Source organism: Puma concolor, chromosome A1 (genome assembly GCF_028749965.1).
Source record: "Puma concolor isolate L17-30 chromosome A1, mPumCon1.1.hap2, whole genome shotgun sequence".
In the NCBI taxonomy this organism is placed as follows: Eukaryota; Metazoa; Chordata; class Mammalia; order Carnivora; family Felidae; genus Puma; species Puma concolor.
The window spans coordinates 221,965,874-222,080,937 of record NC_141667.1 but is presented as its reverse complement, the minus strand read 5'-3'; the positions used below and the strand labels follow the sequence as shown (position 1 = coordinate 222,080,937).

The window sequence follows — 115,064 nt, the reverse complement described above, 5'->3', positions numbered from 1 at the left end:
AAGAAGCATTTGATCTTTCTAGCCCATACTGGGTGGTATTTAGAGTAGACCATGGTGGGACCATAAGCAGTAATTTGAGGAGTCTTTTTGGAAAAGAGACAAGACATGGGTTGTCCTAGACCAGGACATGTGGCACCATGCCCCACCCCCTGTGCAACGCTGGGGGGAGATAGAAGGTCAACAAGAGATTGGGTTCCATTAAATGACAAAAAACTAGGGCTAAAATCTAGATTTCCTACACCACGGAGCCTAATCCAGGAGGGAAATAATTTGAGACTGCCTCGTGTGTTTCAATTGAACAAATTTATTGAGCACTTACAGTATGTCAGCATCTATCACAACAAAAGTAATGCGGCTCCCCCAGTGGGTGTCAGGAGACTTCCTGGATGAGGAAAATGCTGGTGCACAGCCAGAAGTTGAAGCTGGGGCTTTGTCAATATCTCTCTGTGACATTCTTCTGCACAGGGTGTATGGCCACTTCTGACCACAGCCTGGGAGGGAAGGGGGGGGGGGATGCATGAATGTGTGTGGTGGGCTTCCCTCAGTGCTCCCCTTGTGTTACAGGGGCATCTTGCATTTCCTGCTTTTAAATGGAATCACTGACATCCTTTGGGGTCGCTGAACTGGGTACACTGGACTGTGCTGAGGGTGGGTCACAAAGAAGGGATCGGACCAGACAGCATCAGGGTTGGGCTCCGAAGCAATCCTGGGGGTGCATGCAAGTATAATAAGGGTACTGGTAGGGGGGAAGCCAGGAGGAGCCAAACTTGGCAGTTGGTCCACTTGTTTATGTCTGATGGACCTTTGCTACTCATGAGCTTGCCTCCTATTCCTCAGAGGCTGCATCGACACCTCGGAGTTTTCTCTTCCCTAACGTTAACATGTTGTTTTTCATCCTCAGCTGCCGTGAGTCACATTTCCGGAGGGGAGGTACACAGCTAGTGGCTTTCTAGGAACCATCTCAGCAGAAAGAAGTCCCTCACTGCTCTGAGCCCTGTGGTTCTGTAGTCACTGGCATGACGTGAGGACCCCACAGCAGCAGAGGGCTGCAGACTGAGAAGCTTTACTGTGGACTGTGCCCGAGATCGTAAATCATCCTCAGTCCAGCACGAGGCTTAGGCCGGTTCTTGTGAAGAAAGCTTTACTGGAACTCAGCCACGCCCATTCACGTACACATCTTCCATGGCTGCTTTCGCACTGTGATGACAGAGTTGAGTAGTTGCAACAGAAACCCAATGGCTGGCAAAACCTAACATGTTCCTTACCTAGCCCTTTCTAGAAAAAAGTTTGCTCTCTCCTGGCCCAGAATTATAAGAGATCGTGCTTTTATTTACATAAAATGGAGCATATTATGATTTGGGAGGCCGGGAATATCCAGGATGTTTGGGACAGGATCTGAGCTTCTCGTTACAGGGAAGGCAAAGGCTTAACGGCAGCTTGGAGGACAGTGTCGACGAGGATTCTGAGGCGGTGTCTGGACTGGTCTGGGCACTTCAAGAGAGGTGAGAGCTGGGCCACGAGTCATGTAGGCGAGGAGCACCAGATGAGGAAATGAGCAAGGCAAATAAATCCATGCCCTTCTTTCCCAAAGGTGAAAGCACTTGGCACTGCTGAGTTTGGAACTGTAAACATACCCTCACTGGAGTGAGAAAGGTGACACTGAACTACCATTCAAGCTTGACAGAGGCAGACAACAGGCAGAAAAGGCTAAGGTTGGGCTAGAGCTCCTGCTTCAGTTAAGGCTTCTATGTACTCATGGGAGGCTAGCAATGAAACAGTGTTCGTCCAGGGTGGCATTTCCTATAAAGCTTCCCATTTGGAGAAGACGGGGGCATTTATTAATCTGTGCAATCGCAACGCCGCTTAAAAAAATGTTACAAATTATTTAAGGACGAAAAGATCAGGGTGTGTGACAATGCACGTTTATTGGAGAAAGTGGTATAAAATGTGGCTCCTGTCATTTATATAGAGACGTATATACGTAGCCCTTGGACTGTGGGTTTTAAAGTTGAAGAATCTTAACACTACCTACTCCAATGAGCAATTCTTCAGTGATCCAAATAAATCCGGGTAGTGGAGTGGTCCTCCGCAGACTCTCCTTGTTGCGGTGAAGGTGTCATTGAAAGGTGGATGCCAGTCTGGTTTTGGGAACTCAAATCACAGAGTCTGTCACTCAGGATAAAACCTTCTAAAATATATTAGCTACCTTCGCATAAATCCAGATTTCCCAATGTTGCACGGCATCCAAGTGAGACGCTACCATAGTCTGATATATGTTTACTGTTTTATCAAGCTGAGGTTTTTCACTATTAAGCACTCCCTGGAAATTCTCAGGGCCACTGGTCCCTGGTAATGCAAATACGTACGCAGAATCCAGTAAGCTGTACGTTACGTTATTGTGCACTAATCTCTCCTACAGGTCACTTAGTATCTTTCCCACATTCAACGTTTTGGCTTTAATTGTTTTTCCTTCACAGCATGAAAAATTGCCAAATCAGCTCCGGCTGACTAGGTTTTCTTTTCATTTCAAATAATTATAGGAAGCATTTAAATTGTATTAAGTGCACTAGACCGTATCTCAAAGGGAACGGAGGATTCAAAAAATTTTTACAACAGAAGCTTGAGAATTTATTTGCATAAAAACGCTGGTATTTTTCCACCGAGTGTCTAGAAACCTGCCCCCTCTCAGGTAAGCATGGGCCGTGCGGCCAACGTGTGATGAGCCGGATCCCAGACAGACGGGGGAGCGGGGCTGAGAACGCGGGCGGGGTTCGGGGCCCAGCGGGGCCAGCAGGACCCGAGCCAGTGTGTCTGAAAAACAAGGGCAGTGGGTGTTCAGATGTAGAATTCCTCCATGGCATTGTCCACAGGTCCGGGCAACGCTGGCGGCGGTGGGGCATCCCCGCGGGTCTGCTCGGCGCTGGGAGCAGCACAGGGAGGCTCCAGCGCGGACTCTGTGAGCGAGGAGGGGCCGGAAGCAGTGGGAGCAGCAGCAGCTGTCGCGGAGGAGCTGGCGGGCCCTTTGGTGAAGAAAGGGAGGGAAGCCCAGGAGGTGTCTGTGGTCACCCCGCCCCCAGCGGGCAGTGGTCCGTCTCTGGAACCCCTGGGCTTGGACCAGTGGCCGCTGCATCTTGCAGAGGGGAGGGCTGCTTCCCCGGTGCCGCAGAACCTACTGGGTGCGGAATACGCAGAGACCACAGAGAGGTCCGAGGAGGACAGGCGGAGGCCTGTGTCCACGTCCGTCTCCTGGGCCCCCTCCAAGTCATCGATGGAGAGGAGGCAGCCATGCCTCCACTCCGATGCCCTGTGCCCCGCGTCACCTGTGTTTGAGAACCACTGTGGTAGGGCCGAGGAGCCCGGGGAGGGGTCTCCCGTGGGCAAACAAAACAAGGACTTGCTTCTCTGGAAAGACCAGGGGAGGCTGGGAGGGCCGCTGGCTCGTTGGGGCCCAGGAGGCAGGCCCACGGGGTCGGACCCCAGGTGTGACCCTTCCGGCAGGGGCTGCTGGCTGCCGCCAGGTGTGCTGCTCGGGGCCGGGGCCGCGGTGCTCGGCGGAGGCGCGGGATGAGGTCTCTGCTCGGACGGGGGCTGAGTTCTGCCGGGTTTCGGAAACTTCCTGTGCACCCTTTGCGCCTGTAGGGGGAAGAGGGCGCATCAGGTTAGCGGTGGGCGGGACTGTCACGAGACACACTTCCTGGTCACTGGAAACTTCCAGCAGGGTCAAGGCCATCAAACAAGACCAGGAATTTCCTTCTCCGAACTCTAACGCGAAGACAGCGGCGGCAGAGCTCGGGGGAGTGTGGCTCACACTTCTCAGCCTGAGGAGCCCTCTCTGAACCTGGGAGGAGATGCAGGCCCTCGCCTTGCAGGGAGTAACTGCTCGCTCAGTGGATTAGCCACAAGAATGAGGGTTGGGCTGCACACGGAGGAGGGAGATAAGAATTACCAGTAAGTGCAAACAGGATGCTGGGAGGGTGTGTTTCTCTCCAACCAGAGCACCACTATTTTCATGTAACTCATGGGAAGATGAGGGCGATCAGGGTGGGGTAGCACAGGGCATCTCGGCTCAGAAAACACGGGACTTGATTCCAGTACATGTGTGATTGCCAGGACATATCCTAGGGGTGGCCCGTGGCTCAGGGCAGTATATCTGTGACGAGTAAGGGGCTATCAGGAAATTAGCATTTATTTACTTGCCGTCTGGGGCCACTGATCCTCTACAGACCTTGCCTTCCAGGACCTGGACAGGAAGGGGGGCTGCTGACTACTGCCTGACACCTTGGATGCCCCACAGACCTTGGATAAGCCATCTCTCTGCCTTTAACACCTCACCCTGTTGTGCTATTCCCCCACCCTCCCTGTGGCGCACCAGGAACCTGCTTCCGTTGCACAGAACTGGGGACTTCTCTTTCCACTGCACATTCCCACTTGGGTCTGCTTCTCTGAGATTCTCTGCCTGGCCTAGCTCAGTGCCCAAGCTTACGGGCCAACCTTACTATGCAAAGTTTCCATGAAATAATGGTTTTGGGAATAGCAGGTCTGGCTCTATTAAGTACAGGATCATCTGATTTATGAATCCTTGAGATAAGGATTAGGAGGATGGTTTACTATCAGAGATATTTCCTGGCACCCACCAGGCTATGAGACACCGGCCCTTTCCTACACAACAAGCACCCTTACCTCCCTATTAAATGGGAACTGCGTCTTCCCACAGCCACTTGGGAAATACAGTTGAATGTAATATACATTTATCGTGCATCTGTTACAGGCAAAGGAGGAAGGACTGCGATGAGACTCAGTCTTTGACCACATGAAACTTACATTTCATTGAAAGGATAGGAGACAAAAAAGAAATTGGTCAGACAAGAACGAGACTGTGATGACGGGCACAATAATAGGGCTATGAGGGCGAGACCATGCCTGCCCGGTAGGAGCAGAGGAGACTTCAGGGGAGGTGGCCCTCAAGGTGAGCCTTTGAGATGGGCAGCTGTTCTCCTGGTGGATGGCATGAGTGGAGAGGAGGCTGTTCTGGAGAGAGGCCAACTCAAACAGAGGCTGACTGTTGGCAGGTAAGCAAGGAACTTGCAGGGGGCACTGAGTAGTTTGCCTTGATTACAGTGCAGGTGCATGAAAAGCAGTGATGGAAGATAAGTTGCAAATGGAGTCTAGTGCCATAGTGGTCAAGGAGACCTTGACTAACTGGGTAAGAAATCTACATACTTCTCTTTATGTTGAAGTCTTAATTGTTGTTTTTTTGACCAACAAATATATGAATATATGACCATTCCTTTCATCGATTTCTAAGATCTTTGCCTAATTGCAGATATTGCAATCTTTTTTTAAAGTTTTAAAATTTATTTTGAGAGAGAGCATGTGCATGTGGGGGAGGGGCACAGAGGGAGAGAAAGAATCCCAAACAGGATCTGCGCTGATGTGGGGCTTGATACCACGGCCATGAGATCGTGACCTGAGCCCAAATCAAGAGTTAGATGCTTAATGGCTGAGTCACCCAGGGGCCCTGATATCTCTTAATCTTATAAACAGACTCATTGACTCATTCTTTCAATCAACATCAACGAGGGTCTTTTATGCAGGGCTTCCTCACTGGTGTGTTTACGCTTTGAATGGGTTATCAAAGGCGAGCTGAGATCTGGATCTCTTTCACCAGCAGCCTGTTGCACTATATAAATATTATTATTATCATTTTCTATGTGCTCTTTGGTGTGAGAAATGTCTGGAGGGCCAGGCCAGATAATTTTGCGTAAGACATGGTCTTAGCAAACAATTACCAATACAATGTTCAAGTATAATAAAGTGAGCTCTGATGATAAAGTGAATGGCAACATACAAGCCATGTTAAGGCACAAAGGAGGGAGAGGTTGAATAGGGGTGAGGCAGCATGGGGAAAGGTAGAGAAAGCTTGCCTTGGTAAGTCACACTTGGATGCAATCTTAGAAGTGGAAGAAGTGTTTGCCACCTGGAGGGCAATAGGTGAAGCATAGAAGCACACTCAGGCACAAAAGCAGCCTGATCAGAGGCTGGAGGCAGGAACCAAAGCCAAGAGGCGAGCTCTGAGAGGCGAGAGGAGTCTTGTCGTGGTGGGCCCCAAATCATGTGTACGTATAAGGCACCTGCATTTCAAAACCCAAAGGCTTGAAAGCAAGATGGTGGCATGGCCAAATCTGTGGCAGCAGGGTAAAGGAGAAAGGACTGGATGGGGGGGCAAGACTGGTGGCAGAAAGACCATTTGGAAGATACTGCTCTAGTCTTTCACTTTTGAAGATTCATTTCAAGTAAGCTGTATTTTCAGTTGCTCGCATGAGTTTCTTAAACATCAGTTCAGATATTCAGGATTTTGTATGGCTTTGCTGTCCACCCTTCCTGATCCTCTCCTTAATTCTCAGTCTCTACATTCTGTAGCGTGGATGTGTACCCTTGTCCTGCTGCTTCTAGTCCTGCCCTCCAGGCTCTGGAGAGCATCCTGAAATTCCCAAATCATTCTGCCAAGGGTGGCTTAAGGAGCTAAAGGTGAAAGCGGCAATTGAGATCTCTGACGGTCTGAAATTATTGACGCTTGAAGAACGTGACGCAGAGTGCTTTTAGCGCAGGTTCTAAGTGGGTTCGGTGTCAGTCTTCTAAAGATCGCACTCCACAAGGCCGTCCTCACCATGACACTTCAGTTTGCAGCAGCCCCAGCTTTTATGTGCACGAGGGACCTTGCTGAACGTGGCAAGAAGACTTGGAGCCGAGCTGGTTCCTGCTGGAGGTATGATCCACTCAGTAGGGCTTGCTGCTCCGTGCTCCGGCATCTCCCGGACTCCCACCCAGCCCTTCTGACTCTGGAAGGGTAAGCATGAAGAGTCCTACCTTTGGGATGGGGACAGGAGCAGCCTCTGAAGGCACAGCTGTGCCCAAGAGGTATCACAGCGAGGTGGCTGTCGGGGAGGCAAACTGATCTTCTTACTCGCTGGAGTTTGGCCAAACGAGAAGATAAATCATGAAGCTCTTTACAGAAGGAAGTCCTCGGGGATGGAGGATGCTTTGGGAGGGGACAGGCAATGTTTATTAATTAAAATGTCTATCAGGGCCAATTCCCCGGGGTGCCCCAGTGTATTTTCTTATTTGGGAATTTTCTTACACATTACCCTATCACTTCCATCTTTGGAGACTTATTCGAGGAGCATGCTCTTGGGGAGCATGTTTGCATTCTCAATCTGCTTGAAAAAGGGAGGCTCTGAATATTACTTCCTGAGAAGCCAACGGCCAAGGTTCCCAAGAAAGAAAGTGCTAGGAGACATCTCAATCTTTCCGCTCTCAGGGACAGAGTGGTGTTAACTTTGACTTAAAACCAGAAACAACTGGCAGAGGAGGAACACTTGATGGCAGGTATTGTCATCGCTGTGCTTGTTTAACAAACCTACCTGTGCTCTCTTATTTTTACTCCCTTATGAAGGCAGGAATTCAGATAAACCCTAAATTATGCTGCTTTGAAGAGAGGAGGAGGCACCTGGTGTTTGTCACCAGAGGGGGGCCCAGGTGCGCCATGGAAGTGCCAGCTGGGCAGGTGGGGCTCCAACTGGACCGGTGTTGGCTGGTGGTAATGACAGGGTCTGGGGGCAGGGAGCTGCAGGAGGGTGGGTGCGAGCCTCCACACCCCAGCTCTCGGGCTGAGCACACGTGGGATGTGTTTGCAGCACATCTGGTATTCCCTGGTGGTATTCCCCAGCTCTGTACAGAAGAAGCAGGGTCTGGTCTGTCTGAAAGGTCGCGTAGACCAAACACGGAGCTGCTTTCTTGTGTCCTCTTGGCTGCGGTAGCTGTTTCCGGCCTCTCTCGTCTGCTCGTCTAACTTGACCAGGAACACTAGAGGCTGAGAATGAATCGTTGGAGATGTTTCAGGAAACCCCTCCCCAGGTGATCTTTCCAGAGTTGAAACAATACCCTATGTGCCCTCCTTCCTTGGAAGCCTCTCTCTGCCTTCTGTGACAGCAGCAATGTACCTCGGGGTCACCTTCCTTTCTCTTTGAAGAAGTGCAGGCTAGCTGACTCACTGGAAGCCAGTGGTTCCCCCCTTTGCTATTTATGGAACGGAATGGCATTAGATAAATGAATCTGCTTAAGGCAGCTAGCCAGGAGATCTGATTATGTCTCTGAAATCATCAAAAACCTGAAATTGCAGTAATCAACCCAGAAGCTTCTCATGCAACTTTGAGCATAGACAGTTTGCAGTTAGGGAGGTAGAGGAGTCTGAGCCGAAGCATCTTTTTCAATGATCTGGGTGTCAGTAGGTTCATTCCCTGGCACATGGGTAGACTCCCCAGTGAAGGGGATTCTGCCCCTGACCCAGTGACCCTGGGCAGTGTCATACCGGAGTTCACGTTCATCCTCACACTTCCTCTTTCTGAGAAAGGTCATTTCTTGTTGTGTCCTTGGCACGAACACAACGACTGTGGCATTCTCTGCTATGTAATGAGCCAGCAATAGAGCTTTTAACCCAGGGACTAATAAAAAAAAAAAAAAAAATTAGGGGCAATTCAAAATTGGGCAATGGGTTCACATGAGAAATCAGATTTTTGTTCTAAAGAAAAACACATCTTCCTTCTCCTTTCACTGTCCTTTGGGAAGTTTCCATATAACCACTAAGAGGGATACCCACAGGCAAAGCCTACGTTGTTTGTGAAATTCTTTAAAAATTTTTGAATAAAATTATTTTACCAAAACAATTCTTATTGAAATATAGTTGATATATAACATCAGTTCCAGGTGTACAACATAATTTTTCGATGTTTATGTATATTGTGAAATAAGCCTAGTTAATCCATCACCGCAGATAGACTTTTTTTTCCTGTAATGAGAACTTTTAATTTGCTCTCTTAGCAACTTTCAGTATACAGCCCAGTATTGTTAACTACAGTCATCAAGCTGTGTTACATCCCCAGGGCTTATTTGATAATTGAACGTTTACATCTTTTGAACAGCTTCACCCCCCATCTCCCAATACTGACAATCACCAGTCAGTTCCTTGTATCTATGATTTTTTTTTTAATCCACATATAAGTAAGATCATATGGTACCTCTCTTTCTCTGACTTATCTTGCTTAGCATACTGCCTTAGCATAGATAGACCCTATGTTGTCATAACTGGTGGAATTTCCTTCTTTTTCTATGGCTAAAAAAAAATATTTTTCTTTACACGTTCATCTGCTGGTGGGCACATAGGTGGCTTTCGTACCTTGGCTATTTTAAATAATGCTGCAGTGTACGTGGGAGGGTGCGTGCAAATATCTTTTTGCGTTACTGTTTTCATTTTCTTTGGATGAATGCTTACGAGTGGAACTGCTGGATCACATGGTAGTTCTATTTTTAGTTTTTGAGGAATCTCCATGATGTTTTCCACAGCGGCTGCAACAATTTACATTCCACAGCCTTTACTCCTCATCCTTGAGAACACGTTGTTTCTTGTCTGTTTGGTAATAGCCGTTCTGATTGGGGTGAGGTGGTAGATAGCGTTTTTGGTTTAGATTTGCATGTCCCTGATGATTAGCGACGTTGAGCACCGTATTATGTACCTGCTGGCCATCTGAAAGCCCCCTATAGAAAAATCTCCATTCAGCATCTCTGACCCATTTTTTAATAAGATTTTTTGTTTATTTGCTACTGAGTCACATGAATTCTTTATCTGGATATCAACCCCTTACCAGATACATATTTGCACATATTTTCTTCCACTCAGTAGGTTGCCTTTTCATTTTGTTGACGGTTGCTTTTACTCTGCTGTGCAGAGGCCTTCAAGCGTGCAGCCTCACTGTTTATTTTTGCTTCTGCTGCCTTTCCTTTTGGTGTCAAATCCAAAAAATCATCACCAAGACCAATGTCAAGCAGCTTACCACCTGTTTTCTTCTAGGGATCTTATTTCAGTTCTTAAGTTCAAGCATTTAATCCATTTCGAGTTTGTTTGTGTGTGTGGTATAAAACAGTGGTCCAGTTTCATTCTTCTGCATGTGCCTGGCTGTCCAATTTTCCCAGTCCCAGTTGCTGAAGAAACTGTCCTTTCTGCATTGTATATTCTTGGCTCCACTGTTGTAAATTAACCAACCACATAAGTGTGAGTTTATTTCTGGGCTCCTTATTCTGTTCCATGACTCTTTGTGTCTGTTTTCATGCCAATACCATACTGTTTTTATTGTTATAGCTTTGTAATATAGTTTGGAATCAGGAAGTGTGAAGTCCCCAGATTTGTTGTTTTCTTGCGATTGCTTTGGCTATTCAGGATCCTCTGTGGTTCCATACACATTTTAGGATTATTTGTTCTAGGTGTACGAAAAATACCATTGAGATTTTGATAAGGATTGCCCTGAATACGTAGATTGCTTTAGGCTGTATGGACATTTTTTTTTTTTTTTTTTTTTGGCAATACTGATCATTTCCTTCCAAACCATTAGCATGAAATACCTTTCCATAATCTGTGTCTTCTTCAATTTCATCAATGTCTTTGGTTTTCAATGTGTAGGTCTCTCAACTTGGTTAAATTCATTTTCTGTACTTTATTCTTTTGATGAAATTATAAATGGTATTGTCTTAATTTCTCTTTCTGATAGTTCATTAGTGTATAGAAATGCCACAAATTTGTATATATTGATATTGTATCCTGCAGTATTACTGAATTCATTAGTTTTAACAGGGCTTTTTTTGTTTTTTTGTTTTTGTTTTTTTTAGTATAGGCTTAAGGGTTTTCTATTTATAGTATATTATCCATCAATAGTGACAGTTTTACTTTTTTCTTTGCAATTTGGGTGCCTTTTATTTCTCTGTCTTCGTTAACTGATGTAAGACTTCCAATATTATACTGAATAAATGTGGGGAGAGTGGGAATCTTTTGTTTCTGGCCTTAGAAGAAAAGTTTTCAGCGTTTTACCACTATGTATGATGTTAGCAGTGGGCTTAACTGTTATATATATACACCTTTATGATGTTAAGGTGTGTTTCTTCTATACCCAACCCCAGTTTTTTTTTTTTTTTTGTAAATGTGGAATTCTGTCAAATGCTTTTTCTGCATCTATTGTAATGACCATACAATTTTTATCTTTCATTTTGTTAATGTGGTATATAACACTGATATGCAGATTTTGAACTATCCTTGTATCCCTGGAATAAATCCCCCCTTGATCATGGTGTATAATCCTTTTAATGTATTGTTCAATTCAGTCTGCTAATATTATTTTGTTGAGGATTTTTCCATGTATGTTGATAAGGGATAATGATTTGTAATTTTCTTGTGGCATCTTTGTCTGGTTTTGGTATCAAGGCAATGCTGGCCTCGTAAAATGAGTTTGGAATGTTCCCTTCTCTCCTATTTTTTGGACGAGTTTGAGAAGGATTGCTATTTCTTCTTTAAATGTTTGGTAGAATTCACCAGTGAAGACATCTGGTCCTGGACTTCTATTGGGAAGTTTTTGATTATTCATTCAGTCTCCTTATTAGTAATTGGTTTGTTCAGATTATCTATTTCTTCATGATTTAGTCTTGGTAGATTTTATGTTTCTGACAATTTATCCATTCTTTTCTTAAAATTAAAAGAAAATGTTTATTTTTGATAGAGTGTGCAGGGGAGGGATGGAGAGAGAGGGAGACACAGGATCTGAAGCAGACTCTGTGCTGACAGCAGAGAGAAAGCCCAATGCTGGGCTCAAAGTTATGAACTGTGAGGTCATGACCTGAGCCAAAGTTCAATGCTTAACTGAGCCACCCAGGTGCCCTGGCATATAATTTCTCATAGTAGTCTCCTATGATCCTTTTTTTTCTGTGGTACTCAGTTTAACATCTCTTTCATTTCTGATTTTTTTTTTTTTTTGAAGGATGTCCTTGGTTTTTTTTGTGATGAGTTGAACTAATGGTTTGTCAATTCTGTTTTAGCTTTTCTTAGGTTCATTGATCTTTTTATTATCTCCTTTCTACTAAATCTGGGTTTTCTTTTTTCTTTTTCTAACTTCTTGAGGTGTAAAGTTAGGTTGTTTATTTGAGCTCATTGTGGCCTCTTGATGTAGGCATTTATCTCTATGAACTTCTGTCACAGAAATGCTTTAGCTGTGTCGCACATGTTAGCATGTGGAATTTCCATTTTAATTTGTCTCATTGACAAATGAGACACTATAAAATCATTATAAAATAACCTCTGTCTCTTACTACAGTCTTTCTTAAAGTCTGTTTTGTCTGCTAGAAGTATAGCTTACCCCTGCTTTCTTTCCATTTCTATTTGTATGGAAAATCTTTTTCCCTTTACTTTCTGTCCGGAAGCATCTGGTAGGTAGTATATAGATACATCTTGCATAGAGATATGTTTTTTAAAATCCATTCAGCCATTCTGTCTTTGAGGGGAGAATTTAGTCCATTCACACTTGCTTATTTATTTGCTTATTTATTTATTTTGATAGAGACAGAGAGCAAGGAGGGGAGGGGCAGAGATAGAGGGAGACAAAGAATCCCAAGCAGGTTCCATACTGTCAGCATGGAGACCAATGCAGGGCTTGAACTCATGAACCCCATGAGATCATGACCTGAGCTGAAATCAAGAGTCAGATACTTGACCAACTGAATCACCCAAGTTCCCCCATTTACATTTAAGGCCATTATGGCTAGGTATGTACTTATTGCCATTTTGTTAAAACTGTTTTCTGTTTTATAATCCCTTTCTTTTCTTGATCTCTTCCTTTATGACTTAATGATTTTCTGTAGTGGTGTGTTTAGATTCCTTTCTCTTTATCTTGTAGTTTATATACTACAGGCTTTTGCTTTGGGGTACCATGAGGCTTACAAAAAAACAACTTATATACTGTAGTTTATTTTAATGTAAAACAACTTAAGTTTGAACACATCCTAAAGCTCTAAATATTTATGCTCCACCCCAACATTTTTGTTTTGATGCCATAATTTATATCATTTTATCCTGTATATCCAATAACAAATTACTGTAGTTATAGTTATTCCTACAACTTTTGTCTTTTAACCTCCATACTAGCATCATAAATGATGAACCCATCACCTTTACAAAATTAGATTTTTCTGAATTTTACGTATATTTACTTTTAGCAGTGAGATTTGTACTTTTTTGTTTTCCTGTTACTCATTAACATCCTTTTGTTTCAACTAAAAGTAGTCCCCTCAACATTTCTTGTAAGACTGCTTTAGTGGTAATGAACTCTAGCTTTTGATTGTGTGAAAAACTTTCTCTTCTTCAACTGAAGGACAGCTTCACCCAGTATTCTTGGTTGGCAGTTTTTTTCTTTTCCTCTCAGCACTTTGAGTGTATCATTCCACACACTTCTGGCCTGCAAAGTTGCTGCTGAAAAATCCAGTGATGGTCTTACAGGGGTTCCCTTATATGTAAGAAGTTGTTTTTCTGCTTTTATTTTTTTTAAAAAAAAAATTTTTTTTTTCAATGTTTATTTATTTTTGGGACAGAGAGAGACAGAGCATGAACGGGGGAGGGGCAGAGAGAGAGGGAGACACAGAATCGGAAACAGGCTCCAGGCTCCGAGCCATCAGCCCAGAGCCTGACGCGGGGCTCGAACTCACGGACCGCGAGATCGTGACCTGGCTGAAGTCGGACGCTTAACCGACTGCGCCACCCAGGCGCCCCTGTTTTTCTGCTTTTAAGATTCTCTCCTTGTCTTTAACTTTTAACACTTTAGTTATAATGTGTCTTACATGGGTCTCTTTGGGTTCATCTTCTTTGAAACTCTCTGGACTTCTTGGATATGGATGTCTGTTTCCTTCCCCAGATCAGGAATGTTTTCATCCATTATTTTGTCAGATTTTCTGCTCCTTTTTCACTTCTCCATCTGGGGACCCTTATAATATGAATGTTAGTTAGCTTCATAGTGTCCCATAAGTTCCTTAAGCTATCTTCACTCTTGTTCTTATTTTTTTCTGTTTGCTGGTCTAATTGGAGGAATTCCAAAGCCCTGTCCTGAAGTTTACTGATCCTTTCTTCTGCTTCATCTAGTCTGTTGTTGAACCCATCCAGTGCATTTTTCAGTTCAACAATTATTCTTCAGCTCTATGACTTCTTATGTGGTACTTTCTTATATTTTCTTTTTGTTGAACTTCTCCCTTTGTTCATTCATTTTCTCCTGAGCTCAGTGAGCATCTTCATCAGGTAAATAACTTATCTCTGTTTCATTAAGGTCTTTTTCTGAGATTTCATCTTGTTATTTCATTTGGGACATGTTCTTTTGTTCATTTTCTTTGATTTTCTGTGTTGGTTGTGTTAGAGAAAAGAGCCACACTTCCCAGTCTGAAGGACTGGGATCATGTACGAGATGAAACTATTATTCATCCTTGCTCTAGCTCTTTATCTCAAAAACTTTGTGTTTGTCCAAGCAGCCCATTTTATTCCTAATTGCTCCAAACAATTGAGGGCGCTCTAAGACCTGTGAGTATCCCAGAGGGAGGATCTCGGTCAGCACCTAGATTCAGGCTGATGGAAAGCAAGAACCTCAAGCAGCACATTTGAAAGTATGCAAATATACCTCTTTCAGCAGAAGACTGGGTAACAGGCATTATTGTCTGCTCCCTCTGCACTGAGCTCTGGGATGACAGTCAGTTAAGAACCATTTCTTTGTTTGCTACCATCCCACTGAGTCTGGGAACACAAGCCCTGCCAGACACCAGAGCCAAGCTATCAAGGAATGTTTTCTCAGGGTGGCAGTCACAAAACCTAGGGCACCAAAAAATATAAAAGCTCCTTTCGTGGAGACACTGGCAAACTTGGGCCAGGAAAAGTGTGAAGATGGAGAGCACAAGGATGGTGCCCACCAGCCCTCCCGGTCTCTGGAGAGGACGGTAGTCAGCTCCTATACAAGTGTTTAAATAAAAGCATGCCCCACAGGCCATAGCTATAAAGATATGCTAATAAGCTTCTTTTAAAGAGTATTTCAGTCTGATGCTTCTTTGCTGTGCCCTGACGTATAGCTGGTTAAGAACTCTTTTTCAGTTTGTTAAAATCCTGTGGAACCCATGAAAGTAAGACCCCCCTGGACACTAGAGCAAGCAGCCAAGGAGTGTCTCCTGGATGACAGCTGCAAAAATCAGGGCACTGTCTAGCCCTTTAAGAACTATTTCTCAGGACGCCTGGGGCTCGGTCAGTTAAGCATCTGACTCTCGGTTTTGGCTTAGGTCATGATCTCATGGTTTTGTGAGTTCAAGCCCTGAGTCAGGCTCTGCATTGATAGTGCAGAGCCTGCTTGGGATTCTACCTCTCTCTGCCTTTCTCAAAATAAGTAAACTTAATTTTTTTTAATAAAAAATTAAAAAAAATAAAAAAGAACTATTTCCCAGATCACTATAGCCTTGTGGGTCTCATGGACAGGAGGCCCATGGTTTTCAAAGCTAGATGTTTTGGGGATTTATCTCCCAGGTTCAGGTCTTAGAAGCTGTAGTACCGTAAGAGGAGTTCAAAGCCTTTACTCCACAGGGAGAGATTATGAGTTGTGAGATCCCTCTTGATGGTGGGTTACCTTGCCAGGGCTGAGATTCATTGTGAGACTGTGTCTCAGTCTCTCTGACCAATTTTTTTTTTTTTTAATTGAAGTAGAGTTGGCACACCACGTTACGTACTTGCAGGTACACAACACAGTGATTCAACAAGTCTGTATGTTACACTATGCTCACCTCAATTGTGGCTACCAACTGTCACCATAAGACACTATGACAATAACCTTGACTGTGTTCCCTATGCTGCACCTTTCATTCACAGGACCTACTCATTCACTAACAGGAAGCCTGTATCTCCCACTCCCCTCCCCTCTGGCAACCATCAGTTCTCTGTATTAATGGGTCTGTTTCTGTTTTTTCTTTCATTTTAGTTCACTTAGCATAATACCTTCTAGGTCCATCCATGTTGTTACAAATGGCAATCTTATCCTTTCTTATAGCTAATATTCCATTGTCTATGTATGCATTTGTGTATACGCACGCATACACACACGTATCTTCTTTATCCATTCATCTATCAGTGGACACTGGGTTGCTTCCATATCTTGGCTAATGCTACACTAAACATAGGGGTGCATATATCTTTTTGAATTAGTGTTTTTGTTTCCTTTGGCTAAATACCTAGTAGTGGAATTACTGGATCATAGGGTATTGGCTTTTAATTTTTTGAGGCACTTCCATACTGTTTTCCACAGTGGCTGTACCAATTTATATTCCCAACAGCAGTGCATCAAGGTTCCCTTTTCTCCATATTCCTGCCAACAGTTCTTTCTTAGCGTTTTGAAACTAAGCTCTTCTGATAGGTGTTGATATTTCATTGTGGTTTTGATTTGCATTTCCCTGATGATTAGTGATGCTGAGCATCCTTTCATGTGTCCGTTGGCCATCTTTATGTTTTCTTTGGAGAAATGTCTATTCCGATCCTCTGCCCATTTTTTAATCGGATTATTTTTCTGATGTTGAGTTGTCTAAGTTCTTTGTATATTTTGGATATTAACTGCTTATCAGATACATCATTTGAAAATACCTTTTCTCACTCAGTAGGTTGCCTTTTCATTTTGTTGACAGTTTCCTTTGCTGTGGAAAAGCTTTTAATTTTTGGTGTAGTCCCAGTAGTTTATTTTTGCTTTTAGGAGACATATCTAGAAAAATGTTGCCAAGGCTCATGTTCAGTAGATTACTGCCTATGTTTCTTCCAGAAGCTTTATGGTTTCAGGTCTCACATCTAAGTTCTTAATCCATTTGGAGTTTATTTTTGTGAGTGGTGTAAGAAAGCTGTCTAGTTTTATTCTTTTGCATGTAGCTGTCCAGTTTTCCCAGCACCATCTGTTGAAGAGACTGTCTTTGTTGTATATGCTTGCCTCTCTTGTTGAGATTAATTGACCATATAAATGTGGGCTTATTTCTGGGCTCTCTATTCTGTTCCATTGATCTGTCATTTTTGTGCCAGTACCATCCTGTTTTGATCACAATAGCTTTGTAGTATATCTTGACATCAAGGATTGTGATACCTCCAGCTTTGTTCTTTCCCAAGATTGCTTTGGTCATTCAGGGTCTTTGTGATCCCATACAAATATTGGGATCATTTTTTCTGGTTCTGTGAAAAATCCTATTGGTATTTTGATCGGGGTTGCACTGTATTTGCAGATTGCTTTGGGTAGTATGGACATTTTAACAATATTTTTCTAATCCATGAGCATGGAATAGCTTTCCATTTGTTTGTCTTCAGTTTCTTTCACCAATGTTTTATAGTTTTCAGAGTGTAGGTCTTTCAGCTCCTTGGATTAGTTTACTGGTATGTATGTATTTTTTTTTTTAATTTTTTTTTTAACGTTTATTTATTTTTGAAACAGAGACAGAGCATGAACGGGGGAGGGGCAGAGAGAGAGGGAGACACAGAATCGGAAGCAGGCTCCAGGCTCTGAGCCACCAGCCCAGAGCCCGACGCGGGGCTCGAACTCGTGGACCGCGAGATCGTGACCTGAGCTGAAGGTGGACGCTTAACCGACTGAGCCACCCAGGCGCCCCCGTATGTATTCTTTTTTAATGAAGTTAGAATTGTTTTCTTAGTTTTTCTGCTACTTTGTTATTAGTGTATAGAAACACAACCAGTTTCTGTGTATTCATTTTGTATCCTACAACCTCACTTTATTCATTTATCACTTCTAATAGTTCCTTTGGTGGAATCTTTAGGGTTTTCCACATATATAGTATCATGTCATCGGCAAGCAAGTAGTGACAGTTTAACTTCTTCCTCCCCAATCTGGATAACATTTCTTTTTCTTATTGCTGTGGCTAGGACTTTCAGTTCTATTTTAAATGAAAGTGGCAAGACTGGACATCCTTGTCTTGCTCCTGATCTCAGAGGAAAAGCTCTCAGGTTTTCATGAGTAGCAGGTTAGCTGTGAGCTTGTCATATACGGCTTTTATTATGTTGAGGTAGGTTTCCTCTAAACTCCCCACACTGTTGAGTTTTATTATGAATGAATGTTGAATTTTGTCAGATGTCTTTTCTGCATCTATTGAGATGATCATATGATTTTTATTCTTAGTTTTGTTAATGTGGGTATCGTGTTGATTGATATGCTAATATCAAAGCATGCATGCATCCTGGAATGAATCCCACTTAAGGTGAATGATTGATTCTTCTAATGTACTACTGAATGCAGTGTGCTAGCATTTTGTTGAGGATTTTTACATCTGTGCTTATCAGGGATACTGGCCTATAGCTTTATTTTTTTTCATAGTGTCCCTGTCTGGTTTTGGTATCAGGACAATACTGGCCCTGAAGAACATGTTTGGAAGCTTTCCTTCCTCTTCTATTTTTTTTTTTTTTTTTTTTTGGAATAGCTAGTGAATAGGTATTGACTCTTCTTTAAGTGTTTAGTAGATTCACCTGTGAATCCATCTGGTACTGGACTTTTGTTTGTTGGGAGTGTTTTGATTACCAACTCAATTTTGTTACTAGTAATTGGTCTGTTCAGATTTTATATTTTTTCCTATTTCTCCTGGGTTGTCCTATTTGTTGGCATATAATTTTTTTTGTGGTGGTCTCTTAGAACCACACATTCTGTGGTGTTTCGTATTTCTGTGGTGTTGGTTTTTACTTCTGTTTCTGATTTTATTTGGGGCCTCTCTTTTTTTGAGTCTGGCCAAAGGCTTATCAATTTTGTTTATATTTTAAGGAACCAGCTCTTGGTTCCATTGATCTTTTCTGTATTTCTTTTTCTTTTTCTTTCTTTTTCCAGTCCCTATTTCATTTATTTCTGCTCTGGTCTTTATTATTTCCTTCCTTCTACTTAACCTTGGGCTTTGTTCTTTTTCTAGTTCCTTTATTTGTAGGGTTAGTTTATTTGGGATTTTTTTTATTTCTTGAGATGGGCCTGTTTCACTATAAATTCCTCTCTTAGAACTGTCATCGTTGTGTCTCAAAGATTTTGGACCATTGTGTATTCATTTGTTTCCATGTATTTTTCGATTTCCTCTTTGATTTCTTCACTGACCCATTCATTGGTTGTTCAGTAGCATGCTGTTTAGCTTCCATATATTTCTGGGGTTTTTTTCCAGTTTTTTTTTTTCTTGTGATTGATTTCTACTTTTCATACTGTTACGGAGAAAAAAGATGCTAATTTATTAAAACTTGTTTTTGGCCTATATGTGATCTAGTCTGGAAAATATTCCATGTGTACTTGAAAAGAATGTTATTCTGTTGTTTTTAGGTGCAGTGTTCTGTTTACATCTGTTAACTCCATCTGGTCTAATGAGTCATTCAAAGACACTGTTTCCCTATTTTCTGCCTGCAGGATCTATTCATTGATATATGTAGGGTGGTAAAATTCCCTACTATTCTTGTATTTCTGTCAATTTTTCTCTTTATGTCTGTTAATAGTTGCTTTATGTATTTAGATGCTCCAATATTAGGTACATAGATATTTACAATTGTTATATCCTCTTACTTATGTAATGCCCTTCTTTAAAACAAAAGATATAGACTGTAACAAAAGAGAAAGTCTATTTCATCTGATAAAGCACTGCTATCCTATGCTTTGTTTTGTTTTTGTTTTTGTTTTTTTTTTTTTGCATGGAATATGTTTTTCCATCCTTTCACTTTCAGTCTTTAGGCATCTTTAGATCTGAAGTCTCTTGTAGGCAGCATAAAGATGGGTGTTTTGTTTTTTTTTAAATCTGTTCTGCCACCCTATGTTTTTTGATTGGAGCATTCAGATTATTTACATTTAAAGTAATATTGGGACACCTGGGTGGCTCAGTTGGTTAAGCATCTGACTTCGGGTCAGGTCATGATCTTGTGGTTCATGAGTTCGAGCCCTGCGGCAGGCTCTGTGCTGACAGCTCAGAGCCTGCTTTGGACTGTGACTCCTTTTCTCTCTGCCCCTCCGCCACTCATGCTTTGTCTCTCTCTCTCTCTCAAAAAATAAATACCACGTTAAAAAAATTTTTTAAAGGGGGAAGATTTATGCGATCTGAAGAGAAACCAGAGTTATTGACATGTATGTCCTTATTGCCATTTTGTTCATTGGTTTCTGGTTGTTTTTGTAGTTCTTCTCCGCTCATTTTTTTCTCTTGGTCTCTTTCCTTGTGATTGATGACTTTCTGTAGTGTTATGCTTGGCTTTCTCTGTCCTTTTATCTATTACAGGTTTTTGGTTTATCATTACTATGAGCTTTATATATAGCATCATGTCTATATCAAGTGGATGGTCACTTAAGTTTTAGAATGTGTCCAAAGAACTTTTCTACTCCCCCCCACATATAAAAATGCTGTCAGTTTTATATCTTTTTATTCATAATTTCCTTCTAATTATGGCCTTTTCCACATCAACATGTCCCTTTATCATTACTTTCCAGGCTGGTTTAGTGGTGATGTACTCCTTTAACTTTTATCTGGGAAACTTGTGATCTCTCCTTCACTTATGAACGATAACCATGCCGGGTAGAATATTTTTGGTTGTAAGATTTTTTTCTCTCCCAGCTTTTTGCATTCCAGAAGGGAGTAGCATGATACATTCCATTTCTGCTGAAAAATCAGTTAATAGCCTTATGGGGTGTCCTTTATAGGTAACTTTTTGCTTCTTGCAACTTTTAAAATTCTCTTGACCTTTAAACCTGTGGTATTTTAATTATTATGTGTTATGGTGTAGAACTCCATGGGTTTATCTTGTTTGGAACTCTTTCTTCAACTTGGATGTCTATTTATCTCCTTAGGTTAGGGATGTTTTAAATTATTTCTTCAAATAAGTTTTCTATACCTTTCTTTCTTATTCTTTTGGGACCCCCCCTATAATTCAAGTTTTTGTCTGTTTGATGTCCAAGAAATCCCTTAACCTGCTTCACTTTTCAAAATTATTTTCTCCTTTAGCTGTTCTATTGTTTTCCAGATCACTGATCCATTCTTCTGCATCTGGTAATCTACTGCTGACTCCCTGTAATATATTTGTCATTTCGGTTATTGTATTTTCCAACTCTGATTCTTTTTTACATTTTTTTCTTGGTTGAAGTTCTCATTGGGTCCTTCTACTTTTCTCTCCAGTCCAGTTAGTATCTTCATGTACCATCACTTTACACCCATTATGAGGCATGTTGCTTATCTCCATTTAATTTGGGTCTTTTTCTGAAATTTTTTGTTTTTATTTGAAACCTATTCTTCTGTCTCCTCATATTGCTTGACTTTCTGTGGATCCATGAGTTAGGTAGAATAGCTACTTCTAAACTCAAAGGAATGGTCTTGGGTATAGTCATCCCCTTTGTAGACTGTGGGTGCAAGCCAGGGTGTCCTGGGGCTCTCCGGCAGAGGGCACTCTGGTAGGGCACCTGGAACTAAGGCATGGTGCCGCTGGGGGGTCCTGGGATGTTCTGGCAGTGTAACTAAGAGCTGAGGCAGGCATGAGCTGCTCCAGAGCACTCTGTACTGGGGGTACCCAGCTGAAGTTGAAGTGGTATGAGCCTGGAGTACTTCAGGGTGCTTGTGCCTGTGTCACCTTCGTGCAATAGCTGAAAATGTAGTAAGTGCTGAGCAGGGCGGTCCTGGTGTGTGCAGCACTGTGTTGAGGCCACCTCAGGGGGACAGCTGGTGTGCTGTGGGCTAGGGGCCTGGAGGTCACTGAGTTAGGCTGGCTCGGGCACATGGACCCTGCTCCCACCCGTACTGCCAAGCTTAGGGGTGGGGAAGCCTGCCCCTTAGACCCAGGGAGAGGTCCAGCAGCTCTCTTGCCTTGCGGCTGGGTTATAGTGCTAGTTCCTTTGTATTGTAGTTGCTGTTTTAAACTGCAGCCTTTTTTTTTCTGTGCCCTAGGACAGATGAATCCGCTCACAGCTCCTCTGTACTAACTCTTCCCACTTCAGTTCATAATGTCAAGGGTTGGGGGGGTTCCCTTCATGCCCCCAACTCTCTTGATTTGTGACTTCTCGGTCTTCTGTTATGCAGAAGCTGTTCATTCAGCCCTCAGGGGGGAACTGCTCCATAAACAGGTACAGATTTGATGTGCCCATGGAGGAGGGTGAGTTCAAGGTCTTCCTACATTGTCATCTTGGATCAGAACTCCCGCTCTTACCCACTTTAATGTGGGTGTGCTTCTTGTTTGCCTGGTCTGGGGGATCTGCTTACCTGGTTTTTGGGTTTCCTTCAGAAGAAAGCAAATCTCACAGCTGTAGTCTTAGTGTGTCCAGGGAAGGAGGTGAATTTGGGACCCTCCTGTCACCATCTCAACCTGAAACCCTGTGTTGTTTTTTAGAGTGGTCATTGGAAAGAAATGAGGACGGTTTAGAGGAAAATCGCACTGTAAAGGTAAACAAAACCTGTGTGCATTTGGTGAAATCAGTGACATTTCTAGATAGGACATTTGAATAGTGTCAAAGAGATGTTTCTAGGCCATATAAATCTTTGCTAGATGGTCATTTTATCCTGTGTGTCATTCTATAATAGAAGAAAAGTACTTTTTCTCCAGAATTGGCCAAATGGCAGCCAAGTGATAACCATCCACACTGCCTGGCTTCCTGCTAACAGTCACACAGCCTCCCTAATTTCACTGCACACACCAATCTGTGTGATGTGGAGAAGGACAAATCTGAATGTGTCCCTTGGCGGAACAGACCCAGTAGCAAGCTCTGCAACACCGTACAGTTCCAGAAAGACACAAGACCGAAGGAGTAATCTTTGTGTTTTGCACCTATTTGGAAATGATATTGTTCCCCAACACACCAGGTAGGCTTATATCTCCATGACTTCATGCTTGTCTGCTTAGAGAACACTTGCCCATCTTCAGAAACCAAACTCAAGGTGATGGTGGGAAGCCTCCTATCGCCACCTTCCCTCTTTTGTGAACAATGTGCACTCACTTCTCTTGGGTGTATATCTAAAGGTGAGCTTATTTTTTTAGCATTAGAAGGTACTGGAAAACAAATGTCCAAACTGACTGTATCAATATATACTTCTACTAAGAATTTGTTTCAGTTGCCTCACATACTCACCAACATTTGGTGTTACTGTTCTTTAAAATTTGTGCCATCCTGGTGGGTTTGGCATTTTCCAGATGAGTGATGATATTGAGTATCTTTTTATATTTTTATTGCCCTTTTGGATATCTTCTTTAGTGAAGTGTTTGTTCTTTGTGTGTATTCTGGATTCAATTCTCTTTTCAGATGTATACATTCGGATGTAAATATCATCATTCATCATTTAAGGCTGGTACTTACTATGCTGTGTTTTAAGAAATTGTTGCTACCCATCTACCAGCTATGCTAAGTCACAGGGTGGAGAACCTAACACAAAAAAAGCTTGGAACCCTGACGACTGCCACACATAAGACAGAGAAAGCAGCATGTATCTAATAAAGCCACTATTTGTCCTTTCATAAGCCTGACCTTGCAAATCGCCGAAACAGAGCCATTCGGCAGAAATGTATATTTATATGTAGTTAGAGGGACTGGGTTAACTGTAAAATCCCAGTGCTGCAAGGCTTTTAGCAACTGGGTTGAATGACTTCTAATATTGGTATAAATGTTCATATTTGCACATAACAGTCACTTAATAAATTCCTACTGAATGAATACAAAAATACATGGGAGGTAAAAATACAGATATTCTAAAAGTGATTATCAAGGGAATTTTAAAGTGCTTATACATATATATATGTGTGTGTGTGTGTATACGTATATATACACACACACAAATATTCATAAATGGTTTTTGTAGGAAAAGAAATCATGAGAACTCTGGGATTATGGTAAAGTGGCAGCAGCATCTATGATAAAAATAAATTTTTCAAGTCAAGGAATGCCTCAGGGACCAGCTTTGTTTAATATCAGTGGCAGCTCTTGGGAATATGTGGCAAGTATCATAGAAGATACTACATAGAAAGGGACTATAAACCGCTGGAACTGCTAGGAACCTACCAGGCTTTTGGATATATATTAAAAAGCTATCCATTTGAGGAACAATAGAGAAAATCTGAGAAAAACAGATCTGAGGATTGGGAGCTGAGGCTGATACATTTAATGACAGAATCTGTATCTAAAATATGATTCATTAGAAGAGCATATCATGCCCAAAAGTTAAGCTTGGTCTAAGTCCTACAATTTTCCCTGAATGCTTTATGTATTACCTTACTATTGGCTGTAAAGTAAAGGGGCAACCCGAGCTGAGTTTTGTATTAACAAAGGAACGTTAAGAATTTGATTTAAGGATTTTCAAAAGAGAAACATCCCCTGTCATAGTTCAAATAAAGAGATCTTAGAAGTAGCTGGCTGAAGTGATTACCAACAACTTAAACAAAAATCCCATTTTTTGAAATTCAAAGAAAATGAAGAAATCCTATTTGAACTATGGGGCACGATCAAAGAAACCAACTCCTTCTGGGACTTCTAAAACAAGGATAAGAGAGGGAGAAAGGAAAAGAAATCTTAATGGCTGAAAACTCCCCCAAATCTGGGGAGAAATATGGTCATCCAGGCACAGGAAGCTCGAAGATCCCCAAAAAGATTTAAGCCAAAGAGAAGTCTTCACCAAGATACATTATAATCAACTTCTGAAAAATCAAAGACGAAACTTGAAACCAGCAAGAGGAAAAAGAACCATCATTACATACAAAGAACTCCCAATAAGGCTTTCAGTAGATGTCTCAACAGAAACCTTGCAGGAGAGTGGGGTGATATATTCAAAGTGCTTAAAGAAAAAAAAAACTCATCCAAGAATGCTTTATCCTTCATTTCTTTTTTTTTTTCAACGTTTTTTTTTTTTTTTTTTTTGGGACAGAGAGAGACAGGGGGCAGGGGAGGGGCAGAGAGAGAGGGAGACACAGAATCGGAAACAGGCTCCAGGCTCCGAGCCATCAGCCCAGAGCCTGACGCGGGGCTCGAACTCCCGGACCGCGAGATCGTGACCTGGCTGAAGTCGGACGCTTAGCCGACTGCGCCACCCAGGCGCCCCTATCCTTCATTTCTTACTGGGTAGACTTTCTCATACAAACAAAAGGTGAGGAAATTTATCACCACTAGACCTGCTCTACAAGTAATGCTAATTGAGTCTTCAAACTGGAATAGGAGGATGCTAATTAGTAACATAAAAATATATTAAAGTATAAAATTTACTGTGAATATATATTGAAATTCAAAATAGTACAATGGCGGTACATAAATCACTTTGAAATCTAGCATACAAGAGACAAAAGGGTTGAAAATAACCATGGCTACAATATTATGTTAATGGACACAATATAAAAAGATGTAAATTGAGACATGAAGTCAAGGGGTAGAACTTTCTCATGCAATTGAAGTTTTTACCAGCCTAAAAGAGAAGGTTATTAGATACCTTAAGAAAGCTTATGGTAACTGCAGAGCAAAAGTCTATGACAGATAAACAAATGATAAAGGAAGCAAACCACTACAAAAAATGACAGCAAGGAAGGAACTGTAAGGCGATCAGGAAGCAATTAACAAAATGGCTACAGTAAGTACTTACTTATCAATAATTAGGCTAAATTCTCCAATTAGAGGACACAGACTAGCTGAATGGGTTAAAAAAAAAAATGACCCATCTATATGCTGTCTACACAGGACTCACTTAAGCATTGAAAGACACACAGGCTGAGTGGGAAGGGATGAACAAATATTTCAAGTAAATGAAAACCAAAAGAGCAGAGGTAGTTATATGAGATAAAACAAACAGTAAGTCAAAAATTGTAACTAATGGTGAGGCGGTCAATTCATCGGAAGGATATAATAATTTTAAACATCCATGCACCGAATATGAGAGCACTTAGAAATACTAAACAATTGTTAACAGAGAGCAACAGACAGCAATACAAATAATAGTAGACGTCAGTATGCCACTTGTAACAATGGGCAGATGAGACAGATACAGAACATTCCATCCAACAGCAGAATATACGTTCTGAAGTGCACACAAAACATGTCTTAGCAAATTTAGGAGTAAATAATACCAAGTATCTTTTCTGATGCTAATGCCATGAAATCAGAAAACAGTAATAGGAGGCAAGATTCACAATTCACAATTGTGGAGATTAAACAACATACTCATGAAAAAGCAATGGGTGAAAAAAGAAATCAAAAGGGAAGTAAAAAATATGGGATGCAGCAAAAGCAGTACTAAAAGTTCAGAGCAATAAATGTCCACATCTAGAAACAAAAAAAAGTTCTCAACCTCCCTTTAACCTCAAGGAACTTGAGAAACAATAAGCTAACACCAAAGTTAGTGGAAGGAAGGAAATAAAGATCAGGGCAGAAATAAATGAAACAGTAACTGAAAAGTTAATAGAAAAGATCAGTGAAAGGGCACCTGGGTGGCTCAGTCGGTTAAGCATCCAACTTCAGCTCAGGTCTTGATCTCAGTTTGTGGGTTCGACCCCCATGCTGGGCTCGGTGTTGACAGCTCAGAGCGTGGAGCCTGCTTTGGATGTGTGTCCCTCTCTATCTGCCCCTCCCCTGCTTGTGCTCTCTCAAAAATATACATTAAAAAAAAAATCAGTGAAACCAAGTGTGGTTTTTTGGTAAGATAAACAAAATTGACAAACCTTTAGCTACACTCACCACAAAAAGGACTCAAAATCAGAAATGAAAGAGATGTTAAAATGGATACCACAGAAATATAAAGAAACATAAGAGACTACTATGAACAATTATATGCCAACAAACTGGACAACCTAGAAGAAGTGGATACATTCCTATAAATATACAATATACCATGACCGAATCATGAAGAGATAAAAATGGGTTAAAGACTTCTAGAGAAAACATAGGAGGCAAGCTCCTTAACATTGGTCTTGGTGATGATCTTTGAATTTGACACCAAAAGCAAAATAGACCAGTGGGAACACATCAAACTAAAAGGCTTCTACACAGCAAAGGAAACCATCAACAAAAGGAAAAGTTTACCTATAAAATGAGAGAAAATACTTGTAAAAATTTGCACATCATATATCTGATAAAGAAGTCCTAACTCAATAAGAAAAAAAACCCAAAACAATCTGAGTAATAAAGGGGCAGAGGATCTGAATAGACATGTTTCTAAAGAAGACCCACAGATGCCTAGCAGGTATATGATAAAATGCTCAACCTCAGGAATCATCAGGGAAATGCAAATCAAAACCACAATGAGGTATCACCTCACATCCATTAGAAAGATTTACAGAAAAAAGACCAGAGATAACAAATTTTGGTGAGGATGTGTAGAAAAGGAAAACTTTATACACTGTTGGTGGAATGTAAACTGGTATAGCCATTATGGAAAACATTGTGGTTCCTCAAAGTACAAAAGATTTAATTACCATATCATCCAGTATTCCCATTCTTGGATATATACCCAAAGGAATTGAGATCAGTATCTTGGAGAGAGAGCTGCATACCCATATTCACTGCAGCAAGTTATTTCCATATCTCAGCTAAGTAACCATCAATGGATGCATGGATAAAGAAAATTGGTACATATACACAAGAATATTATTCAGCCATGAAAAAGAAGGAAATCCTGCTATTTGTGACAACATGGGAGGCCTTTGAGGGCATGATGCTAAGATAAGTTGGACAAAGATAAATATCACTTAGATATGGGGTCTAAAAATAATGAACTTGTAAAAACAGAATACAGTCATGGTTACCAGGGGCTGGGGGAACTGGGGAGACATTATTTAGGATTACAAACTTATAATAGGCAAGTTCTGAAGATCTTACATACAACAAAATGATTATGGTCAACAATACTGTATTATAACCCTCCACGTTGCTAAGAAACTAGATCTTAACTATTCTCAGCAAAAATTATGTCATGTGATAAAAGTGTTAGCTAATGCTATTGTAGTAATCATACTGCAATGTTTTCAAAGCAACACATCGTGCACCTGAAACTTACACAATATGTCAATCATATCTCAGAAATATGGAAAGAACTCAGCTTTTGTTATTTTTGGTTTGAATTATCCAAGTAATTGCTGCCGTTCTTCCTTTTAATTTTCTAGTGCACTAATACTAGACTGGGGGACTCAACCTTGGCCAATTAATATACTGCAGGCTATGGGATTATTCATTAAAGTAAAAAAAAAAAAAAAAACCAAAAAACATTTGGGGGCCTGACTGGATCACAGGGATTAGTTTGATTCAAGGTTTCTCTCCTTCAGCACAACTAACATCTTGGGCTCGATAGTTCTTTGCTGCGGGTGGGGGGAGGTGTTCTATACACTGTAGGATGCCAGAAGCATCCTACTCACTGCCCCCGCCCCCCCAAATGTGTTACAACCAAAACTGTCTCAGGACTTTGCCAAATGTTCCCAGACATGGCAGGGGTGGAAAGATTCCCTCAGTTGAGAAGCACGGCTAGTCTTTTGTATTATGGAAACATAATGCCCTTTTATTAGCTCAGGGATCAAAATTCTATGGGAATGTCTCTCCATCATTTTTTTCTAAACTAAATTTTTATTTTTATCAACTGAAATCTGGGCAGACTTTTAAAAACCAAGTAGTGCTGGAGCACCTGGGTTGTTCAGTTGGTTATGAGTCTGACCTTGGCTCAGGTCACGATCTTGAGGTTTTTGAGTTCAAGCCCCACTTTGGGCTCTCTGCCCTCAGTGTGGAGCTTGCTTGGGAACCTCTGTCTCCCTCTCTATGCCCCTCCCCTGCCGGTGTGCGTGCACTCTCTCAAAAATAAACATTAGGAAAAAAAGTTCTACAAAGCTTATAATGGAAAAAATAAATGTTCTGCTCTGACCCCTGAGTCTCATTTCTTAGAGCAGCACTGTTCAATAGAACTTTATGCAATGAGGGAAACATTCTAGATCTGTACTCTCTGGTATGTTAGGCACTCACCTGTCCGTTTTCCCTAGTCTCTCTCCATCTTTTGCTTTGGCATTTTAGAAATCTGGTAGCTTATATTCTTGAATCCAGTCAGGAAGGACGTTTGCCTGGTGCATGGCTGTCAAGGCCACAGAATTCCACCTGTTTTTTTCTGGGTTCAGTACAGCACTGCTACCCTCCATTAGGTTTGGTGTCCCCCCTTTCCAGAGAATAAACTTCAGTATTCTGATGGAATCAGGAAGAGGCGGCTGATTTGGGGTTCAATTGCTGTGTTTACAGGAAGAGGCAACAGGCCAGACGTGGCCCATGGTTCTGCTTTGTTGAATTCTGTCAGCAAAGCTTTTTACACCAACTTTTTTTTTTTTTTTTTTTTAAATTTTTTTTTCAACGTTTATTTATTTTTGGGACAGAGAGAGACAGAGCATGAACAGGGGAGGGGCAGAGAGAGAGAGGGAGACACAGAATCGGAAACAGGCTCCAGGCTCTGAGCCATCAGCCCAGAGCCCGACGCGGGGCTCGAACTCACGGACCGCGAGATCGTGACCTGGCTGAAGTCGGACGCTCAACCGACTGCGCCACCCAGGCGCCCCTTTTTATACCAACTTTTGAACAATTTTACCACCCCCTCACCTAGGCCAGAAATACTGTGCGTGTACTCCGGCCCATTTACCTTGGTCATCCTCCTTCCTCAGGGTCCTGTCGACACTGGGCCTGGGCCATCCAATCTTGGGCATTCAGTGGGTCGGAATGATAGTTTGTGGGGGGAGGTAGGGCATGTGGTTTGGGGACCCTTGATCCTGTAGGGAGCAGAGGGGATGTGTTCTCCCAAAGATAACCTATTGACCTGACATGCCCCCAGCACTCCTATATGGAGACGGGGCTGGAAGGAGCTCTGGTTCTGCTGAATTGGGCCTCCCAGCATGCTTTGAAGAGGGAAATGGCTGGTTTCACAGTTGGAGCTTCTGTGAACTTCAAGTGTGGGGTACTTATCACCTTCTTTGTTTTTTGGCCTGGACTCCAATTACTAATTTATGGATAAGTGTGTGTTCCTTACCATGTTCTAACATAAACCAATAAAAATGGGTTATCAAAACTCAAAGGCAGTGGTATTTCAAGGCTGAGTTAGCTGTCCATATCTGACAAGGAACTGCACCTAAAATAAGGCAAGACAGAGGCACGTCTACTAACCACCTTCGAAAACTTGAAGTGGGCTTGGCCAATGTACATGACTGCTAGACTACTGCTGGTCATGATGGTCCCCTCCTGGCTGTCTTCAGATTTGGCCCCCGACACCATCATCAGGATCACTGAATACGTGTTTACCAGAACAAATTTAATACATTAATTTTCCAGAACAGAGTCCTTAAAACCCAAGTTGTCTGAAAGCAGAATGTATCTTATTGCATAGGTCGGTGGTTTACAATCCTGGCTGTACACACCGGGGAAGCTTTTGAACAATATTCCACTCTAACTGAAACAATCTCTGGGGTGGGCATCAGTTGAAAAACTCCCTAGGTGATTGTAATGTGAAGCCAGGACAGGAACCGCTGTTTTATTTTTTTTAAGTTTGTTTATTTTGAGGGAGAGAGAGAGACTGTGTATCAGCATGTGTATCTGAATGGGGGAGGCGGAGAGAGAGGGAGAGGGAGAATCCTAGGCAGGCTCTGCACTGTGAGCGCAGAGCCTAAAGTGGGGCTTAAACTCACAAACTGTGAGATGATGACCCAAGTGGAAATCAAGAGTCAGACGCTTAACGGACAGCCACCTAGGCGCCCCCAGGGACCGCTGTTTTAGTTCAACTTCCTGATTTACTCTTAGCCCTGGCTTTATTTCTCTTGGGCCTGGTCCCACACCTATTTTTATGGCTACTGAAAGTGTATATTTTCAGGGCTGTATACTTTTCAAAACTTTAAAAACCCTTCTTCTATTGCTGGGAAGATGGACCCTAAGCTCATCTTGTCCACGTACACAATTACGTAGCACTCACATCAGTGTAAGTAACCCGGAAAATGACCCAAAGACCGGCAGAACAAAGTCCACAGCTAAACTTAGGGAAGAGGGTAGGAAGGGCAGGAGAGGCGGTGGGGAGCTAAAGGATCTGGACGACAGTCTGTGGGAAGAAGGGGCCTGTGGGTGAAACTGTCACACCAGTGAGCTCATGCTGGATGGATAAATACCCATAACATTTGGCTTTGAAAACCAGAGGGCTGAATTTCATGAGTTCTTACAATCAGCAGGACTTAAAAACTGGAATTAAAAAAAATCAGCAAGCTCAGCTCTGGGAGAGCTGGTAGGGCAAGAGGAAACTGAGTCCCTGCCTTTAAAGAGACAGCACAAAAAACAGACTGGGGAGATCACTTAAGCAGCAGTTTGAGAAATGCCTGGGGCATATGGGAGGGAGAATTGTTTACTAATTTCAGAGCCTATCCTAGAGGGCCAGAGATCATTGGGAGACTCTTCCAGGAACAAAGGAGCTGGCTGGTGCCATTTCCCTCCTCAGCTCCCCACCCCCCCAAGCCTGGCAGAAACACAGAGCCACCTGCATGAACCAGCAGGCACTGACTCTTGTTACCTAACCTGCTAACACCGCAAATCCTGCTTTACCCACCCCCCCACACTTCAGTGGATCCATCTCCTCTAGCCAGGCCTGCCTCAATCCTGGCCCTGCAGGTCTCCATCCCCCAGAAGACCAGCTCAAACCTTGCTAACACTGTGTCCTGCCCTTGCACAAGTTGGGATCTGCCTCCTTCCATTTATTCCTGGCTAAAGCCCATCCAAAGCGATGCTGTTGGCAAGCAGCTTTGACAGGGGCCAGCACCACCTCAAAGTGACTATTACCCCAGGGAGAGGAAAAGATTACCACGGACACCAGTCAGACTATGGCCCCAGCAGTGGGCTGAGGGCAGACAGCTGGTCTGACTGCAGGTACCGCCCACCAACTAAAGCTTCTCAAGGTACAACAGAAGGAAAGTGCCCTGCCGTTTGGTGCTACTGCAGATGGCTGGTCAGCCTCAACTCAAGGCCAGGGTGGCCCCAGACTGGCCCATTAACAACACAGAGACCAAACCCTGCCCCAAACAGGCAAAAACCATTGCAAATGACTGAAGGCAAAAGTGGCTCAGCCACAACAGCAGGGCACAAGCAACAACACATAGGAGACACCCCTGAAGCACCAGGTTCTGGTGAACAGGGGACACTGCACTGTAGGGCACTATAGAACCTCTTTTTCACAGGGCCACTACTTTCAAGAGCAGGAGACGTAGCTGACTTTACTAACTCAGAGAAATAGACACAGAGAGTTAAACAAATGAGGAGACACAGGAATATGTCCCACATGAAAGAAAAGAACAAAATCACAGCAAGATACCTAAGCAAAATGAAGATAATATGCCTGACAGAAAATGTAAAGTAATGATCATTACTTGAGGAAATAGTGGAGGACACAAGTAAGACCCTTAACAAAGACATAAAAAAAGAACCAACCAGAGATGAAGAACACAAATGAAATGAAAAACACACTAGATGGAATAAATAGACTGGAGGAAACAGAAGAACGAATCAGTGACCTGAAGGACAGAGTACTGGAAGGTCATCAAGCTAAGCAGATGACAGGAAAAAAAAATTACACAAAATGAGAGTAGACTTAGGGAACTCAGCTACTGCATCATGTGTAATTAACGTTCACATTATAGGGATCTCAGAAGGAGAAGAGAGAGAAATCATAGCTGACAACCCCCCAAATCTGAGAAGGAAATAGAAATCCAGATTCAGGAGGCACAGAGCTCCTCCAACAAAATCAACCCCAGGATGTCCACACCAAGACACATAGTAATTAAAATGGCAAAAAGTCATGATAATTTTAGAAGCAGCAAGAGAAAAGACAATTACACACAAGGGAAACCCCGTAAGGCTATAAGTGGAGTTTTCAGCAGAAACTTTGCAGGCCAGAAGGGAGGGGCATGATATAATCAAAGTACAGGGAGGAAAAAATGTGCAGTGAAGAATACTCTATTCAGCAAGGGCATAATTCAGAACAGAAGGCGAGAGAGAGAGTTTCCCAAACAAAAGTTAAAGAAATTCATGATCACTCAACCAGCCCCACATAAAATGTTAGAGGGGACTCTCTGAGTGGAAAGGAAAGACCATAAATAAAAGTAAGAAAAGGAGGAAGCAAAGTATACAGTCATACAAGTATATCTGTAAAAATGAGTCAAGGGACTTACAAAATAAAAAGATGTAAAGTATGATACCATATGCCTACAACACTGGGGTGGGGGAGAGGAGTAAAGAATTGGTTGAAATTTAAGCAACCATTAACTTAAGATAGCCTGCTGTATGCAGAAGATGTTATATACAAACCTAATGGTAACCACAAATCAAAAGTAATAGGTATGCAAAAAATAAAGAGACAGGAATCCAGAGAAATATATCACAAAAAAGCCAACTAATTGTGGGAGAAAAGAAAAAAGGAAGAAACAAAGAACTACAAAATCAACTGTAAAACAAGTAACAAAATAGCAATAAATACATACCTATTGATAATTAGTTTGAATGCAAATGGACTAAACACTCCAATCAAAAGACATAGGGTGACAGAATGGATAAACAACAACAACAACTCATCTATAAGCTGCCTGCAAGAGACTCATTTCAGGCCTAAAGACACATGCAGATTGAAAGTGAGTGGATGGAGAAGCATTTATGCAAATGTATGTGAAATGAAAGCCAGGGTATCAATACTTATATTGGACAAAACAGACTATAAAACAAAGACTGTAACAAGAGACAAAGAAGGTATTGTAGAATCATGAAGGGAACAATCCAACAAGATATAACAATTGTAAATATTTATGTTCCCAACATGAAAGCACCCAAATACATAAAGCAGTCAATAACAAACATAAAGTAATCAATAATAATACAATAATAGTAGGGGACTTTAACACCCCACTTACATCAATGGACAGATCATCCAAACAGAACATCAACAAGGAAATAGTGGCTTTCAATGACACATTGGACCACATGGATTTAATAGATATATTCAAAACATTCCATCCTGAAACAGAAGACACGTTCTTTTCAAGTGCACATGGAACACTGTCCAGAATAGATTACATATTAGGCCACAAAACAGGTCTCAACAAATTAAAAAAGACTGAAGTCATACCATGCATCTCTTCTGACCACAATGCTATGAAACTAAGAATCAGCCACAAGAAAAAATCTGCAAAGAGCACAAATGCATGGAGGTTAAATAACATGCTACTGGGGCACCTGGGTGGCTCAGTCAGTTGCGCGTCTCTTGATTTCAGCTCAGCTCATGATCTCACGGTTCATGAGATGGAGCCCCACATCAGGCTGACAGTACAGAGCCTACTTGGGATTCTCTCTCTCTGCCCCTTCCCTGCTCACTCGTGTATACTCTCTCTCTCTCAAAATAAATAAACTTAAAAAAAATAACATGCTATAAAGAATGGGTCAACTAAGTACTCAAAGAAGAAATAAAAAGAATACATAGAAACAAATGAGAATGTAAACACAATGGTCCAAAATGTATGGGATGCACAAAAGCTTTACTAAAAGGGAAGTTTATACAGTACAGGCCTACCTCAAGGAGCAAGAAAAATCTCAAATTAACAACCTAAACTTACACCTAAAGAAGCTAGAAAGAGAACAAAACCCCAAACCAGTAGAAAAAAGGAAATAATAAAAACTAGAGAAGAAATAAATGAAACAGAACTAAAAAAACAACAGAACAGACCAATGAAACCAGGATAAAAACAATTGATAAACCTTTTATCAATTGAAAAGATAAACCTTTTATCTTTGAAAAGATAAAAAACAATTGATAAACCTTTAGCCAGACTCGTCAGAGAGTGTGAGAACGTGCATATGAGAGTGCTCAAACAAAATCAGATATGAGAAAGGACACATGGCAACCAACAGCACAGAAATACAAAGGATTGTAAGAGAATATTGTGAGAAGCTATATGCCAGCATACTGGACAACCTAGAAAAAAAATGGGTGAATTCCTAGAAACATATAACCTTCCAAAAAATCAGGAAGAAAGAGAAAATCTGAACTGATTAACAGCAATGAAATTGAATCATTAATCAAAAAACTCCCAACTAACAAAAGTCCAGGACCAGATGGAGTCACAGGTGAATTCCACCACATATTTAAAGAAGAGTTCAAACTATTCCAAAAACAGAAGAGGAAAGAAAACTACCAAATTCATTCTAAAAGGCCAGAATTACCCTTATAACAAAACCAGATAAAGACACTACAAAAAAGGAGAACTACAGGCCAATACTTCTGATGAACATAGATGCAAAAATACTGAATAAAATACCAGCAAACTGAATCCAACAATACATTAAAACAATCATTCACAACCTTCCTAGGTTGCAAGGGTGGATCAGTATTTGCAAATCAATCAATGTGTGATACATCACATCAACAAAAGAAAAGTAAAAACCATATGATCATTTCAACAGACACACAAAAAAGCATTTGACAAAGCACAACATCCATTCATGATAAAAACCGTCAACAAAGTACGTTTAGAGGGAACAAACCTCAACATAATAAAGGCCATGTATGAAAGACCCACAGCTAAAATTATATTCAATGGTGGAAAACTGAGAACTTTCCCAAGTCAGGAACAAGATAAAGATGTTTACTCTCACCACCTTTATTAAGCATGGTACTAGAAGTCCTAGGCGCAACAATAAGACAAGAAAAAGGAATAAAAGACATCCAAATGGTAAGAAAGAAGTAAAAATTTCACTATTTTCAGATGACATGATACCATATATACAGAGCCCTAAGGTTAGTAAGGTCACAGGATACAAAATCAATGTACAGAAATCTGTTGCATTTGTATACAATAATAATGAAAGAGCAGAAAGAGAAATTAAGAAAACAATCCCATGTTTTCTTGGACCAAAAATAACAAAATACCTAGGAAGAAACTTAACCAGGAGGTGAAAGACCTGTTGTCCTCTGAAAACTATAAAACACTGATGAAAGAAATTGAAGATGACATAAACAAATGGAAAGATAATTCCATGCTTATGGATTAGAAGAACAAATATTGTTAAAATGTCCATACTACCCAAAGAAATCTACATATTTTAATGCAATCCCTATCAAAATATCAGCAGCATTTTATATGGAACTAGAATAAACAATCCTAAAATCCATGTGGAACCACAAAGACCCTGAATAGCCAAAGCAATCTTGAAAAAGAAACACAAAGCTTCACAATTCCCGATTTGCAGATCTATCGTAGTATTCAAAACAGTATGATACAGGCACAAAAACAGATACATAGATCAATGGAACAAAACAGAAAGTCCAGACATAATCCCATGATTATATGGCCAATTACTCTTTGACAAAGGAGGCAAGAATATGCAATGGGAAAACGACAATCTCTTCAAAAATGGTACTGGGAAAACTGGATTGCTACATGCAAAAGAATGAAACTGGACCACTTTCTTACACCATATACAAAAAAGAAATTGAAAATGAATTAAGGACCTAAATGTCATACCTGAAACCATAAAATCCTAGAAGAGAAAACAGGCAATGATTTCTTTGACATCAGCCAAAGCAACTTATTTCTAGATATGTCTTTTGAGGCAAGGGAGACAAAGCAAAAATAAGAGAGTGTGTGAGAAAAATAAAAAGTAAAAAACACCAAATAAGAAGCTTCTGCACAGCAAAGGAAACTAGCAATAAAACTATCAGGCATCCTAGTGCATGGGAGAAGATATTTGCAAATGACATATCTGATGAAGGGTTAGTATTCAAAATATATACAAGAACTTAACTCAACACCTAAAAACCAAATAATCCAATTAAAAATTAGGCAAAAGACATGAACAGGCATTTCTCCAAAGAAGATATCCAGATGGCCAACACACACATGAAAAGATGCTCAGCATTACTCATCATCAGGGAAATGCAAATCAGATTCACAATGAGCTATCACCTCACACCTGTCAGAATGGCTAAAATCGACAACACAAGAAACAAGTGTTGGTGAGGATGTAGAGAAAAAGGAACCTTCATACACCCGTTGATGGGAATGCAAACTGGTGCACCATCGAGCAAAACAGTATGGAGGTTCCTCAAAAAGTTAAAAATAGTACAACCATATGATTCAGGATTCATACTTCTGGGTATTCACTCAGTATGAAAACACTAACTCAAAAGGGTATATGCACCCTATGGTTATTGCAGCATGATTTACCATAGCCAAATTATGGAAGTAGCCCAAGTATCCACTGATACATAAATGAATAGAGGAGAGGTGGCATAATATACAATGGAAGATTATTCAGCCATAACAAAGAACGAAGTCTTGCCATTTGTAACAATAGTAATGGATCTAGAGGTTATAATGCTAAGCAAAATAAGTCAGATACCATACAATTTCATTGCTATGTGGAATTTAAGAAACATAACAAAGGAAAACAAACCAAAAAATAGACTAACTATAGAGAACTAATGGTTGACAGAGGGGAGGTGGGTGGGAGGATGGGTGAAACAGGTGAAGGGGATTAAGAGTACACTAAGCCTGGGGTGCCCGGGGGGCTCAGTTAAGTGTCTGCCTCTTAGTATCGGCTCAGGTCAGGATCTCACAGTTCGTGCCCTGCATCGGGTTCTGCACTAGCAGCATGGAGCCTGCTTGGGATTCTCTCTCTCCCTCTCTCCCTCCCTCTCTCTCTCAAAATAAATAAACTTAATTAAAAAGTTTATTTAAGAGTACACTTATCATGATGAGCATTGAGTAATGCAGAGAACTGTTGATTCTCTATAGTGTACCTCTGAAAACAATATAACACAGTACGTTAACTATACTGGAATTAAAAAAAAACAAAACACAACAAACCCTCTTTCTTACTTTTTGTGAAACGAACTCTTACAACCTTCCAGCCCCCAAAATTTGTGATTCTAAAACACCACGAAAACCAAGACCCAGAAAATTGAGCCTGGTATAATTTGCACTGAGAAAGCTAGTGGGAGAGGTGCAGCCAGCACACAGGAATATTCTTTTCTCTTTTTTACCTCTCTCATATCAATCAGAACAGCATTCACTTTTTCCTCACGTTATACAATTATTTTGGCTTAAGTACACTGAACTTGTTCTCTCAATTAACCTGTCTGGAAAATGATACAGATGATGGAAATTCCGAAGAAAAAGTTTCCACTGCCACCTTCCCCTCTCAGTAAGTTTTTACTCTGTTCTTATCTGAAAATCTGTTTTAATAACAAAATGTGCCTTTTAGCCTTGAATCCTCATCAGTCCCAACCACTGCTGTGGCTTACATAAGTTTCTTCTTGCAGTATTATCTGTTAACTCACTTAGAACAGACACAACTATTGAATGCGTTCATAATGCTTACGCCAGAAACACGAGGCTGCCTCCATCAGAAGAGATCAACTAACTGCCCTACAGAACAAAGACCCAGGCTGAACAAAAGCCCCATCCAACCTTCCCCAGAACACGCAGACGTCATTGGCATTGTACATTCTAAAGAGCAAAGATGGATCTAATCTTTTCCGTGAATCTGCCTCACTGGGGAAAAACACTGATTGCTGAGATTAGTCTTGTAATAACAATGCCTCCACTCAGCGAACAAAATTTAGGACAGCACCTGAAAGTTTTGTGGGTTAGTAACATGTCAAGAACTCTCTATTGCTATTATTTGCAATGCAGCAGTACTATGTCCTTAGGTGCTCTCCTAGCTAGAACTGTGTGTGGGCTTTCCTGGGTGATGAAAAGTAAGTAAAAAAAAAAAAAAAAAAAAATCCTGTGTTTGAAGAGCTTACTATTCAAGACACAGATGCAGAAACAGAAGGACCTAAAGATGGAACAACTTGATAGATGTGCAACAAATACGTCAATGAAATAACCACTTTTACTGAAAATAAGATGGGATGCAAGTATCTTCATATGTTGCAAAGGATGAGTCATTTCAGGCTTGTATTTTCAGATACGGCGACAACCTGACATATGTTCAGTTGGCTGTTTGCCTGAAGAAATATTAGCCACTTAACCAGATATCAGGCCTGGAGGACAAATACGGGTCCAGGGTCACTGCTTGGGGTTGGGCCCACCCTGGGGTTGCAGAGGATCATCAAAGGGATGGGCTGGATCCCAATTCCCATGGGATCTTGGAAAGCCCTAAGTAAACAGAACCTCTCCCAGAATGCCATGAGTGGGAGTGGGTCCCCAGAACTGTCTCACTGGTCCTAAACTCACCCAGTTCAGTAGCTGGGTCCTTGGACTTTCTCCAGTCTTGGGGACGACTCCAGCTGTACATGGACTCGTTCTGGCTGGGATTAAACTCATCTTCCATTAGTTACTCACTTAAAATTCTAGAAGTTTTCTGATCTGCTTTTGTGTACAGAAAAATATCCAAAACTACTTTCGAAAAATTAATATCCCATTAATTAAAGTTACCAATTTCAAGTCCAATTTCTTCTTAAACTTACTGATTTGAGCTCAACTCCCAAATCTTATTATTCTCCTAATCTATCAAATGTTAACAATTAACACTTATTTTTAAAAGGGCTTTTGCAGCCTAATTAACTAATTTCCTTTAACATCTTAAAATACACTTATATACTTAATGTACTGATTTTCTAAGCAGTTAGTTCAGTGACTGCTGATTTAACAAGAAAAACCTTTAAAATACTTTAAATATTCGTGTAAAGCTGATTAAACATATAAACATGGTGAATATTAAATCCTCTTAAACGTTTCAATTTTACAAATTTACTAAAACTTTACCCTATACCCCTCAACTTAATACTGCAAATATAAATCAATTATAAACTACATTTTAAATTGGAATCACAAAGTTGATCTCTTGCTCTAATAGACCAAATTCTCTAAAACACAACAAATTCTTTTTTTTTTTTTTTTTAATTTATCTTTGAGAGAGACAGAGTGCCAGCAGGGGAGGGGAAGAGAGAGACAAAAACACAGAATCCGAAGCAGGCTCCAGGCTCTGAGCTGTCAGCACAGAGCCCAACGCGGGGTTTGAACCCACGAACTGTGAGATCATGACCTCAGTTGAAGTCGGACACTTAACCGACTGAGCCACCCAGGTGCCCCAACAAATTCCTAAAATATCAAACATGAACAAATTATTTCTGAACCTAAAGCAGAAATTTTAATATTACAGATTTTATGTACTTTATTATTTCTGTACTTAATTTTAATTTTTTTCTTGGATTAAAACATAAATATCCACTAAGGGGATAACTATGTTATTCCAAATAATTTGGGGTTGCTTTTCTAGTGGACTGAGGTTACACATGGATAGCTGTTTGGCCAGGAGATGTCCCAACAGGGAAAGAGAAGTAGGACCCTCTTCTATGGTTGCTATACCAGGGATTCCAGGATTTAAAGGGCCCATCTCCCTGGATAAGTTCGCTCATTATGTAATTTCTCTCTACTAACAGCCTCTGCAACCTGCTCTCAGACTGTGGCAAACTTCCATCACTGCTTCGTTAGGTCTCCATGTCTGTTTCTCTGAAGATATTTACATGTTACCCTATTGGATTCCTACCTTTTAAGGCTTTGCTGACTCTACAGTCCCGATAACCAGATATTCTTGGGTTCATGAAGCAGAGGAGCCTGTAAGGCCCAGCTATTTGAAATATCCCATGTGAATCTGGTGTTAATGGAATGACCCCAAAGCAGGTGGGAACTGAGGAGAGAGGAAGGGTCAGGAAAGAAAGGTGCTAAGCTGCTTGGGACTCAACTAGCAACCCCATAAAACTTAATGGGATCATGGAAAAGCAATTTGATGCCCTGGCTTCCAGGGCCCTAAAAACTTGGCATCTTCTTGTGGCCATTTGTGGGCGCACAGGCTTCTAGAGTCTCTGCCTCCTCCTGAGGTCCCGCTTGGGCTTGTTCATGACACAAGGTCCTGCTCCCATTACTTCGGTTACAGAGCCAAGAAAGAACCCCCTCCCTAAGGGAAAGGAAGCGAAACAATGGGGTGAGTAACTGGATTCACTCCTGAACAAATACACACAGCCTAGGGTGGTCACACAAACAGCATAGCAGGAGTCTGAAGTTATGTGTAACAGAAAAAGTTATTAGTTCCGACCTTACCGCATTTATTCTGATGAAAAGGAGATGAAAGGCCTTTTTATAGTATTGGAATAGGTTATAAAGTTGTTTCTTTATTCAACAATGCCCAAGCTCTGGAAGCTTCCTCCATGATCGTGTTTATTATTTAACTGTTTTCATTGATCCTTTCTACAGCCTTCTCAAAAGACGGTGATCCAAACTGAATTTTGTCCTATAAGACTGAACGTACTACCCTTTCAGTTGTCGAGGACAGAAACTCGTCTCATGCTTTTTAATAAAGGAAAATGTAATACTGAAGAAACACTCATAGCTGCAGAAGTGCAGTGAGCCACAGGAATAAGTGGAGCTAAGGATTCACATGCAGCGCAGTCCATTCTTTTCTCTTCTCTGGCTTTTTCTTGTTGGTCAGCACCATTCTTCTCTCTCACAGCGGTGTGGCTTTCTCTATGTGGTGGAAAACACAGCTGCTAACTGCTCCATAGCTTTACATGTTAGAGCTTCAGCCACCTGGAGGGAGACTAACTTTTCTTTCCCAGCCAATACCAGTTCCCCAATGCCAAAATGACATCAATGCACGGTCTAAATAGTTCAACTAGAGCTGGGAGGCAGGACTGGGTTATCCTACCCTGGTGCTCCGCATGTACCTGTGTGAATGGGGGAGACTTGACAACCAAGTACTAGGAAGGGAATACCTTACTTGGCCACGATACAGAGATGACCAGTGCTAAACGTGAACAGAAGAACGTCTTAACCCTTATACTTCATATCGTAACTTAGATGGTTCAACATCAGGCTTTGTCTTAAATAAACTACATTTCTCATTTACATTGAATGTCTTTAGAATCTGAAAAGGTAGAACATAAAAAAGAATCTTACTTATATGAAAGTTAGGTGACAAATAAATTGCAAAACCTAATTTCCTGGAAATGTGTAGGGAGTGTAGTCAATAACTTAATGACAGGTGTGATTTCAGCCTGGCTGTATTAGGCATTTTCTTTACTTCTCTTTTTAAGGAAGATACCCTTCTCTTTTGAGGTCCAAGGGAGAAAAATCCATTTGTAGTTTCTGACAGCAAATATTACAGATAAGCGATATATTGGGATCAGACTAAGATGACATGTATTTTGTAATTTTCAAAGTTATATACATATATTGTCAAGCGCACATGGAAGATTCTCTAGGATAGATCACGTGTTAAACCACAGGCAAGTCTTGATAAATTTAAGAGTTTTGAATCCTATCCTATCAACCTTTTTTTTTTTTTACCACAATGATATGAAACTAAAAATCAATTACAAGAAGAAGACTGGAGGGGCGCCTGGGTGGCGCAGTCGGTTAAGCGTCCGACTTCAGCCAGGTCATGATCTCGCGGTCCGTGAGTTCGAGCCCCGCGTCGGGCTCTGGGCTGATGGCTCAGAGCCTGGAGCCTGTTTCCGATTCTGTGTCTCCCTCTCTCTCTGCCCCTGCCCCGTTCATGCTCTGTCTCTCTCTGTCCCAAAAATAAAAATAAAAACGTTGAAAAAAAAAAAATTTAAAAAAAAAAAAAAGAAGAAGACTGGAAAATTCACAAATACATGGAGATTGAACAACACAGTACTGAGCAGCCAAAGGGTCAAAGAAGAAGTCAAACGAGAATTCAAAAATTACCTTGAGAAACACACAAATGTAAATACAACATACCAAACCTGTGAGATGTAGCAAAAGCAGTTCTGACAGAGAATTTTGCAACAATCAATTCCTATATCAAGAAACAAGAAAGATCTCAAATAGCCTCACTCAACACCTCAACGAAGTAGAAAAACAGCAAACAAAACCCAAAGGTAGTAGAGGAAGGAAATAACAAAGATCAGAGCAGAAATACGTTAAAGAGAGATTAAAAAGACAATAAAGAAGATCAATGAAACTAAGAGGTTTTTTTTTTTTGTTTTTTTTTTAATTTTAATTCCGGTAAAGTTAACATAGTGTTATATTCATTCCAGGTGCACACTATAGCATTTCAACAATGAAGAGGTGATTTTTTAGAGATAAACAAAATTGACAACCTTAGACAGACCCACCAATAAAAACAGAGAGGACTCAAATAAAATTAGACATGAAAGTGGTGTTACAACTGATACCACAGAAATACAAAGGATCAAAGATTCAAAGATACTACTGTGAACAATTATATGGCAATAAATTAAACAGCCCACAAGAAATGGATAAATTCCTGGAAACATACAACCTACCAAGACTAAATCATGAAGAAACAGAAAATCTAAACAGATCAATTATTAGTAAGGAAAGTGAATCAGTAATCAAAACCTCCCAATCAACAAAAAAGTCCAGGACCAGATGGCTTCAGTGGTGAAATCTACCAAACATTTAAAGAATTTATGCTAATTCCTTCTCAAACTCTTCCAAAAAAATAGAATTGGAGGGAACACTTTCATTTTATGAGGTCAGCACTGCCCTGATACCAGAACCAGACAAGGGTATGACAAGAAAAAGAAATTACAGGCTAATATTCCTGATGAACGTAGATATAAAATTCCTTAACAAAATATTAGCAAACTAAATTCACAAGATGTTAAAAACATCATACACCATGTTCAAGTGGGATTTATTCCAGGATTACAATGGTTAAGCATTAATCAATGCAATATACCACATCAACAAAATGAGGATAAAACATACATGATCATCTCAATAGATGCGGAAAAAGCATTTGACAAAATTCAACTCCCAGTTACGATAAACACTCTCAACATACTAGGTATGGAGGGAACATACTTCAATATAATAAAGGCCATATGGGACAAGTGAACAGCTAACATCTTACCCAATGGTGAAAACTGAAAGCTTTTCCTCTAAGATCAAGAACAAGGCAAGATGGCCACTGTCACCACTTTAATTCAATATAGTATTGGAAGTCCTAGCCAGAGTCATTAGACAAGAAAAAGAGATAAAAAGCATCCAAATAAAAAGGAAGAATGAAAACTGTCTCTTATTTGCAGATGACACTATATTGTATATAGAAAGCCTTAAAGACTTCACCAAAAACCAGTTAGAACTAATAAATTCAGTAAAGCTGCAAGATACAAAATCAATACACAAAAATCTGTTGCATTTATATACACAAATAATGAACTACCAGAAAGAGAAATTTTAAAAATCCCATTTACAGTTGCATCAAAAATGAAATGAAATGAAATGAAATGAAATGAAATAAAATAAAATAGCTAGGATTCAATTTAAGCAAGAAGATAACAAATTTGTATACTGAAAACTGTAAGGCGTTGGATGAAAGAAACTGAAGATGACACAAGTCAATGGAAAAGTATTCCATGCTAATGGGTTGGAAGAATTAATACTGTTAAAATGTCCAGACTATCCATGGCAACCTACAGATTTAATACAATCCCTATCAACATTCCAATGGTATTTTTCATAGGAATAGAAGAAACGGTCCTAAAATTTGGATGGAATCACAAAAGACCCCAAATAGCCAAAGCAATCTTGAGAAAGAATAAAGCTGGAGGCATCATGCTTCCTGATTTTAAACTATATTACAAGGCTAGAGTAATCAAAACACTGGTATTGCCATAGAAACAGACAAATGGATCAACTGAAACAGAACAGAGAGCCCAGAAATAAACACATGTCACATGTATGTATGGTCAATAAATTTATGACAAAGGAGCAAAAAAATACGAGGAAGACAATGTCTTTAATAAATAGAGTTGGGAAAACTACACAGCTACATGCAAAAGAAGGAAACTGGACAACCATCCTACACCACTCACAAAAATTAACCTGAAATGGATCAAAGATTAAAATGTAAGATTTGAAACCATAGAACTCCTAGATCTTTGACACTGTTTTGGCAATAATTTCTTGGGTAGTCACCCAAAGTAAAGGCAACAAAAGCTAAAACAAACAAATGGGCATACATAAAAACTCAAAATGGATGAAAAACTTGAACGTAAGACCTGAAACCTAAAGCTCTGAGAAGAAAACACAGACGGTAAGCTCTTGACATTGGTCTCGGTGATGACTTTTTGGATTTGACACCAAATGCCAAGGTGACAAAAGCAAAAATAAGTAGGACTAAATCGAACTAAAAAGCTTCTGCACAGCAAAGGAAATCATCAACAAAATGAAAAGGCAACCTACCGAATGGGAGAAAATATTTGTAAATCATTTATCTGATAAACGGTTAGTATCCAAAATCTATGAAGAACTCTACAACTCAATATCAAAGAAACAAACAAAAAACCCAATCTGATTGAAAAATGAGCAGAGATCTGAAAAGACATTTTTCCCAAAGACATATAGATGTGCCAATAGACACACGAAAAGATGCTCAACATCACTAGTCATCAGGGAAATGCAAATCAAAACAATAATGAAATATTACCTTACACCTGTCAGAATGGTTATTTTCAAAAAGAAAAGGAATAACAAGTGTTGGCGAGGGAGGACGTGGAGACAAGGAAACCCTTGTGCACTGTTGGTGGGAATGTAAATTGGTGCAGCCACTGTGAAAAACAGTATGAAGATTCCTCAAGAAGTTAAAAATAGAACTACCCTACTATCTGGCAATTCCTTCTGGGTATTTATCTGAAGGAAACAAAAACACTAACTTGAAAAAATACCTGCACCATGTTCTTTGTAACACTGTTTATAATAGTCAAGACACGGACACACCTTAAGTGTCCACTGGTGGATGAACAGATAAAGAAAAGTAATACACACACACACACACACACACACGAATATTACTTGGCCATAAAAAAGAGAACATGCAACAACATGGATGGACCCTGAGGACATTATGCTAAGTGAAACCAAGTCAGGGAAAGACAAGGGCTGTGTTATTTCTCTTCTCTGTGGTGTCTAATAGATACAGAGAACACACTGGTGATTGCCAGTGGGAGGGGGTGAGGGTGGGTGAAATGGATGAAACTGGTCAAACGGTACAAACTTCCAGTCAGGAAATAAGTCAGTCACGGGGATATAACATACAGCATGGTGACTACAGCTACAGAATACTCAGTTACCTACTGGAAGTTTCTAAGGGTAGATATTAAAAGTTCAGGTAATGGAGGGGCGCCTGGGTGGTTCAGTGAAGCATTCAACTTTTGATTTCAGCTCAGGCCTTGATTTCATGGCTTGTGAGTTTGAGCCCTGCATTGGGATCTACACTGACAGAACTGAGCCGGCTTGGGATTCTCTCTCCCTCCCTCTCTGTCCCTCCCATGTCTGTGATCTCTTTCTCTCTCTCTCAAAATAAATAAATAAACTTAAAAAAAGGTTCTGGTGATGGATGTTAACTAGACTTACTGTGACCATTTTGCGACACATACAAATCATGATGTTGTACATCTGAAACTACTATTATTTTTGTTAATTGTACCTCAATCAGCAAACGCCAGAGAAACAAATCATCACCAAGGTTCCTGAAGTATAGAACAAAACATGTTGGTCCAGATTCATTAGCTTCAGTCAAAAGAACATGAATCGGTAGGTATGATGGTATATGCATTTTTATCAAATACTCTAGGAGATGTTGATGCAAGTGTTCAGAAAAATAAATTCTATATATATATTTTGTATAATATATTCTGCAAAAGCGGAAGAGGGCATTTGAAAGCTAATATGGTCACTTCTCCCAAAGGAAGTTTATCCAGATGTTTCTAGAAGTTTTTGCTCTGGGTGACAGTGAATCTTAGCATCTATGAGGACAAATACTGCTTGACTAAAGTAAATAAAAATTCTTAGGCTTTGAAGGTTTAATTAGCAGTGTTTTGATAAACAGAATCAGCCTTGCACTGCAAGTCTTACAAAGTGTGAATCCATTTGTCCCCCCAAAGTATCTCCTAACATACTATAGAATTTATTATCTGTCTCCTCCTGCTCGTATAGAAATTTCATGAGGGTGGGGATTTCTGCCTTGTTTACTGCTGTGTTCTGAGCTCACAGTGCCTGGCACAGAGTAGGTACTCTGTAACTTGGGTGAATGAACAACTGGTTCAATTTAGGCATGATGTAAATTCCCTGTGACCTACACATTACAGGTCTGTGTTGACGCCACAAACTGCCGTAAGGATTAATTATGGGAGCGGATGGCGTTGCGGGACTGATCTTATTCCCAAGGGCCAGCACGAGAGCAGCAGCGTCCGGTGGAAGCCACAGGGCCTTGTGTGGGCAGAGACCAAGGAACATGGCCACACAGGAGGCAGGCCATACTTTCCCTAGGTGGGTGGCCTTGTCTTTTACTGGGAGAATACTCAAGTTTCTGCTCTTGCAACCTCCATTCCTTATAGACATTTTTACAATGGCTATAAACTTATGGTATTGTAAATCATTAACCTGTATCGCCCAAAATGGGCCTCATCCCCTTCTTTAGAGTGAAGCTGCCAAGTGCTGCGATAGGCAAACTGCACGTGCTTACTAAGCATTACTGAGCCCCACTCGCTCAACTGGCTTTGGGGTCAGATAAGAGGATTCCTGGTTACTAATGCATGTTAAAATGCTGCTTTAGACATCCAATTCAAGAGTAAAGGAGCACTGTATTTGTTTATATTTTACCTAGTATATTATAGTTTTTACATATTCTAAATACAAACCCTACAATGTCTATGCAGTAGACTTTAATGAAAGGCCCTCCAAACTATCCCTAAAAATGACTGAAAATATGTGTATTTTTTGCCAATGTTTATTATTTAACTTTTCAAGTATAGAAAAAATGTTGAAAGAATAGTACTAGGAATGCCCCACATACCACAGTTATTTTGTCTCATTTTCTTTATTTACATATGTACAGAAAGATTTTATACGTGTGTATATTTTACCCTTCAATTTGTCTATATGTATACACCTATTTATGAGAATACATATATGTAGTAGGATCAATATATAGCTTTTTGCTGAACCCCCTGAAAGCAATGTGTGGCTCTCATAACATTTTATTCTTACATATTGCAGCCTGCATCTCCCAAGAATAATGTAGGCATATCCCATTTATGTGGTAGAGGTGAGCACATGTTCATATGTATCAGTCAAGTATCTTGAATTCTTGTTTCAGGCAGAAAGGTGCCAGAATTGTTATATTCTGGAGAGAGGCCCCAGAGGCTGGGAGGTCCTGGCAGCCACCAGTTCAGCTAATGGCAGAGCCACCTGTGTGCATGTGAAACCTTAGTGAGCCACTTATTAGCTCTGTGGCCTGGGGCAAGTGGCTTACTAGCTCTGAAGATGATGATAGCGATAACAGCAGCAAACACCTACTACCTTACTATGTGCCAGGATTTACTATTCTAGATCTTCTCCCTAGGAGGGACATCTCCAAGATGGTAACATAGGTAATTGCTACCTTTACTCCCCTTCACAAGAATAAGCACAACTAACAACTATTTGTGAATGAGACACCACTGACAAAATCGTAGACCTGGGGGGCAAGGCTGATGCACCCCCTGCACCACAGAAAACAAGACATTCATTTAGAAGGGTAAGAGAAGCAACTACACCTTGACCGCATTGCCCCATCCCCAGGACAGCACAGCACCATGCAGAGAGGTCTCCCTTGAGCCTCCAGTGGGAAGAGAGAGCCCAGGGTGGACATCCTGCTCTGCCAGCATTGTACGTTGCTCCTTGGGAGCTCCCACTCCTGTCTCACCTCATGAGGATCATGAGGGCATCTGCAGAGCTTGACGACTGGAAATCTGATCATGATGGAGAAGGTGGGAGGGGCTTGCAACCACCAGTAGTCGGATCTTGGCTGAGTTTCTACCTGCAGCACCCAAGCAGTAGTCCCAACCGACCTTGCTCATCTGCAGAGCCAAGATGGTGGCACAGTCTGACCAGGGAACTAAAACACAGGTCTGCCTGATTCAGGACTCACGCCTTCACAGTTCTGGAGCCCGGTCTGTCCTCTCACCCAGGCAGGGGAGCTGAGTCACAGTCCTGTCCACTGCTGAGTATAGCTCCTGGTCCCGCCTAACCAGGAAGCCACACTGGAACACCTGAAAGCTGCACAGTCCAGCCACACTTGAGTGGAGTCCAACAGGCAGAAGAGACACAGAAGAAAGCCAGTGGCACCATTCAGCCAGGGTACCTGAGGTATGTGTTGACTTGAGTCAAGACCACACAGAGCCTTGTCAGGCTTGGAGCCAGTTCTCTGTTCCACCCAGGTAAGGGGGTTAATTCAGAGTTCCATCAGAACAGCTGGGAAATTACATGAAGTCAGCTCTCCTACTCTGTCTGGAAAAGGGAGCTAATTCATAGCTTCACTCTACTGAGGGTAGCTTTGAGCCCTGCCCAACAGGGAAGCCTGGCCTGAGCACCTGGGTAACAGCTTGGTCCAGCAGCGCTAGAGAAGAAAGCCCAATGAGCAGCCCAGCCTGTCTTCAGAGGCAAGCTGGTGACCCAGTCTAGGCAGAGAGTTTGGTGTACAAGTCTGCCTGATTAGCTCCCCAGACAAGAGTCTTGTCAGCTTTCGGGTATACTCTGTGTGCCATGTCCCCTGGCCCCTTACCCCTCTGGGACAGGGAAGCTAACCTGTAGCCCTGTCCCGTGCTGAATACAGCCTCCATCCCTGCTAACCAGGAAACCTAACAAGAGCTCCTGGGAATCTCAGTAGCCCACCCTGCAGCCCTGATTACTGTGGCATTTGAGCAGAAAATCCAACTAGTAGCTCTGTATCCACAGAGCCAATATTGTAACCTCATCTGTACAGGGAGCTTAATGTGTAGGTCTGTGTGATTTGATTCCCAAAGAGCCTTGCCAGACCTGGGGACTGCTCTGCAACCGTGCAGGGAAGAAAATTTATTGCCACACCCAAAGCAGAAGAGCCTCCAGCTCTGGAAACCTAATCAGAGCTTCCAAGAATCTGTATAGCCCAATTTATAACTCCTATTATAGAAGCACTGAGTGGAGAGCCCAGCCAGTGGGCCCACTCATCTCAAGAGCTGGGACAGTGCTCTGTCAGGCCACAGAACTTGGTGCATAGTTCTGACTAATGTGATCCCCAAACAAGAGCCTTGCTAGTCTTGGAGCCTGTATGGGGCCCTGCCTGGGCAGAGAAACTAATTTGTAGCCCCATCCACTACTGAATACAGCTGTCAGCCCACCCAACTAGGAGACCTAAACAGAGCACATGAGAAGCTGTGTAGTCCGCCCTACAGCCCTGCTTACAGTGACAAATGAATGGAGAGCACAACACAGGGCTTTGCCCATCTGCACGGCAAAATTGGTAGCCTTGTCTGACCAGGATATCCAGTCCTCAGATAATGAGCAGCATGGGCCTCGAAGCCTATTCTGCTACCCCACCAGGACAGGGAAGCTACTTCATAGCCATGCCTACTACAGAGTATAGTACGCCAGTCCCAATCACCTGGGAAGCCTGACCAGAAAACTCCAGGAATCATGGAGCCTATCCTACAGCCTTGCTTGAACAGGGAGCAGTCCTATCCAGTGTTATCAGCAGTTAGCACTCCCACCCACCCATGACCTCAAAGCCTTGTCAGTGGCCTCATCCAAAGATAGACTCTGATAGCAACCTCCACCTGCTTGAGTATGTTATCAGCTGACATGGCCAGATCACCAAGCAGAATGGTGAAGGACTGTCTGACAGAGTGAATGTGCAAAGTCTGGAAAAGGAAATAGCTTATTCAAACACATAGACACTAATGTAAGGAATCAAGGATTGTGAAAAATTGGGTAAACGTGAAACCATCATGGGAAATTTATAAAGCTCCAATAACTGACTTAAAGAAATGGAGATCCATGAAATCTATGAACTGTCAGACAATGAATTCAGAATAATCCTCTTAAAGATATTTAATCAACTAAAGCGACGCACACACAACTAAATGAAATTAGGAAAACAATGCATGAACAAAAAATAAGTTCCATAAAGAGATGGAAACCATTTAAAAAAACACCCCAGAAATCCTAAAGCTAAAAAAATACAATGACCGATCTAGAGAATTCAATAGAGAGTTTCAAAAGCAGACTTGACCATGTAGAAAAAAGAATCAATGACCTGGCACAGGACATTGGAAATTATCCAGTCAGAGGAGCAAAAAGAAAAAAGAGTGAAAAATAGTGAAAAAAGCCTACAGGATGTGTGCAACACAATCAAAAGAAAAAACATCCACATTATGGGAATTCCTGAAGGAGAAAAGAAAAAGGACAGAAAGTAGATTTAAAAACAATAATGGCTGAAAACTTCCCAAACCTGTAGAGAGAAATGGACATCCAGAACCATGAAGCCCAAAGGACCCCAGACAGGTTGAACCTAAATAGGACTACCACCACCCCACATTATAATTAAAATTTCAAAAGTCAAAGACAAAGAATTCTGAAAGTAGCAAGAGAGAAGAGACAAGTTTCATGCAAAGTAACTCCCATCACATTATCATCAGGTTTCTCAACCGAAACTATTCAGACCAGAAGTGAATGGGATGATATATACAAAATAATGAAAGAAAAAACTCTCAACCAAGAACCGTATACCCAGCAGAGCTGTCCTTCAGAAATGGAGAGACAGACTTTCCCAAACAAGCAAAAGCTGAGGAAGTTCATCATGACTAGACCTGTTTTACAGGAAGCTAAAGGGAGTTATTTGAGCGAAAGTAAAAGGACACTATTTAACAGCATAAAAATGTAAGAAGATAGAGTGAAATTCACTAGTAATGGTAAATATATAGTCAAAGTTAGATTCTGTAATAGGGTAATTAAAGGTGGTGTGTAATAAACTTACAACTTTAGTTTTAAAAGTTAAAAATACAAACAAAATAAAAATAGTCACAACTGCAATAATCTGTTAGGGAACGCAAAGTACAAAAATACTAAAATGTGAGTGGGAGGAGAAGTAAAAGTATACAGTTGTTATCAGTTTATTTTATTATTTTTTTTTTTTTAAATTTTTTTTTTTTTTTTTTAACGTTTATTTATTTTTGGGACAGAGAGAGACAGAGCATGAACGGGGGAGGGGCAGAGAGAGAGGGAGACACAGAATCGGAAACAGGCTCCAGGCTCTGAACCATCAGCCCAGAGCCCGATGCGGGGCTCGAACTCACGGACCGCGAGATCGTGACCTGGCTGAAGTCGGACGCTTAACCGACTGCGCCACCCAGGCGCCCCTTTAAAATTTTTTTTTTTTTTTTTTAACGTTCAGTTGTTATCAGTTTAAAATAGGGTGCTATAATTTTAACATATTTTATGTATGCCTCATGGTAACCGTAAGGGAAAAATCTGTAGTAATTACACAAAGGAGCATGATACAGAAGTCAAGGCATACTGATCCTGAAAGACATCAATATATTTAAATACGTATGTATGTATACATATAAAAATTTATAAAATATGTACATAAAAATATATGTAAAATATATATACTATATATAAATATACATAAAAGCAAAAGAAATAAGGAGAAATGGATATACAAAACAGTCAGAAAACAATGAACAAAATGGCAGTATTAAGGATCTATCAACAATTATTATAAATGTAAATGGATTAATTTCTCCAATCCAAAGGTAGAGAATGGCTGAATGTATATATACATGTATATATAACCCCACCAGATCTAAGGATATGTTACCTACAAGAGATTGACTTAAAGATACATGTAGACTGAGAGTTAAAGAATGGAAAAAGATATTCAAGCAAATGTTAATTAAAAAAAACAAGGATACCCATATTTATGTCAGACAAAACAGACCTTAAACAAATAATGGAAAGACGATACAAAAATGGTCATTATAAAATGATAAAGAGGTCAATCCTTCAAGAAAATATAACAATTTTGAGTATTTATACTCCCAACATTGGTCCACCTCAATATATAAAGCAAAAACTAACATAAATAAACACCAATAAATAATAGTTTGGGTCTTTGTAAAACCCTCTCAACAATGGTTTGGTCATTCATACATTAAATTAATAAGGAAACAGAAGATTTGAGCAAGACTATAGACCAAATGGACCTAACAGTCATGTACAGAACAGCTTATCTAACAAAGCACGATACACATTCTTCTCAAGCACACATGAAACATTTTCTAGGACAGACCATATGTCGCATCACTAAACAAGTCTTAGCAAATTCAAGATGAAATTATACCAAGTATCTTCTCTGAACACAACGGTATAAAACTAAAAAATCAGTAACATGAGAAAGCTGCAAAACTCACAAATACGTGGAAATTAATGCTCTCTTGAGCAACCAATGGATCAAAGAATAAATTAAAAGAGAAATTTCTAAGTATCTTTAGACAAATGAAAATGAAAATACAATATATCAAAACTTACAGGATGCAACAAAAGCATCTGTAAGAGGAAAGTTCTTAACAATAAATACCTACATAAGCAACAAAATAACAAACTTAAGTCTATGCCTCAAAGAAGAGAAAACTAAGTCCTTCAGCTGGAGGAAGGCACTAGTAAAGAGCACAAATATATGAAACAGAGAGAAGGAAAACAACTGAAAAGATTAATGAAATTAATGTTAGCTCTTTAAAAGATAAACAAACTTGACAAAACTTTAGCTAGACACCAAGGGAAAAAGAGGGAGGACCCAAATAAACAAAAGTATAAAGGAAAGAGGAGACATTACAACAGATATTACAGAAATTTAAAAGATCATGAGAAGCTACTATGAACATGACAAACTGAACAGTCTAGAAGAAATGGAAAAATTCTTACAAACATGCTACCTACCAAGGCTGAATCGTTAAGAAATAGAAAATCTAAAACACCAATTGAATATGTACATTGAATATGTAATAAAAAAAATCCCCCCCCCCCAAAAAAAAAACCCAGGACCATATGGCTTCACAGGTGAATTTTACCAAACACTTACAAAAGAATTAACACCAATCCTTCTCAAATGCTTCCAAAACACTGAAGAGCAGGGGACACTCCCAAACTCATTTTACAAAGCCAGTAGTATTACCCTGATACCAAAGCCAGAAAAGGACACCACAAGAAAACTATAGACCTATTTCTGATGAATATATATCCAAAAAATGCTCAATAAAATAGTAGCAAACGAAATTTAGTGGCATGTTATAAGAATCAGTCACCATGATCAAGTGAGATTTATCCTTGGAGTGCAAGATGTTTCAACATATGCACATCAACAAATATGATACATTAATAGAATGAAAGAAAAAAATCATATGATCATCTCAATAGAGGCAGAGGAAGCATTTGACAAAACTTAACATCCATTTATGATAAAAATTCTTTTTTCTTTAATACAAATTCTTAACAAATTAGGTATAGAAGGTACTACCTCAACATAATAAAGGTCACATATGACAAACCCACAGCTAACATCACACTCAATGGTGGAAGGTTGAAAGCGTTTCCTCTATAATCAGGAATTAGACCATGGTGCCCACTCTCATTACTCCTGTTCAACACTTTACTGGAAATCCTAGTCAGAACAATCAGGCAAATAAATTAATTAATTAAATAAAATGAAGATAAATAAGACATTAAAAAATAAAAAAAAAAGATAAAAGGAATCAGCACTGGAAAGAAAGAAGTAAAATGGTCTCTAGTTTCAGGTGACATGATTTTACATATAGAAAATCCTAATTATGCCACCAAAAAAACTGTTGGATCTAATCAATGAATTCAGTAAAGTTGCAGGATACAAAATCATATGCAAAAATCAGTAGCATTTATATAACAGCAAATTATCTGGAAAAGAAATAGAGAAAATGATGACATTTTATAATAGCATCAAAACCAGCAAAATACTTAGGAATAAATTTAACCAAGGAAATGAAATTTCTCTACACTGAAAACTACAAGATAATGATGAAAGAAACTGAAGATTACACAAACATAAAGGGGTTCAATGTACATGGATTAGAAGAACTAATATTAAAAGTGTCCACATCACCCAAAGACTTGTATAGATTCAATGCAATCCCTATCAAGATTCTAATGCCATTTGTTATAGAAGTAGAAAAAACAATCCTAAAGTTTACATGGAACCACAAAAGACCCTGAATATCCAAAGCATTCTTGAAAAAGAGGACCAAAGCATTCTTGAAAAAGAGGACCAAAGCTAGAGGTATCACACTTCTAGATTTGAAGCTATTTTATAAAGCTATGATAATCAAAACAGTATGGCACTGTCATAAAACCAGACACAGAGACCAACAGAACACATCTGAGAGACCAGGAATAAACCCATAAGTAGTCAACTAATATATGACAAGGGGGCCAAGAATACTCAATGGAGAAAAGATAGTTTCTTCAATTAATGCTGTTGAGAAACTGGATATTCACATGTAGAAGAAAGAAATTAGACCCCTATCTTACCACTCACGAAGTAACTCAAAATGGATCAAAGACTTAAATGTAAAATTAGAAACCATAAAACTCCTAGAAGAAAACATAGGAAAAAAAGCTCCATGATATGGGTTTTGGCAATGAACTTTTGGATATGATCCCTAAGGCACAGCAGCAAAATAAAAAATAAGTGAGATTACATCAAACTAAAAAGGTTCCTCACAGAAAAAAAATTAAAAAGTGAAAGGAACACCTATGGAATAGGAAAAAAATTGAAAACTACATATCTGGTTATTTTTGTATACTATTTGTACATAAAATATAAATATATGTGTGTGTGTATGTATATGTGTATACACACATTTATATATATAAATATTATATAAATATAACATATTTATATAAAGATATATATAGTAATTATATATATTATATTTATATATTTATATAAATTTATATTTATATGTCATATTTATATAATATTAAAAATTTACATTTTATATATATACACTTTTACATTATAATTTACATATAAATATAAAATATTACAAATATTTACATATAAATTTACATTTATATAAATATAAATTTATATAAATATGATATATAAAGATATATTTATATAAATATAATATATATAAAAATACACTTATGTATATATTTATACATATATTTATATATATAAAATCACTCAATAACAAAACACCAAATAATCCAATTTAAAAATGGGCAAAGAATCTGAATGGTAATTTTTCCAAAATGGTACACATATGGCTAACAGGTACATGGAAAGGTGCTCAACATCACTAGTTATCAGGGAGATGCAAATCAAAACCACAATGAGACAATGCCTCATGCCTGTTAGAATGGCCATGCCCAAAAAGACAAGAGATAACAAATGCTGGCAAGTGTGTGGAAAATTCTTTTGTGTACTGTTGGTGGGATTGTGAAGTGGTGGGCCACTATGGGAACCAATCTGGTGGTTCCTCAAAAAATTACAAATGTAATTACCCTATGACCCAGCAACTCTACTTCTGGGTACATATCCAAAGGAAACAAAAAGTCATGATGTCAAAAGATATCCGAAACACCATGTTCACAGCTGTATTATACACAACAGCTGAAACATAGAAACAACCTAAGTGTCCATAGTGACGGACACTTCTTTGAGTAAGGAAGTTGTGGTATATATATGCACATTGGAATGTTACTGAGCTATTAAAAAGGAGGAAATCCTGCTATTTGCTACAACATGGAAAGATTTTGAGGGCATTATGCTATGTGAAATAAACCAGACAAAGACAAATATGTGATCTCACCTACAAGTAGAATCTAAGAAAAAGCAAGCTCATAGAAAAGGAGATCAGATTTGTGGTTCCAGGGGTTGGGTAGGGGGATGTGTGTGGGACCTGGATGAAACTGGTCAAAGTACCAACCTGGAGTTATAAGAAAAATAAGTACTAAGGATGTCACGTACAAAATGATGGCTATTCACAACGCTATATGGCATGTTTGAAAGTCATTAAGAGCAAATCCAAAGAATTCTCATCACAAGGAATAAACTTTTTCTTTTGGTAACTATATGAAATGCCTGGTGTTCACTAAACGTCTCAGGGTGATCATCTCACAATACATGTAGGTCAAATCACGCTGTATACTTATATACAGTGCTATATGTCAAATATATCTCAATAAAACTAGAAAAGAATAAAAATAAGTTCCTTCCCTGTATTTCAGTGACTCCATCCCATAATCATCACGGCTTTGCATTGGGTCAACTTAGCTATGCGGAAACTATGTTTCCTGGAATTCCCTTCTCTGTATGATTCTGTGTAAGGTTGGTCACAAGAGAAATGTGCTTGGGACGTGAGGTGGAAATGAAGGAGTGGCCATTTTTCACGCTCTACAGGTTGGAGCAGGGTGCTAGGCACCGTGGCGCCTTGTACATGCAGTGCTGGTCTGCTTGCTTGCCTGGTGGGCATGTGGCTCCCACTGGACCTCCATTGTCAGCTGCTCCTGGCCCTGGTCAGGTGTCAGGTGCATTTCAGGTCCATTCCAGCACACCTTTGACCTTGACTTCCCCTCAGCTTTTTCTCCTAACTGTTGATCAGATCTGGGGAAATCTCAGGTCCAACACCAGGGGCACAGCCTTCTCTGCCAGTTCCCATGATTATGTACAGTCCTTATGGTAGGTCACTCATAAGCCTGAGTGAGCCCTGGTTGATATAGCTGTCCTACGAGGTGCTTATTTTTATTACCCTCCTTGACAGATCTAGAAACTGAGGCAGAGAGAATGTAACTTGCCCGGGGTCATAGAGTTAAGTTTCTGGAAGACATGGGATACAAATGCAAACTGTGGCTCAGAGGCCAAACCTGGGATAATCATTTTTCTAATATGCAAAATGGTAAAAAAAAAAAAATGATTCTCAGCTTTTGGAGATTAAAGGTGATATATATCCACAAGAGAGGCAGATATATGCTTATTAAGTGGAAGCCATTGGTTTCAGCAGAGAGACATCTTAAAGCATGAGCCACCAAACCCAGTGACAGAAGGGGACTGATATGTGGGGGCAGGGGGTGTTGGGTAGGAGTGAGGATTGATTCCCGAAGGATGTACCAGCAGAAGGTGACTTGGGTTTTGAGGGACCCTATGAGAACAGGAACAATGACAAGCGGCAGGGAAAGAAGGTGCCTCATGGGTCCACCTGAATGGTCGCTCCCATCCTGCCACTATAAGGTTTTATGTACGCCATCTATAATTTATTTCCTCTTCCCAAGTCTTTGACAAATAACAAGCATTAAAACACTTCCAGAGCAAACAGGACAGCATCTCTCACCTAAACACAGCAATGGTTACAGCGACTAAAGTCATCAGTCATCCTCGACTTTATCCCTGGCCACACAAAAAACATTTCTGCATCTTCTAAAAGTCATAGCTGAAGACCATCCACTGTTATCTTGACTGATTGTTATAAAAGGAACCTGCTGAAACTCAGCACCCAGAAACGTTTGTGTTTTCAGATCTGGATTTTTTTTAAATCAAACAATGAAAATTGTACTTCTCTTTCTGCTTTGGCTTTCAGGAAGCTCAACAATGAATCCCCAATTCCTTTTTCTCTGCCCTTCTCTATATGTTTTCTGATCTCTCAAGACAACTATTCTGCGATATACACACTTACTTAAAACACTTGCAGAAGTAAGGCAGTACATAATTTATATATACCAAATACAGACATCAAGAAGTATTAACAAAATAAAAAGTAAAACCAAGCAGGATTATGTAATATTATCAGTAAGTAGAAGTAAAATGAGGGATACTGCTTGCTTGCCTCCTTCCCAAAGTGATTGGAGATATTTGTGTGCCCAAGTGGAATGCTATGCTAGTTTTAACCACATCCCCCCTACTTACAAGTCACTGAGTCTAAAGCCCATTTAGAAAAGGCTCACTTGGCTGAGCAAGAGCCTTACTGTGAGACCCAGTAGAGATGTGTCTCTGTCACTTGTTAATCACAGTGGCTCTTCAGCCAGGGGATGCCTGATGGCCTTTTATTTAACAGGGAAGGGCTCGGTGAAGAGGCATCTTCAGGGATACAGTGAGATCCAGGGGCCAGGGAGGTGGGCAAAGAGGCCGGGAACCACTCAGATCCCTTTTGGACAGAGGACAGTCGAATCCAGGCATCTTCCTCCTGCACTTGCAGAGTGCTCACAGAGAAGGCACTCTACCCGATCTGGAGTCACACTTGGTCTCCTGGGAGCAGAGCTGGCATTGGGCCACGCAGGCCACCAGCTTTCAGCAGCAGGTGGAGAGAGAGCCCTGTGGGCCAGGCTGGGAGTTGTTCAGGCTCTTCCTCCTGCTGCCACTGCCCCTCCCCATGACTGAAACCCTCCACTCCTTCCTGCCTCCCTTCAGGACCTACTGATTACCCTGCCCCACCCTTGGTCCACACAGCAGAAGGAAAGGTCACAGCCGAAGGTCACTCAGTAGGAAAGGTTAGGGCTCCCACCCGAGGGTCTGCAGACCTTCTGGCTCCCACGGACATCAGCAGGGGCTATACTGGGTCCAGGAGCCCTCTCTACTTCACCATGGCCCTGGGGGGGGGGGGCGGTGATTCTAAACTTCTGAGGCCAGTTGGTACTGGCAGTGTGGGGCTATTATTTTTTTTTTTTTTTAATTTTTTTTTTCAACATTTAATTATTTTTGGGACAGAGAGAGACAGAGCATGAACGGGGGAGGGGCAGAGAGAGAGGGAGACACAGAATCGGAAACAGGCTCCAGGCTCTGAGCCATCAGCCCAGAGCCTGACGCGGGGCTCGAACTCACGGACCGCGAGATCGTGACCTGGCTGAAGTCGGACGCTCAACCGACTGCGCCACCCAGGCGCCCCGTGGGGCTATTATTTAAAAGCAGGTATTTACTGGAGCCTGCTGTGAGCGGGCTCTGTGACAGCCACTCTGGTACATAATTAACCGGATCCTCCCAGATGTCCCCTTCCAGACCACCTTGGGAAGAAAGTGATTCCTCTTAGGTGACAAAAATCCAAACTAGTGGAACCTAGGCTTCTCAGGTGGCAAAGCTGTATGTGAATACAAAGAGGGAGATAGAAATTCCCTCAGCATAAAGTTTCAGAGGGTCCAGGGGCTCATTCTCCCGGCATGAAGCCAAGAATCAGGCAGAAAGCTCCTTAAACTCAAAGTAACATCTGAATTTCCATTTCGTTGGGTAGAAGGTTGGAGGTGAGAGAGAGAAAATCAACCAAAAGATCTGAAGCCCTTTAGCAAAATGTCTTTGCTGACATTTTTTTTTTTTGAGGACAGGTGAGAAAGAGAAAGCGAACAAAATAGGTTTTTAAAGAAAATGGATGTATACGTTTTACGTGACCAAAACCCCAAACAAAATAAAACAAAAACCGAAAGCTGGAAGAAAATGCACAAAAACGTTCCGTTATGGTGGTAGCAACAGCGTCGTTGAGAAAAACTCTCACTTCCAAAAGTAAATTTGGGGAATTTGGTTTCATTACTTTCTAAGGAAACTTAGAAAGCAATGAACACATCAAAGAATGCCTAATTGGAAGGTGACAAAAAAGTCTATTAACACAGGAGGAAAAGTCACTGGAGACTAAAGTAGGTGTTTGGTGTGGCGTTTCACGGTTTGGCCAAGCTGACAGGGCTGGCAGGTTACCAGACAACAGGATTCGGTCTGGATCTGTGAGATCTGCAGCCCAAACTCCTAACAGCTGGCTCCCAGAAGCCATCGGCCGAGGTCCTGTTGCCCCTGGCCCCAGAGGGAGGCGCCCCAACTCCGGAGCATACACACCACACCCCACTTGGCTGCACCACACTTGCACACATCCTGCTCCATGGAATGGTCTGGACTGGCTGTGCACTTGGAGCCCAGGGACTCTCCTGGTCTTGAGAGGAGACATTCAAGGTGTTTGCTGACTCAGACGGCTCCCCAGAGTGCCAGACCATCCGTTTCTGTTGCAGTTTACTTACAGACACAGTGAGGTTGGCCTGGAGGGGACTGGCCCAGCTGGCCGGGAGCCGTTTGCCAGGTGCAGAAACAGCAGCACTTTCTTCCAGATCTACCACCAAACCTGACTCCTTTGGGAGCACAGCCCTGGACAGACCAAACTAAATAAACTAAGTGAGACAGGCAGGCCAAAAGGAAAGGTGCTCTAAGACTAAGAGCAGAAAACATGCTTAAAATTCCTCACTCTCCTCCCTCTGCCTCAGAGAGCTGATTCTGAGTCTTGCCAAGGCTTCAAATCACAGTTTGTTTCTCCCCCCCCCCCCGCCCAAGGAGAAAATTACTCTTCCTTCCAAGCCTGAAAGAGCTATGATGTCACTTACACATTCTGCAGAAATACCAAAGCCAGATGATGCTCTGGGAAATGATTTTCAGGGGGCGACTTTCAACCACCCTGGGTAGTCTGCACAGATAAAATAGCCCAGTATCGGCACTGTAGTTGGTTGAAAACAGTAATTTTCTTCAGAGTCTGGACTGGGAGCCACAAACCTTGTGAGTAGAGCCAAGTGGCATGCCCGATGGCCTCTGGTTCACGTGGTGTGAGTAGATACCTTGCCCCTTGGGTCACTGCACCCCTACCCTGAGAATACTAGAGACCAAGGGGGAGGAGCTAGTGTTTACTGAGTAGCTGCCGTGCACTGGACATCAGGCTTAGCGCTGGGAACAGGATAAAAACAGTTTTAGGTTTTACACAGCAAAGGAAACCATCCGCAAAACAAAAAGGCAACCTACTAAGTGGGAGATCTCTCAAATCATATGTCTGACAAGGGATTAATACCCAAAATATATAAATAACTCATACAACTCAATATCAAAACAATAAACAATCCAATTAAAAAATGGGCAAAGGACCTGAATAGACATTTCTCCTAAAAAGGCGTCCAGATGGCCAACAGACACATGACAAGATGCTCAACATCGCTGATCATCAGGGACATGCAAACCAAAACCACAATGAGCTATCACTTCACACCCATCAGAGGGCTATTTTCAAAAAGACAAGAAATAACAAGTGTTAATGAGGATGTAGAGAAAAGGGAACCCTCATGCGTTGTTGGTAAGAATGTAAATTGGTGCAGCCACTGGGGAAAACAGTATAGAGGTTCCTCAAAAAATTAGAACTACCCTATGACCCAGCAATTCTGCTTCATGGGTGTGCGTATGAAGAAAACAAAAACATTAATTCTAAAAAATATATGTATCCCTATGTTTATTGCAGCAGTTTTTACAAATGTGGAAGCAACCTAAGTGTGCATTAGTAGACGAATGGGTAAAGATGTGGTCAACGTAAGTATTACTTTGAGAAATATTACTCAGTTACAAAACAGAATGCAACCTTGCCATGTGCAACAACATGGATGGACCTAGAGGATAATATGATGAATAAGTCAGACAGAGGCAAATACTATATGATTTCTCTTCTATGAGACATGTGAAAAAAGAAAACAAACTAAACAAAACAGAGGGGCGCCTGGGTGGCTCAGTTGGTTAAGTGTCCGACTTCAGCTCAGGTCATGATCTCTCATGGTTCGTGGGTCGGAGACCCGCAGGGGGCTCTCGGCTGTCAGCACAGAGCCCGCCCGCTTCAGATCCTCTGTCTTCCTCTCTCTCTGCCCCTCCCCTGCTCATCTCTCTCTCTCTCTCAAAATTAAACATTAAAAAAAAAAATGTTAGGAAAAAAACCAAAACCAAACAAACAAAGCAAAAGCAAAACAGAAATGAACTCAGAGACACAGAGAACAATCTGGTGATTTCCAGAAGGGAGGGAAGTAAGGGATGGTCGAAATAGGGGAAGAGGATTAAAAGGTACAAACTTCCAATTACAAAATAAATAAAACATGGGGATGCATGGGGAATGTAGTCAATAAAACTGTAACAACTTTGTATGGTGATAGATGGCAGCCAGATTTCTCGTGGGGATCACTTCATAATGCACATAAACATTGGATCGCTGTTGTATACCTGAAGCTAATATGTCAATCACACTTCAATAAAATAAAATAAAAAATACCCTCAACAAACAAATTGGCTCCAGTGGGTTTCTTGTCACTGAGGGGAGGTAGACAATATATTTTTTTTAAGAGGAAAAAAGCACAGTAGCAATTTCATTCTGATGAAAACAAAACAAAACAAAAACAGTGTGAGGAAGTTCTGCCCACTCTCCAGATACTTCCTGTGATTTGACTTTTTTTCCTTTAAAAAAAGAATGATACATAACTGATACGTAACATTATGTTCATTCCAGTCGCACAACACAATGATTCAATACGTGTATGTATTGGGAAATGATCACCACAAAACTGTGACTTGTGTTCTTGGCGTTCTGTCCCAAGCCTGCTATTAAGTACAATATACTTTAGAAAGTGGACATGCCCCAGGCAGCAATAATCGAACACAAAGTGGCCACTGGGTAGTCCTGCCTTATAATATCCCGCGTATGGTGAACAGAGAGGGTGTTACCAGCCGCAGCACCTGGGAGCTGGTCAGAAACGCAGGATCTCAGGCCTCACCCCGGACCTCCTGGACCACAGTCTCTGCAGGCACGCCCTGACAATCTGTGATTTTCATGCCTGCTGAACTTAGAGAAGCACTGCTAGAGGGAATGCCCAGGCCCCCACCGGGTCCCTCGGACAAGGACACGGACTAGCACGACCAACGTGTGCTCGTGAGTCAAAGGTGCCGAGGGCCACTGCTGGTCCCCCCAGTTGCTGTTGGTGATAACGCCCCTGGGGGACGGGCAGGGAGAGGCCAGGGGAGGCTGCCCACCCCTCCTCTTTGCCCTCTGCCCAGTGTCCAGTGGCCTGAGTCCCACCGCAGTCAGCTAGGACACTCCTGTCTCAGTCTCCTCCTCCGTGTCCTTGTCTCTCTACATCCCCCTCGCCCCCAACCTCCTCCTAACAGCCACGTGCGGGCTTTCCACCACTCAGTCTGCCTGCACTGGGCAGGTCCGAAACAGCCCAAAGTCTCCCACCTCTCTCCCCTTCTGTCTTTCCTTCTTTTATTCATTCAAACACTGAGCGTCGAGTATAGGGCAGACACTATTCTGGACACTAGAGATTCACCAGTGGGCAAATCAGAGAAAGTCGCCGCCCTCAAGGTGCTTATGCTCAGTCACTAGAGAGCAGGTTAAAAGGTGACAGTGCAGTGGAGACAAAGAAGGCAGGGCAGGGAGCCGGAGCGTCTGTGTGCGAGAGAACAGGAAACGGGTGTTTTTCATTGGGTGGCTGGGGAGGCGTTGCTCATGAGGGCACGCTGAGCGGAGACCCGAGGGGGCTGAGGGGGCAGCCACAGGGCCCTTGTGTGGCTCCAGGCAGAGGGGACAGAGCGGAACAGTGTGTTCCACGGGACAGACAGCAAGGCAGGTGGCCGGGTGGAGTGTGGCAGGTGAGGCAAGAACAGTGGACCTTGGAGAAGCAGGCTTGTGTTCCACGTGGGGCGGGATGGGCAGCCCCCAGGGGCTCTGAGCAGAGGACTCCCACGGTGTCACTTATGTCTGAGAGGGCCCTCTAGCTGTGCAGCGGAGAGTCAGCTGCAGAAATCAGGACGCTACTCAGGGGCTCCCGGGGAAACACCAGCGGCTGAGCCGGCCTGAGGTGGCAGTGGTGAGAGGTAGGTAGAGTCTGTGGGAATTCTGGAAGTGGAATAAACAGGGACCTCCTGAAAGAGAAGGCCCCAGAATGACTCTGCGTTTCTGTCCTGAGCATCTGAAGACTGGTTTGCGTTTCCGGTAGCTGGTTTCTCACTAGCTGCCTCCCTGCCCCCAGGACGGCAGCCCTGGGCCCAGCAGCCCTGCCTGGGTCTCTGTGTCTGCTGCTGCCCTGGGGCTCCCCTGAAACCCCCGGACCCACGGCCACCCTCAGTCAGCTCAGCTCAGGCATCAGTTCTTCTAAGAAGACTCTCGTGACCATCTGACCCCTGGCCAGCATCAACCAATCCACCCTTTGTGTAACAATAGCCCCTGTTCACTGATTCATGGGTGCTGACTGAGAGGTAGCTCAAAGGCATTCTTTCCAAATGTCCAACCTTGCACGGTTAAGAATTATAATTCTGTATTTGCAGATTGGAAAACAGAGTTTTAGCAACGTAATGTCACGTGCCTGGAGTTACTCAACTCGCAAGTAAAAGAGTTAGGGTCCGATCCCAATATGTCTGACTACAAAGCCTGTGTCGTATACTGCCCTGTGTGAGTATTTCAAATCACAGCATCCGGAACATTTTGCTGGATATTTTGGTTTGCATGACTGCTGCCTCCACTGGGCTGTGAGCTACTGAAGGGAGGTGTGGGGTGCGGTGGTGGTGACGGGGATACTGTTGGCACAGAGGGGTTATCTAATAAATGTTTGCCAAAGTTTGTTTTCAACAGGGGATCACAACCCAGACGTAAGAAGCTATAGGGCAGTCATGGACCCATTTGAGATTCCAGTAATGGCTCTAGGCCCTCTTGCCCAACATCACATTCATTCATATACTTATTCATTTGACAATCTAGTAATAGAGATAGATAATATAGAGGTAAATATACAAAATAATTTTAGATGGTAGTAAGTATGTGAAAAAAATAGATAATATCATAGAGAGTGCTGGGGTCAGGCAAACGGAGCTACTTTAAGTGAGGCAGCAGGGAAGGCATCTCTGAAACCCAAATGATGAGAAGATCTTGGAGGAGATGATTCCAGGTGGAGAGAACACTGGGTGCAAAGGCCCTGAGGCAGGAGTGAGCTTGCCACATCAGAGGAACAGAAAGCAGGCCAATGTGGAAGGCGTGAGGGAGCAAGAGGAGAGAGAAGTGGGAGATGAAGCTGGAGAGGTAGGTACGGACCAGCTGATGTAAAGCCTTAGGCCTTGGTGAAGGTCTGGAAGGGCCTGCAAGGGCCATGAGACGCCTCTGGAGAGTCTTAATCTTGAGAGAGACAGATCTGACGCACCTTTTCCAATGATGCACGTAAACACATGCATACAACCTGTGCATGGCATCCCAGGATGGCAAGTCAAGAATTTCTGCTGTAGAGTCTAGTTCTAGAGTACATGGGGTGCATCATAATAAGACAAGCCTCACTTCAATGTTTGCTCTATTCTTTCCAACCTCCTAGAGCCGAAAATGACATGCTGTGGCCTCACAAAGAGCAAGGCTTTCTCTTCTTTGGCAAAAAAATAAGTCTTACCCTGTGTGTTGTTGGTGGAAATAGAAAATAGTACAGTTGCTACAGAAAACAGTATGGTGGTTCTTCCCTATAAAAAAAATGAACACAAATTACCATACGATCCAGCCACTGCACTTCTGGGTGTACGCCTGGAAGAAGCAAAAGTAGGAACTCGAAGAGATTTTTGTACACTCACGTTCACAGCAGCATCATTCGCAAAAGCCCAAAGGTGGAAGCGACCCCAGTACCCATCAGATGAGTGGATAAACAAAAAGGCGGCATGTTCACAAGGGAATATCAGTCAGACTTAGAAAAGAAAGAAATCCTGACATGTGCTACCACGTGGATGACCCTTGAGGACGTTATGCTGAGTGAAACGAGCCGGTCATGGAAAGACAAATACTGTATGATTCCCCTTATGTGAGGTCCCTAAAGTAGCCGAATTCACAGGGACAGAAAGTAGAGTGGTGGTTGCCGGGGGCTGCGGGAGGCGGCACGGGGGTTGTTGTGTGATGGGTAAAGTTTCAGTTTTGCAAGACGAAGAGAGACCTAGAGATTGATGGTGGTGGTGTGGGCACGACGTGGATGCACTTCACACTACTGAACCACACATTTAAAAAGGTGAGGATGGGGGCGCCTGGGTGGCTCAGTCGGTTAAGCCTCCAACTTTGGCTCGGGTTCACGACCTCACAGTCTGTGAGTTCGAGCCCCGCACTGGGCTCCGTGCCGACAGCGTGGAGCCTGCTTGGGATTCTCTCTCCCTCTCTCTCTCTCTCTCTCTCTGCCCCTCCCCCAATTGCCCTCTCTCTCTCAAAATAAATTTAAAAAATAAAGACAGAAAAAATGTTTAGGATCATAAATTTTATTATGTGTCTTTTACCACAATTCAGCACTTTTAAGAAGTCTCTGGAGCCCCCTCAGTCCCTCAACTGCATCCTCATCAGCCTCTGTCCCCATGACCTCACAGCACCGGTGTCCCCCGTGTCCCGAGACTGGTGGTCCACTCAATCCCCTCACTATGTAAGAAGACAAGTAAAGTAGCTGGCACGGATGAGGCCTTAAAAGCTCTCCAGTGAAGAGAGTCTCAGAGATTGAGCCTGGCATCTCAATAATTATGTGTCTGATTTCTTGCCCATTTTTAAAAGTTTACTTTCTTTTGAGAGAAAGAGAGCGTGCGCACTCATGAGCAGAGAAGGGGCAGAAAGAGAGGGAGAGAGAATCCCAAGCAGGCTCCACACTGTCGGCATGGCGCTTGATGTGGGGCTCAAACTCAGAAACCATGAGATCCTGACTGGAGCCGAAATCAAGAGGTGGATGCCCAACCGACCGAGCCACCCGGGTGCCCCTGATTTCTTGCCCTTCAAATCTTACCTGACCCATTTTGTCCAAACGGATTTCCCCTTTTGCCTTTTGCGGACACAAAGAACAGCTGGTGACCATCCCCTATGGAATAAGACTCCCAAAGCCTTCGACAGCATTGTTCAATTACCTTGCTTCTTTGAAGATGCTGTCAACGTTCCCCAGCCTGAAGCTGCAGTCACTTGCTCTTGAGGAACCGAGCCTTGCGCCCTCAACTGTGCTTTGTGTGTGAGTTCGGGTGCATCCCAAATCATTCCTTAAGGACAGCTCTGGCCCTGCCCATGGCAGGGCCTCCAAAGGAGGCAGGTAGCCCTCCATTCAGGCCTTGGAGAAACAAACTTGAGGAGACTGCTTGAAGATGTATCCCTCCTTTTAGGATTAAGCCAAGTGCCCAGGGGCTGCTGGCAGAAACTGCCTTGTTTTGCCCACCCTCTGTGCGGTGGCTTTTCCACACTATGCTTGGCAAGGTACCCTGGCCCACTCTGAGGACACCGTATAAGAAAGAGGTCTGTAAGGCCTCGGTGCAGTTATTCTAGGGGTACAGGTGAGGGCGGGCTGTTGATCCTACCATGGACATGAGAAGGTGTGGGTGGCACTGCTCCCACGACTCAGAACGAGGCAAACCTGCACATCTTAGGCATGGCTTATTTTTCCCCATGGACTCTAAATCCTGTCACTGATGAGTGTCCCCTGTGTTTCTGCTGCTAGAGAACTCTAAATCAAATATGAGGACTACTTCTGGAAGGATGCTGTCCAACAGAACTTTCTGTGATGATGGCAATTTTATGTATCTGTGCTAGTCAATAGTGTAGCCACTAGCCACGTGTGGTTACCGAGTCCTTGAAGTGTGTTGAGATTGAGAAATTGGAGTTTGCATTTTAATTAATTCTGATTTTAAATTTAAATGGCCACATGTGGCTAGTGGCTACCAATTAGCTCTAGATACTATATGGGAAATGCATGCATCCTGATATCACCTTTGGCTTATGTGATTTTCCTAGCAATATATTCTATCTACTTCAAATCCCTTTACTGTCTAATTATTTATAATAATCTTCTTGTGTGGTATACATCATTGTCAGCTACCTTAAATCTTTTTAAAATTTGAGATCTTCTTATAAGTACAAAAAAAAAAAGATAACATACCCACATTCCCAATTTCTTGGACTAGATACTTCTTCCCCACATACTGCAAAACGGAGTAATTAATATGTTCGTTTGCGGGAAGGGCATTGCAGGAGTGGGGAAGAAGCCTTCTCTACCATTTCTTCATCTGGATGCTGCTTACAAAATGTTCAATTCGTGAAAACTCACTGAGCTGTGCACTTAGGATATATGCACTTTTACTATATCATTTATTCTTCAATAAAAAGTAAAGGGAAACCTATAAAGAGAACCTGCTGTGTCCAACATACAATGTTAGTTTAGCTCTAGGGGATGCGGAAAGATTCAGACAACTCGGATCGTGACTCCAGAAAACTGCAGTTTAGTGTCACTGAGCACGAATGGAAATTTCTAGGATGCATTTTCCAGAGGGATCTTGGGCAACTTGTGCTAGCAACTCCCCACCCTCCTTTTCCCTGCCTTCCCCCGCCGAATCAAGCAGTGCCAAGAAAGGAGAGAGGAGTTTCAGGAGGAGGAGGTCTTTCTTTCCATCTTATCGTATTTTAGTAAAAAACATTTCCAGGAGTGCCTGGCTGACTCTGTGGGTAGAGAAGGTGGCTCTTGGTATCAGGGTCATGAGTTCAAGCCCCATGTTGGGCGTGGCGCCTACTTAATTAAAAAACAAACAAATAAAAACCAAAACATTTCCAAATTCTTATAAAAGGCTGGGTAACTCCCAGAAAAAACCTTCCGTCTCTTCCAGGGGAATTAAATCAAAGGAAGAGTTCTCTGGAATACGGAATGTTAATAGGGCAGGATGAGGAAATAAAATGCAATCTGTATTTTAAGAAAGCAACTAAAAACTACCCAAGATTTGCTTCAGTGTATGGTAACTCCACCCAACTGAACAAAAGCATTTATATTAGAAATTATAATTGAAAATATAACTTGGGAGACATACACTGCTAAGGATGATGTGGCTAAAAGGTACTCTTCCAGGCAGGTCCCTCTCTCCATGACTTAACTATCTTAATGTTGCTAAAGACTGACACATAAATTTTTATTTTAAAAGTAACTTAAAGAGATGGGTGGGTGCATATTTCATGCTAGAGCAAAAGGTTGCTTTCTGCACTGATTCTGTCACAGTAACCTGTACAAATGGCCATAATCAAGAATTATGGGGGGCGAATATTAGTCATTTCTGTCCACAGAAATGGACAGAATTTGTCTCCTCAACATATTACTATATGGAACAAAGGCCTGCATTCCTGAGACCCAAGATACAAATCTTTTTTCTTACCTTTTTCACACTTTGATGCTCTAACTTCAAAAGCCTGCACCTGTACAGATTTTATAACCATTTAAATGTGTGAATCTTTGAAATATTCTTTCAATGGTTCCTCTGAGCACAGTCCAGGCCAAGTTTTTATACTTTGTTCTTTCACTTCCGTTATTACAGGCATCAAGAGAAAAAGTATTCTAATTACTGCAAAAAAGGAAGAAGTCCCTTCAAAACAATCATATTCATTTTGGCCTTTTAGCATAAACAAAACCCTTCCATTTACTTTTACTTATTCAACTGCATTATATTTTGCATACAAGCATCAGCAATCTTCAAACACAAGTTTTTTCTCACATTTCAAAAGAGACAATGGAGCAAATGCTAGCTAGCATTCAGTTCACTGAATAATAAAGCAATATTATTTAGTTTCTTATCTGTATAGTTCAAAGAAAAAACTGAAAAGTGTCTGTGTCCCATAAACAGTAAATATCTCAAGGTGATCTTTCTGACTTGAGCAGTGTGGCCCGCCTAAAGTTTTAACCAGCTATCTGACATGTGCCAAATTCTCACTTCATTTTGGGATGTGTGGATTACAGTTCTGATGCTTAATGTCAAAATCAAGAACAACTATGAAACTGTACCTGTGATTCGAGTAACTACAATCAGCATCTTCAGGAGGTGATTTCAAGATAATGGCCCCTAATTTGCTATCAACTTTCTCCTTCTAGGTAGCCAAATGTGAAAACTGAGATGCCCAGGCCAGGGGTTTTTCAGAAAAACAAAGTCCTGGGGCACCTGGGTGGCTCAGTCAGTTAAGTGTCCAACTTAGGCTCAGGTCATGATCTCACAGTTGGAGTTGGAACCCTGCATCCGGCTCTGCTGACAGTTCAGGGCCTGGAGCCTGCTTCCCATTCTGTGTCTCCCTCTGTCTCCGCCCCTCCCCCACTCGTGCACGTGCTCTCTCTCTCTCTCTCAAAAATAAATAAAAATTAAAAAAAGAGAGAGAAACAAAGTCCTATGTGCTTGGAACTGATTTACATGTTAATTCCAGAAAGCCTGGGTTTGGAAAGCACTTATCAGGTAGGGCCAAGTGCAGGACATTCTTAAATCTACCTGCTGAATTTTGAATTCTAGAGCATGATTAATGATCCTGAAAGGGTGTCAGACAGCCACTGGAAGGATGGCTGGAGAAAGGGATCCAGCAATTGAGTGAAGGATTAACCACAGAACGGGACTTTCTACTGCGTCCATTTCCTTAAAATGAATTCACTCGCCTCCTCCCAGACTTAATGAAACCAAAAACTCCAAAGGCATCACTTACTCCTTACAGTATTTATGAGAAAGTAATTTTTCAAGCGATCACTGGATTCTAACGACCTACTTACTGCCTAGTGGTAGAAGGGATGGAAGGTGGGGAGGCACTAAAGGGAAGAAGAAAACAAGCACATCCTCTCCACGGAATGTCAATATAGTTTACAATTTTCAAAGAGCTGGGTTCTCCTGGAAGTCCTTTGTGGAAGGGAAGAATGCACTGGTAAAAACTCCCTAAGTGTGAGGGAGTAGATTCAGGAACCTTCCATAACAAGCAAGGTCCCTGGGATATAAGCTCATCTGAAATCCCCAGGAGTCACTGGCATTTAGCGGATGCTCAAACAGTGGGCGAAGAGGGGCGCAGAGGACCTGGAAGTTGCTTGCTGAGGCACAGAGCCAAGGCGGTGAAGTGAAAACAACCCATGCAAAGAGCCCTTGATGCCTCCTCTTGTGTTCCGGCACAGTATGGACGCCTCGATTTCGTCTAAGAGCCAGACAGGGGGCCACTGATCCCTCCTTTTTGTTTCTTAACTCATTGCTCTTTACCAGGTACTAACCAGAGTTTCTGGCAGAGCCAACCCCCTGGTTTCTCTGTTCCCCCAAACAGACAGGGAGGTAGACACAGACAGAGACCCCCCCCCCCCCACACACACCCCCCTCCGCCCCAGGTACCTGCAGGAGGATCTTGTTCCCGTCGAGGTCCTCCGTCTGCCAGCGCCCCTCACTGATGGGGCTGCAGGGGTTGGGCAAGAGAGGCACGAGCTCGCCGATGTCCTTGACCCGGAACTCCAGCACCGAGGAGTCGGTGGGGACGGGGGTCTGGTCACAGGGCAGTCTCTTCAGGGAGAACTGGATGTCCACATCCAGATTGGAGAAAATGGGGAAGATGCAGAAGTCCGTCTTCTTCTGGCTGGGGCTGCGCCGGAGGATCAGCTCGTAGAACTTGAGGATGTCGGCGTAGTTGTCGTGGCGACAGTAGATGGTGAAGCGCACGATTTCCTTGCCGTAGTGCACGGGCCGGATGGCCCACAGCGGCGTCCCGGGGGCCAGCGTGAAGAAGTCCTGGCTGCAGGGCAGGTAGGGCAGGAGCCTGCGCGGCACGCGCTCCGTGTGGTGGTGGCGCCAGGGCGGCCGCTGCAGCGTGCGGTGCAGCTGCAGGATGGGCTCCTCGCCGTACTCCTCCTGAAGGAACAGCACCACGGCCAGCGCCGGCTGCGCCACCTTCGGGGGCTTCCTCCGCCGCCGGGGCGCCCGCCTCTCCGAGACTCGGAAGAGCTGCAGGTCCGGGTGGATCCAGGCCAAGACCTTGTCGATGGCCTCCTGCAGGGGCTGGGATTCCCCTGGGTCTGCGATTATGTGGATGCTAACCAGGAAAGGGTCCTGCGCCTCCTCCACGGAGAGCTCACCTGGGGGGCGCAGAGAGAGAAACGAAAAGGACGTGTCATTAAAGGCGTCCCGTGAAGACATGCAAGGCTTTCACGGGAGGAGAGGCTAAATCGTCACTGCGCCGGCTCCGTGATCGTTCGGAGCCGAGAAGCAGAGACCTGACTACTGCTGGGAAGTTCCCACGCCGGCCGGTGCTAGGAGGTCCCCGGTGCCCGACTTCATCAGGTCCAGTGTTACTTTGTATTAGGCGGCAGAAAGTCCAATCTCCACGGATGTGGAAGGGACAGCACGCCCATTAGAAGAGACGCGGCCACATTAAGTGCACGTAGGCCATTTAGTATTTCCCGAAGGAGCTGCAGGGCCTCGCCCCACGAAAGGTCCCTGTAACACTGCACTCCTCTGATTGGCTTGTTTTGCTGGTTTACGTTGTTCACTCATTTAACAAACATTTATGGAATCCTTTCTTTACACTTCCTGCTAGGTGCTGAGCCAGGTACTCACTCTGACAGATAAAGCCCTGGCAGGGGAGGCTCGCTGTGTCCTTTGAGTAGGCTGATCAGGTGGGGTGGCCTGGTCCTGATCACCTTGCTGCTGGAGCAACCATGGGGGTGGGGGAGGGGACCGTGCACGGGGAGCACAGTGTTCTCACAGTGTTCTTGCTGAGGCTGCTTACTGGGGCTGTCGTTAGGGATGGGGGGGGGGGCGCGTGATGGGGCCATTGCTGCCTGCTTAATGCTATCTTATGGGCTTCTCCTTCGGCAACGTCCACTCAGGGGCCCACACATCCTGAACGGGTTGTGTACCTTCCCGATGTCTCTGGCAGAAAGAACATCTTGAGAGCATTGAATTGAAGTGTGAGGTTGGCCATTTAACTTGGCAATGCTACCCCACAGGGTGAAAAGTTTGCTGGCCACACTGGTGTATTTCTAATTCGGAAATATTGAGCACATTTTCTCAACCTGATATAAGACTTGTTCTTAGGGCGCCTGGGTGGCTCAGTTGGTTGGGCGTCTGACTTTGGCTCAGGTCGTGATCTTATGGTTTGTGAGCCCCGTGTTGGGCTCTGTGCTGACAGCTGAGAGCCTGGAGCCTGCTTCGGATTCTGGGTTGCCCTCTCTCTCTCTGCCCCCTCCCTGCTCACACTCTCTTTCTCTTATAAATAAACATTAAAAAAATTTAAAAAAAGAGACTTGTTCTTTTAAAAGGTAACTCTATTTGCATTTTTACAGGCTTTATGACTCATCCAAGGGAAATCAAGAAATCTTTAAGTCCACTGCGACTTGGGGGGAGCGGCTAGATTCATCTAGAATGTAGATCTGTCATCACACACATGCCTCACAATGTCCACTAGGGTATTAGACCGAAGTCAATCATGCAGTCAATAACGTGTGAGAAGCGTGATGTGCTTTTGTGCTTTTAGGAACAATAAACTCGATCAATTCACAGGATGAAAAGTCAATTTTTTTTTTCTAGGTTCGCAAGACATGCCAAATGGGCTTGCAGGTATATTTCATTATATTCACCTGTAATAACATGGTTTTAACTCTGTTGGATCAAAACCTGTCTGAATTTCCATCCCAACTCCGGCTGTTAGATTATTTCACTTGGGAACAGTTAATTCAGTCTGTTGTGGCCTTTCTTATTTACTCATTTATTTACGCAGTTGTCGGGCAATCAGTATGTAGCAGACCCTTGAGAGACGAGGAAGCTGGTGTCATCGAGTACTATGGGAGTCTGTCGACGTAGACCCTGGTGTGAATACTGCTGCTCCCCTAGAATTGTGCAGGATATAACCCAGACAACCACAACAGCAGCCCTCTAAAGAATCATTAAGTCACAAATGAGAACGTCGTAAATACAGTCATAAAAAATTAAAATTCAATCTGATATATGCCTATAGGAAACACAACAGAGTAGCATTTTAGGCAGGGGTTAGAGTCTAAGGTTACCCTGAGCTAAAAATTACCTATAGACAATATTACTATTGAAAAGTCCCTTAAATTTCCAATATGGCACTGAAGGTCCTGCTTGTAACAAGACAGCATAGTCAGACAGGTGTTCCTCTGGCTGAACCCCAGATGAAATAACAGGCTTGCTGCACGGCTTATGTTATAAAAGAATAGTCTTGTATCAGTAAGCACCAGATCCCTACTCAGCAGGCTCTGCCTTTCCCCCTGCGAGAGGCTTCTGGAACATAAGGATGGCCAAGGTAACAGCAAAGTCAAGTCTCAGCACTTCCATGATCATGGACTAGAATGGTGGGTGAAATTATATAACTCCAGCCCCTTACGGCTGAGCATGTATTCTTGAACTTGTACCAGTTAAATATGAGCGTGATGTCCTTCCAATTTACTACTGTGTGACAAAGGACGGAGCAACTTTTCTTCCAGACTGCTTCTGGGAAGGTTTTCTGGAGTTTTCTGAACTGGGCCTTGAAGGGTAAACAAGATCTCACTCATAATAACCTCCAATGTGGGGGAGATCACTGCGGGAAGAGGGAAGACTGTTTATGAAGGCACAGAATGGTGCAAAAAAACAAGCACATTTGGAAGGGGGTGGTGAGTAATTCTGAAACGTGGTAACAGACGCAGCGGGGAAAAGTGGACTGGAGCCAAGTTGTACAGGGCTTCAGCTCAATTTGGTAGTGATAAGGGGCAGTGGAAAGTTTTAATAAAGGGATGCTGGAATCCAGTCAGGGGGAAGCCAAGTGAGAAGTCATAAAATGAGTAAACAGCCTAGACAACAGATAACAAGACTTGGCCTTGGAGGAGATGCGTTACTGGCCCTCGCTCTTTTCCTGCCCTGTATCCTTGCTCTCTGCCACGGGACTTTATAGTTCCTCCCACTAATGGGTGAAGTGCTTTCCCTTCCCTTTGACTTCGGGTTCGACCATATGTCTAACTCTGCTCAACAGAAAGACACAATGGTGACGCGTGTTGGGGCCCGCCTTCTTGTGCTTCTGACACTTCCCTGAGAAGAATGTGCTCGGGCTAGCACATTAGTGCCAGAAAGCAGGATAGGAGACACATGGATCACAGCCGCCCTAGCTGAGTCCGGCCTGTATCAGCCAATCTCATACACCCACAGAAGAAACATGGGAAGAGCCACCTAGCTGGGCCTGGTCTGGAGCACCTAAGACATGTGAGAAATAAGAATTGACTGTTGTTTCAAGCCAGTGTTTGGGGGGGGTGGTTGTTACACAGCAATATTTCCAGGTTCAGTGGATATACAGAAAAGGCACAGATTCACAGGCTCTTGAGGAGGCACAGGGGACTAGCTTTGGAGCCCACAGGCCTGGGATGGGAGGCAGGGAAAGCAGGAGAGGAGTGTACCATGATGTTTCTGGCTTGAGTAACTGGTCAGTTATCGATGCTTAACTAAGACACACATAATAGAGGAAGAAGGGCAGATTTGTGGGTAAAGATAAAGAGTTCCGCTTCGGCCATGTTGGTGAGACGGACAGCCTGAACGACTGTCAGGAGGGATGTCCTGTTAGCAATGGGACCTATGCGCTGTTGAGGTCATGGGCTGAACTGAAGGATGGATCAAGTTACCTTTCGACTGTATTCTTGCTTTCATGCAGTTATCTGATACATGTGTGCCCCCATATAGATCTGAATCAGTGGAAATCATCATGGTGGCTTAAGAAACAAATCAGAATTCATGGGCTCTTGTGGTTTTTCTCTTTGTTTGCTCTTCTGCTCACCTGGCTACTTTCTGTTTCGCTGAACAACCACTATCAGCAGAAGTGCAGCACAAGGCAAACCAATGAAATTTCCCACTGGTCAGCAACGCCAGCAAAGGTAGGAGAAGGTACCACAGCCAAGTAAAAGGCATATTTCACTTTTCCGCGGTCACTTGATCTCCCAACAGTGGGGACACGCGACTTTGCTGAACATTTATGAATGTTCAGTATGAACAGAAAGAGGTAGAAAGGCTTGGAAAGATTTAGGGGATGAAGAAATGTACTTGAGAAAACTACAGAGGATTTCTGTGAGAGGAGAAAAGGACATATGGAGTAGAAAAAATATTTGAGAAAAGGAGCTGTCAGAACAGTGAGGCAGTCCCGCTGAGATACTGAGCCCACTCTCAGGGTGTGTGCCTAGCCACGTATGTGGAGAGACGTTAGCCAAGACACGTATGATGTTCTCTGTGGGCCAGCACTTTCTCAGTGTTCTATGTATATAAACTCATTTAATCCTTAAAACAACCCTGGGGGGGGGGGGACTATCATTGTCTCCATTTTAGAGAGCAGAAAATCGAGGCACAGAGAGGCGAAGTAATCTGCCAAGGTCGCACAGCATCCGAGGCGCGTCTGCACAGTCACCGACGGTTCTGCAGGGAAGTGTGCTTACCCTCCAGCGCTGTATTCGTTTCATAGCAGGAGGAGAGCGGCCCCGCCCCATCATTTCTGGTCACACTACTAGTCACCACTCTCCACTGCTTTCCTGCCTCCTTCTGGCCAGCTGGCTTCTCAGCCACCGGCCACCAGCTCCATGTCCTGGTCACTCATTTACATCTCTTTCTTCTGGCCCTGGGTGTGCGAAGAAGAAGGATCCAGAAACCACCTCCCCGATGGCACACACCCAGGTCTTTACATCTGAGTGCTGCCCTCTCATGCTTGCAGGCGAGCGTGAGGCCTAGGTGTGGAGAGGTCGCAGGGAAGGTGGCTTCTGAGTCCCCGAGACAGAGTTGTCAGGGCGCCTGGCGTCAGGACACCTCCATCCGCCACACAAAGGTTTCCCAGAGAGAGCTGTAACAAAGGCCATGCTGAAGCCCCCGCGGATGAGTGCATGTTGACAGCTTTGCGAAAAGGCAAGATGCCCAGCCTTCGAGCAGGGTGGGGGCACGGCGAGAGGCATCTGACCGAGCACCGGTTCGCCTGGGCAGCCCGGGCAGCCTGGGCAGCCTGGGATGCAGCCAAGAGCAAGCAGGGAAGGAAGATGGAGACCCGACCCCCGAGCTCCCTTTGCACTGCGTGCATCAGGGCGATGTAAGTCGATAAAATCCTACCCTGAGAAGACTGAGAGTGAGCGGTGGCATTAATAGGCTCCAGCCATCACCAGCACGTGCCCACTGCACGAGGCCTTAAAATAAACGGGCCCCAGGAGCCACAGTGTGCAGCTCCAAACCGTCACTGGGTGCTGGGTGCTAGGGTTATCCACACCCCAAAGAAAACGTGCCTCCTGGAGCTGGATAGGAAACCAAGTATTTGAGGGGAAGGAGAGGAAATGTGAATAATTAATTGTCATGGAAAGCCTCTCTGCCTCCCTGCAGAAGCAGGGATGTTGCGACTGTGGGAGATGCTCTGCCTTTATCGTATCTATTACACGTCTTCTCGGAGGGCCTCAGACCGCACCTGTTCACTTAGGGTGAGACACAGACCAGACATGAACTGGGCAACAGACTTCCCCAGGGCCGGTTAGAGGATAGGAGCTGTTCATAAACTTACAGGTATTACCAAAGCTGTCAGATTCCTTCCCGTGTGATCATACACAGTTAGGTTTTTTTTTTTTTATAATGTAAAACAAAAAGCAGCTCTAAGTAAAGCACTGTCAGAGTCAGGCCTTCTATGAGGCAGAAGGTGTACTATGAATCTGTGTATTTGTTACATTTCCCCCAATATTTCACCTCTCTTGTATATCCCTTGTCTCTTATTTAGGTGTTAAGAAAAAATGTTTTTTTTAAATAGAAATTTCTCTTGAGAGAGAGAGAGAGAGAGAGAGCGTGCAAGAAAGCATGACTAGGGTAGGCGCAGAGAGAGGGAGAGAGAATTCAGAGCAGGCTCCGTGCTGTCAGCACAGAGCCTGATGCCAGGCTCTAACTCATGAACCGTGAGATCATGACTTGAGCCGATATCGAGTCAGACGCTTAACCGATTGAGCCGCCCAGGTGCCCCGGGTCTCTGAAGTTCAAAAGATAACAATTTAGACAGTAATAACCATATATGAAGCTCTTATTTGCCAGACACTGTCCTAAAAGCTTTACATATGTTATCTCACTTAGTTTAAAACAATACCATGATAAAGGTGTATTCTCCCCACGCCACAGGTGAAATATTCATGGATCTGACAAGGGCCCACCCAGAACAGGGTCTCCGTGCTTTGCACCTGTGCGCTTTCTCGCTCTCTAGCTCACCGTCCTTGCTTTGCTTGGCTGGGCCCTGAAAGTGTGGCTCAGCTCCTTCAGGCAATGCGGCAGGAGATTCTGCCGTGAATGGAGGAGGCCCATTATGCCTGGGCAGTTTCTGGCAATCCCGGGCCTGCCTGGACGCGTTAAGCTGGAGTCTGGTAAAGTCTGGGCAGAGACTGAGGTCCTTCTGCCTGTTGACAGACATCCTGATGCTGGACCTCCCACTCAGCTGTCTCAGTGCTGCCTGCACCGGGACTCCTGCCATCCTTCGCACCCGGGGGGCTTCACCCCATTCTTGCCTGTGCTGTCTCCCACTGCCTGGGGCCTGCCAGGCTGGCCCTCCTCTCAGAACTGGCAAACTACTGTGTGTCCCCAAAGTATTTCCTTCCCAGCAGCAGGTATGTCTAGTTCAAAGTCCGGATCTCTCATTTCAAAGGCAAGGCCCAGCCAACTCTCAGGATACAAGTTCAGATGCCTCCTTCTAGAAGTTTTGGACGATGGCTGACGTCTCTGTCATTTTATCCACCATTTATCGCTGACGACTTACAATACAAATCATTTACCGAACCAGGCAATGTTGATTGAACACCTACTCTGTGCTGGGCACCGCAGGATACAGTGGGGAACGAAAGACTTTCTGCCTTCCTGGAACTTATAATCTAGTGGGGGAGTCAGAGCAAGGAAATATAGAAGATGAAGTCAGGCAGCTAAGTGCAAGGGACAGACACTTCACTGAGCAACCTATCCTGAATGTGGTACCCTAACAGGTTTCCAAGGCAACAGCCATAACCAGTTAGCATCACCTGAATAAACTGCCATGTGCCATTCTAGTGTCACAAGAGGCTAAAAGAATCAGACCAAGGGCACCTCCAGCTGCTGCCGGTTTAGGGAATTTGGCCCTGGAGCTTGCCTGGACATTTCTCGAACCGCATATGCAGGAGGCTGAATAAACTCCTTATTTGCATTTCTAAAGCCCCTCTCTGTGGCACTGAGCCCTTCAGGGACTTGGATCCTTGGTCTGGTCAACCAGACCCTCATGACTGAGTGGCAGAAAACCCAGGTGAGACGGCGGATCGGGTGTGCAACAAAGGCAGGCCGGGCGCAGGCGGACGCTGGGAAGAAAAATTAGGTCAGGAAGCAGGAGGAAAAGAGGCTCCAGGGTGACGAACACAAAACCGACTCCATTGTCAAGTGCCACAAAAGAGCCAGCCTCCCCCCACTAAGCTGCCCGGTCTTCCCGGGAATGCCTGCCTGAAGTGAAGGCTCTCAGAAAGGGGCTTCCAAATTCCTTCTCCAGAGAGTCTATTCATCCCGAATGTAATGAATAACCTGCCTTCATCGTTTTTTTTTCTTTCTTTCTTAACAGTTTTCCTTTAAAGCTAGTTCCTCAGACCTCTGAACTAATGAACAAACTGAAGCAATTCCCTTTGCCCCTGCCAATAGCTAAGATAAAATCTCAGGCTTTCTCAATCCTTAGTAGTTTTAGGATTTTGACAAGGCTTTTGGTTGACCTCCAATGCTGGGCTGTGAAAGTGGCAAGGCTGACCCCAGTGCCAGCCCCGGCCGAAGCCAAAATTAGAGGCAGGGTGGGAATAGCGAGAATCTGGTGGCAACAACGTGACACGCAAGGTTTTTTAACATTGGGGATCCGAATAATGCAGATAAAATTGTGCTCCTCTCGGGGCACCTGGGTGGCTCGGTCGGTTGAGCGTCTGACTTTGGCTCAGGTCATGATCCCACGGTTCATGAGTTCAAACCCCACGTCAAGCTTTCTGTGGTCAACGCAGAAACCACTTGGGGTCCTCTGTCTCTCCCTCTCTCTGCCCCTTGCCCACATTTTCTCGCTCGCTGGCTCAAAGATAAACAAACATTAAAAAAAAAAAAAAGTTCTCCTCGGGGCACCTGGATGGCTCAGTCGGTTGAGCCTCCGACTTCGGCTCAGGACATGATATCACAGTTTGTGAGTTCAAGTCCCGCATGGGGCTCTGTGCTGACAGCTCAGAGCCTGGAGCCTGCTTCAGATTCTGGGTCTCCCTTTCTCTCTGTTCCTCCCCTGCTTGTGCTCTCTCTTTCTCTCTCTCTCAAAAATAAAGAAAGATTAAAAAAAAAAAAAAGTTCTCCTCTCTCAGCCTGAGTTCACAGTACTTTCTTGTAATTGGAAAATGGAATATAGGCTGAGGTGGTTAAGCCAAAACCTATATTTTCATTTGGCAGAGGAAAACAATGTGGAATCTTTCTGATCCTTAGGCCTTTTCCAGCCGTAACGATAGCTGCCTGCCTTCTCTATTCTCACCATCTGCTGCAGGAACGACGTCAGGGATCTGGAAGTGTGGCACTCGCGTGCCAGTGTCCTGCTACACTATTGAGACCCTATTAAGGACACTGTTAAGGACGAAATAATAGAGAAAGTAAGACAGGGTCTTTAGACACCCTGCATATTTTTTCCCCTTGAAAAGGAAATACGCATTTGATTTTGTACGTACTTCTAAGTTTCATTCTGAAATAAGCCTCCAGATAGGAAGAAGAGGGGGAAGCAAAGGCCAGCCACTCACCAGAGAGCAACGACAAAGACCCTTTAAATTCCAACACAGCCTGGCATAAATTCTGAAAGGGGAGTAGGAGGTTGCTAGGTCATTAGTGTGAGAAGGTATACAAGCGGTACGAACGAGGGCCATCTCTTGATGGCAGAGTTGTTATCTAAGTCCTTACGACTGCAGTGATTTTGAAAGTTTATGAGAAGGTAACACAGGTCTGTTGCCCACCGAAGTCTGATGCTTAATACTGGACAAAGACCCTCGGAGTATAAAAGGCAAAGGGCTCGACATGACAGAAGCGATGCTAGTATTTTACACAGAATCCTTTCTTCTACTCAGGAATGTGCACTCGTTTTCAACCGCTTCATATATACCTTGTCATTTTCAGCAGTAGCAAAGTCATCCTGAGAGCCAGGACCTCAAGAAAATTCTACAGACTGGGAGATGAGGCAGCAGGGCTCGCAAACAACGGGGTTAGGATATTCATTGTGTTTTGAGAGGTAAGTTACATCTATCACAATGGAACAGACAAAAGAGGAGGACGGTGACCAAAACCTACCCCAATGATTTGTTCACCAACCAACCCCAGACCTCTAATAACTGGAGCTGGTGGGAGAAGTCCTCACAATTACAGTAATTAAGACTTATTTTACAAAGGGATTTATTCTGGCAGGATGTTGAAAAATCAAACGTTTAGCTATTACAACTGTTTTAGGAAAAAGCACTACGTAGGTGCTCATAAAATATATCCTGACCGCCACAGGAGGAAGACCAGTGATGAGATCTGGTGCTGGCTTTGCTCATGATCAAACTAGCAATGCAGGGAAGGGAGGCTGTGGACTTTTTTTTTTTTTTTCTGGTTTAAAATTTGATCAAATGTTCCACTGCTTGACCAATCTCAACATGATACTGACACGTTCCTGGTCCTTGTTTCCATTTCCTTAGAAAATATGTACCTTCCAACCCCCTGAAGAACAAGCCTACTGGACATGACTAGAAAATTAAAGATGGAGGAGGCATTTAGTCTAGCCTCCTCATGTCATAGATGAGGTCCAGTGACTTGCCCAAGTTGACCGGCCACTTAATGGCAGGTCTAGAAAGGAGCAGACATCTCCCAGACTCCCAGTTCGGGGCTCTGCTTCAGCTCTCCTGTAAACAGCCCCAACGACTGCACGGCAGGAGGACACACGTCCCTTCTGGAGCTCACAACCTAACTGAGGAAGCAAGGTATTCACACATGACAAAGAGAAGGAAAACAAAGTGGGAGATGTGTTCTAAACGACACAGCAGATGAATTTTAGAGAGAATAACCAAAGTTCCCATTTACCACAATTTTCTTCTTGCCTTGTGGCCCTCCACCTGCACATTTGGGGCTGTTCATGGCTTCCAGGAGGGTGGGGGCAGATAGGCCCATGAGTCAAGTTCCTGAACTCATATATAGTTTCCAGATCACAGCAGAGAAAACAGTCTTGAAGGGCAAAGGCTCTCTATTGCAAGGGCTGGGGCTCTGGAGACAGAAGAGGCTTTCTGGGCTAAGAAAAGCTAAAAACCTAGAGCAGAGAGGGTCTTCGCCCTGCATCACCCGTGCCATGTTGCCAGAGTGGCCTTTTCAGCTCAGAGATTGTCAGGTTTGGGCTTCCGGTGGAAGGAAGAAGACTGGAAGGGACCTGACCGACGTCTGGATGGCAGAGGGTTTCCGAGAAAGGATCATGTACCGAAACTTCTGGGCCGAGGCCTGCAGGGGTGGAGGTCCCACAGCAGAGAGCACCGTGCCTTCAGCTGCTAGGCGTGAGGGCAGCTCAGAGTGAAGTTCAGCTTCAGTGTAAGTACAGTGGTTCTAGTCTTATGCCTGAGCATGTGACTGTAAAAATTCATAGTCACTATAACAGGAGGTTCAAATAGAGTTCTCAACAGAGAGTAGAAAATGCTAGAATGTGACTCCTGAAGCATGCCGTCTCATAGAAAGATGCGTCCAAGCTTGAGTCCAGGTTATCCGTGACCTACACACATTTTAGCCTCGCTGTGCTCAAGCCTGAGGCTGTGAAATAAAGATGAATCACAGAGGAAGCCCAGCTCTCTCTGCAACAGACAAATGAAGGACTTCCTACAACTGCTCTTGTTACAAAGGACAGAGAAGCCTTCCAGTCACAGGCTGCACTGCCTTTCTGTGCTAACAATAGTGGCAGGAGATGCCAGGTGAGATAAAAACAAGAGGGGGAGGGAGAGCAGATGGAATATTCCTTCCCTCCCGTAACCAGCGGGTCGTACAAAATAGACGTTTGATCGACGTGGAGGAAGGAGAGAAAGTTTACAAAGAAGAAACGAAGGAAGATGGGCAGGATCCTCTTTGCCTTCCTAATCAATTCTGAATATCATAAGCTTTAGTGGGTACGACCTGGCTTTTTGCACAATAGTCCCCAAACACTTCCAACTTGTCATAACGTCTGTGCAGAGTACTGATGGATTTGCTGGCTGTTCCTGCTGCTAATGTCACAGTGGGAGTGTAATCAATACTGTACTTTTCAGGAGAAACACAGAAAAGACTTCAGGTTGCAGGTCTCCAAAACCCGAGAGTCTCCCCATTTATCACCAACTCTTCAGAGCACTTTTGACCATTGTTATTGTGTGTGTATCCGTCAATATTGTTTTTCATTCACAAAAATCACAGTTTTTATGAGGCCCTAGCACCCTCATCCATGCCGGGGGGGGGGGGCGAGTGAAATGGTACCCCTGGAGAATGAGCTGACAGTAAGCATCAAAAGCTTTACATGTTTATAGCAATTTCACTTGTAGGAATTTATCCTAAGGAAATAATGAAGGATACACACAAGGATTTAGTATAAAAATACTCCTGGCAATGCTGTTTATAATAATAAAAAAGTGAATATAACCTATGGTGCCAACAACTGGGCACTGGTGAATGTATAGAAATATAATGGAATACTGCACAAACTATTGTAGAAGTTTACTGACAACAAAGAAGTTCACATATACCTATTGAGAAAATTAGACTATAAAACTATACTATTTTTGCTAATAATATATAACTCTAGCAATATAGATGCTCAGAAAAAAATCTATAAAGGCAAATTACGGCTGTTGGTTATTTCTAGATGGTAGCAATCTGAGTTTTCTTCTTTTTGCCAATATGTATTTTCTGAATTGTCTACAATGACTATGTATTATTTGAGTAATGATAATTACTTAAAATTGAGAAAAGCGCCAAGCATGTCAGGAAGGTGGGATGGAAACTACTCACTGCAGACTGTGTTCCCTCCCTCCCTGGGGTGGGTAGTCCGGACGACCCCGGTAGACCAGCTGTCCCTGAAGGGTTACTTCAGCTTCTAAAGGAGAATGTGGTTGTGAGAAGTCGGCCCCCATTTTTCCTTCCTATCCTGGACAGAAACTGACACCACCTCTAGGAGCTGAAGTCACACAATTAGAACTTATCTTTGGACCCATAGGACTGCACCCTATTTGGGGGGAAGCGGATGCCAGCGTGACAGAGCATCAAAGGAGTTGTTTAGGTGGTAGATGGTCTTCGCCCCTTGATTTCCTAATGTGTACCTTTGCTTGTCTCTTTTTTCTTACCAACTGCCAAATACCAGTGTTTCCCAGCCTTCCGGATTCCCATGCAGAGGACTTTGGCCGTACAGAACCCACACTGTCCAACAACGTCTAAGTGCACTGGTTTTCAGTTCCAGTACCCTCGTTCATCTCAGGCTTCATTCGCTAGTCTGTGACCTTACAGATAAGGCCGGCGCCTGCTTCTCAAAAACGAACAAACAAAACAAAACAAAACAAAAACAAAACAAACCAAAAAACCCCAAACACACACCTCTAGCTTGCTTGATGAGGACAAACTCTATGTTGTAAAACAAACTACTCAGGAGATAAGGACAAAATTCTATGTTTTAAAATGAACTACTCAGGAGAGGAACGCAGTTTTCTTCTTTTAAATTATCAATAATCTATAATTTAAATATTTGTCAAGTGAATTTTTTTTCTCATGTAGATATTATACAAGTCCTAGAGTATACAGATTATGCCATTAAAAATCAGAATCTAAAAGAAATCTGGATGGACCATACCTACCTTGCTCACTGGGGAGATGAGCTAGATTAGTGCCCCTTAAAGCTTCAGTACAAACAACTCACATGGCTCAGGGGGTCTGGAGCGGGGCCTGGAATTCTGCATTTCTAATAGCCTCCGGGGCAATGTTGAAGCAGTGGTCTGTGGACCATACTCTGAGTAGCAAGTTTTCCAGTTTGGAGATTTATGTGCTCTGCCAGACCAAGAATACCTTCTCTGGGCAGCTGACAAAATGCTGAGTGAGTGGACCCCAACCTGCACCAGCTGGCATTCTGTGGCTCTCAGGCTGCGGCTAAGCCTCCACCTGAGTGGCTTCGAGACCCAGACTTGCCAAAAATGATGCAAGTGGCCTTTTCATTAGAGCTTCCTGCAAGCTACATGCTAAGTGGCTCCAGATCTAAGAGGAAGGTCCAGGAACATAATGAGCGTCTCAAACCAGGAGCCATACTTGTCACAGAAAGCCTCGACGCTTGGAAGCATGAGAAGAGCCACCAACAGCAGGGCCCTCTCTCTAAAAGTCAGGGCAAGCTGGAGGGAGGCCAGAGCATTCCCAGGAGGAGGGAAGAAGCCTTAAGGGCTCTTTCTCACGTAGTGACAGGAACAATGGCTGTAAGTGTACCAGGTGCCCGCTGCCAGGGGATACAATAGAGACTTCTGAGTCCAAGCTTTAATCCTACAGTCACCGTGGAAGGCAGAGCCACAAAGGAGGACAGAATGGACAAAGCAAGCAGACTATCTGTCCACATGCAAAACATCTTCATGATTTCCGATTGGTCTCTGCAGCCATGGCCACATGTCTAGGAGGGCTGTGTTATCAGGGCCACCAGCGTCCACCACACGGCCACTCACAGAGACCCTGCCTAGGGTTGCAGATTCATTCCAGCTATGTGGCAGGTCACCCTGAATCTCCTTCGAGAGCAGTTCTGGATGCAAGCATGCTTTTAATGCACACTGAAGATGGAAATCGCTCTTACTTAGGGTTCATTTCTGGATGCTGCAAAATTAAGAGCTCCCGGCTCAATGGAATGACCAAGTAGGAGTTCAAAACCCTGACTTTCCTCTACTTGGAAATAAGTATAGTGTTTCTCCCATGCTTTGTTTTATGTCACCTGTTGGCTTTATGACAGTGTATCAAACATCATTAGTATCACTAATGAGCCCCGAGGACACTGAAGATGTGGGAAATGGATGACAGTCGTGATAGTCTTGAATGAAGCTACTTAAGACACTTGTCAGATTAGCCCCACAGACCATATTACCATCCATAACCAACTTTGCCTACAAGGCCACATTCTGATCTAGAGAAAATTTGTGCCTTTTCTTCTGATGGTTTCACTGCAATAGGAGTGTTTAGCTGGGGATGGACAGGTGGATGTTTTAGTCTCTTTGCAAAACTGTGTACATTGCCAACTTCACGCTGGCCACAATATTATGCACATGCAATGGCTAAAATTGTTCTTCATAAGGATTAATGAATAGATCTGGGTTTTTCCCGGATCTTAGGAAATAAGAGCCTACAGGAGCAAGCATTTATTCTGAAAATCATAATGGAGAAAGTATTGTACACAGAAGAAAAAAATGAAAACTATGAAATGTACCCATGGATCAAAGTTAAATTGGCTGCCATCACCTTTTCTAAGATACTGACTGTCCTTATTTGCACAACTGGCTTCTTTAAAACATCCATCTGTCAATAACTTGTCTAACAAACCCAGAAAGAAAACAATGAATATTTCACTATCCCAAGTCTGAAGTTAGCTCTTGGATACAGAGCCACAGATCATTTTTATTTCAACCTTCCCCACCAGCAACAAGTTCCACAGAGCACCCCATGTCCTTTCAGTGTATTGCCTTCAAGGCTCCTTACTTTTACTAATTAAATCGCAATGAGGCTGACCTTTCCCTCTGTGCTGAGGGGAGGCACAGATGTGGCCAAAGACAAAATTAAAACGTGGGGTATTTTAATACCTTAAAACTTCAAGGAAATGATGAGACTATGAAGACATGAAAGGGAGAAGATGGTATTTATGTGGAAAGATGTGCCTGTGAGACGGGGCAGCCTTGGGAAGGGATAAGATGTCCTCGCAGACAGCATGAAGGCAGGACCCACAAGCCCCTGTAGAAGCTCTAAACTAGCCACAAGGCCTTGTGATGAACTGAAGATGCCTGACTTTCCTATTTGAAAAATGCCTGGAATCACTTGACCCTTTTTCCTCAAGAAGAGATTGTGTCCAGAGGCCCGCGGCATCAGGTCACAGATATGGCGGACCCAGGAAAGCTAAGAGGACAGAACTCCACCGGACTTACAGCCTGTGGGAGCTCTGGACCAGCAGGGAGAATGCAGGCAGGAAACCGGGAAGCTGCCTGAGTCACTGGAAGGACAGAGCAGGGAGCTAGGAAAAGAAAGCTGGGGAAACAACAGGAGAGCAGGAATCTGAGGCCTGGGTGGGTTGAAGAACAGATTCCGCGACTCCTGCCCACCCCATGATGGGTCCCTTCCCTGCATCCCTTGGTATGCGGTCCTGGGCTCAAATCAGCAGAACACGCTGTTCATGACCCTTTCTCCATAATTTCAGACACGGGGAATTCCTCAGGGCATTGCCAAGGGCCTCGGTATCACTTCAAAGGATCATCTACCATTTGCATTTTGAAAAGTATGAAGTGGCACAAAATTGTGAGGCATTTCTGCTGCCACTGGCAGTTTATACGGTAAAGAGTTAATGACTATACCTGAATTGTGAGAAGGAGCAGTTTTAAGGCACAGATTAGGAGGGCAAACAGAGGAGGCTGTTGGAGAACAGTCTCCAATAAAGAGAACTAGTTAATTCTTTGACCCCCTTCTCCTGGCATTATCCTGGGGCTAGAGATCCTCAAGAAATGTCACATTGTCCTAAAGATACCATTTTTAAGCTCCCAACGTATTCTAAGAATAATTCTCCAAGTCTGATTATAATCTTTATTTGAATGAAAATATTCAATCATACACGATGGGAATTTCATTAGCATTACCTGGCACAGTTGATTTTCTTCTCCCAGCATAATTATTGTTTTTATTTTATCCTGTTTATAAATTTTTTTTTTATTTAAATCACTTAAGAATGCAAATTGTACATACTGGCTTGATGATCTTCTAACCAGGTTTCAGGAGAAACCACCTAAAATTCTGGGAGTATAAATCAAATTCATCTTTCCTAGGAAGTATTGTGATTTCTTGAGATCTGAGTGTTAACAGTGTATTTCGCTTTGTAGAAAGCACGAAGGAAAAGCTTGTCAGCTCTGTCAATCTAAAAAAGGCAAAGGGACCCATTGCAAGTAGAAAAAAAACTTACCCAAACTGACATTTACCCCATTTACAAAACTATCCATTAAAGAAGCCTCCTCAGCCGCTTCCCCGAGAACTGAAAGTGACACCAAACACATTCAATGGAAATGTGATTCTGTGACCCTTGAGGTCAAGGGAAAACAGAATGCCCAGTGAGCCACATGCCCTCCCTGACTCCATTCCGGAAGTAGGATCTAGGAGACCTAAGTCCCATACCACTGCTTGACTACTTTCTCTTGGTGATGACCTTTCTTCTTCTGCCATCAGGGGCAGGCAGCATGAGGAAACAGCCCCTGCATTCTGAGGGAAGAGAGGCCACCTAAATAGCAACCAGTGCCCTTGGAGGAAGCTTTCCGGCCAATTCTAGCAATGATGAAACCCGACCGTGGACAAACGGACTCTAACCCTAGCTCAACCCACGCAAGTTCTTATGCCCCTGTGAACTCAGGAATGAATGGGTAAAAGAGCATCGCGTGAATGTTGAACAGGAACCACTAGAAGACAGAAAAATCCATTTCCTAACAGTGAATGGTTAGAACCAAGGCTCAGATCCCAACCAGAAATCAGAACTGAGTCATTCAGAGAGACTGCCCAAGGGCAGGGGAATGACGATGAGATGCAGGGTCAGGACGACAAGTGGGAACTGGGACCAGTCAGCTCTGTGGGTCCTGCCAGTCACATAGAGGGTGTTGGCACAGGTGGGGCTGTGACAAGGAGCGACCCTGGAAACTGAATCCTTCAGGATGGACAGTAAACATCTCTCTACTCAGTCCTCTGAATGTGATTATCTCGTTCTCGGGGAAATGAGGTTTTTAACATCTACCTGGAAAATACTTTTTATTATTAGAGCACTGTCAAACTTATGTTTTTAAAGGACAGATTTAAGGCTTCAGACTTATTTTTTTTTTCTTTTCAGAAAGGGCCCGCTCTGTTACCTTTCACTGACTGCTAAAGGGGCCTTCTCCTACATCTGGGTGTGGCCAGGATTTGTGCTCCTGGCTGGGAGGAAAGACAGGCCAGGCAAACACTAGGCAAAGACAGCCAGGGACCCAGCAGTATCCACTCACCCCTTCTTCCTGCCCAGAACAAGGATGTGATGCCTGTGGTAGAGGCAGCCATCTTGTAACTCTGAGGCAACCCTAAGGACAGAAGCTAAAAGCCAAGCAAAACGATAAAAGAAGCTTCCCTATCAGACCTGCATTGTCTCCTGAGTTTTTTTTTTTTTTTTTTTTAATGTTAGAGGAAAACAAACCCCTACTTGAGTCCTTATTTTTTTCTCTATTATTTATAGCCAAATACACGTCCTAACTAAAATATGAAATGCATATACATCCTCACTTACCTAGAGGTCCCAACACTGAAGACTGAGGCAGGAATCACCAAACATTTAAAGAGGAAAGGAAGAGCAATAAATGGCTATTGATCCCAGTTGCACTGAAAGAAATTCCAACTCAGAGATCGCAATTAAAATAATGGAGAGGAAAGCGTCCCAAACCAAATTACCGGTTTCGCTGACAAGAGAGGTGCTTTGTTGTGACCCAGAGGACTGATTTGAGAGCTACGAATTGAGCAAAGGCTTTAGGCAAGTATTTCATAAAAATCATTCTTAAAGAAATGTAGCTTCTGGGCAAAACTGAGTGGAATGAGAATGGCAGCATAGAGAGAGAGAGTTCAAGACAGACTTCCCTGATTTGTAGGAATCCAGAAGCTTCTGGGAGGGAATGCAAATCACTGGAGCATTATTCTCATTATTACTAATGGTTCTTAATAACTAAGGGGCAATGTTGAGTCTCCAGTTGACTGAAATGATCACAGATTATTCGCTGCAGTTATACTAATAACTAAATATAATTTGACACTAAATTACAATTCCAGAAATACAGCTTTCTGCACAGTCTCTTATTGTAAAGGAAAACTAAGCAAGAACATCAATAAATAGAATAATCCAATTAAGTGGCCTTCCATTTGAGTACTACTTAGAATTGAGGCTTAACAGGGAAGTAAGATAGGAAAAACAATTCAGTATTTACTGATTCAAATAATCAGGGCTTTTACTGTAAGACAATTTTTTGTTATTTTAAAATAGGTGTTTAATTAATCTGAATGGCTTTGGTCATTTATGTAGTGATCCTAATCACTGCAAATTGTTCCTAGATATAAGGCCTAATTTCCCATGAGTAGATTTACTTGTAAATTAGCATTTAATACAGGCATATTTTTCTATGCTTACAGTGTGTTTATAAACATATTCCCAATCACTTTTTCTTTTTTTTTAATTTTTTTTTTCAACGTTTATTTATTTTTGGGACAGAGAGAGACAGAGCATGAACGGGGGAGGGGCAGAGAGAGAGGGAGACACAGAATCGGAAACAGGCTCCAGGCTCTGAGCCATCAGCCCAGAGCCTGACGCGGGGCTCGAACTCACGGAGCGCGAGATCGTGACCTGGCTGAAGTTGGACGCTTAACCGACTGCGCCACCCAGGCGCCCCAATCACTTTTTTTTAACCACATAGGACAATCACCTATGACATCTGTCTGCAGATACAAAACTACAAGGGAGGACATTGACCCAACAGATGAACCGAGGCCACCCCATGCATGCTCTGAGCTGTTAGCCTTTGGGCTGTAGGTTTTTGATAAATGTTTGTTGAATGAATGAGTAACCTCAGATTATTCAGAGAGGCTGTTTTAGAAGCATCCGTCCTAACGGAGCCTAGGCTAGTTCCTCTAGACTCAGTTTCCAAAGGGAAAGTAGTGGCCTTAACAGAAGAATCACCCAAGGTATCCTTGCCAAAGAGCATGATGCAGGATCCTCTGACTCTGAAAGTTGGGGCTTTTCCTGGAGAATTTAAGAACTAGTTAGTTCTTAGAGCTAGTTAGTTCTGAAATCAAGGTACAATTAAATTCTCCAGGAAAAGCCCCAACTTTCAGAGTCAGAGGATCCTGCATCATGCTCTTTGGCAAGGATACCTTGGGTGATTCTTCTGTTAAAGCATGGGTTACACACGTAGGTGGGGCTGAGAGGCCAGTGCTGAAGGACATTTAAACCATACTTACTGCTGGTGGAGGACATGTGGCTGTAGTCAGACCTGAAACACAAAACCTTGGTGTTAGTAGGATTAGACATTATTTTTCTTTATCCAAATGATTTCTTCATGCCAGAATTTTAAAAAACAGTCTTACAGTGGTAAGTAACTATTTAAATGTGAGGATATGGCACACATCAAAAATTGTAGTGCAGAGGGATTTTGTGTAAAATAAAGTTATGTCTGAATGTGAAGGCAAAATTTTAAAGGCATTTTTTTTTTAATTTTTTTAAATGTTTATTTTTCAGAAACAGAGAGTGAGTGAGAGACAGCGAGAGCATGCGTGCGAGTGGGGTAGGGGCAAAGATGGGGTGGGGACAGAGGGTCCAAAGCGGGCTCCATGATGAGAGCAGAGAGCACAAAATGGGGCTAGAACCCATGAACTGTGAGATCATGACCGGAGCCGCAGTTGGACACTCAACCGACTGAGCCACTCAGGCACCCCTAAAGGCACTTTAGAAAGCGGGGTTCCTTCATGTGGGCTCTCTGGATCTCCAAGATGGCAGACCAGCTGGGTCCTGAACCATCTAAATTCACTGGCAAATTTTTGAATGGAAGCTTGTTTTTCTGGGGAGAAGGCTCAAAGTTTTCAACAGATTCTCAAGGGGATTCGTGATTCTCCAGAAGGTTAAACCTCCGCAAATGAGCACCCTTCAAGTTAGCTCCACACCACGGGGAAATGTTTCTTGGCTGCCATCAGCAGAGCGATGATGGAACCTGGCGGCAGTGTGAAGGGACCCTGGCTTGTGAGGGCTTCCACAATCAGGGTGTGGCTGGCCCTCAGGAAACACAAAGGCACAACGATGCTTGGCTGATTTCAGTTCCAGCTGAGAAGAAATCCTGCTGCATATTAGAGTAACAGGATGTGGGCTGTGATAGGGAAAGGGAAAAAGGCAGGGTAAGGGCCAGGGTGAAATTACCCATCAGTTTCTAGGCTGAAAGACCAGCTCCTGGCACTCAGCCTCTGTGAGAATGGGAATGTGGCCAAGGATCTGCCTGCTTAATCTCTATGAAGTTTCTGCTCTACTTGTGTGGCTGGGAAGCCTTCCCTCTCTGGCAACGTATATGCTATAGAAGCTCTTGGTTTTCTCCCCCCAGTGTCCCAAAGTCATTCTCAGTGGGAAATTAATCTCTCAAGCACGTAGGGATTTATTATGCAAGTGGTAGTTAGGGGATATGGTTATGCAAATAAAGTAGTTAATTATGTTTAATTTTCCACATACACCCTCCTTTTATTTACTTAGTCTCATGTTGCCTTTCTTAAATTATCCAATTTTCACTCCACTGACTTTGTTACCACATCAACAAAGCATATACAAAGCTTCAAAAAACATCACAAAAAAGCACACCTCTTACCCGTTGAAATAACCTACATCTCTCATGCCAAATGATGCACTGATTTATTGGTAGAGGAACAAAATGGAAGGAAAACAGCATGTAGTTTCCCCTTTTCAAATGAAATGCTTTAGCAGTTACAGAATCACTGAATTTTAAAGCTGGAGAGAATAGCAACTACTAACATTTGCAAATCCCTTTATGTATTGCAAACTGCATCCGCCTACATCTAATCCAATTTTTTACATTCCTGGTTAGGAAACTAAACTGATACTATTGGCGAGGAGATCAGGAGGTGAGCAATGATAGGGACTTGAAGTACGAGGGCAGGGTGATGGCAAGACAGGAGCTGAAAGGTGGAAGGATTGGCCGGGGCATGGTGACACGCTGGCTAAGGAAAATGCAAGAGAGGACAGTCAGGATCATTAACCCCAGTGTTGGGGCATTAAATTCTTTCTGGAACCAGGCGGGACTAAATTAACTTTAGGACAAAACTTAGAAATCTAACTGTAGGGCCGCCTGGATGGCTCAGTCAGTTAAGCACCTGACTCTTGATTTCAGCTCAGGTCCTGATCTCCCAGTTTGTGAGATTGAGCCCCATGTCGGGCTTGGCACTGACAGAGCAGAGCCTGCTTGGGATTCTCTCTCTTCCTCCCTCCCTGTCTCTCGCTATCAAAATAAATAAACTTAAAAAAACAAACAAACAAGAAATGTAATTGTATATGAATGCAACAAATGGTCAACAAGCATTTTGCAACGACCAAACAATCCCAATCCAATGTGATCATCTTAGGATGGTCAGGCTTTAAAGAAATTTCATGACAATTCAAAGGAAACATTCAATGGCAATGTGTGATTGGACTATGTATTAAAAATGTGTATTTTCAGCTAGGATTTTCCAAATACTCCTGAGGCAGATGCGTTTCACAAATGCATACAGGCACAAATGCATGCAGATGGATGTGAACGTAGAATGGAATTTACATGCGACACCTATTTAGAGAATCTTAAGGTATAACGGCAGTATTTTTAGGCTAGGTGCTTGTGTAACAAAGGTCCCGGCCGTGCATCTCTCTGTATGTAGTTCTTGTGACTAAAGGCACCGCCTGGGTCAGGCCTGACAGCTGGTCAGTCTCCCGACTGTCACTCTCGTCTCGCTCCAGTTCCTTCCCCAAACAGCAGCCAGTCTTTGCAAAGCACAAATCTGATCCTGTCACTCTCTGGATGAAGCCCCAGCTCAACAGTGTACCACCTAAACCCCTCTTTCCATGAATGATGGCCTCTGCCCAGCTCTGCAGTCTCATCCATCACCCCAATCTCCATCCCTGTCCACCATCAAAACGGAAATCAAACAGGAAGAAAAGTCACCTCGAGACTCACAGTGCTCTCCACCCGCTGATCCTGTTTATGTAATTTGTACACAGTTGCCATAATGATGGAGATACAATTCTAAACTGCTCTTTTCACCAAATACCGTCCCAACATGTTGCTATAGTTCCTGTAATTATAATTGTAAAGTGATGTACTATAATTTATTCAACCATTTGCCTGTTGTTTGCTATATGATTGTTTCTGATTGTTCACTTCGAAAGCAGAGATGAGATACTCATAAATATAGCTTGAGATTTACTTTCTTTTCCTTACAAAAATTATCATGAGGGGAAACAGGAACTGAATCAAGCTATGGGCACTTTTATAGCTCATAAAATACATTCCAAATAACTCCAAAAGATTATTTACTGCAATTATTATATTGCTGGTGAAAGACAAACTGTAAAGCTTAAACAATTTTGTGCTTAAAGAGGTTCAAAAAGTTTCAGCTAATGACTACAGTTCTCTGGAGGGGCAGATAATCTCCAGTTTTTAAAAAATTTTTTCTTAATGTTTATTTATTTTTGACAGAGAGACAGAGCATGAGCGGGGGAGGGGCAGAGAGAGAGCAGGACACAGAATCTGAAGCACGCTCCAGGCTCTGAGCTGTCAGCACAGAGCCCGACGCGGGGCTTGAACTCACGGACCGCGAGATCATGACCTGAGCTGAAGTCAGACGCTCAACCTCAAATGACTGAGCCCCCAGGAGCCCCTCCCCAGCATTTTTTTTTTTTTTATCGTTTATTTATTTTTGGGACAGAGAGAGACAGAGCATGAACGGGGGAGGGGCAGAGAGAGAGGGAGACACAGAATTCGGAAACAGGCTCCAGGCTCCGAGCCATCAGCCCAGAGCCTGACGCGGGGCCCGAACTCACGGACCGCGAGATCGTGACCTGGCTGAAGTCGAACGCTTAACCGACTGCGCCACCCAGGTGCCCTCCCCAGCTTTTTTTTAAGGTAGGAGGGAACAGTAGTGAATCCTGTTTATTGGTCTCACATCCTAAGAATTGATCCACTTGGTTCTGCACAAGACATTCAACTCTACGAGAATAAAGCATGAAAGGTGAATCCATGAATTTTAGGAAGAAAATGTATGGGCACATGACACAGATAAGTAGAATAATGCAAGGATTGTAGATCTTCACACATGTGACACATATAGGAGACACATTTGCAAATATTACATTTATTTGGTACCTGTGCCAATAATAACCAGAAAGTTAGATGCAGTTCCTTCACTGTATTTACTTACAATTCTACATATAGGGGTTATATATAAAAGGGCCTGCACTTAAGACAGGTTATCACTGTCAGCAGCCACATATACCTTCTTAAATTCTCTTTTCCAGGAAAATCTTGGCAGAAGAATTGATCTTGGCATTTTAGTAATATTGATCTTGAGGTTTCTCTAAAACAACAGCTCACTGCATTATGGATCTCATCTGTTAGCTCTCAGTCCATTGAATTAGATGCCATGGTAATTTAGAGCTAACTAGCTCCACCTTGAACACAAAGATAATAGAGTGCCTAATAGATCATCCTGTCTTCTCTGCAAGATTTCACCTTTTACTGTTCTCTAAACCTGTCCCATCTTCAAATTTATTCCCCCTAACCTTTCCCATTCACCTGCTTTATAAACAGTAGACCTGTGAATTGTTTGCTATCTCTTAAATCACACTGAAATGTCAGGTGGAGGTCACCCAAAGGGTATGGTATGACCCTATGTTTTCAGAAGCTCAGTGACAGGTGACATGGAAGTGGAGGTTCATTAGTGCCAGATCAACCTTCTGAATGAAAATAATCCAGGGCGCCTGGGTGGCTCAGTTGGTTAAGCATCCAACTTCACCCTAGGTCATGATCTCATGGCTCATGAGTTTGAGCCCCGTGTCGGGCTCTGTGCTGACAGTGCAGAGCCTGCTTCGAATCCAATCTCTCTCTCTCTCTCTGCCCCTCCCCCGCTCATCTCTCTCTCTCTCTCTCTCTCTCTCTCTCTCTCTCTCTCTCTCAAAATAAGTACACAAACGTTTATACAGTATTAAAAACATAATTCATCAGATAACGGTCATATTTGAAAGAGTGTCTCAGAAGCCAAATCTGGGAGACACCACTAATGAAACACCTGTTGTAAAGCATTCGTCTCACTCTGTGTCTTTTATTTTGGTTTACAACAACACTGCCTATCCCTCTGTTAAGGGATTCTGTTTCTTAAGATAGTTTCTTAAGATAGTAACTGGCTTGCCAGTTTTTTTTCTAACGAAAAGTACACAGAAGCACAAAGCTTGCTTTCACGTGCATTTGGAAAAGGAGAGCTTCAAAATGACATCAATTGCCACAGAAGAATACTAGTTTGCCTTTAATCTTGGCCTGTACTAGGTGGGTCAGACAGCAGAGATAGCATTTCGAGCAAAAGACAATGCCTGAGCAGGAAACGAGAATTAATTGCAGATCGATGGCTCTTTGAGAGGCACGAGGTGGGAAGCATGCTGGAGACCCAGGCTTCCATTTTAGGCCACTAACTAGTCGTGCACCCTCTGAACCTCCATTTCCTCCTCTGTAAAATCATAACATTTGTCCTATCCTCTCGCAGATGTTCTGAACGATGATCAAATTTCTTGGGGCATTGAAAAACATCAGAGCATCCACTGTGAGGAGTATAAAGAACATATGATCTTGAGGGCACCTGGAAATATACATTTTTATTAAATACAACTGTAAGTTTGTCATTTGGAGTGTTGTTCGTAACAGCAGTAATAGCATGATGAGAAATAACGTACTGAGGGTTCACTTACACCAGGCACTGTTCTAGGGGCTTTAAATGTAGAGGCTAATTCCCACAAGCACCCTGTCAGGTGGGTACTTTTATTGTCATCCCCGTTTTACAGCAGAGAAAACTAAAGGCACAGAGTTGAACCCCAGTAACCCGACTCTTTTGACTGTCACTTTTTAAAAATATTTTTGTTTTTGAGTGAGAGAGAGCCTGTGAGTCGGGGAGGGGCAGAGAGAGAGAGAGAAGGGGACAGAGGATCAGAGAGCCCGATGCAGAGCCTGAACTCATGAGCTGTGGGATCATGACCTAAACCGACGCTGGAAGCTTAACTGACTGAGCCACGCAGGCACCCCTGATTGTCAATGTCAAAGTGAGCAGCACAGTGTGCCCACCGGCAGTTGGGATGCACAAAAATTCTTAGAGCCTTCTCTTTGATCATGCTGCCGAAAGGACTGATAGCTCCGTCGATACCTCCAAATCCCTTGCTCCTATGTTTTGTTCACACTGGCCTGGCAATAGGCCTGGCAATAGGCCCAAACCTTGATGATCTCAACCACTCACCGTCTCCCTTACTGCCTGTCCCTAAGGAGCTGAGCAGGAAAGTAAATAGCAAGGTGGGGCGGTCCCTTCATCCAGTCACAATCACTGATCCCAGTGATCCCAGATGGGTTCTCACTCAGCGGTGCCCAAACTATTTCAAACCTCCATTTTCCTGAGGGAGGGGGCCGCACCTGCCTGGAAAGGAAAGCCATCTTCCCCGCCAGGTTGTAAGAAGAGACGGGCCTCCCCTTCTATGCAAAGCCCATCTAACCGAGGGGTCTGAAGTCCAACATATCTCCACCTTTTCAGAAAGTGGACGTCACAAACCATCGGTTTTTCTGTATCTCTATTCTTTCCCTTTCACAGAGTCTTTTCTATAAACACGTATTTATGGGAGACCGATTACTGCCTATGTTTCGGGAATCCTTCCTGCACCCCCTCTACCCTCCTCCTGCTACGGCCTCTCCTCACCCCTCCCTTTCTCGGACACAGCACTCTAGCGACCTCCTCTGCAGCACGTTCTGCTCCCTCCTGGAGTCAGGAGGAGAGGACGTGGCTTCCGCCTCCACCACTCCTCTACTCCACCCTTCCTTCATTACCTCCGTTTGAGAAAAAGAGCACCTTGCGTTCCTGCATCTTAATGCACTTCTCAGTGGCACAGCTGACGCCTTTCCCTTCTTCCCCTTGGCCTCTAGGAAACCACATTCCTCCTTTTCTTCCCCATGCCCACTTTTCCTTAGGCCCCTTTATTAGCTCCTCCTCCTTCACCCACTTCTCAAGGCTGGTCTTAAATAGTTCCTGCTTCACAGCGTTGTTGAAGGATGACGTAAAAGGCTCAGCGCAGTACCCAGCATGGAGTAAATGCTCGTAAGGGTTTGCTATTTACTGCCTTTAGTTGATTTAAATCTGCTCCCAGGACTGCAACTGCCATTTTTAGGCCGACGGTTCCCCGATGCAGTGTCATTAGGCTGACCTCCTCTCTAAGACAGACACACTCAACGGCTGGCTCATCACCTTTCAGACGTCTCCCGATACCTCAGACACAACACGTTGAAAATGAAACTTCTCCTACGCTACCCAACTTCCTTTGGAGGGGATCACAGGCTACTTCGAGCATCTGATGAAAAACCAGTCTCTTCTCACAAAAAGCCACAAAGAACATCATTTTGCATAAAATTTCAAACAATTCATGGACCTCAAATTAACGATCCCTGCCCGAGCATCTGTGTCACTTGAGCTGAGTCTGGAATGAAGGTAGAGTTTCACCCGGTGGACAGGCATGCCAGGTGGAGAAGGGCATAGCTGGCGAAAAGGGCGGCCCGACAAAGGCAAGGAATCAGAAACACCTTGCTCATGTGGCTTGATGCTGGGTACGAGGGCGGTCCTGCCAAAAAATAAGGCCAGAGAGACAGAGGAGGACCCCGTAACCCCAGGGGGACTCATAGGCCAGTCCAAGCTCTTTGTTATAGATGCCAGAGCTGCTAAAAGTTTGGAAGGGAGAGGGAGAGAATCAGGTTTGTATTTTAAAAATAGTCATGATAGCAAACACGTATTAAGTGCTTTCTACATGCTTGGTAGTCTCGACAGGTAGCTTTAGGAAAGCGAGAGAGGGCTAGAGGGGGCAAACTCTGCAAAAGCCAGGAAACTGCGAGCGGCTTTTTCGTAACCAAACCAAATTTCAGGAAATATAGGACTATGTGGCCAATGCAAGATTATTAACTCTACATCAAAACTCTTTTATTTCAGTGCATGCCATTTTACTCTGATCTTTAGCTTAAGGATGCTACTAAGGCCATAAGTAAACAATTCTATCCTGTTAACAACTACACACTTCAGTGACAGAAGCAGTGAACAAAAGTTCTGGTGTCCGTATGTTCAGCAAGCCCCTCCCAGGAACCCTGGCAGCTGTCATGTTGTTCGCGGGGATCCCAGGGAGTTGTCACTCCTGGGTCAGGGCCTCCCCTCCACTTCTCAGGGACAGAATCTTTGGGGAAAATACCTGTCTTAGGTGAGCTCTGCAAACTGAAAATGGATGAACCTGTTAGTGCCTTATTTAACCCAGCTGAAAACGAGCTAGTTTGTTTTGCTTTGTTTTCTTCTTCTATTCATGGCCTAGCTAACTAGGGGCAGAAGGAAAAAAAAAAAAAAAAGCCAAGGATCTTCAATTAAAGTTGATAAATGCCGTATACACTACGTGTGGGGGGGAAAAACAAGGGGGTGCAGTGTTTGGAATCAGGTTACTTCACCAGAATGTAACTGGGCTCCACAGTGAGCCATAAATGATTGCAAGTTGGGATGACAGGGAAAGCCCATTGCTGTAGGGTGTAAGGTCCCAGATTTGGGCTAGGAATGGGTGGAGCCTGCAGGGTAAGGCTGGGGCTGGGTCCGCAGGAGTGACTGCCTAGGAAGCCTAACCCCTTGTGCCCATTCTGGGACTGGACTCTCTTCCTGTCCTCACAGGGCTGCCAAGCCCCGAGATTATAGTCTAAATGTCCTCAACTTTCCAGGAATGAGGCTTTCTGTAATCTGGGCAGCTCCAGCCCACCCCCAGGGTTACTCCAGAGAGGAAAGGACATCCTTTCCTCCTGGGTCAGAATTCGCATCCTGGATGTTTGCTGACTCTGCACAGGGAAATCCTCTGGCGATAGGAGCTGGGTGGAAGCATTTACAATGACATTCATCTCCTTAAAGATACTCGGTCTTTTGTCCCACTCAGGAAAACCGTGTCGTTGGGAGAAGGCTAATTAGTCCCCAGAGATAAAGGTCTGGGCTACATGTTTGAGTCCGATGGAGCTGTTTCTTTAAGCAGGGCTGGATCATAGCACCATTTTCATCCCACCTGTACCCAAGGCTGGGACAGGTGCGCAGAGAGAAGTTCGGCGGAGAAATAGGAGTCGAGCAGCGGGTCTCAGCAAGCACAATAAAGCCGGGAATGAAAAATGTCACCCTCTTACAGGATTCTGAAAGAATTTTAGGTGCCGGGTGTCCTATCCTCTTCCCGTCCCCAGCCCCCAGCCCGGACTCCAGAGAGCTGCGGGGCTAGAATAAAGTCCTCGCAGAAGGTGGAGACAAGTGCAAGAGCATCTCCTAACGATGATCTCAGGGGGGCACCGCATTTGCCGGGTACTCGACATCATCTCCGCGATAACGGGGGGCAAGGACGAGCGGGATGTGGTGGTGTGCGGGGGGTGGGGGGGGTTACTCTGAACCTTGAGTCCTTCCACTTTCCTCCCCCGGGGGGTGGGGCCCGCCCTGCCCGGGGGCAGCTACGGACCACGCTGCGCTGCCCTCGGGGACCGCCCAGGAGGAAGCCGGCCCGCCACAGCCCGTCTGCCTTCCACCGGGGGTCCGGCAGGAGGGGCAGCCCGCGCGGCCCCGTCCGGCCCCAGCGGCTCCGGTTCTGCCGCGGGGTCCGGGAAGGTCCCGGGCAGGGAGCAGCCGCAGCGCAACTCGGAGAGCGTCCCCCGCCCACGGCCCGGCCCGGCGCGGCTCACCCTCCGGTCTCGGCGCCCGAGTCCACGCAGTCATCCTCCTCGCCACCGCCCGTTTTGGGGTCCATGGCGCGCTCCCCGCCGCGCTCGGCTGGCGGGCGCCGGCGTGACCCGGGGCGAGCTCCCTGTGGGCCGCCCCGCCCGGCCCCGCCCGGCCCCGCCTAGCCCAGCCCGGCCCGAGCTGGCTGGGCTCACTGCGAGCGTCTCGCGGCTCCGGGCGCCCGGAAACAACTCGGGCGCCAGCCGCGCTCCGCAGCGCCGCGCCGCGCCCTCTCCTGGCGGCGCCCGGCCGCGCACTGGCTGCCGCTCCCCGCCCGGCCCCGCCCCTCGCCGCTCGGCCGTGTGAGCGTGTGCGTGTGCGCGCGGGGGTGCGCCCGCGTGTGTGCGGGTGAGCGAGGGCACGTGCGCGCGCAAGAGGGTGGGTGCACGGGGCGTGTGCGCGTGTGCGCGCGCGCGTGCCGGCGAGCGAGGGGGTGGGCGCGCGCGCGAGAGGGTGTGTGCCCGGGGTGTGAGCGTGTGCGCGAGCCTGTGCCAGCTCGTGTTTTGCGCTTCCGTGTGTGGTTTGAGTGCAGGAGCGGGCGAGGCGTGTGAAGTCGCGTGCCCCTTGTTGTGTGATGTGGGTGGTTGGGCGAGGTAGATGTTTGTCGGTGCGCGCTTGCGACCGCGGGTGGTGTGTGAGTGTGTGTGTGTGTGTGTGTGCGCGCGCGTAGGAGCCGCCCCTCTCTCTGGGGCCCACAGCCCCAGAATTCTGCGTCCCCGGGGTTGCCCGAAGGTGCCTGAGCCCCGTAGCTGGGAGCAGCACCGAGGAATAACCCGACCCCGATCGCACCGTGAAAGCAAGGAGGGGGATCTGGTTCACTACTGGGACCAATTGGAACACCTAGGTGTTTTCGTATAGTTTCCTGAGAATTGCCAACACTGAATTCATTATCGCCTTTCGTAGCGCAGGTCTGAGTGGCTTCCCGCCACCCCACGACACTTACAATCTGTGTCATGCATTCTTTTGCTATTTTTAAAAAATGCCTTTAAAAATAAAGACCATTGGATGTACCTGCAGGGGTTGTTGCAGTAAGGGTATGATAATGGATGTTTGTAAAGGACCCCCATCAGCGCCTTGCGGGGAGGTAATGATCACTCTTGGAGGGGCACACCTCTCCCTAGTAGGTAATGTGAGGCTGAAAGGAAACTCGAGGGGAGGCGGGACGAAAACAATTCGGATTTCATTCTGACAGCCCTCTCCAAGCCTTTGGAAGGCACTCATTTCTACTTTCTTCTGTGTTAAGGCCAAGTTATTTAACTTCTTTGAGCCTTAATTTACTCATCTAAAAGATGGGGCTATTGATATCTATTTTAGAGCCTGTTGTGAGTTTAATGAGAACATGCATGTAAAAATACTTAGCATCGATCCTGATAATGTCAAGTACTACTCACAGGCAGCTATTGTTACATTGAAAGCATGAGCTAGCTACATTTCCGATCCTAACTTGCAAAGCGGTGACAAGCTGTATCTTGAAGAGGAATGTAATTTCTTTCCTCTCTCCTTCTCCCCTCTCTTCTGTTCTTCCTTCCTTCCCTACCTAAATATCACTCTTTTTAATTTGTATCTTAATTAAATTACACGAAAGAGAAATCCAATTAATAACAGAATACAAGTGCAACCTCATCAAGAAAACGAGCACAGGTAAATATGCCAACGCCAAATCTTAACTGAATTATCTTTACTGAACATAAAATTCCTTGCATGGAAAACAGATATGGGTGTATTATACTCAGTTTGTGCTCATTAGCTGGAAGAAAGAAGAGTGCCAGTACTTTAGGGGAAACTCCCCTCACCCCACCCTATGTACTGACTTCTAAAAGAAAATTCTCACACGAGGCAAAATTACATTGTGTGAGGAGTACCCGAGTGGCTCAGTTTTCAGCCCAGGTCAGGATCTCTTGGTTCGTAAGACTGAGCGCTGCGTTGGGCCCTGTGCCGCCAGCATGGAGCCTGCTTGGGATCCTCTCTCTCCCTCTCTCTGCCCCTCCTCCACTTGTTCTCTCTCTCTCTCTCTCTCTCTCTCTCTCTCTCAAAATAAATAAACTTAAAAAAATTACACTGTGTAAGCGATCTGCCCGATGCCATTAATAACCATTTTCAATGTATCAATTCATTCAAAAACTATTTAAGTATCAGACAAGAGGGTGAATTCTGGATACACAAATAAAAGAAAATGGGAACAGATAGGACACCTGCCATCACGGGGTTTATAATCCAGAGGGGGAGACTAATTAAATTCCATATGTTAATATAAAACACACAAATGGAGAAAAACACCCCAAGGAGAATGGTGTGTCCTGAGAGAGAGACGATTTAAGTTGGGGTGTCAAGGAAAGCTCTCTCAGGAAGGGATATTTTAGCCCTCCTCTGCCTCAGGCCCTTTGCACTTGCTGTTCCTTCTCCCTGGAATACTTCTTCCCAGATTTTCTGCAAGATTCCTGCCACGTGTCCTTCAGGACTATGTTCAGATGGCCCTTTCCTTGGAGAACACTTCCTAGCTAAACCTGAATCACAGTATCCCCTTATCCTGCTAGTCTTTCTTAAAGCTCTACCAGCCATGGGCGTATGAGAGATTTATTTACTAATTAGCTGCTCTTCCCTCCCCTACCCCCTGAATGCCAGCTCCATGAGAGCAGGGACTCTGTTTAGTTCACTGCCACATCCCCAATATCTGGAGCAATGAATATGTGTCAGTGAATGAAAGGGAAACAGCCCCAGGGTGGAGGCAGGAGTGAGGAGAGCTTTCCAGGTAGAGAGACCCGGGGGTGTGAGGCAGGAGGGGGCGCTAAGCATTCAGTTAGAGTGGAGGAAAGCTGGGTGATGAGAAGAACACCAAATGGCAAAGGCAGGGAGGCATTTCAACGTAAACGCGACATCCCCGGGAGGTCAACAGACCATTATAAACGCAACCAGATCTAAAAAATTGATAAAACGGACGGAATGTGTAAGTAACAGACATTCTACCGTGTTATCCTCCTTAGAGCTGTGAGGAAACCTACTTGGTCAGTTCTGTGTGGGGACAATTCATTTTTGTCCCCATATGCCACCTCATTTAGTCGTCAGTAAAGGTCGGTGAGGTACGTTCAGTTTTTCACCCTACAGTCGAGGAGACTAAGCCTCAGCAAGTCCAGGCGCCTTGCCCCAGGCCACCCGTGCGTACCAGAGGAGCAGGGTGCCCATTTAATGTGGGCGGAACCTACATCACCTAACTGGAAGGCCGACCGCTGGCCAGGCACAGCCTCGAAGGATGGCAGGAGAAAAGGGCGGAGGAGAAAAGGTGAACTAAGTACGGCCCCAAGAAGGAAGGCCATGGAAAATGGTTGCTCCTTGAATTACTTCCGTTTTCCTCCGATATCTCGAAAAAGGTCAGAGCAGGCCAAAAACCCGGGCTGCACCTCAACATGATGCACTGGTTCAGGCCCCCTTAACCATGGGGGCCGCAAGTGCTGCTTATCATTGGCACAAGGGCTCATGGTAACTCAGTGATGCGTTTGTTATCGGGAAGAGAGGTTTGAACGGTAATCGTGGTCCCTCTGAGCAGCCGTGTCTCAGTTACAGGAGGGCTCCCACGTCAGTCCTCGGGTCTTAGGAGCCTCATTCGGTTTATTTGGTACAAGAGTGGCCAGCGGGTAATCAGCATGAGGACCTTGTGGCAACCACACAGGGGGTGTCTTGCCCGTCACCTCTACACGGTTCCCGGGCTCCACTTCCAGTCACTGAGCATCGATGGCTTTGGTCCTGGGGCGCAACGCCCTCCTCCCTCCCCCCTGTCAGATGGGGGCAGGGGAATATCCGTGGTCTTCTGAAGGTGGTGTGCCTGCTGCCCCAAAGACATCAAGTCTGTCTGAGGATGGTGTCATAAGCCAGGAAATGTAGACCCTGGGTTCTGGACCTGAACGTCATGTCACTAGAAGAGAGGGTGCCTCGCAACTCTTTTAAAAGCTCTTCCCGAGTCGCGGGCATTGTGCCAGGGGGCTTTACATACACGATCTCTTTAATCCTCACAAAATTCTCGTGAGGCTTCCTTCGTCCTTAAACTAGGGCTGTTGGTGTCAATCTCGCAGGAGACTTGAAGCCCTCTAGAAATTGCGAAGCATACCAACACAAGATATCCCTGATTTTTTAAATCTCTCTCTCTCTCAGACAAATTGAACAGCATTCTCATGTTGTATTTCACCTATAATGCCCATTTCAGTCGCTGTTGATGTTGTTGCCTGTGTCGGTGTGTTAGAAAATAAGGCCACTGATCCATTTATTTATTGGGCACTCACGGTGTGCCAGGCAGTGGCTGGATGCCAGGGACAGGATGGAGAACGAGCCAGAGGCGGGGCCTGGCTTAATGGAGCTTTCGAGGTCAGGAGAGGGCAGTTTATCAGGTTCCGGGCCCCCAGGGCAGAGCTGGTTTCCTACCAGGCCTAGCCTCCTTTAGAGGGCCCCTCAGAGCCCCACAGTGCTCCTGACAGGTGCACGGTGCTGTTGTCACTAGAGTGGGACCGGAATATCAAAGCCCTTAACCGGGGGGGGGGGGGGGGGGGGGGACCTCAAACTAATCTGATGGTAAGTAAGAGCATCAATTTTACTGATGGAAGACACAGATTAGTAATTAACAAGGTCACAAGTAATTGGGAGGGGCTGAGGGTTTGGAACAACCAGAAGATAAGTAGCTTTAAGAATAAGAACTTGAAGCAATACAGATTGAGAAAGATAAACATTTAAATCTCCTGGGCATGGGATTTGCCTGGGTTTGAGTTTCAGTTTGGAGGGAAGCTGGGCCACACTTTCTGTGAGTGTAAACCTTCTGGACCTTTTGCTGTGAGGCCAGCCCAGATCTAAGATAAGCTCTTGAAATGAAATACTAGTTTAGGTTATCCAGAAGCAAATAGAACGGGAAGATATGTTGGTCTGGGAAGTTTTGCTCATTCTTATTTATTTATTTAGTTATTTAGTTAAAGAGAAAGAGAGTGAGTTATTTAAAGAGAAAGAAAGTGAGAGGGGCTGAGGGAGAGAGAGAGAGAGAGAGAGAGAGAATCTCAAGCAGGATCCATGATCAGCATGGAGACTGAAGTGGAGCTCAATCCCACGACCCTGGCATCACGACCTGAGTCAAGGTCAAGAGTCAGACGCTCAACTGACTGAACCACGCAGGCACCCTATTCACTTTTATTTAATACCTTATTTATAAACCACGTGTTCCAGAAGCAAAAATTTCAGGTTAAAGAGAGATATGGGGTGGGGTGGAAATCTCTTTCTTCCAAGTCTCCAGAAGAGTTTGTCTGATGTGAAAAATAAATATTATGATCATGACAAGAAAAATTATCAACTATTGACAAATCTACTTAGACAAAGAAAGCCACTAGCCTTACAAGCAAGCATAAGGGGACCAGATGGCCAAGGGATAAAGGAAACTAAAGATAAACGGTTGAGTTGGAAAATAATCTCATTAAAGTATAAATGACTCGGCTTGGATAAGGGACAGCAGAGACAGTGGTCTGGCCTGGGAGGCTTCTTAAGACTCTGAGCCTACAGTTCCCGGTGTGAGCTCTGGAGTTTAAGATCAGACACCCCACGGTATACCCACGGTTACCCCTCCAACCGCCAGGGGGTGGCCGAAAAGTGAGACAGGGTGGGGAAAGACCTCTGGAAAAGTGCTGTGGAAATTCAAAAGTACAACGAAACCCGGGACTCAGGACACTGAGGATAGCCACACCTCCTGGGAATTATGGCCAGGTCACCCATTCGTCATCATACTAATGATCTAGACTTGGAAAGGCTGGCTGTCTGTCCTCTTCACATTTTGACACTTTCCTTCAGTGACCCAATCTTCCACAGCTCTGACCACCTGCATTAATATGCTAGACCTGTCAGGGTCACCTGAGTGGCTCATTCTGTTGAGCGTCTGACTTTGGCTCAGGTCATGATCTCACGGTTCATGAGTTAAAGCCCCACATCAGCCTCTCTGCAGTCAGCACAGAGCCCGATTCGGATCCTCTGTCCCCCTCTCTCTCTGCCCCTCCCCTGCTCACACACTCTCTCTCAAAAAGAAATAAAAACATTAAAAAAATCTGCTAGAACTATTATAATGTACCACAGACCAAGTGGCTTAAAGAACAGGAATTTCTTACAGTTCTGGAGGCTATAAGACCCGGATCACAGTGGTGATGAGTTTAGTTTTTCCAGAGGTCTCTCTCGTTGGCTTGCACATGGCCACCTTCTCTCTGTGCCCTCACATGGTCATTCTGTGCACACACATTCCTGGTGTCTCTTTCTGTGTCCAAATTTCCTCTTTTTATAAGGACACCTGTCTGATTGGATTCAGGTCTACCCTAATGGCCTCATTTTAACTGAATTATTTCTCTAAAGACCTTATCTCTAAATATAGTCACATTCTGGGGTGCTGGGGGTTAGGCTTCGGTCTATGGATTAGAAGGCACACAATTGAGCCCATCACACTGCCTTTGAAGGAGTCTCATGTAGGACGCAGGATAGTCTGTATAATGGGTAAGACTGATGCTGGCCAGACTGCCCAAGTTTAAACTGTCCCTCCATCACTTTCTAGGTTTGTGATCTGGGGCAAGTAAACTCTCTAAGGGACAGATCCCTTGCTTGTATCTCGGGCATACTTCGGGCTTTGGGAGGATGGAGAAGCTACCTCGCAGAGCTTGTGCCTGGTGTGTGAGAAGCGTTGGGCGTTATCATCTTGCTCTGCAGTCAGCTTCCAAGTCAGTATCTCTCTTTGTGAGCTCTCTTGGGTTCCATGTATGACCGTCCAAATGCCCTTGACTCTCTCCACGCCAATGCCATGCACTCACTCACTCCTCAAAATGATACTGACTTGGGGATCCTGTAGGATCTGGTCCACATAAGAGAGAGAGAGATCCTGCCTTTGAATCCTGACAGTCATTAGTGGGAGACCCAGGCAAGTAAACCCTAATCCTCAACACGATGTAATGAACGTTATGACAGACGTGTGTGCGGTTCAGTCTAGAAACACGTACAAAATGCTGTTAGAGCCAGTGGATGTGAGTGAACAATACATCCTGAGCAGCGTGGGAGGGGCGGGGGAAGGAGGGTGAAGTGACAGGGAAAGGTTTCACAGACTAGAAGATGTAGGTTGATTAAGTAGGTGGTGTGGATTCAGGGGTGCCCTTGTTGTGATCAGCACCAGGTGATGCATGGAAGTGTGAATCACTATATCGTACCCCTGAAACTAATATAACACTGTTTATTAGTTTATATATATTAATGTTGATGATTAATTTATTAACTAACTGGAATTAAAATAAAAACTTTAAAATAGAATAAACTTTCTTCCGTAAAAAAAACAAAAAGAAAAAGATGTTTGTTGAGATTGAAGGAAGGAATAGAGTTCACAGACAGACAGGGAAAGGGCAGAAACCTTGCTTCTCGGAGGCTCCCTTCCCACTCCCTGGACCCCACTTCTGAGGAGTGGACATTACAGACATCTTGGTACCTCCCCTGGTCCAACAAGGACCCTAGTATTTGCCCACATTCATCCTTTCTACCCCAACCCTGCCTTCACTTTCCACCTGCTCCAAATGCAATCGGCAATTCCCAGGTGCAAATCTATGACTGCCAGTTCCAACCTTCCTACTCTCGTTTCTGTCTCCCGGTCTGTTCCTTAGCCTCACAAAGACTTCTATTTGCACATCTTTAAGTGAAACCACCCTGAAATGGGTCTGGATAGATCTGCTGCTATCGCCCGACAGCACGGCACTTAACTTTCATCACTACCGCCTGACTCATGGAATACAGGCAAACACGTCGACGTGACACTTGCCTTTCCAGCCTCATTTCTGTCTCTACCTTCTTTCTACTCCCTGTGATGAATCTGTCCTGGTCCATCAACTGCTCTGTATCAGGTACAGCACTGGGCATTGTGAACACACACATGGGGCACAACCCATGCCTTTAAGCAGCTACCAGCCGTATCCCAGAATTAAAAAGGAACTAGACAGTTTGGCAACCATGCGATAACCTTTCTCAAATCCAAAGCCAGGCTGAGGGAGTTCTCCTTACCTCTTTGGCCTCCCAGACCTTTTATGTAACACCTATTGGTGTACTTACCTTGTTCCCTTATTTTATTTTATTTTATTTTATTTATTATTTTTTTTCCAGAACTATGTCTGGATCCCTGGAGACTTCTGTGAGATATGTTTACAAGTATCATGAACCACAGAATGAGAAGATTGCTCTATTTTTTGGGCTGCCTGGGGTTGTTGAGCAAAGCTCAGGCTCAGGCAACCACCGTCCTGGGTAGACCAGTAGACAATGCCCTGACCAGACCGGCTGTCCTCAGCATGGCAAGGACAAGATCAACTGACAGCATCTTTGGGATTCCCTGATGCTGGCAACAATGCTACTTGCTCTGTGGTCATTGTTTTTTTTTATAGTCTAAGAACCTGACCTTGTCAACACACACAATGACTACCTTCAAAATATAGTCTTTCCACTTAAGGAAGGCTTCTATCCCCTCTAGCCTTCTCAGAAATTGTTCTCTATTGCTTGCTCCTTCTATCTATGGTCTCTTCAACCTCTCATGGGTCTCTCCACTGACATTGAAATACACTCATCTCTCTCATGTTGAAAAAGAGAAAGACCAGGGCACCTGGGTGGCTCAGGCAGCTACGTGGCTGACTCAATCTCAGCTCAGGTCTTGATCTTAGGGTTATGAGTTAAAGCTTATGTTGGGTCCCATCCTGGGCATGAAGCCTACTTAAAAAAAGGAAGGAAGGAAGGAAGGAAGGGAGGGAGGAAGGAAGGAAGGAAGGAAGGAAGGAAGGAAGGAAGAGAAAGGAAGAAAGAAAGAAAGGAAGGAAGGAAGGAAGGAAGGAAGGAAGGAAGGAAGGAAGGAAGAAAGAAAGAAAGAAAGAAAGAAAGAAAGAAAGAAAGAAAGAAAGAAAGAAAGAAAGAAAGAAAAGGAAAGAGAAAATCCCCATCCTGTTTAGCCTGTTTACCGCCATGTTTTCTCTCATCAACTGCCACTCCTCACACAGCACATTTTCGGAAAGCATTATGTCTGTTTACAACCTCTGTTTCCTTTCTACTCTGGGTAGGTTTTCGTTTCCCTAGACACTGTTAACTTGTCATGTCTTCTTGGACAGGCTCTTCCCTTGGTATCACACCCCCTAATTTTCTTCCCATCCCTCTGATCACATCTGCTCTGTCTCCCACGCGGGCTTCCCACTCGGTCTTCACCGAAGGTCTCAGCTCTGTCCCTAGGCCCCCTTCTCCTCTTCTGTTGTATTCTCTCCCTTGGCCTATGGTTTCAGCTGGGACTTCTAACATGAATCTCCAGCTCTGACACCTCCTCCGTGCCTCAGGCCTGACCACCTTACTATCTCTTTGGCATCTTTCTTTGAATGTTTCAAAAGCACTTCCAATTAAAGGTATACAAAACTTAGCTCATGATCACCTCCCCCACCCTCACCCCTGCCATGATGCTCCCATCCCTCATCCCGGTGAAGAGTACCAGCATGTATCCTACTCGCCACCCAGAGATCTAGGGGTCCTCCTTGAAAACTCTCTCTCCCTTAACTGCTTATCAATGCCTCACCAAGTCCTGTCGTTTCTGCTTGTTAGAGGTGCCCTGAAATCTTCGACTTGTCTCCAACTCCACTGCCATCATGTCAGTCCTTTCTTCCTCCTCTCTAGGCTAGCCTCCAAATGGCTCTGCACATCCATTTCCCTCTGTCCCATCGAGTCACCATATTCTTCCTGAAGGACAAGCCTGGTGGTGTCACTGCCTCCACAGCCTAAAGGATTGTAATAACTTCCTGTTGCTCTTAGGACAGAGACCAGAATGGTACCAAACCTCCAGTCACGTGTCATCACAGCCACCCCTACCCCATTCTCTCTCCACTCTCTGTGCTCCAACCGCACCGGCCTTCGTTACCTCCTCAGATGACCAACTGTGCTTCCTCTCCCAGCCTAGAGCATTTGCATATGCTGGTTTCTCGATCTGGAATACTCTTCCTGGCCCATCTTTACCTACTTGGTCATCATCATATCACCTGTCAATAATTATTTCCTTCCTGACTAGATGGATCTCCCTATTTATGCCTTCAGAGGGTCTTAACGAAGAGGTGATTTTGCATTTGGTTTGGTGGTTCCTTGATCATTCCCTTTTTCCACCTGTAAATTACGAGCTCCACGAAAGCTAGGCTATTCTGCTATTGAGAATGAGGGTGAGCTATTCTGCTCACCCCTGAACCTTCACGGTCTAAAACAGGGCTTCACACGCGGTGAGTGTTACTACAACAGATACTTCTGTGCCTAGCATTGGATACTGAGTCTGGCACACAGCAGGCATTCAGCAAATGTTGCTGAAAGGGTGACCGAACACAGGGGCTGTGAGTGTTCTAAGCCCTTGGAGGAAACCAGAAAATTCTCAAAGATGTTCACCTTGTTTTAAAAAAAGAGACTTACAGTTTTATTAAAGCATTCATCATGGGCAAGGCAGAATACGTAACAGAGCAGACATGGTCCAAATAATTAAGTTTCATCCCACTGGGAGATTTACTTACTGGAAGAAGTCTGGAAAAAGGGTACCATGAGTGACAGTGGTTAATTCCCACAGCCTCTCAAGAGTTGACCCAAGTGACCTCTGGACTCTTCCAGGCGTGAGTAATATAATGTGGAAAACATTACATTGTGAACTGGCTGTGCTTTGATGCCTTCACTGTTCCATGATGTTTTCCAGAATTCAAAGTATTATACGGAGTCATCTCGAGGTAAATTAGGTCATTTTCTTCCCATTCCATCTTTGGTTAGCGGTCTTCAACTGCAATGGTCGCTTTGACATGGCACCTAGGATTCTCACAGGGTAGAGGTTGCTAAGCACAGAGAACTGTTTGCCAGAGGTTGTAGAATCTTCTCTTCTGAAAGGGAAAACAGCTCTTTTAAATACAAGGATTCCGGGGGCGCCTGGGTGGCTCAGTCCGTTAAGCGGCCAACTTCAGCTCAGGTCATGATCTCGTGGTCCGTGAGTTCAAGCCCCGCGTCAGGCTCTGTGCTGACAGCTCAGAGCCTGGAGCCTGTTTCAGATTCTGTGTCTCCCTCTCTCTGACCCTCCCCCGTTCATGCTCTGTCTCTCTCTGTCTCAAAAATAAACGTTAAATACAAGGATTCCTTAGTTCCTCGGGGTCAGGTGAGATGTTCTCCCACTGAAGGGGAGTGTATTGACCCTGTGAGTTCCCCAGGCCTCCCTCTGCATTATGATTCCATGATCCTATTAATGTTTGACAGAAGGGCAAGTCTAAGTGTGCAATTCCATATAACCCTTGAGTTTTCTCCTGGGGATGAAATTGAATAGAAAATGGAATATATCATAGTGATGGGAATCTAGCCGTGTGCTTTGGAATAGTAACTAACTGCACAGCTTCATCACCTTGGAAACAAGCGAGGCCTGATATGGCGACCTCAGAGGGCGTGTGCGGCTGACTCAAAATTGATCTGGATTTGGCTTCACGGTGGGAGGAAACACATGTGATGGTTCATCTGTGAGTCTGGGAACATTGACAAATGGTGTTCTAAGTGATTTAAGAAACCAACAGTGCATTAACCCAAAAGATCAAGGCGCAACCCCCTGGTTTTATGCTAAAAGGAAGGGAATGTGGGTCAGCGTGCTGTGGAAAGTTTTGGGTTGTTTTGCACATGATGCTAAATATCGGGATGTTTCATGGAAAAAAAAAAAAGACTGTCAAACATCTGCCCATTTCGTTTATATGATGCCAAACACTGAGATATTTGGAAACATTGAAATGTGTGACATCGCAGTGACCAACTTTCTGGATGAACAATTATGTGAGGGTTGTTTTTTTTTTGTTTTTTGTTTTTTTCAATTCCTTATTTTGGTGCTGCAGAAATCATTTTTGAAAAGTTGCTTTATTATATGTAACTAGGATTTACATTGCATTTCAAAACATAACCTAGGGCTGTCCAGAGAGGTTTTTGTTATTGTTGTTGTTTCTTTTAATAAGTGTTTTCCAATCCTATCATAGAATTTTTCCCAACAGAAAGACTATAGAAACTTTTTGACCTCTCAGCAGCAGCCCACACAGGCAGCCACACCCTCCTCCCTGGAGCACTCCCTTTACTTGATATCGTCCCCTGTTGGTTCTCTTCCCACATCTCTGAAAATTGCTTCTCAGATTCCTCCGCCAAATCCTACAGATCAATCTGACTTCCTGTATTAGAATCCGTCCTAATTTCTCTCTCTCTCTCTCTCTCTCTCTTCTCATTCTCCACTCATTACCTTGGTGACCCTATGCAAGCTCACAAATACGAGCACTATCAATATGCTGATGACTTCTAAATATGCATCTTTAAAAAGAAAGTTTGTTGACTTATTTTGAGAGAGAGAGCAGGGGAGCAGCAGAGGGAGAGGGAGAGAGAAACTCTTAAGCAGGCTCCGCCCTGTCGGCTTGGAGCCCGATGTGGGGCTCAAACTCAGGAACTGTGAGATCATGACCTGAGCCGAAATCAAGAGTCTGACACTCAACAGATTGAGCCACCCAGGTGCCCCCTAAATTTGCATCTTTGACCCATTTCTCCTAGCTGAGCTCCAACCTGAAGTTCAATTCCCTACCTGGTATTTTTCCTTCAGATACCTCAGAGATATGTCAAATGCAACATGTCCAAAACAGAAATTATGATCCTTCTCCACAAACCTGCTGCTTTTCTTAGTATACAATCCCACCATCCACCAGAAACCAGGGAGTCATCTCTGGTACTTCCATCTGTCCCACCTTTCACATCCAATCATCATAAGTACACCTTGTAAATGTTTCTTGAATTGTCCCCTTTTCTTCATCTCCGATGGAAAGAACTCAGTCAACATTGTTGCTAATTAGATGATAGAAATGGCTCTCAACTGGCATCCCTGTACCCACTCCTGCCCTCTAACAATATATTCTCTACACCAGGTAAAGAAATTTTATAGAAATGCAAACCAAATCATGCTACTTCTCTGCTTAAAGCCCTTCCATAATCTCCCAGCACCCTTAGGGGCAGAAGGAAGAGTGGGATTGCAGGACAAGACTACATACTATATCTTAAAAATGTTGAGCCTTGACATGTCTGTGGGGTTCAGTTAGGGTTCCCTGGCAGATAGAGGCCACAGCAGGAGATGTAGCTATGGTAGTCGCTACAGGAACTAAGAACCAAATGGAGATGTTATAAAGGTAAACCAGGTGGATCTCCATTAGGGCTTACAAAATGACAATCAAAACTGAACGTGGCCATGGCATTCTAGAAGCTTCAGAGGATGAAGAACTCTACTTTGCCGGGCCCCGCAGAACTAACCGGTGTTTTAGGGGCTGTTTTGTATACATCTAACTCACAAGTGATTGATGTATGACCAACACGTCAGTTCATTAATTTAGAGTGAGAAATAGGACCACTAAGTTCTCCCAAAGACTTAAGTTCACTGCTCAGTATGTTCTCTGTCTGAGGACAAATCAGTGTAAGACACATTATAATCAGAAGGCTGTTTGGTGAGTATAAAACCCATGATAGAGAAGTGAGGTTAATGATTCTTTTTGAACTGTTGGTCCAGAACAATCACATACAAGTTTCTAGGCACTGTTTGAGGCTGTGTCTTAAAGTGTTGTTTGTGCTTTTAGCTAAACTTGAGGTTGGGGTGAAAATAATGAAGCAGTTTCTGTCCATACATGAGAATTATTTTCTACAGATGGTTTTTGCTCCCTTTTAAAAACGAAATAGCAAACAACCAACCTAGAAGACACCAGGCTGCAGAAATGTTCAGCATTTAGATAGAAATATTTAGCTCAAAATATATCATAATTCAAAAGGTAACTTTGTACTCTCCACAGGAACCAGCTGGAAGAATGTTCTAATTTATTAAACTTTTTACCCTGAGGAAGATAAAGCAGTTGAGCGAGTCGTTCTTTGATTCCTTTCTTCTGCTTGGGTCTTAGAAAAAAATAACCAGAGAGAGAAGCGCCATGCTTCTGATGTAATTGCCGTGGGGGG

At 43.6% G+C, this 115,064-nt stretch overlaps 1 protein-coding gene across 1 annotated transcript; it reads right to left on the bottom strand.

The window, feature by feature from the left end:
- Nucleotides 1–284: 284 nt before the first annotated feature.
- Nucleotides 285–101,257, bottom strand: FAM124A (family with sequence similarity 124 member A). The gene is made up of 4 exons (XM_086712667.1): nucleotides 101,015–101,257; nucleotides 91,479–91,510; nucleotides 71,628–72,361; nucleotides 285–3,633 (listed from the first exon to the last, which is right to left on the bottom strand). The coding sequence occupies exons 1-4, from the start codon at nucleotides 101,077–101,079 to the stop codon at nucleotides 2,836–2,838; spliced, it is 1,629 nt and encodes a 542-aa protein (XP_086568793.1). The 5' UTR covers nucleotides 101,080–101,257; the 3' UTR covers nucleotides 285–2,835.
- Nucleotides 101,258–115,064: the final 13,807 nt, after the last annotated feature.

Bases quoted from the DNA above. Each gene is read 5' to 3' on its own strand.
- FAM124A (XM_086712667.1), bottom strand. From the start codon at position 101,079: ATGGACCCCAAAACGGGCGGTGGCGAGGAGGATGACTGCGTGGACTCG. The intron at 91,511-101,014 runs GTGAGCCGCGCC...TTTGTGTTTCAG, and splicing joins TCGGGCGCCGAGACCGGAGG to GTCTGACTACAGCCACATGT. The intron at 72,362-91,478 runs GTAAGTATGGTT...TGCGCCCCCCAG, and splicing joins CCACATGTCCTCCACCAGCA to GTGAGCTCTCCGTGGAGGAG.